Raw genomic sequence first — 143,277 nt, forward strand, 5'->3', positions numbered from 1 at the left:
GACATGAAGAACAAGGTCAGGAGAGGGCATTAAAAATGGATCAAATAAGGGCCGGAGTGATGCCCAACGTGCTGAGTGTATCAAGAATACTCAGTTTCTGTGCCCAGCAACAAATGGTTCCCCGAGGACCACACCACTGGGGGCAGTCTCTAAGTACAGACTTTTAAGTATCCCTCCCAACACTGCTAAGTATGCCCCCTCGCACTAAAAAAAAAAAAAAAAAAAGGCAAGAAAAAAGTTTTTATAGGGTAGGGTTAAGATATTGCATTAATTTATTCAGGTTGCCCTCACCAAGAGACTCGCAATGAAATGTATTATATATAAATGTCAGACTGGGAAACTGCAAATGAAGTGCTATGGGGTCATATTATTTCTAAAACCCACTGGGGAGATTCTCTTCTCACCCTTGTATATAGGCAATCCTTGGAGACTTCCTCACCTTCTTGAGGCATCACTCCAAGCAGGCCCCGGTGGTTCCAGGAGCTTCTTCCCTGCATGCTTTGCTGAGTGTGTCTCTTATCATCTTGTAAGGATACTGCTCACACTGTCACTGTCACTGTCTTCCCATTAGTCATCGATTTTCTTGAGTGGCCCCAATAAGTTCTCCACTGTGAGACTTGTTACTGTGTTTGGCATATCAAATACGTCACGGGTAGCTTCCCAGGCTTTGCCATGCGGGCGAGATACTCTCGGTAGCTTGCCGGGCTCTCCGAGAGGGGCAGAGGAATCGAACTTGGGCCGGCCATGTTGGCCACTTGCAAGACAAACGCCCTACTGCTGTGCTATTGCCTCAACCCAGGATACTGGTCAGATGGGATTAAATCCATACGAATGATTTCAGATGAACTGAATTCTGTCTGTTAAATCCCTACTCCCAAACAAGCTTAGCCTCATATATCCTAGGAGTTATGACACCTCAGTTTTCTACTTCGGGGATCATCAGTCACCTCCCGACAGACCCCAGTTAGCCTGAATATTGCTCTTATGGCTTCCTCTTTTGCCCAGTGATGCTTCAATGATAGCTCCCGATGCATAATGTGAAGAGATTCTAATTCCAGCTAGCGTGGCACACAGGCCTCTCGGAAAAACGTGGCTTAAAAGTAACAAATTCACTAAGCTTTCTCTTTGTTGAGACTGGGTTCTGGTGACTGCCTTATTTTAAAGTGAAAACTAACCACCTCTCTGGACTGACCTGCCTTCCCATTGGCCTGGGAGGTTAGGTTTGGAAATAGATGTCCCAGACCCCTTACATTCCGTCTGCACGGCGTGGTGTTGAGTCTCTGACTCAGCTAGAAGTTATTCTGATTCTCTCTCACCATTAGCTCCATGCCATCCTTGAAGGATTTTGAGGTAACTTTCCTCTGTACCTGTTCCACGTGGTCCATTTTGGAACTGGTGAGGATTACTGCTGGCGGCCTGGCTCCACTTGGGACGATGGGTCTGAGGAAGTTCCTACTCAACCCAGACCATAGATAAATGGGTTATGAGTGCAAACCGTTTATTTCTTAAACTACAGGTTGCGACAACAAAGTACCATGAGCAGATGCTTTGTTCAGCACACAGGTATTATCCCGTAGTGCCTGGGGTTCAAGGCTGGGTTGTGAGGCTTCTCCTTTTGGCTGGAAGATGGTTTAAATGTTGTTAGTTTCCCTCTACTTGTGTCTGTCTCAAAGTCCAAATGACTCTTTTTGTAAGGACACCAGTTGTATTGCTAATGAATATAATCACGGGGGTGGGGTGGGGTGGGGGGGTGGGGAGGTTGTGGAGAAGGGGTGTGAGACACACCCAGCAGTGCTCAGAGTTTATTCCTGACTGTGCTCAAAGGCCATTCCTGGTGGTGCTTGGAGGAGCCTATGTGGTACCAGAGTTAACTGGGACCTACTGCGTGCAACACAAATGCCTTCTCCCTTACGATCTCTCTGACCCCAAGTAAATATCATTTTAACTTGATCGCCTATGTTAACATCTAACTCTAAATAAGGTCACATTCTGAGTTCCTGGGGTTTTAAACTCTAACCTATTTTCATTTGGGGGATCCAATTCTATTCTTTTTTAAAAGAATTAATTAATTTTTAAAATTGAATCACAGTGAAATACACAGTTACAAAGTTATTCATGATCAGGTTTCAGTTATATAATGTTCCAACACCCATCCCTTCACCAGTGTACAATGTCCCCAGTTTCCCTCTCACGCTCCTTCCTGCCACCCCTTGCCTGACTCTATGGCAGACAGTTTTCTTCTCTCTCTCTTTCTTTCCAACTCTACTCTTAATAGTTGGGAATTCTGGGATCCCATAGAACATCCTGTAGAAAGCGTTGCATGGTATCAGGTAGCCATATCCACTTAGGAACTTGGCTGTTCCCTGTAGGGAAAGCCAGAGTCAGAGTCAGCCATGGAGATTAGTATGCATGGACATGCATGGATCACTTCTGGCAGGGTTTTGGAGACCGTAGGTGATGCCAGGGATAGAACTCAGGTCAGCTACACACAAGGCAAGTGCCTTACCCACTGGCTCTACCCACTGCATTCTCTTTAGCCTGAAGGAATGACTTTAAGTTTACTAGTAGATCAATTAGTAACTGAGAATCCCATCATTTTTGAATTGTTTCCAATTATATTAAACACTGATGAAAAATATGTGCGATCAGAAAAAGAAATAAAAAAAACAGTCACATGTCAACCTTGTCAGTCGTGTATATTCCATAGATTTTTCATCAAAGCTGAGGTTGGGACCGGACGTGAAGGAGGAGAGGTCCATTTCCATCCATTGTGGAGCAGGGAGTTTAGTAAGTCTCTGAGATATTTCTAGTGTGTTTAAACACACAGATATAGGAAAATGGAAGCCTTTTGTATCAGAAGGACATTTTACACAGTGAACGAGTGCAAAATAAAAAGAACAAGAGATTCAAATTCTACTCATATATGGGAATTTTTCGAGGTGAGAAGAGGGTGAACTCCAAATATATTTAGACCGTGTAAGGCAGTGGCCCATGGTTACATGGACACTAACAAAGAGCTAGTTTGCGGATGGTTTGATTCTGATTCCAGAGATTCAGAACTGATTTTGTGAAGCATAAGTGTGGGCAAAGCCAATACTAGAATCTTCCAAGACATCCCCCCTCACCCCTGCCCGGAAAGATAAAAACCACAGAATTTGCATTTTCACTTTTCGTAAAATAGTGGTTGATTCAGGAAATGATCTGAATGGGAGGTGATTTTTGTGAGGGAGGGAAAGAAGGAACAGAGATCATAGAACTAAATCAGTGTATATACAAATTATAAGAAAAAATAAAAACCAATAAAATGTGTGCCTGCTAGACCAGGGGGAGGCTGGGGAAGGGACAGGGAGTGAGCGATCAGTTTGTTTTCATTTGGGGGCACCTCATTCCATTTCTTTCTTGGGGTCCCGGGACCTCAGGAAGGAGCAAGTTGACTACAGTAGTAACAAGCGTTTCTCTGTGATTTTTATATTCAATTTGGTCTGTAATACTGACAGAACCGACCTCTCCTCAGTTGGACAACCAGAGTATTATTTGGTATTATTACATTATTCTGCACTTTAAAGATGCATCTTCATTCCATGTGAAAAGTCTACAAGCAGCATACAGAGTCCCACTTCTCTCCTTTCTGCCCGATGGCCATTGCATTTCTTACTTTTTCAGATCGAATGTCTCCACAGCAAATGCATTTCTGCTTGGGAAGACCCTGGGTTCAGAGAGAAAAGAACCTGCACCCCAAAGGGTACATAGCCATCAGGAGCTATCTGAAGTGAACCAAGCTTTACAGGACTTTGGATCCGAACCCTCCATCTATGTCCTGAAGTGGTCGTGCCCAGAGTTACATCGCAGACTGGTGCAGAGGCTGGGAAAAGAAGTGGGTCAGAACCTCAAAGTGTGCTCTTCCTAAACACAAATTCTTTGAGAAAAAGGAGCATCTTCGGGCCAGGAACATAGCAGAGAGGCAATGGCAGGAATGGGAAGCCTGACCGACTCTGGTCTGTGTTGCCCAGGCCTTAACTGGGGGGTGCTTAGTTCTGACTACATCTCTGTGCTCAGGAGCGCCCCCTAGTGGTGCTCAGGGGACCACAAGCGGTGCTGGAAATTTTAATCAAGGTCCCTTTTAGCCTTCTGTGGTATCTTTCCAATCTCTGTTTTATTTGAATTGTTGATGGTGTCAGGGAGCAGTGAAGCAACGGACCCATCCAGGCAACGCAAGCCACATCCCTAACCTCTTGGTACCCTTCCAGTCCTTGATCCAGGGACTAGTCACCATGTGATGGCCACAGGGAACATTGTTTCAATCAGTGAGGCCAGAGCATTTAAATCCTCTGGGGCGCACTCATTTACCCTGAGTTTCATTCCACCCCACTGCGTGGGTTTCCTGAGATTCAGGTATCAGGGGTCCCTGGTGGCTTTCGCAGCCACGTCTCCCCCAGATGCTGAGATCTCCTTTCGCTTCCACTCACCCCCACTCTGGGGCTGTTCCTCTGGGACTAAGTTCAGGAGAAGGAGGAAAAAAACAAGTGGAAATGAAAATGATATAAAGCCCCGAGTCTGGAACTAAAGAGCAAAACTTATACGGGACTCATGGAAAAAAGATTTGATCTGGGAGCTTGATTTTTTTCCAGAATGGAATGCATGCTGTAAAACGATTCATGTTCAACAATTACTGTTGCTATCATTTGTGAGCTGCTTGTGGGTTTTAATAACCATTTTGCTGACTTTTTGGCAGCAAGTGTGAGTTTTCCTGTTCAATTAGACCTTGGGGAATGTACTTAAAATCCTATGGAATCATCTGACTCGCCACAGGAAAGCACTGATTGGTATTAATTTTCATCCTTTCCTTTTTGATGTTAGAGTAGACAGAACCATTTCCTGCTTTTCTAAAATATTTTCTTTCTTTCCACCTTTCCCCCATCCCAAATGATTATAGTATTTCAAGATACAAGGGGCCAGTTATGGAAAATTAAGGGCTTGGGTCTTGTAACAGGTTCAGAGGTCTAAGGATTCCCAAATGGGAAGCATAAATGTGCTTCCAGGGAGGATCTGGATGTGTTGATTAACATTTGCTGCAGAATCTTTAAAAGTAGGAGAAATTTTCCTTCTGTTTATGCAATGGTCTCTAAATAATGAAAAAACATACTTTGGACTGAACTCGGAGTTCATTAAAGCTGCTTAATTATAGCCTAGATCTGTTTGGATCTATGTTCCTATTTGATCTGCAGTGACATTACAAAATATTTCTTATTTTGCCAAACTCAAATTAGCAAGATACAAAGTAGTAAACATGCTCACAGCAGGGAATTTTGGAAAATTTACCGTAGTGTTGATGGTATTCAAGTCTGTGTTTTATTTCTAATGTGAAGTTTACTTGGCTTAATGAAATGATAGCTTTGGTTATAGGATGATTTACCTTACTCTTTTTCTTTTTACCGTTGTCAATAAGCAATTTATATTTGGAACAAAAAAATCACCAATTTTTTGGCAATTCTTGGTATGCTGTTCTTTTGTTCAAAGGTTATGAATCTCACAAAGTTAAGAGCAACTGATACAAATGACATTCTGTTCTTTTAGACATTGCAACCTGATATTGGAACAAAAAGTAGCATAAATTCATGAGAGACAGTGGAGGCTTGATTGTTCCTTCTTTGTCCATAGCATGGTCTTTTGTTACTTTTTAGCCCACGAAGTTCAGGAAACTCAGCTCTCCTCCTGGGCATTGCCTCAGTTAATAGCTTTTTCAAATACTGTTGGGAAGGGGCTCAGCACTGAATGTTTACAAATTTGCTTTCTTTAAAAGTCTCATCCACAGGGCAAGAGCCACAGTACTGCAGGTAGCCAACACCAGTTTATACCTGGTAACTTTTATGGTCTCCTGAGCTCCGCCAGGAGTGGTTCCTGAGTGCAGAGCCAGGAGTAAGTTTTGAACACTGACTGGTATGGCCTCCAAATCAACCAACCAACCAACCAACCAACCAACCAACCAACCAACCAACCAAATCCTTCCTTTGGCATCAGAGTGATAGAACAGTTAGTAGGATACTTGCCTCGCACGCAGCCAAATTCAGTTCAATCCTCGTTTACCCCATATGATTTTCTGAGCCCTGTCAGGAGATTTACTCCTGACACTGCACTTGGAGTAAGTCCTGACCAATACTGGATGGGACCCCAAAACAAAACAAAAAAAGTTTCATCAACTTCTCCAATTCTGATTTGAGATGACTGAGGTTAATGTCAAGTTAAGAGACAGTGTTCACCACCCGCTTGGAGCAAAAAAGCAAATGGACTATGTGTTAAACCGCGCCAGCAAGCCTGCCCGGAGGGGAAAGGGTGTTGTCCCGCTCGCCCGCTCCTCTCTGCAAAGAAAGATGGCGGCCGCACGGGAGCCTTGTGGACAGCAGGTTTTAGCCGGGGGCGGGGGGCGGCAGGGGCCTCATGGGAAGGGGGGCGTTCTGGGCCATCCTTCACGCCCGACCGAGGTCACCAGCTGCCCCCCACGAGCGGCTCTCCGGCACGGCCACGACTCCAAAGCACAGAAACCAATCTCTTAACTATCTAACTTTTAATAGAAATACTTCCAGGGTTAATAAGTGAAACAGCAGAAATCCAAAACCGCGCGGCCGCGCAACATCATTTTATTCTTAAACCAAGCTGTAGAAAGCAAATCATTTCACAACACTGTTTCAGCATATCTGATGGGGGGGGGTCGTAAACTCTAAACAATAATTGTGCATCTTCTATCGAAACAATGTGTCTAGTCAAAGTAGATAGAGTATTAACTAGAACTCATCTGCCTCACAGGAATTGGGAGGGGTGGGAGGTGGGGTTCTACTGGGGTTCACGGTTAAAAATAAGTATTGGTAAAGGGAAATTTGTTTGATACTTACATGACTGAGACCTAAACCCGAAAGCTCTGTAACTTTTCCCACAGTGATTCAATAAAGAAATAAACTATAAAAAAAAAAAAAAGAGAGAGAGTGTTCAAAAAGCAACCGGTGCTGGCGCGGATGTGGCGAGAAAGGGACCCTCCTTCACTGTTGGTGGGAATGCCGACTGGTTCAGCCCTTTTGGAAAACAGTATGGACGATTCTCAAAAAATTAGAAATTGAGCTCCTATTTGATCCAGTAATACCACTCCTGGGAATATATTCCGGCGAGGCAAAAAAGTATAGTCAAAGTGACATCTGCACTTGTTTGTTCATTGCAGCACTCTTTACAATAGTCAGAATCTGGAAAAAAACCTGAGTGCCCGAGAACAGATGACTGGTTAAAGAAACTTTGGTACATTTACACAATGGAGTACTATGTAGCTGTTAGAAAAGATGAAGTCATGAAATTTACATACAAGTGGTACTTCATGGAAAGTATCATGTTAAGCTAAATGACTCAGAAAGAAAGGGATAGACATAGATTGCATTCATCTGGGGAACATAAAGTAACAAAATAGGAGACTAACACCCAAGAATGGCCAGGAATTTTACTCCATGGCTTGGAGGCCAACCACACATGCTAGGGGAAAAGGGAGCTCAGATAGAGAAGGGAGCACCAAATAAAGGTGTTGGGAGGATCCTCCCAGGATGGGAGAAGCATGCTGAAAGTAGACTCTAGACCAAACATGATAGCCACTCACTGACTCTTTTGCAAACCACAACACCCAATAAGAGAGAGAACAAAAGAGAATGCCCTGCCACAGAGGCAGGGTGGGATGGGGGGTTGCGGGGTGGGAGGGATACTGGGATCTGTGGTGGTGTGAAATGGGTACTGGTGGAGGGATGGGTATTTGATCATTGTATAATTGAAACCCAAACACAAAAATTTGTAAGTCTACAACTGTACCTCATGATGTCTCACTAATAAAAAAAAAAAGAGAGAGTGTTCAGTAAAGGAACTCCAAACACGAGCTTTCTTACTGCAAGGAGGCTAAATTACCGTAACAGTGATCCAATAAAGCCAGGTAGGACAACACTTGGAAGATTAACCAAAAAGCATCTGAGGACTGGAGGACTCGCTACATGGATGGCCCCCTGGGACAATGGACAATTCAGGAAGATAGCTACATTTCCTGGGGGGTGAAGAATTCAGGTGCTCAAACTGAAAGACCATCAGCAACTTGAATAATTCTGTTAGCCCCTGACTTGCAATGAGCTCATGTCATAGACAAGGCTTAGCGCTAACTGCAGGATATTTCCCAGGCTGCAATGGGAAGAGCTGTTTGCCATCCCTCGAGATAAGAGATCACACACGCGAAACAACTGAAAGCATCATTAAATAATCTCGAAAGCTCTTCACAGCAAATAAATTAAAAGAAGAAATCTTGAGTGTTCTGAAAAAATGTGATGGGATGACAGATAAGGAGGATTTTAGATTGTGGGATAAATTTAAATATCTTCAGCAGCTTTATGCCTGTCTGTCTGTATGAAATCTCTTGCCCTAAAAAACACTCTTTGGGGCTGGGGAAGGAGACCGAGTGTTTGCAGATTAATAAAAGTTTTACATGTTTTTCTTGCCTTTATTGAATCAGTTACAGTAGTAATCAGGAATATGAAAGCTCCATTGTTCTAAAAAAATTAATATGGGCAACCTTAAAATATCACAGGGATCCCTAAAACTCTCTTCTCCCTTGCCTGGATCTACCAGGGTATTTTTCTCTGATGAACTCAGAGCAGAATCCCCCTCCCTGCACCCAGGAACATGGCATAATGCCTTTGATCTGGGAAAGCTACCAGGCATGTGTTTCTGAATTCTCTATGCCCTCTTTAGTGTGGTACAAGTACTGAATAAAGATCTTCTTGATTTAATATGTGACTTCAGTGAGACTCAAAATCAGAAAAGATGAAAGGGAAGTCTAGGTAACCTGGCACTGCTTTCAATTCTTCTGCAAATGTCATTCAATATCAGCAAGGACTTGGGCAGTTGCTTGTCAGATGCCAGGAACTGTGGCGAAACAGCCAGGTGCCAGTGAGGAACTGTGTTTCTGGGAAGGTGGCAGAGTGGCATTTTGGTTTGATGCATCAGAGACAATGTAATAGTGAGGCTCTGGATGAAGAGTCGTCAGAGGAGAAAAATGAGCACACTTATAAACAATCATTTTGTATATACTTAATGTTCCCAAGCTATTTACCTTAGATTCTGGCCTTATTATAGACCATTAGTGATGCCATTTGGATGTCTTTAAATTTGCATTTCAGACAGGAAGGCAGGCCTCCCTAAAACTTTCACATGCATGCAGCTGTAATTAAGGTGGAAGGCCTTATTTAAATAGTAATTAGCCTTCAGGACTTGAAGTGTAAACAGAATGCTAATTCATTTAGATAGATAATTGGTCTTCTGGGTTAGAGATCTGAGCACGGCCCACCTCTTGTGCTAAGAAGTGTTTCTGAACCAGGCCAGGCTGTTGATTTAAGGAGGCTGACATTCTGCTAACTCTTGCTTGGCTTCCAGAATGTTAGCTTTTTTTTTTTTTTAACTCTTAATGCAAATGAATGTGGAGACTGTGAAAACATCAAGTAAACTTGTGTGATGAAATCGTTAACACCTGACTTTCTCAGAAATTACAGGGACCGCCTGACGGTTGTACGATTCCGGTGTAACTTCTGAGCTCTCTGCTATCATACTTGGGACTAACTTGGTCTGGAGATAAATTGTGTGGTTGCCCTTATCATAATTGAGAGGACATAGCTAGTGATTGCTGCAACTAAAGGTGTAGAGAAGACTGATTACATTTTTTTTTCAGTGACTCCACAAATGTCAAGGTCCTTTTTCCTATTAATGCCATAAAGATAGGGGGAACAATGACTCTAGCAGAAATGAAGTCATTGTCTTTGACTTTGCCAACTCTGCAAAGCACCCTGGTCTGCTTCTCTTGCTCTCAGAAAATAAAAATGAGGGGCCAGGACCATAGGACAGCAGGTAAGCCTCTTCCCTTGTACCTGGTCAACGGGGTTTGATCCTTTGCAAGGTTACCCTAGTACCCGCCAGGAGGTACTCCTGTGTGCAGAGCCAGGTGTAAGCCCTGAGCATCACTGGGGGTGGGCCCAAAACAAAAAGAAAAGAAAAACAAGCCCCCTCCCCTCCAAAAAAAAAAAAAAAGGAAGGAAGGAAGGGAGGAAGAGGAAAGAAAAAAAAAAAACAACAACATTGTACCCAGGAACAGTTTATTTCTTGCTGTGGTTCCTCAGTCCTAGTTCAGCTACAGGGAAGGTGAATTTGTTACTCCTACTTAAAAAAAAAAAAGGTTTCCTTTTTTAGTTCGGTCAGCTCAACATGCTCCAGACAACAGATGCTTGGGCCCTGCTGTTTCCCGGCTTTCCAGCACGTGCGTCTAAACAGACCCGCAACAACAGTGCGTTATCACTCGGATTCAACAAATATTTGACGAATCTAGTGGCTGGCAGCGAGGAGGCACTCGCTGAACTTTATTCAATGAATAAATACTGGCCACACCTCAGGGTTCTTCGGGGGCGGAGGGGGCGCTACCCGGAGGAGGTTGAAAGGAGAGTAAAGTTCTCTGTAGTATCAAGGAGGCTCTGCCCGCAAGGGGTTAACAGTCTCCAAGGGGACGGCGTAAATAAATACCCATAAAAGAAGCTCGGGATCATTAAGTGCCCCGGCTCTGGTGAGGAGGCCCGGGGTGAGTGGGGGAAGGTGGAACTCCCCGGGGCCCAGGGCGGACGGGCTGAGCGTTGCCCGCCGGGCCGCGCAGGGTTAACCCCGGCCCACACCGAATCCTCTGCCCGCGTCGGTCCGAAACTGCGCCCGGTTCTGGCGCACAATTCTGGCGGCCGCCCAACTTTCCCTTCACCGTTTCTGGCTAATCCGAAAGAGCCTTCGTTCACTTAGCAAAAGGGAGTGTTAGGATCTGGCGAGAGATAACGCGAAAAACAAAACAGAACAAAACAAAACAAAACAAAACCCCAAAGAAACCTTAACTAACTGTTCTGGAGGGCTGGAGAGCTAGGACGGCAGGTAAGGCGCTAGCCTTACCTTTGGCCGCCCGGGTTCGAGTCCCCCCACCGCAAGGGGACCCCCGCTGGGCCCCCACCAGGCGTGATTCCTGAGCTCAGAGCCCTGAGCACCACCAGGTGTGGGCGCCTTTGCAAACAAACCCCAACCCACCACCACCACCACCAGCACCAGGTGTGCGCCCCGGTCCCATCCCCCACCAAACGCCAACCCAACCCTGATTCTAATCCTGATCCATTCAGGGGCGCATTTTGCCATATTGCTGCTCATGTTCTGCCCCCCACCCCCACTCTCCACCCCGAACCCCGAATCTCCCTGAAAGGCCTTTCCACGCAGGACGGGCTCCACGGAGCGCTAGAGCGATGCCCACCGGGCATCCCACCGCAGCGAGCAGCCTGGCAGGGCTTGGGTGCCCTCTTCCATCCCGAGTGGACCGCGCGTGGTTGCCGCGGAGACACTCGACTGTTTTGCTCCCACGAGCGCGCGAGCTTGCGGGGACCCCAGAGACTGTCGGCGGGGGGTGGGGTGGGGGGCTTGTCGCGATCTTCCTAGTGCCCCAGCGGCTGTCGGGGGTCAGGGTGCACGTCGCGAGCTTGCGGGGGGCCCAGTGGCTCTCCGGGGGGCACATGTCGCGAGCTTGCGGGGGGCCCAGTGGCTCTCCGGGGGGCACACGTCGCGAGCTTGCGGGGGGGCCCAGTGGCTCTCCGGGGGGCACACGTCGCGAGCTTGCGGGGGGCCCAGGGGCTCTCCGGGGGGCGCGCGTCGCGAGCTTACGGGGGGCCCCAGCGGCTGTCGGGGGGCGGGGTGCACGTCGCTAGCTTGCTGGGGGCCCCGTGGCTCTCCGGGGGGCGCACGTCGCGAGCTTGCAGGGGGCCCCAGCGGCTGTCGGGGGGCGGGGTACACGTCGCGAGATTGCGGGGGGCCCAGGGGCTCTCCGGGGGGCGCACGTCGCGAGCTTGCAGGGGCCCCAACGGCTGTCGGGGGGGGGCGCACGTCGTTAGAGTCCCCGGGCCCCAGCGGCTGTCGGGGAGGGGCGCACGGGTGTCCTCTGGGTTTTTCTGCAGCCCGGCGGGGCCGGGAGAGCGCAAGTCAGCGGCCTCGGCCGCTTGGGGCGGCCCCACCCCCTCCCACGAGCTTCCCCGGGCGCCGGGCCCCGCCCCCCGTTTTTTTATTCCGCGGCCGCGGCCCGAGCTGAAACTTTGTAACCCGAGCGCGCGCCTCCTCCCAGCCCCCGGGGCGGCGCGGGCGGCGAGGTGGGAGCCGCGGGCGGGAAGGTGGGGGCGCCGGCCGAGCGGGGGACCCCCGGGGAAGGAGGAGCCGGGCGGGGACAGCGGCGGGGGTGGGGGTCCCGCGTCCCCGCGTCCCCGCGTCCCCGCGCCGGAGGAGGAGCCGCTGGAGGCCGAGCGGGCCCGGGGAGGCTGAGCGTGGCCATGCAGCGGTGACCCGGCCGCGGGGCGCCGGCCAGCGACCACCACCTCCCGCCGACGCCAGACGCGTCCCGAGCGACGCCGGCCACCATGGACCCCGTGACCAAGTGGAGCCCCAAGCAAGTGGTGGACTGGACCCGAGGTAAGAGGCGGGGGGTGGGGGCCTGGGCAGCGGGGATCGGGGTGCCCTGACGTCTCCGGGGTGCACGCACCCCCCCTCCTTGCCTTGCAACACCGCGCGGTGACCGTGCACGCATCCTCGTCGAGTGGCCGGGGCGCCCCTCGCCCCTGTCCCTTCTCGCTCTCGGGGTGCGCGCGGTGACAAGCCGAAGGGACGCGAGTCTCTGCTTTCCAGCCCTCGGTGCGGCCGGCGGGCGCGGGCCGGGCAGGCCCATCTCGGAACCCCGGGAGGCCCCTGCGTGGCGGGACCACCCCCCTCCACTAGCCCCCCAATCCCCAGCTCTGCCTGCGCGTCCCGGGGTGCAGAGGCACAAGCTGCCTTTGTGTGGGTCACCGCGCTTGGACCTCCCAAGTGCCGCGGGCCGGGAACAGCGCGCAGGGGAGTCCCGGGGAGCCACCCAACCTTTCTTATTTGGGGGTGGGTGAGAAGGCGAGACGGCACCCCCAGAACCAATCCGGAGGCCTGGGCCGCCTGGAGATACAAGCCCCGGGCGCAGGAAGCACGGGGACCCCCGTTGACGCCACAGATAATAGGCCACGATTAAGCCCGGGGAAAGAGAGCGAAGTGTTCTGAGCCACTGTCATGCCCTTCAGTTGTGTTTGGGACGCTGGAAAGCTCTGGGCGTGGGGAATGGGGGTGTCTTAGGGGTGTCTGAGCTGCTTCTCCAGCTGACTCACCGGCCTGTGAGTGCGCCCGGCTTCCTGCGGATGGACTGACGGAGGGCAGGGACCGTTCCCCCAGGCACCCCGCAGCACAGGCCCGTTGGCCCCGCGGTCCTCACCCCCTCCCAGCTAGCGCAGTGTCTGTCAAGTTACTGTTGTTTTCTCTTCTATCTGCTCTTCCAGGTGAGGAATGGTGGCCTTTCCCAATATTAATAAGTAGCATTGTGTAGCGCTTTACAGTTTGCTAAGAACTCGCTCTCTGTTATGGCCCTTGGTCATCAACAGTAGACCTGCGAGGTAGGTAACGCGGGTAAGACCAGGCCATCTTCAAACCTGTCACCCATGGCTGGCCAGCATGTCTCCATCTCATCTCTCATGTTGGGGGCAGGACCCATGGACCATGTGGGAGGGGGGTCCTGGAATATGGGGTGAGGGGGCGAAAGCGTTAGGGGCATGTCCCCTGATGCCCTCACCTCTGGGAGGAGGGCAGGAGAGGACAGGGAGAGATGCCCACTAACCTGGGAGTGGAATTTGCCAGGCTCTCCTGACGACGAAGACCCAAACAGTGCTCCGTGAGGCACTCCTCTGGACTTGAGGGGTGCCTGGCTAAATTGCATTGTCAGTGCTTGGCACAAAACACACGCTTTAGAAACTCTTTGCCCAGACCCTATTTTGAAACGGGCTTGCCTTGCCTGTCTGGACCCTTGCCCAGATCTGGGGTGTTGATCTGTTCGGCTGGTATGTCCAACCCAGAGCAACGTCAACGGATGATTTCAGCAGCTTTGGATGTGGAGAGCCGCTCTGGCCACCCCGAGGGCCTGCAGCTCTAGAAATGGGGCTGGTTGTTAGTGGGCTGTGAGAGAAAAATAGACACCGTGGGAATGAAGAATGCACTTTACATGTATGAAAGCATCGGGATCAATTGGGCTGACTCCATTTTCTTACCGAAATCCACTTGACCCGTGTTCTCTCCTCTTTTCCTTCTCAAATGCGGCTCCTTCCCTTCCAAACTTCCACACCTGGCCCCCATCTGGGCCTGGCATTGTGTTTCTGTTGGCCCTGGCAGCTGCCAACAAGGGGTTACAAGTTTATCATGCTGACTTTCCTGAGTCTCAGCCAGCACACTTGATAGTGCACAAGCAGAAAACTGGTAACAGGCACACAGGAAGATTATGGGGTGTGATCTTCACACCCTCCTGGTTTGTGTCTTTAAAAAATTTCTGTTGTTGTTGTTTCAGGTCCCTTTTGGGATGGGGAGAAGGGGAAGTGTAAATTTACATCCTGTTCGGTTTGTTTAGCATGTCAAAGGAAGAACAGTCTAAAATGTGGTCGGTGTCCAGTGGCTGTGACGTTATGACTCCACAGAGATCGCCTTTCATCTGGGGAAAATTTCCTACTGACCCGAGAGAGCAATTAATGGGTGGCTCCGAGTCTTGGTGCCAAGGAGCACTGGAGACCGATTCGATTACATACCTGTGGCTAGCACTTGGCAACTTTATACGGAACGCGTGTGCCTCTGGGGGGGACCCTAAGTACAGCCTCATAGAATGACCTGGATATTTTCTCTGTTGTAAAAATTTACAAAAGATTGAGAAGAGCAAGTGTGTGGCTAACTGGTGGATGACCCTCTTCCAAAATTGTGTGGCAAGATTTCTCCTGCTAATGAAGTGAAAGTATCGCTTTTTGAATGAACTATTGATGCAAACTTATTTGCTTAGAAGAAAGACTGTTTTTGGCTGTCTTTGCGAAGCTCTTCTCCACTTTATAGATATATCCTACTCATAATAAGCTCTTCATGCAGACTCTGCCAGTCTTGACAAGTGCCTGAGTTTGTAGTTTTGTGCGCTATAGGAAGTCTTAGGTTTAAAACCTGAATTTGTACTCCTGTTGGCGTATTAAGGCAGACATGCATGCGTTAGGGCAAAGGTGGATGGGAACTGGGAACAGAATGAATGACTTGCATTATTTATTTGTAAAATCCTTTTTTTTTTTCTTTTTGCTTTTTCGGGTCACACCCTGTGATGTTCAGTAATTATCCCTAGCAGTACATGGGTGGGCATGTGGAATGCCAGGGATCAAACCTGGATTGGCCACATGCAAGAAAATGCCCTACCTGCTGTACTATTGCTCTGGTCCCTAAAATCTACTTATTTTACCTAGCTTTCATTCCAATTTTTTTTTTTATTTTGTATTAATGACTGGGGGCTGGAGCGATAGCACAGAGGTAGGGCGTTCGCCTTACAAGCGGCCGACATGGCCAACCCGAGTTCGATTCCTCCGCCCCTCTCGGAGAGCCCAGCAAGCTACCGAGAGTATCTTGCCCGCTCGGCAGAGCCTGGCAAGCTCCCCGTGTCATATTCGATATGCCAGACACAGTAACAACAAAATCTCCAATGGAGACGTTACTGGGCCTGCTCGAGTAAATCGAAGATCAACGGGAGGGCCTTTACCTTTTATTAATGGCTGGAGCGATAGCACAGCAGGTAGCGTGTTTGCCTTGCACCCAGCCAACATTGCCGACCCGGGTTTGATTCCTCTGCCCCTCTCGGAGAGCCTGGCAAGCTACTGAGACTATCTTCGCCCGCATGGCAAAACCTGGCAAGCTCCCTGTGATGTATTCGATAATGCCAAACACAGTAACAAGTCTCACAATGTTACTGGGTCCGCTCGAGCAAATCGATGGACAACAGGAGGACAGTGACAGTGAACCTAGGTTTGCGTGGTGACCAATGTTCTCATCACCTTAGTGGCTTAGCAGTGGGGCATCCACAAGGCTGAGCTTCGGGCAAGGATGAATCATTTAATAGGCACGACTGCCTTTTGCAGTACGAACTGTTCTTTCTGTTCTGTGTTTGAAGAAACTGAGGCACAGAAGAACTAAGCCTGGCCTTAGTGCTTAGTACCACAGAGCTGGGAGGTGGCAGCCTGGTGGTCAGCGTTCTGCTCCACTCCTCCTCCTTCCTGGAGTGGGGCCCAGAAGGTCTTTTCCCTGTTGGTAGAGTAGATCTTGCGGTTTCTCCTGAAGCAAGTTCCTCGGCCTAGGCAGTGCCTTATTTTGCATATTCTGTCTCTATCAGGCAAGTTATTTGTAAATCAAATGAAGTCCTAGGTTTTGGCACCTTGCCTTTCAGTACCACTTTTTGCAAAGCAAAGGATGTCTTCCAAAGTTAAGAATGGGGAGAGATAACTCAATTTACAGTGGAGTAAACATATAGGAATTTTGGTCTTTTGGGGGGAGGGGAGGGAAGTTTGGCTTGGAGAACAGGGCAGGCCCCTCCATCATCAGACCCACTTAGCCTTATCCTGTGCCGTGGCTTGGAACTTCATATGTGTCCTTCTCCCCTGAATGCAAGGTGGTTGCTTCATGGCAGGATCTCTGCGGACAAATCCTAGGGGATTCCCTAGTCCCTCCTATGGAGGAGCACCCCTGGAATATCTATCAGCTGATCCCTTGTCTCCTGGCTTGTCAGAAACGTGATCTGGTGCCCTCAGGCCGCAAGGGCGGCTGGGTAGTAGGGTCTTCTTGTTTTAAGATTAGGTGCTTTCCTCAGCTTAACAAGGGCTGGAGCAATAGCACAGCGGGTAGGGAGTTTGCCTTCCTTGTAGCCAGTCGGCTGACCCGAGTTCGATTCCTCTGCCCCTCTCGGAGAGCCTGGCAAGCTTCTGAGAGTATCTCGCATTCATGGCGAAGCTTGGCAAGCTACCTGTGACGTATTCACCCGTGACATGGCAAGCTACCTGTGACATATTCGATATGCCAAACACAGTAACAACAAGTCTCACGATGGAGCAAATCGATGAACAACAGGAGGACAGTGCAGTGCCACAGGTGCTTTCTCAGCCCCTGAACAAGTTAGACTTTGATTTTGGTCAGCCAGGAGGAAGAAATTAGGAGCTGGTTAGTGACCACTAGTATCTGACACAGTTGTTGATTTTCAGGTGCTAATTTTCTGTGTGTGTGTGTGTGTGTGTGTGGTGTATTGGGGGAACACATGCCCTGCAGGGCCCAGAACCGAGCCCTGGAGGTGCTTGAGGGGTCAGAGGTGGTGCTGGGAAGAGCTTTAACCCCCTGTACCATCTCTCCAGCCCAGGTATTGCTTTTCCTTCGAAGCGTTTTTCCGTAAGATGCTCCAAGGTCTGCCACTTCTGTGCCATCTGCGGCCCCCCTCCCCCCCATGTAGAAAGTGCTGCTTTTCGTTCCTGCGACCGTTCCCCCAGGCACAGCCTGGACAGATGGGAGATCCAGGCTTCAGCTCGAGCTGAGGGCTGCTCGCTGTGTTGCCAGATACCCCTGGGCAGGTGGGGGCCCCTCCTGGAGGCCTCGGGGGTGTCTTGAAGCAGGATGAAGTAGACTGCCGTGTTCTGCTTTGCTGTTAACCCAGCGCGTCCAGAAAGCCACTGAACGAGCATCAGATCAGTTGTGGGCCCTGCACGGTCACTCTGGGCAGCTTTGTGTCGTGCATTTTGTCTCCCCTCCCACCGACTCCCCCCCTCCTCCCCAGTCAAGGGGGCTTTCCTGTCTGAGGTCTGAGTCTGTGGGGTTTACGGGTGCCTTGCCCTGGCTCCACAGTGATTAGCTATGGGCGCCTCTTCGCCCCGGGGTGGCTCCGTGGATTCAGCCTGGCGAGTCTTAGGGGACCTCCCATTTGGGGCCTTTTTCTGTTAGTGTTGGAGCCCCGTGTGCTGTGGGCCGCTGGCCACGTGCCCCGCACTTCCGTCCTGCCCTGCCAGTTCCATCTGGAACGCTGCCCCCCAGGCCTGCTTGGCTTTCGCCTGCAGCCTCTCACTCGAGGCAGAGGGCCAGCTTTTCCTTGGGGCAGTGAGGAGAGTTAGAAAACGCTTCCCTTTGTTTAAGGCTTTCCCATCTCCCAGGGGTTCCCTCCAGAGTCTCCCTGCAGGCAGGGCTGGGGATTGAACCTGAGCCCCTTGAGCAAAACAGTGCACAGAGCTGCTCACCCTCGTTCTCTGGCCCCCAACTTTTCTTCCTCATCCTTCCAAGTGTTTCTTATGTGGCAGACACTGCCAGTTGCTTCCCACATTCATTTCTCAGAGAAACCTCAGGAGTTGTCAGCACCGTCCTTCTAGAAATGAAGATATGGAGGCAGAGACTATCAGGGGGTCAGAATTCAGGAGTCACTGTGTGCTTTGCATGGTGGCCAGCCTTGCCCAGGCCAGATGTGGCAGGGCTCAGGGGAGAGGGTCTGCCCATCCCTGGGTTTCAGGGTTTATTTATGTATTTTTTGCTTTTTCGTCACACCCAGCAATGCTCGGGGGTTCCTCCTGGCTCTGTACTCAGGAATTACTCCTGGCCGCGCTTGGGGGAATCCTATGGGATGCCAAGGATCGAACCTGGGTCAGCTTCGTGCAAGGCAAACGCCCTACCTGCTGTACTATCGCTCCCATCCCAGGGTTTCAGGGTTTAGACCCCAGTTCCACCCCCGGACTGTGAGATTGTAAGCACGATGGGGTAAGGGCTAGTTAATGACTGCTACCTGTCTTTATCACTTCCTCTCCTCTTTCATCCGATAGCTCCAGGACAGAGGTCTGTGTGGTTTGTGTGTGGTGGGGTGTGTCTTCAGGTTCATTCTAACCATTCCAGGGTCCAGAGATTTCGGAGATTTCTTTGCCCCTTGTCAGCCAGTCACGGGGCAGGACATGCCGCGAGTCATTTTGGTTCCTGGCCTGCTGGGTCGCGTTTGGCCACGACCACAAGTTCAAATTGATCTCTTATCTGGCTTATCATCATCAGTAGACTTGAGTGAGCGTGGCATGTGGATTGGGTCCTGTGTTTGTCTGCTGACCCCTGGCCGGTTTGCGGTCCGGGCCCTTCCCCTGGGAGCTGGTTGAGTTGCAGACAATGCACAGCCTGCCTGATGGCCCTGAGTCGTGCTCAAGGTTCCCAGGGATGGAGCACGTGTGACTGAGCCCAGAGCTGCAAACGCATTTCCGCACTATCTGATCTGACACATGCTCTTGTTGTATTTGCCATCTGGGGTGATGACTTTTAATTTGAGGATGCTTGACTCGGTCACTAATTAGAGCAAAATAAAGCAATTGAGGGGTGTGTGCTAATATTTATAATAAGAACCACCTAGCAACAGCATCAGGTCACTCGCAGCGAATGAAATGAGACATTTCCCTGTGATCTCATGCGTATGGTGAGGGTCTAAAAGAGTTCTCACAACAACTCCTGTTTTAATGAAAGGAGATGTGTATTGAGGGTGGGATGGGGTGGCCCAGGGGTCAGTGAGATTAAAGGGTGGCTTCAGAGGCCTTGGTGGACTTCTTAAGGTCTTAAGGACTTCTTAAGGACTTCTTTTTGCCATCACACTGTCTTATAACCCAGAGCCTCCAGACTTACGTGGCCTACTGCTCCCTTTGTAGAAAACAAAACAAAACAAAAAAAAAAACAAAAAAAAAACCCAAACACTGTCCTCCCAGGTTCATCAATTTTTTTTTTTTTTGCTCAAGCGGGCCCAGTAACATCTCCATTTTGAGACTTCTTGTTACTGTGTTTGGCATATTGAATACGTCACGGGTAGCTTGCCAGGCTCTTCCGTGTGGGCGAAATACTCCCGGTAGCTTGCTGGGCTCTCCGAGAGGGGCGGAGGAATCGAACCTGGCTCGGCCGGGCTGGCTGCGTGCGAGGCAAACTGCCTACTGCTGTGCTATGGCTCCAGCCCGAAGTTGGTCCGAAGGATGTGAGTTATTGTTAAACTGATTAGAAAACAAAACAAAAAATAAACTCCGCTCCCCCCAACCTCTGCTTTCTAAGATGTTGATGCCAGTGTTGCAATTTGTACTCCTTAAGCCACATGTAAATGCGAGTCATCAGTGGCGTGTCTGCTGTTAACATGTTACATGAAGAGAGCCCCCCTCATTTTCACAGAGGGTACTGCTCCCCGCCCCCCAAGTCATTCTAAACGCCCCTGTTATTGCTCACACAGCCATGCTGGGTGACAACATGGGCTTGGCAACACTTAGCTGGGATTTGAGAGAGGTTGGTGGCGGTGATGGGAAAAGACCCAAATAATCTTCTGTGTTAAGTCACCAGGTAGGGCTGGACATTCGGGAGTAGGTGTTGGCCTTCGTCTCTTCTTCCTGTTCCCCTTTACTCCTTCAAGTGATTGTTGGCGTTTTCATTCCATGCACAAGCCATGCTCCGTTTCTGTGCTCACCACCAGTTCTTCAGCTTTATTTACTTGGGAAGCATCTCTGTGTGTGTGTGTGTGGGGGGGGGGCATTGAGACTTTCGAGCACTGAATGAGCTTTCCAGGGCCCAGAGGCCGGGGGCTGGGCCCCACATTTCTCTCTGTTCTGCCAACTGCTACTTCCTGCTCCGACCAATGTGCTTCCATTTTGGTTCTTCCCTGCCTGTATCCCTCCATCTCTCCTCTCTTTCCTTCCTTCCTCTCTCCCTCTTTTGTCTTTTCTCTCCCAAGCAGAACTCCATTTTCTTAATACCGAGCTTCCCCTTTAAGCATCTGAACTGTCTGTTCCTCATTTCTTTTATTGCACTTTGCTGATTGTTTTGTTTCATAAGGCAGTTCATTAATGGCATGAATTATTTCTCCTTTTAGCTCTTGATCTTTTATTGATTTTTTGGTTTGGGGACCACAGTGATGCTCAGAGCTTACACCTGGCTCTGTAGTCAGGAATTACTCCTGGCGGTGCTTGGGGGACCAGATGGGAGGCCGGGGATGGAACTCAGGCCAGCCGCGTGTAAGGCAAATGCCTTCCCCGCTGTAGTATCTCTCCAGCCCCTCGGTCCTTTATTTTTATCTTGAGTGTCATATGGCCGTGGTTTTGTCAGACGCAGTCGGCACCGTGGTATATAGACATTCTCAGCTTTCTTCAGCAACAGCTGCAACCTTTGTGGCCTCATTTTGTCTCGCCTTGGAGTCTTAAAAGCCTTAGCACTTGAATGCCTTTGGGAGAGGAGTTCAGACAGCTGTGGCAGAGAAGAACCTAGACGTGGAAGTAAAGTCATTCTGGGTTCAGAGTCTCTGCCAGACACTGATGGGTTTGGAAGTTTGAAGAAGGACCTTGTCTTCTCCAAGCCTGCCTTAGTTTCTCCTCTGCGTAACTAACTTGCAGGGTTTTAAACCCAAAGAGTCCGAGAGGAAAGGCAGTTGGCCCAATATTGCATACACTATACTGCACTGTCCTCCTGTTGTTCATCGATTTGCTCGAGCGGGTCCAGTAATATTGTGAGACTTGTTACTACATTTGGCATATTGAATACGTCATGGGTAGCTTGTCAGGCTTTGCTGTGTGGGCGAGATACTCTCAGTAGCTTTCTGGGCTCTCCGAGAGGGGTGGAGGAATCGAACTCGGGTCGGCTGACTGGCCGTGTGCAATTCAAACGCCCTACCCACTGTGCTATTGCTCCAGCCCTGGCCCAATGCACCACACTTAAATGCTCACACTCTTATTAATGGCCGGTCCATAATACTCGAAGTCCATGTGGAGTGTCATTGCATTGTTGTTGTTTAAATATTCTAACGGGGTTGGGGCCGGCAGTCCCCTTTCCATGCTGGCTTTATGTGCGTTCCATCTCCGTTCTTGTGGCCAGCGGGTGAGCTCGGGCCGCATTGGTGCTGTCCTCCCGCACTGGCTTCCTCCGGCTCTTCTCTCCCGTCTCTCGGGATCTGGTGGGTCCTGGGGAGAGGTGGTCTCCTATAGATTTCTGGAAGACCCTTATCTTATTTTTCCTTCATCTTATTTTAGGCACCATGGGTGGTTTACAGTTCTGTTAAGAATCTGGGTCCTTGGGGCTGGAGCGATAGCACGGTAGGTAGGGCTCCCGGGTTTGATTCCCAGCATCCCATATGGTCCCCTGAGCACCACCAGGAGTAATTCCTGAGAGCAAAGCCAGGAGTAACCCCTGGGCATTGCCAGGTGTGACCCAAAAAGCAAAAAGAAAAAAAAAGAATCTGGGTCCTTACATACACAGACCACCACCCCCCACAACCCCTCCCCCAGAGTGTCCACATCCCTCTGCCATTGTCCCTGTTTTCTTTCCTCCAACCAAGTCCCCCCATGCCCCCTGTGGTAAGCTTCCTACTGAAGAGCCATTCTTGGTTTCTGTTGCCTTTGGGCATTTGTTCTTCCCTACTAGGTTTCTTTGTCTCCCTTGTGTGAGAGAGCTCATTCTGTGTCTGCCTCTCTCCTTTTTTGTTTTTGGCTCACCTCTGACAACGCTCAGGAGTTCCTCCTGGCTCTGTGCTCAGGGATATTAGGATACTGGGATTGAACCCTGGTTCATGCAAGGCCGGCTCCTTACCCATTATACTATCACTCTGGCTCTGCCGTTCTCTTTCTAGCTTCACCCAGCACGATCCTCTCCAGATCCACCAATGCAGGGGTGGAATTTCAGGCTTTCCTCTTTTCTGACAGCTGAGTTGTATTCCACTTTGTCTATGTACCAGGATTTTCTTTATCCAGCCGTCCTTTCTGGGATGCTTGGGTTCTTTCCAGGTGTTTGTCAACAGTGCTGCAATGAACACAGGAGTGCAGATGCCGTTTCTGAAGAGGTTACTGGGGTTCTGTAGGCAGATGGCGGGCCCTTATCGTGATAACCAGTTCGAAATGCAGCTGTGTTCTAGGTGCAGGGCTCTCGCTGGGACCTAATTAATTTGGTAGATGAGGGATGACGAACAGCGATGTCAGGAGCAGTAGAACAGACGACAGGAGAGTGACCTCTCCTCATCCACTCACAGGAGGAAGTGGGGAGAAGGATGGTGATAGGTGGGGAGCCTCTTTTGGATGGAGTCCCAGGGAAGATGCCATCGGGAGTGAGTGGCGGGAGGGCACCCTCATTGGAAGTGCAGAGGGAAGAGCATTGTGGCTTGAGGGAAGACCTGAGGAGTAACTAGGCTTGGAGTGATGGAGGAAAGTCAGTATGGTGGGTCACAGAAAAGCAAGAACTGTGGGTGGGTGGGAGAGGCATCCCCAGGCTGGGTCATGGAGGGTCTTATGCTGACCAGGCATCCTGTGTGTATTTGTGTGTGTGTGTGTGTGTGTGTGTGTTTGCTTGCTACTTTTTGGTCACACCCAGCAATGCTCAGGGTTTCCTCCTGGCTGGGCACTCAGGAATTAACTCCTGGTGGTGCTCGGGGGACCATATGAGATGTCGGGGGACTCAAACTTGGGTTGGCCGCATGCAAGGCAAACACCCTACCTGCAGTACTATCACTCCAGCCCCAGGCATTCACCTACTTTCTAGTTCTATAGAAAGCAGAAGAGGGATGGGAGCTGGTCTGGGTGCTGGGGGCAGAAGGCAGTGCGGGGAGGCAGCACCTGGCGGTCATGGCTCCTCAGCTCAGCTGTGCTTGGCTTGGGAGAAGCCAAGTTGTTCCTAGTCGGCCCACTCATTGCTTTGCATCCAGGAGATTAAAACCTTCCAAGTGAAAGTTTGTGTGTGTGTGTGTGTGTGTGTGTGTGTGTGTGTGTGTTTCCGTTTTCATCCCCAGGAGCTCCTGGCCCTCCCCTCATCCTGGGTCCCCTCTTGTCATGTAAACGAGAGAGCTGGCTGACTCCTGGCACCCACGTGATTGTTCTTTCTGGCAGGTTTTGCTGGGAGCTACAGTTTCTGAAGCTGTTGATTCATCTATGAATAGGGTTTTTGTGAAAGTGAACTTAGCCTAGTTTGTTTTCTTGGACGTCCAGTGACTGATGGAAGAGTCTTTTAACCTGGGCTCAGCAGGAGGGCAGATGGGGTTGATTTTGTAGAGAGCAAAAGATGGCCCTTAGCACGCAGACCCGTAGGTTGTCAACACCGGAATGCTTTGGAGGCTAAGTTAAAATGCTTTTGAATCAAAGGAACTGGTAGGTGGTTTTCCAAGTAGTTTTACTTGTGCTTCTCAGAAAGACTCCTTGCTTAGCCTGAGGAAACAGAACTTCTGTCTTGGGTTTGAAGAGATAGTGCTCTGAGATGTTCAGCAGGTGAGAGTTGAACCCGGGTGGTGGTGGGGGGGGGGGGGGGAATGAGGTGGTAGACTCAGGTTAGAATCATCTGGAAGTTTATGGTTGGTCGTTTCCCAGTCTCCTGACCTCACATGTATGCCTCAAATGAAAATATTGGTGACTCCCTGAGAGGAAACCCCCTTCTGGTTATCTCTGAGGGAAGGTGGTGATTATGATCGTCTGAATCAGGCTTTCCTGAGGAAAGCCTTTTAGTGAAAGGAAACTTTCTATTTCCTATTTTCAGAGAATTGCAGCACAAGGGAAATTGAGTGCCTTTAGATTTTAGGGGTGTGTGTGTGAGTGTGTGTGTGTGTGTGTGTGTGTGCGCGCGCGCGCGCATTCATCTTAGCTCTGACCTGTTTCAGAGCAGATTCCCATGTTCTCAGTAATTTCATATCATAGTGTCTCGAGGAGTCAAAAAGCAACCTGGAATATGATCTTTGAACCGGAGGCCGACAGCTGGGGGTGCCGGGTGGCCCAGGCTTCTTGACACACCTGTTGAAGTTGTCAGCACCGCCTTAATGTGGATTCCAACCGGAGTCTTAAACTAACTGTGAGCAGACGACAGCGTGTAGCACGTATGAAAACACTCCTGCCGAAGCCCACAGTGCTGGGTAATGAGTATTTAAAGAACGTAAACCTCTTGGCTTCTGAGACATCTAGACACATGGAGCCTGAGTGGTTTGGGCCTACACACCTGTTGGCCATGTGGAAGAGCTTCTATAACGCATTTCTGAAGGAAGAGACCCCCCTGGGGAGGGTGTGTGTGGAGCAACTGTGGTTCTTATCCACCCTCTGTGAGAGAACTTGAAGAGCACTGTGAAGGCAAGACCCTTTGACCTGCTTCCTTAAACACTGGTGGTGGTGGTGTTGGGGTGTGTGTGTGTGTCTGCGCGCACGTGCAGTGAGGGTCTGGGGGGGTTGGTCGACACCTGGTGGTGCTCATGGGCTATACCTGGCTTTGTGTACAGGAATCAGCCTTGGTGGTGCTTGGGGGCTGTATATGGGATACTGGGGTTCCATGGTGCTGGGGCCACATGCTTGCCTCCTGATCTCTGAAGCTGAGATTTTGCTTTTATATATTTTTATATAAATATTTATATGTAAATATATTTTAATATAAGCATGTATTTATATTAATATATTTAATATATTTTTATATAAAAATCTAAAAAATGTTTTTATATTTTATATTTTTTAAGGAATCACTGTGAGATACAGTTACAGACTTACAAACTTTCGTGATTCCTTTTCAGTCATACAGTGATCGAGTACCCATCCCTCCACCAGTGCCCATTCTCTACCACCAATGTTCCCAGTATCCAAACACAATGGCCACTTACAAGCTGAGATTTTTTGAGCGAGCCTTTCACCAGTCTCATACAGGTGGTGCTCCCCTGTATCGTTAGATTTTTCTTTTTTTGATATATTTTTTCCCTTAAATTTTTATTAGTGAAACACCTTGAGGTACAGTTGTAGAGTTACAGACTTTTGTGCTTGGGTTTCAGTTATGCAATGATCGAATACCCATCCCTCTACCAGTGCCCATTCTCCACCACCACGGATCCCAGTATCCCTCCCACCCCCCATCCCACCCTACCTCTGTGGCAGGGCATTCCCTTTTGTTCTCTCTCTCCTTTTGAGTGCTGTGGTTTGCAAAAGAGACACTAAGTGGCAATCATGTTCTTGAACCCGCATTTTTAGCTTCCCCATCTACTGAACCCCTACACCCAAGAGTTGTCAAACTCGCTCCAGACCCAGGGAATCGAAAACTCAGCGTGGGGTTCCAGCAGCTGTGCTTGAATTGCCCCTTGGTGGAATTTATACCAGCTAAGCTTTGGAGAGTGCTAGTCTGTGCTGCTCATGTGGAATGTACCAGCATCCGTGGCACCAGTTAGGCCATCCCCGCTTTGTTGTGTGTGGTTGGTTCTGAGCAGAGGCCTGGGGGCGACCAGGAGGCTTGGAATGGGCCAGTGGGGCCAGTTGCTCGGGCATAATAACTCAGCAGTGAGGACAGGTGCCCCACTCTGTTTGGTGCCTTACCCTCGGAGTGGGCAGGAAAGCAGGAAAGCAGGGAGGCTCTTAGCCCGCTGCCCCTCCAGACTCGGTAGTCCTCATTTTGGGAGCCATCCTGAGAACACAGCTGTCTGGGGTGAGGCGGCTTTCACAGGGGCAGCCAGGTCTTGCTACCATACCAGGCAGAATCGGATGCCCTCTGCTCACTCCCACTTGGAGCGCGGGGGATGGTTCTGTCTCACTTAGCACACAGCTGTGGCTCTGGACTGGGCAGGCAGAAGCCAAGAGACTGATGTGAGGGACAGGGGAAACAGAAGGCATGGGGACTCAGGGTGGCAAACGTGGCGCAGGTGAGGGTCAAAGGCTCTTTTGTCTCAGTTCCTGGATGTTGAATCACTGCAGAGGAACCTGGAGAAGGTGCCCGAGACCAAGGGACCCCCAAAGAAGAAGATGCTACAGAAGAGGACACTGAGAACCTGGAGCAGCACCAGGTCTTGCCATAAGAACTGCAAACTCAGAAGCCTGGGAGTGGGGGGTGGCTGGGATGCTGGTGGTGTTAGAAATGGAATGGGGGGGGGTGGATAGGGGGTGCTATCAATAGGAAGTGCTGGAAAAAGGCAACCCCCCCAAACAAAACATTTACTGCTCAGTTTTTGCTGACTCCAAAACCCGCAGTTTCCAGATCTGATTTTGGTGTTTTCCTTACGTTGCTTTGGAATGAAGTTGGAAACCTGGAGCTTCATGTGATGTTGCTCTGCTTTTGAAAACGGTTGTTGCTTAGCCTGGACCACAATAAAACCTAGTTGTGGGTGGGTTGCCTTCCCTTGGTGATAGCCACGGCAGATGTGAATTGTCCTCGTCAGAAATACAGCCCTAAGAGTGCCCTGCCACAGAGGCAGGGTGGGATGGGGGGGGTTGGGGGGTGGGAGGGATACTGGGATCCGTGGTGGTGGGAAATGGGCACTGGTGGAGGGATGGGTATTTGATCATTGTATAATTGGAACCCAAGCACAAAAATTTGTAAGTCTGCAACTGTACCTCATGGTGTCTCACTAATAAAAATAAAAAATTAAAAAAAAAAAAAAGGAAAGACAGCCCTGAGACCTAGCGTTTCATCAGCCATGTTGTCGAGATCTTTGCTATTCTTACCCAAATTGCTGTTTGTAATTCTGTGTCCTGTGGCTAAACCAGGAATACTGCTGCTTGATGTTTGCTGGACCCAGCGGGCTGCTGTGTGGTTTCTCTGCAGGGTGGGAAAAGGGGCTTCTTTGCCCCTGGCTGACCAGGGTTGACCTTCGGAGGAGTTTAGGTACAGCTTCCAGCAGGGACCATCCTCCAGGTCTCTGTGAAGCTTTGTGGAGTTCTCTGTGAGTTATCGGGGACTCAAGGTCTTCTCTGCGGGATGGAAACAAAACAAAGTACTAGCTGGAGTATTTTTTTTTCCCTTTATTTTATTTATTTTATTTTTTTTTACAGTTGTAGATTTACAATTTTTTGTGCTTGGGTTTCAATTATACAATGATCAGATACCCATCCCTCCACCAGTGCCCATTTTCCACCACCATGGATAATATCCCTCCCACCCCCATCCCCCCATCCCCCCTGTCTCTGTGGCAGGGCAATCCCCTGTGTTCTCTCTCTCCTTTTGGGTGTTGTGGTCTGCAAAAGAGGCATTGAGTGGCAAACATGTTCAGTCCATAGTCTACTTTCGACATGCATCTCCCCTCCTGGGAGGATCCTCCAAACATCCTTTATTTGGTGCTCCCTTCTCTATCTGAACTGCCCTTTCCTCTAGGATACCCGGCTGGCCTCTAAGTTATGGAGTAATCCTCCTGGTGCTGATCTCAGCTATTCTTGGGTATTAATCTCATACTTTGTTACTTTATATCCCCCCAGCTGGAGTATTTAAACTGGAGTGAAATACAGTTTGCAGAACTCAGTAAGAATTATAGAAAGTTTTTTTTTTCTTTTTCACACCTGGCGATACACAGGCTACTCCTGGCTCTGCACTCAGGAGTTACTCCTGGCGGTGCTCAGGGGACCATATGGGATGCTGGGAATCGAACCCGGGTCGGCCATGTGCGAGGCAAACGCCCTACCCATTGTGCTATCTCTCCAGCCCCTATCCTTCCAGAATTATGGAAAGTTTTGACCTTTCAGTTTTCATTTTCTCTGTGAGATGTTTCTCACCCTTCCTTCCTTCCTCTCTCCCCATGTACTCATCCACACACACGTGTGTGTATGTGTGTGTGTGTGTGTGTGTGTGTGTGTGTAGCACTGTAGCACTGTCCTCTCATTGTTCATCGATTTGCTCGAGCGGGCCCAGTAATAAGAAGTCTCCATTGTGAGACTTCTTATTACTGTGTTAGGCATATCGAATACATTACAGGTAGCTTGCCAGGCTCTGCCGTGCGGGTGAGATACTCTTGGTAGCTTGCTGGGCTCTCTAAGAGGGGCAGAGGAATTGAACCTGGGTCGGCCAGGTCGGCTGCGAGGAAGGCAAACGCCCTACCCTCTGTGCTATTGCATATATACTCTCATGCACACATATGCTTATATATGTACATGTCACAAATATACACAGACATATAGACTATACACATACATGTATATGCTGACTGCATGTATACGTATACAGACTGTGCACATGTAAATACATTCAGTATGCAACCAGAATATGTACACACACGCCTTTATACAGCCTAGATATGCATATAGACCTCTATACACACAGACATATCACATACATGTATTTGTGTACTGATGTCAAACACATGTGCGTGAATTTTTATGCCAGTAGTGCAGACATATATGCATACACATGTACAGGTACACGCTCATTACAGGAGTTATTGTTAAACCGTCATTAATTTTTAGTTTGACTGTAATTTCTTTTTAAGTTTTACTTTATTAAAGCATCGTGATTCACAAGGTTATTCATAGTTGAGCTTCAGGCATACTGTGTTCCAGCTATGTTCAGTCTCATCACTAGAGGCCACTTCCCTCCATTAGTGTCCCCAGGTTCCTCCCTTCTCCCCCTCCATCCTCCAGCCTGCCTCCTTCACAGATACTTTTTTTTTCTTTTCTGGGTCACACCCAGCGACGCTCAGGGGTTACTCCTGGCTCTGCACTCAGGAATTACTCCTGGCAGTGCTCGAGGGACCATACGGGATGCTAGGGATCGAACCTGGGTTGGCCTCATGCAAGGCAAACCCCCTCCCCACTGTAATATCGCTCTGGCCCAGACAGGGACTTTTTTAAGTTCAGTTGTTGTCATTTGGATCTCACGGTTTCAATTCAGCTATCCATTTGAAACACTTCAGGTGAGATAGAGTCGCTCTCTGTCCTGTTTGCTATGCCTCAGATGAGGGGCAAGTTAGGTCTCCAGGAAGCATGTGGTACGGCTAGCTTTAGCGGTAAGGAGATGAGTCCCTTCTCTCTGTTGCTAGCAAATGAGCGTCAGGAAATATTCGATTCCAGAACATGAACTCTCACCTAGCTGTTTGGGGGTAGGCGTAAACAACACGTTGACATGTACGACCGGCAGCTCACACTCGCTGTGGTTTAATTAACACAAATTGCAGTGCCAGAGTCAATGTGTTAAGTTTAGCCTGAGAGTGAATTTTGGGGGCAAGGGTTCAGAAGCGTTTATATTACTAACAGCATAATTTGAATAGATCTAAGTTTAACCTGTAATTTTACCACTCAGAAAATCCTAGACTAGGACTCTATTTTTTTTTAAAGCAAACATATTTGATTGGGTTATTACAAATGGAAAAAAAAAGGTGGACTGAAATCTATTTAATAGGGATTATTTACCCTTAGGGTAATCAATATTTTCAAGATTCTAGTTCTCTCATAAGTTAAAATGAAGAGATAGTATGAATACATATTGCTTTGTTTTGGGGTCACACCTGTTGATGCTCAGGGCTTATTTGTGACTCTAAGTCCTGAAGGGATTTAGGGGTGCTGGACACCAAACCTGGGTCAGTTGTAAGGAAAGCAAGTGTCCTGTACTATATCTCCAGTTCCTGAAATATATTTTAGAAGACTAAGCTACCAGCCATGGTTATTTCTGGATACTAGAAATGGAACAGATAGCTTCTCTGCATTGATGTATGCAGACGAAGATCATCGAATGATTTTTCCCCCTCTGTGTTCAGAATCCTAGCTTCTTTGGGCTTGAGGTTGGTGGAGTTTTGTTCTGAGATTCAGGAACCGGAGAAGCCCAGAGCGTTGTGTGGGTGACACTACTTGACTTCCTTGTTCTATCTTCCTCTCCAGGATTTTGATGCCTCAGTTACTGACTGCATCAATAGCTCTGTCACCTTTGCAGCTAACTCACCTTTTGCATTCTTTTCCCCAAAAGCTCTGGGTTGGTTTGATATGTGTTAGCACAGCCAGATGTATGCAGTTGTATTGCTGGCATACAGGACTTTGGGTGTTGATACTCAGATTTAATGATCCTAAGAGGCACTAATACAGACCAAACGGTAGTTGGCTCCAGAGTGTTGGGGGGGTAGGTGCATGGCAGTGCCCTGAATACTGGCACTGGGTGTTTAATCCCACGGTCAGTTAAGTCTTCTTTGGGTAGTCTGAGAACCAGGTGGGTTGCGTGCGCGCACACGCGCGCTCGTGTGTGTGTGTGTGTGTGTGATATCAGACCTGTTTGAGGAAACATACAAGAAGGGGCTCGAATGCTGAGTCACATTTCTGGCTTTGCACACCACACTTTTGAGCACTATGGACTTACAGGAAGTTTGTTCTGAACTCTCTGGATGATAAGGAAATATTGCAGAGGTTGGGAAGGAGAGTGGGAACTGACGCAAATGTAGGAAGCAGGCAGGGCTGGGGCAGGAGGTGTGGTGGCGTTTGATAGAGCAGTTCTGGGAGGGATTTGGCATGATCTCTTGGTGAAGCCAATGAGGCCAGAGCTAGAGCAGGGCCCTTGGGAAGGAGAGGCCCTGCCAGAGAGGTGGGGCCCAGGCGTGGTCGGGAAGCTCTGGCAGCATTTGGATGTGGAGATGGTGGCGGGGGGGGGGGGGGGGGGTTGAATGGCGTAAATTTTGCCTCTGTGACTTTCCATGGCAATGCCACTGACACGTGTTGGATTCTAAGAGAAGCTGCTTAAGAGCGAGTCTCCCGTTCGGTTACCCACTCCCGAAGCCAGTCCAATTTACGGACAGCACACAGTGCATGATTCAAACGCCTAAGAAAACAGGGTGCCTACTCATGGCTATAATTGTCTCATGTTTTAATGAAGCGTAAATATCCTGCCACTTTGCACATGGGACGTGCTAAAATAGCATCATGTTTGCTGAGATCCAGGTCTTCAAACGTGAGTGTGAAATGATGCCATCTACATGAATCTGACACCCGGAATTATTCCTGTACAGCTCACTCTAAGTCATAGACCATAAAATAAAAGAGACGGTTGGAGTCCTCACGGAGCCATGTGTCAAGGGCGATATAAAATCAGGCCTGATAACTGCAGCAGGCGTTGGTTGTGGCGTAATCCCCACAGTCCTGTCCAGCACTGCCTAAGAGAAGCAGTTCTGGCTGACATGCTTGGCCGCTCGGGCTGTGTGGGTGGAGAGGTGTGCCCGGAGTTCAGCGCCGCCTCAGTGTTGCCAAAGCCAGTGGGTAAATAGAAGGATCAAGTGAGAAGAGGGCCAGGGGTGTGTAAGGCTCACCTAAGGGTGTGTAAGGGCTGGCACTCGAGGGAGGAGGTGGTGAGGTCCTTCCTCCGGGTGCCTGATGGGACCCTTTGCTTATTCATCGTTGTTCTCACCAGGCCATCCAAGTAGCTGGGCTTTCTGAAGATTCTCTACTAGAATTAGCTATGAAGTGACAGGTTATTTTTCTCCAAACATCTTTTCCAAATTCCTTCCTGGTTGACATTTTTTTTTTCTTTGCAGAGGGTGGGTTAGTTTGGGCCACACCTGGTGGTGCTCAGGGCTTACTTCTGGCTCTGTCCTCAGGGATCACTCCTGGCAGTGCTCAGGAGACCATATGGGGTGCCGGGGGACAGACCAGGATGGGATGTCTGCAAGATAAGCATATTAACTCCTGTACTTGTTTCTCTGCCCCTGGCTCATTTTTCTCTTGAAACTTTTTAATTTCTCGTGTGTGTGTGTGTGTGTTTAATCCTCTATTCGCCTGGTATTTGGAAATGGTATCCTATGCCTCTCACACTAAATATAGCTCTGGAAATGAGGAAACCTGTTTCCTGGGCCCCGTGAGGAGAACTGGAACTCCATCACCTTAGTCCTTAAACAGGAGCAGTCTGCTAACGGATGCTTTCTGACGAAGTCAGGCCCAGGTTGCTGGGCCTCACACACTTACCTGGTGCCTGTCAACTGGTGCTTACTGGTTCCCCAGCCGATCCAGACAGAAATGCAGACAGCAGATCTTATCCGCCCAGAGGCAGCCCGTATCTCAGTGGGCTGGACAGACAGGAAGTGATAAGGGAACAAGCCAGCCCTGATGGGAAGGGGCTGTAGGTGGCTGCAGCCAGGGGAGTGGGGAGAAAAGACATGAGAGGTGCTGCTGACAGGTGGAAGAATATTCTAGGATCCGTACCTCTGAGACAGGTGCGAGGCTGACATGTTGAGGGAGTGTCAGGTGGGGTGAGCAGACAGAGAGAGGTCTGAGGGGTCTTTCTCTGGTCTTGGGTGTGTGTGTGTGTGTGTGTGTGTGTTTGTGTGTGTGTGTGTGTATGTATATATGTATGTATGTATGTGACAGGGACTTTGGGGAGTTTGCCCAGTAGGGCATCGGACTTTCATCCTAAGATGCCCCTGGGTGAAGTTTCAGTGACTGAAGCTCCTTGGTAGAGCTTGTGCTTCACATGTTGGAGGTCCTGGGGGTGTCCGAGCCCCTGAAATAGAAATGCCAGTGACTGCCTAGTGAAGATTGAAGGGCGTGAGGGAGGGACATTTAGTTGAGATGTGATGATCACATGAAGGATGACGATACTTGGGGTGAGGAGAGGGTCCCCTATGCTGTCTGTCCTGAAGACTCCCTCTCCTGTGGGGAGAACCCCCTAACCTCAAGGAGAAATATAAGTGCAACGCCCTCTGCAGAAATGACTTTATTTATTTATTTATTTATTTTTTTGACTTTTTGGTTCACACCTGGTGATGCGCAGGGGTTCCTCCTGGCTTTGCACTCAGAAATCAAATCGCTCCCGGGGTTCACGGGGGAATCATAGGGGATGCCGGGGATTGAACCTGGGTTGGTCGTGTGCAAGGCAAACGTCCCCCCAACTGCACTGTCACTCCGGCCCCAGAACTGGCCTTGATTTCCTGGCTCCGTGCTTCCTTAGCCGTGAGAAGTATGACATGGGCTGGGATTTCAGCCTCAGTTACCCTCTGCCCTACTGAGTAGAAGGGAGAGGGCCCTGAGGGCAGAAGAGCAGACGGGTAGGAGGAAATCTGAATTTCATCTCTTCTTGGATGAGTCCTATGGCATAAGGCAGATGTTTTCCACATTCGCTTCTTTCCATTTTTAAAAACTATTATTTGCAAAAAAAAAAAAAAAAAAAAAGAGACAGAACCTTGTGAACTCCCTGCCTGGCCCTGAGAAACCTGGGTTTTACAGAGGAAGGTCACCGCATTTTTGTGGCTGAATTAGTGGTTGGGGGTTGGGGGGCATTAGGGACTCAGCCGCGGTGTTGGGTGGCTGCTGGGGGCTCTGAGATGTGCACAGATGGTGACCAGATGACCGGGGAGGGGGAGTGCAGAGGATAGTCCTGCCTTGAGAATCTGCAGATGAACATCTGGCCAAAACCATCACTGCTGATTTGTTGCCGGTGAGGAAGAAGGGAAGCTGCCCCAGTGGATTTCTGGGGCTGGTGGCAAAAGTTCCCCAGAAGGAGGAGTCATCAGTAGGTTAATATGAGAGGACCACATGGATGCCTGGCTTCAATGGGAAGAGTTTGGGAAACTGGACAGTGTTTTTTTTTTTTTTTAAATTTTATTGGTCATATATTAGCAGTAATGTTAGCATGATAAGGATAGGCAGGTACCACTCCTCCCCCACATCAAAGTGCCCAAGACTCTCCAACGGTCACTTCTGGTCCACTTCTCTCTCCCTACTCAGCCTCTTGTTTGCTAATCCCACTTTGGTAACTCAAGGCTATGAGTTTGTTGTCATTCGATATAGTCTGTTCCCCTTGGGTCTCTCTGTGCACAACAGATGAGTGAGCTCACTCAGTATTTGTCCTTTTCGCTCTAACATAATTCACTTCACATGCCACTCGCCAATCCCACCCAGTTGCAGTGAACGGTAAGGTTTCACCCCTTTTAACTAATGTGTAGTATTCGCTTTTGGAATAGATACTACAGTGTCTGAATCCAGTCACCTGTCATTGGTGCCATATTCTGGCTATTTTAGTAAGTGCCTCCATGAACAGAGATATGCACATTTTTTTTTTTTATTAGTGAAACACCATGAGGTACAGTTGTAGACTTACAAGTTCTTGTGCTTGGGTTTCAGTTATACAATGATTGAGTACCCATCCCACCACTAGTGCCCATTCTCCACCCCTACCAATCCCAGTATCCCTCCCACCCCCCATCCCCCATCCCACCCTGCCTCTGTGGCAGGGCACTCCCTTTTGTTCTCTCTCCCCTTTTGGGTGCTGTGGTTTGCAGAAGAGGCATTGGGTGGCAATCGTGTTCGGTCTATAGTCTTCTTTCAGCATGCTTCTCCCATCCTGGGCAGATCCTCCCAACACCCTTTTTTTGGTGCTCCCTTCTCTATCTGAGAGATATGCACATTTTTAATGACTGTTTTTTTTTGTCTTTGCAGAGTAGAAGTGATTGTTTTTCCAGGCTCTTAAACATGTGATTATTTGGTTCAGACTCTCACTGGGGAGGCAATTGCCTCTCTTGACGGAGCAGTCCCATCACACTGGGTTTTAGACACAGAATGACTGAGTCCCTTTACTGGGGGGGAGAAGTACAAGCCTCAAGGAAGAAATGTAAAGTTCAAGGCGCTGTGCACAAATGACCTTGACTTTCTGGTTCCTTGTTTCCTTTGACACGTGAAGTGTGACACGGGTTGGAATTTCTGCATCAGTCAATGTCAACGCTCATCTAAGGAGCTGCTGGTGCATGGATTGTGGTTAAAAAGAGAATTCGGGTTGCAAGGTGGGGGGGGGGCGAGTAGGGAGGCCAGAGGAGCGGGTGTGGGGCCGGGGCGGGGGATTGTGGAGCCCAAAAACTCAGGGAAATAATCTCTGAGAGATGTCTGGCCTGGAGATTGCCCGTCAGGGAGCTGTGGGTGTTCGCTGTTATCACCTGCGATCTGCTGCCGAGGCTGATTAATGATTAATGATCGGGGCTCTGCAGACAATGTAGCCTTTGTGTATCCCAGTCCTGATTCTAATGGGGTGAGGCTAACAGTGCCTATTATCTGTGGGAATTTCTCCTCCTCCTGAAGGGGTGGATGTGCGGTCAGTGGAAGGCTGAGGAGCTACCTCCAGCCTCACTTCCCTTTTCTTTTCTCTTCCCTCTCCCAGCTGTGCTCAGTGCAGTGGGTCCCTAGATGGTGAAAACACATTCTGGGAACTTGTCCCAGGCCCAGGCTCTGCGACTCAGACTTGCTAGACCAGCTCCAGCGGCAGCCTCGAGGCACTCACGGAGAAGGGCCACAGCTGTGGGAGGGCACCCAGAGTACGCTGGAAGTGAACGGGTTAGATTAAGGTTGGGCGGGGGAGACCAGGGGAGAGCCACTTCATGCAGGAGGGTGCGGCCCCCCGCGCTCAGCTCTGCACTTGGAGTTCTTTCCCTGGGCGCTGGCTCGCCAGCTCGTTCCCAGGGTTAGATGCAGACTCAGTGCTGGGAGAGCTTCCATTTCCAGCACCCGCAGTTGGAATTCTGTATCCCACTGGGTGTGTCCTAACCCCACCCCTTCTCCCCTCAAAAAGCAGGGCTTACTCCTGATCTGTGCCCAGGGATCATTATCCGTGAGCTCAAAGCACCACTGTTGTGCCAGGGATGAACCTGGGGTCAGCTGCGTGAAAGGCAAGCACTTTAGAGCTCTGGTTTCAGTCCTTTCGATTTTTGTGTATGGTGCCAGGAATTGAACCAAGGTCTCAGACAAGCAGGGCAAATGCTCTGCCATTGAGCTAAATTCCCTGGCCTTTTATTTATTTATTTATTTATTTATTCTTTTTCTTTTTGGGTCACACCCGGCGATGCTCATGGGTTACTCCTGGCTCTGCACTCAGGAATTACCCCTGGTGGTGCTCAGGGGACCTTATGGGATGCTGGGAATCGAACCTGGGTCGGCTGCGTGCAAGACAAACACCCTACCCGTTGTGCTATTGCTCTAGCCCCCCCCTCCCCGCCTTTTAAAGTGTTTTGACAAGTTTTACAGTTTAGTTTTTTTTTTACAGTTACCACTCATGACTGACCAGCCACTTTTCCTGCACTTACCCGCCAGCCTTTGTGATTTTTTTTTTTTTGCATGCGTGATCCTTGGAGGACATGCACATCTGTTCCTCTTAACCATTTCATTAACATGCTCTTCAGCATATTTTAGCGATTTGACAGTTTTTCAAAAAAAAATTTATTATTCATTTTTTTGCTTTTTGGGTCACACCTGATGATGCTCAGGGCTTACTTCTGGCTCTACACTCAGGAATCATTCGTGGCGGTGCCTGAGAGACCATATGGGATGTTAGGGATTAATTAAACCCAGGTCAGCTGCCTGCAAGGCAAACGCCCTAATGAGACTGTACTATTGCTCTTGCCCCTGACAGTCTATTTTAGAACCTTTATTTGGATTACTGATTTTCATCCACCTCAATCCCCAATATCTTGAGGATGTTTTTATTTTTTAATAACCTAGAATGGATATTACAAAAGAATTCTATTTTCTGTTTTAAGAATAACTTTTGGGACTGGAGAGATAGTACAGGGATCAAGGTGTTTGATTTGCACCTAACACCTAGGGTTTGGTACTCTGCACCGCCCTGAGCCCCACCAGGAGTGATCCATGAGCACAGAGCCAGGAGTCAATCTCAAGTACTGCCAACATAGCCCTAGCACCGCTCTCCTCAAAAACATTTTTATTTTCCTTTGAGCTAACCTATATTCCAGTTTTGCTGTTGAAATTCCACAATCATGGTCTAATGAAGATATGGAGAAAAGGAACATTTTCTAAGTCTAATAATAAGCTAAAAGGTGTGAATGCCTAGAAGTAATTCAGAAATGTCTATAAGGAATTCAGGGAAAATGGAAACATCGAGGAAAAAAATTTCTAACTAAGCACAATTATGGAAGACTTCCTGAAAGTGATTCCTGGGGTGAAGTCAGTCTTTTATAATGACTTAATTGTCATCAGAGGATCTCAAAAACAATTTTGTGGGTGAAGGCAGATAATTACCATCCTCCAGGATAACTAGATAGCGCTAATGTTCCAAAAACATCAGACTTTTTCTTACAAAAGCAAGCGGCATAGTGTAGGTCTTACTAATGTAGTTAGTTGCTGGTCTTGTTTGCTTTTTTGCAGTTACAGTGAAAGTGATGTTGCAATAAGTAAGAACTAGAGTTGTTTTTGTTCCATGCAGCTAGCATTCTTTGTGTCTTTTAAAAAGCATTATTTTGGTGCATATGCTGCCTGAGCCTATGTGCTGCTTGCGCCCACGTGGCCGAGCACATGTGGGCTGAGCACATGTGTCGCCCGCATCTCCCCTCTTGAGATGTGTACATTCATGCTTTCGTGTCTAATGCTAGGATGTGTGTAGGGGCTCTCTCTCCGTCCTTGGAGAAGCCTGTGTTTTCTCTTGAGTGCGTTTCTCTCTGTCTCTCTCTGTCTCTGTCTCTCTCTAACACCTTAAAAATCCTCCAAATAAAATCTATCTGTTTCACTAAAAAAAAAAAAAAATAAAAAGCATTATTTTGACCCCAGAGCCAAATGATGTGATTTGTGTTTGCATCTGATGGTCAGGAATTATGTGTTTATCTACTCAGATTTGGGTTCTACCATGAAGATCTGTAGGGAAAGGGAAAATCCAGAGGTCTTTGGAGCAAGTAGGGTCACAGTTTCAAAAATCTGTGCTCTCTGGGGCTAGGGATTTAGAACACATGCTTTGCATGATGAAGGCCTTAGATTCAATGTCTGGCACCCCAAAACCATTTAAACCAAGCCAAGCACCCCTCACCACTACCATCACTATAAAGTAACGGTCTTACCTCTCTCTCACTCATTGTTACCTGGTTTGGGTGAAGGAGGGGTTCATGCTTCTACTTTTTCACCTGCCGATGAGGATTTGTGGCTTGATTTTGGCCTCCGAGAAAAAATATCTAGTTATCCTTCCTTGGCGCTGTTTCTCCTCTTTCTCACCTCTTCTCGCCCACAGGAAATAAATTGTGCGTTTGTGTGAGCCATTCCTTATTCTCAAACTGCTCCAGTTTTCCAGTCACTGCTTTAAAATTAGAAATCTTAAAAAAAAATTGATCAAGGACGCTAAACTTTAAAATAAAATAAAATAAAATTGGGAATCTTGACCATCTGCCATTAGAGGTTCTATGGAGTTTTGGGGCTATTCTCCTGCCATGTCCTCAGGATTTCTGTTCACGATTAAATGAGAATTCAAAGTTATTTACCACAAATAAGCAAAAAAAATCGTGATAAAATAAAAAGGGGTATAGTAGATGCTTATTAAAACTCTTGTTGAGTTGGTTCCTGACTATCAGGTTACAACTCTGGGGATAAAACATTTCACCTTTCCAGTGGGAGAGAGACATTGTCATTCAATTGAGATAACCCGACCTTTGACACATGGTAGGTGGCAAGCCACCGAGGAAGCAGAGCTTGGGTGCCAGATTCTCTGCTGAGTGTGCAGGGAGAGAACAATAGTGGAAGGAGGAGCCGGGGACCCGTCTTAAATGTGCTGGTGCAACCCGTTGCTCCCAGTTTTCTCCCAGGTCATTCCACCAGCCTCATACTCTGGAACCTGATGGTTCTAGAAGCAATCTAGAGCATGCTTGTTCATTTGGTGTTGGTCTGGGGGCCACACCCAGCTGTGCTCAGGGTTTCCTCCTGGCTCTGCACTCAGGGACCACTCCTGGTGGGACTCGGGGACCAGATTGGGTCCCCTGCTTGCTGTCATATCGCTCCAGCCCTTGAACGTGCTTGTGGAGACTCAGCAGCGAGCAGGGTTTCCACACATGTGTTTTCTGACTTCTGTCCGTTTACCGTTCGTGATTCATGACCTTCCCCGCTCACGGTGACTGGTGAGCACCTTCAGGTTAGACGAGCCTCTGGGCGTGTCCCCAGTGAGGCGTGGAGTCCACTGAGTAATGGCTGGCTGTCATCATCGGGCTCAGCGCCCCGCATGGACAGCTCCGTCTCGCCAAGCCCAATTAAGGAAACCAGCTTGGTTTCTTTCTTGGGAGCCAAGCTGTGATTTCATCAGCGGTGCTGCTCTCAGCCCTGTGGGAATAGCTGTCAGATGGGCCATCACGGCCACTCCTCCGTCACTGGGTGCCTGCGTCCCTCTATTTCAAAATCATCCCAAGTCATCAACTTCTCAAGGGACGTTGAGGTGATGGGGGCAAGGGGTGAAGGGATGAGCTCCCCAGGTGTCAGGATAGTAGTCGGACTTCGGGGAGACCTGGACTACAGAGTAAGACTCACACCTGATGTTTGCCTTTGTTTTGGGAGTCAGAGTGGGGAGTGCACGCGTTAGCTACAAAGCTGAAGGCTTTGGGGTTTGCTTAGCTAGAGATGGTGTAGCCTTTAGGGGAACATATTTGAACTCAGGGAAACATTTTTAAGCCTATGATTTAAGTAGTAGAGCCCATGTGAAGTTTTGAGTTCAATCGCTAATACCTCCCGGTCCCCAATTACTACTGGGGTTGGCCCCATCTAAAAAACTTGATGTTTTTGGGGCTGGAAAGATAGTACAGCAGGTAAGACCTTGCCTTGCATCTGGCTGATCTGGGTTCGATCGCCGCCATCCCATATGGTTCCCTGAGCCTGCCAGGAGTGTGATTCCTGAGTAACCAGGAGTAACCCCTGAGCACCGCCCACCAGGTGTCGCCCCAAAAGAGCAAGTTAAAAAAAAAAGTTTTGTTCTATGGGAGCCTGCTTTGGGCACAGAATCTCAGGAGTGAGGCAGTGACATGATCATAGAAAAAGTTGTCTTAGGGCTGTAGCATCTGCATGAGTCAGACTCTTGAGAACTGGACAGATTGTTTTATTTTTTGCTCTAGACCACTTTCAGCATTTGCTGAAGTATTTCATGCTGGAGCATTTCTTAAGCACTCAGAAGACAGCTGTCTTCCGACCTTCCAGCCTCAGGATTCTGTGTAGGGAGGTGCTGGTCCTTAACTGATGCGTTCCTGGGAAGCAAACTGGAGATGCTGGCACTTTTCACCCTTGCATTCTCATTTATTACATCCTATTTTGGGCTGGAGCGATAGCACAGTGGTAGAGTGTTTGCCTTGCGCACAGCCGGCCCGGCTGAGCCGGGTTCGATTCCTCAACCCCTCTCGGAGAGCTCGGCAAGCTACTGAGAGTATCCCGCCTGCACGGCAGAGCCTGGCAAGCTCCCCGTGACGTATTCAATATGCCAGACACAGTAACAACAAGTCTCACAATGGAGACGTTACTGGACCCACTCAAGCAAATCGATGAACAATGGGAGGACAGTGACAGTGACAGTGATTTTGGTTTGGGGCCACACCCAACCGTGCTCAGGGATCACTCCTGGCAAACTTGGGGGGCCATCTGGAGGTGCTGGAAATCAAACTCAGGTGGGCCATGTACAAGGCAAGCATCTTACCTGCTGTCCTGTCTCTCCAGCCCCCTGCACATACGGAATTGAAGTTACCAAAAATGTGCTGCAAAATCCCATGAGTGAGTGGAGTGAAAATCTAAGTAAATGGGCATCACTGTCTTTGGAACTGGCACTTTTATTCTTGAAGCAGGCCAGGGTTACCCTGCCAAGGCCTGAGGCCAGCCAGGACCCGCCTTGGAGTCTTGCAGCTGATCCGCAATGGCCAAGACCAGATTCACATCATCACGGTTCCTCTGCGACTTCACCATGCATCTGGAAGCTCCCCCCGCCCCCCCCCCCACGGTCTTAGTGATTCATTTTTATGTTCAAATCTTATTTGGGGGAAACTTTTTATGAGGCTTGAGATCACGATCCTCGGAATGAAGAAATACTTGCACTAGGGCAGCCCTGTGATGCTCACTCTTCTTCAGTTGGTGAACTGGAAGTGTACTTGTGTATTCGGGGGAAGACTGGGGTCTGTCTGGACTTTTCCAGGGGCTCTAACAGGCGAACACCCTGCTGGCCCAGCGGGCCTCTAGAATTTTTGGTTTCGTAGGTTTTGAGGGTTTGGATAACTGTGGAGTATGCAGCTTAAATATGCCTTGATGACGAGTTTCACATGATAGAGACAAAGTGGCCTAGAGACTTTCAGGCCAAGACTCAGGTGCCTGGACTCAGTATTCCTGACAACACACTTTCCCCAGCCTCATTCTTATCTCTTCCCGTCCCTAGGTCCTCTGAAATCGTCTGCCTCTTGGGTCTAACTTTCCTTTTTTTCTTCTCTCTCTCTCTTTCTGTACTTGTGTCCCAATCAGCTGTGAAGTCCTTGACTCAGTTTTGGGGATTAGTGATGTGGGGGAGCTTTCAGACTAGGCAGGGGCACAACAAGACCGATGATTAGAGTATGGCCTTGGGGGCTGGAGAGAGGACTCAGTGGGCAGAGCGTTTTCCTTGCACGTGGCCGACCCAGGCTGGGGTTCCCATCACTGCATATAGTCTCCTTCTCATGAGCTCTTCCGGGAGCCATTCCTGAGCACTGCCAGGTGTGCCCCCAAAACCCAGAGGAAAAAAGAAGCCAGGAAAAAAACTCTGTTTAGTGATCGATATGTATGGTACATGGATATTGCTCTAGAAGCCTCCGAGGAGCACAGAAAGAGAGAGAAGAGAGAGAGAGAGAGAGAGAGAGAGAGAGAGAGAGAGAAGGAGAGAAGACAGAGTTGCTAGACGATTTGAAAGGGTAAAGAAGACTTTGGAGAGGGAACTTGGGAGGGTCACGGCAAGGTGCAGGAATCACTCAGGATCACTTGGCAGTTCATGGATACTGCATTTTGTCCATTTTGTCCCCATATGGGAAGGTGTGGAAAACTCATTAGTGACTATTTTCCTTTGAGCGGAAGAATGTCAAATGTCTTTGAGCGTGAGGTCTGGGGTCGCGGTGGGCATGGTCACCAGCTGCTGTGACACTCAGTGGCTGCAGTGTCCTCAGCGAAGCCTGTGCTGAACTTTAGTCTTGCCTCTGACTCAGAGAGGGAGAGGCAGCTGGCTCCGTTTCCCGCCCTTCCTCCCCCCGTGCCGTGGGGGTGAAGGTGGGGATGCAGGTTGACATGCTGGACTTTTGGAAACACAGAGCCGCCTCTCGGTTTTCCTGGCCTTGGAGGAAACAGATAAGGAAGGAGAGGAAACAGCTGCGCGTGACGCGGTGGGCGGAAATGCAGCCTCCGGGAGCAGCGTGGTCCTGGCAGAGATTTTCGTGGAAAGTCCTCTCTGATTCAACACCCGGCAGCTGTGGAATGGAGTTTGTTTTCAGAGATGTGCCCCTCCCCATTGAGTTTCGGTCACCTGCAGATTTGGGGTGTTGATCATCAATTCCTGATTGTCACAGTCTTTAAGCAGAACGGGTCTTGAGAGAAGAGTGATCCGCCAGCCCGTTTCCAAGTTCCTCCCGTCGCATCCTTACTGAGACCTTAGCACCTTAGACCTTCTGCATCCGCCTCGATCATTCCTGCTTCTCAGGGGATTCTCCTGGACTCCAAATCTGCCCTGTTGCTTCTTTCACCTCGAACCTTGCCTTGGTGATCCTCCCAGAGTGCCCAATTTAGAGAAACTGCAAATGTTTTTAGAAGTAATTTCTTCATGCTCAAGCTTCGTGGGCTTCTTTGGGGGCTTTAGGGGTGGGTCTGTGAAAATATGGGTGCCTCCCAGGGGCAGAATAGGCTCCTAGCCCACCCACCGGGTGCTGAGCAGTGGATTGAGGATGTTTTATGGCAGTCTGGCTGGCACCTGGCAAAATACATTAGGTCAGTCTGCTGAGGGAGAACCCATCACTTGCTTTGAGTTTATTACTGTGGCGCCAAGTCTGGCTTTTTTTTTTTTGCTTTTAATGCCAAGACCATCTTAAAGTGGGAAGCACTTGATCTCCAATCATGGAATTCACTGGCTAAGACCTGGAACATGCGGGGCTTGTGTCTTTTCCCCCAAAACTGGCTGCTTGGGTTTTCAGAACCTGTTTCTGAGTAGTTAGTTTATTTTTAATGCAAAGGACAATGCGATCACTTGAATTTTAGTGCTGGGGGACCCAGAATTGATTTGTGGGGGGTCAGGGGGACCCTTTGGATGGGGGCATGGGGTCAGTCACTGTTTGAATACATTTGTGCTGATGTCATGGGAAGCATTTGGCAATGCTTGTTGAGATGATATTGTACATTTGAGCTTGCCAAACTCCAACAGACCGTGGACACTTGTGGCTGGTGGTCCTAGGAGCGGCTGCTGTTGGAATGCTGTCACTGTGACCTCAGTTCTTGTGCTTTAGACAAAAGAGGGAGGGTTCCTTCTTGACTTGACAACCTGCCAGCCGTTTACTAATAATCTTCAGGGCTCGGAGAGGGACCGGAACCTGGCCATCTGATCATTAAAAAAAAAAAAAACCAAAACACAAACCCGGGCAGGCAAGCTCATGAGCTCTTCAAAGGTGATGTCATGGTGATGAGCACATGACAACGGGCACCTCCTTTCCTGAATCTCTTAGTCTCGGGGGCATCTGGATTGCTGAGATATCACAATGCCAGGGACTGCGTCAGAGAGGGAAATTCTAGGGCCAAGAGATTGTATCAGATGAGCACACTGCCTCATATGTTGTGGATGTTGGTCTGTTGCCTGGCAACAGATGGTCCCCGGAGTATGCTGTGATGCTGGTGGACCTTGAGTACCACTGGGGCAGGCTGGGTGACCCCTGGCATGTGGAATGCATCCATAGGCCCTTGCATTGAACCTTTGGTCTCGTTGACTCAGAATCACCAGAAGGGGTCCTGGGACCTCATGAGTAAGGATTGGGACCCCCTGCCCAGGGAAATTCCAGGGGAGCAGCGAACTTTGGTGTTCAGATACTGAGATCTGTGGTCGGAAGAAACGCATCCAGTGGCCAGAGAGAGAACAAAGTTCTTGAAGACGAGAACATGCTTAAGACAGATTAATCTTTCCTAACCCCAGCAGGGTCCTTATCCAGTTGTTACGTTTTGGGTCATGACAGAATTTGTCCATCACCATACTCTTAACTTATAGTTAAGTATTATAGTGCTTTGGCCTGGCCAATTTCGATGTCAGGGTAGCTCACAGCTTGCTCTGGGTTGATCCAGTTCCTCGTTGGGACCCTGCTTTTGGGGTGCTAGGAAGTAAGGGCAACTGAGGCATAACTCGAGAGAACAGATGCCCAGGAGTGAATATTATTCAGAGTCAGTTAACTCCCAAATTACAAAAGCATAGCATTAACTGTCTTTCTGAGTCTATACAAAACGGACATTGCTCTGACTTAACTATGCAAAGGACTTAAGGAGAAGAGAAAAGCAATATTTATAAGTTAACAGAGTCTGATTAGGGCCTAAAGGTGATTGACCAGTTGGGGAAGCAGAGCACAAAGAAAGAGGTTACAAATAAACACAGAGGAATGGGAGCACTGTGATGGGATTAACCCAGTAAACCTAAGCTCCCTGTGGCAAGGCTGAAAGGACCAGCCAATGTTATCCTACAGATTGGGATGCATGGGGATGGGAGACAGATGCCCTCTGCTGTGGGACCCCTTCATCACGGGGCAAGATGGCCAGGGCCTCTGGGGCTCAGGGCCTAGGAGGCCCAACGCTGCTCCCTAGGCTTGACTTCCTGTCGCTGAGAAAGAACATTGGCTGCCCCCCACCGCAGTCCTCGGCATCAGCAGCTGCTCAGTGGCCGGTTGGAGTCTCCTTGGGAAGGCCCTGTAGTCACACTGCCTGTACAGAAATCTCAGTTGACTCTGGCACCTGTTGAAGGCCTCATTCAGGTGCTTCCTCTTCACTCAAACAGGACAGAACCCCAAGCAAAAGGATGCTTGATTCCTTTTGGGAGCTGCCATAATATTTTTGGGCCACACCCAGCGATGCACAGGGATTCCTCCTGGCTCTGCACTCAGGAATTACTCCTGGCAGTGCTCAGGGGATCATATGGGATGCTGGGAATCGAACCCGTCTCGGCCGTGTGCAAGGCAAAACGTCCTACCCGCTATGCTGTTGCTCCAGCCCTGGGAGCTGCCATTCTAAACGTGGCCTGCTGGGCGCGTCTGTCTCTGTCTTCGAGCGGCCCTGCACATTTCTGTATTAGGTCTTCTTAGCAGGGGTGAGGTCCACGAGCGGCTCCTGGTCAGTGTCCTTCAACTCCTGCGTTCCTCCCTGCCTGAGATCTGTGTTTATGCGAAACATGGAAATGATTCCCTCCTCCCCCAAGCCCCACTGCCCCCCTTGACTTTGGGGCCTGAGCAGCTGAGCTGGGTGCCTCTGTTATTTTGAAAGGGTCATCAGTTCCGGCGTGGAGTTGGGGGTGTGAGGAGGACAGCTAGCCCTGGGGTTCCCTCGGGTCTGTGGGAGGCTCGTCGGGGTTTCTGCAGCCAGAACCCAACCGGGAGACTTGCTGCCCTCACTCTGAAATCGGCTTCGGGCTCTTGGATTTGACCAACCCTGGAAGCCCCCCCTGGAAACTCTTATCCTGTAGAAGAGCAGGCATGGAAGGAAGAGCATTTGAGCTGGACTTTTCCCTTTGGAAGTTACGCGGGTTGCATGCATGCCGCGTACGTGTGCATGTGCTTGTGTGTTGGTGTGTTGAGTGTGCGCGGGTGTACGCTCCTGTTCTCAGCTTTCCCCCCCTCCCTCCCCACTGCCCTGATGCTCCCCCAAGGATGGAGAAGGTGTGGTGAATTGTCAAAGGTGCGGAATTTGACTGAAGGAAGAGAACTGCCAAAAGTGAGGGCTGAAAGGAGAGAGAGAACACAGGGGATTGCCCTGCCACAGAGGCAGGGGGGGATGGGGGGATGGGGGTGGGGGGGATATTATCCATGGTGGTGGAAAATGGGCACTGGTGGAGGGATGGGTATCTGATCATTGTATAATCAAACCGAAGCACAAAAAATTGTAAATCTACAACTGTACCTCATGGTGTTTCACTAATAAAAAAAATTAAAAAAGAAAAAGTGAGGGCTGTGTTCCTCCCTCCTTAGAACTAGCTTAGACTCCTAAACCCAAACAAAAACAAAGCAAGCTCCGTGGAACTAATGCTGAAAGCAGTCACTGTCCTGCGCTGTCCCTGGCCTTCATATGCCTACTGGCCCTTCGATCTCCTGCTGTCTTCCTCCTCTATGGGCATGTTTCTCCAGCTGCCCAGTTAGAACTGGCCCATATATTCTGCTGCCTGGCTCGGAGGTGTCCAGATAATTTTCTGGGGAGAAGCCACCTTAAAAGACGTTAGAAAAGCAAGCAAACCCAGGTAGCTTTCCAGAAAATGAAGAGCCAGCTCCACAGAGCAGAATTTTAACTCTTTTTATGTTTGTTTGTTTTCCTTTTTGGGTCACACCCAGCGATGCACAGGGGTTACTCCAGGCTCATGCACTCAGGAATGACTCCTGGCCGTGCTTGGGAGACCATATGGGATGCTGAGAATCGAATCCGGGTCAACTGCATGCAAGACCAACGCCCTACCCGCTGTGCTATTGCCCCAGCCCCAGAATTTTAACTCTTAAGACAATAGTCATGGATTGGTGCTTTCTCTTTTTATTTTTTAAATTTTTATTAGTGAAACACCATGAGGTACAGTTGTAGACTTACAGCTTTTTGTGCTTGGGTTTCAGTTATACAGTGATCGAGTACCCATCCCTCCACCAGTGCCCATTCTCCACCACCAATGATCCCAGTATCCCTCTCATCCCCCATTCCCCTCCGTCCCACCCTGCTTCTGTGGCAGGGCATTCCCTTTTGTTCTCTCTCTCCTTTTGGGTGCTGTGGTTTGCAAAAGAGGCATTGAGTGGCAATCATGTTTGGTCTATAGTCTACTTTCAGTGTGCATCTCCCATCCTGGAAGTATCCTCCCAACACCCTTTTCTTGGTGCTCCCTTCTCTATCTGAGCTGCCTTTCCCCCTAGCATGTGCAGCTGGCCTCCAAGCCATGGAGTGAACCTCCTGGAACTTATCTCAACAATTCTTGGGTGTCAGTCTCCTATTTTGTTACTTTATATTCCCCAGATGAATGCAATCTTTTTATGTCTGTCCCTCTCTTTCTGACTCATTTCACTCAGCATGATATTTTCCATGTAGTAGGATTGGTGCTTTCTTTATGGGCAGAATTTTCCAGAGAAGATGTGAGCGAGTAGGAGGGGCCCCTGTCCTTCATTCTTTCACAGGCTTCCTGTAGGGGCTTCGGTTTCGAAGGAGCAGGTGCTGGAGACACAGGGATGAGTCACACGGGAGCCCTGGGGGGGGGGCAGGAGAGGAGGGAGAGAACAGGGTGCAGGTGGCAGAATGGAGAACAACGCTTGGGGAGGTGATGTAAGGCCGGGGGTCCTGGGGGACCTGGGAAAGCAGGAGAGGATGCAGGTGGCATCACGAGGACCAAGAGAGATGCCAGATCAGGTGGGCAAGGAGGATGGGGAGTGGGAAACAGCAGGGCATGCTGGGAGAAGGAATCTAGGCAGAACTGGGCCTCCTGGAGGCTGGAGCTGTCAGAGGAAAGAGGGAGAAGGCTGGGCACGGAGCTTAGCCAGGAAGCCTGGGGCTGACTTCAGGCCTGTCACCCATGTCCCTGGGACTTCTTGTGCTCCCTTGAGAAGCTTGGCGTGTTGGTTGCTTAGCGTGTTGATTGCTTGGCGTGTTGATTGCTTGGCGTGTTGGTTGCTTGGAGTATTGGTTGCTCGCTGTGCTGGTTGCTTGGCTCTGTCGTTAGGATGGAAACCCCTTAGGAAAACAGGGATCCTCTGGGGACCTGGTGATATCCCCAGTGTTTCCAGCTCTGTTGGGTGCTGAGTGAGGCTAGAAGTTTGGACTTGAGTGTTGGGAGCCATTGTGGGGGAAAGGGAAGCCTCTTCCTTTCCTTGCTCAGATGAGAGTTTTAGTTTCAGGAAGAGCAGTGGGTGACACACGATGGTGATGACAGCTATTCCAGCAGGGATTCCTCCTAGGCTGAGTTGGAGGGCAGAGAATGAGGTGCATGAGTGGCCTTGGATGGGCCCACTCTTAGCTAACCTTGCTAGTCATCAATGGCGAGCGCCAGCTCCATCCTACCTTGGGCGTTTGGCACCTTTTGCATATCCAGGCTAGCACTGAGAACCTTCCTCCACCCCCCCAAAACCAAAACTACTAGCCGCCCAGCGACCCTAAGAGATGTCACAACATCGGTTTTATCACTGACTGGTGCATCCGGGATGAGAGATTGGAGAACTGTGCTGCCGCCCTTCTCTCTGGAATGCCTCCAAGTCTCTGCTCTCTCGGGGGGCTTTTTCCGTGGCTGAGAGGTTTCAGAGGCACCAAGACAGCTGGGCTTGTGGGCACTGCGCCATGCAGTGGGGCTGTTTGCAACCTTGGAGGTGCGCAGGTGAGCGCTGATCAGCAGATGGGGCAGAATGGAAGGGTGTATCATTCTCTTTCTCGAGGCTGCACGGGGACTGTTCCCAGCATCCAGTGCCTCCAGCATCCTGGTTGCTGACCATCTTCCTGTCGAGACCTGTTTTCCACTCTTCCTTCCATTCTGAAGCACATTCACATTCCTGTGCGTGTAGCATCAACGTGGGTGTGTGTGCTTGCTCCTGTGGTCATTCCTTGAAATGCCTTTGCCTGGTGACCCCAGAACACCCGATTTCAAAGTTCTTGCCTTTGGCTTTCAGGTTGTAGATGTTTTCACCCCCATCCCCAAGCAGAGGAGACTTTTCTGAATATACTCACCTTGTCTCTTGGGAGGACGGGGCGGAAAAGCACAACTTGTCTGCATGATGCGTGTGAGTCCTGTTCTGGGTCATTCATTTGGATGCACTGGATTGGATTTGCTCTGTTATCTTAGAATTATTATTTTCCATGCCCAGTGGTGCTCAGGACTTACTCCTGGCTCTGTGCACAGGGATCATTCCTGGCCATGCTCAGGGGTCATAAGCTGTGTTGGGGATTTGGACTGGGGTCAGCCATGTGCACGGCCTACACTTTATTTTTTTGCTCTTTGGGTCATACCCGGTGATGCAATGCACAGGAGTTACTCCTGGCAGTGCTTGGAGGACCGTATGGGATGCTGGGAATCGAACCTGGGTCGGCCGCGTGCAAGGCAAATGCCCTACCCACTGTGCTATCACTCCAGCCCGTGACCTACGCTTTAATCCTCGTGTTCTCTCGTTGACCCGGTCGTATGTTGCACCTTTCAGAGGAAGAGGGCTGGCTTTATAGTTTTCAAGCTGCCTTAACAGGAAACCATTCATATTTGACCCAAACAGATACTATTTGTTTTATTATTCTCCCGGCCACACTGCTCATTTTCTAGGATGGAAAACAGTTCCCACGTCTCTTAGTCTGTTTGCTTGGAGTCGTCACCTGCAGCTGCAGGTGTGTGTGCGGCCCCGGAGGTGTTCCTGCACCCGAGGTGGGTTTTCATCATCTGCGACAACAGCGTTGATGTATCTGGCGTTTTCCACCAGGGAACTGCTGAGAGCAAGCCCAGGACCTGACGTCTGCGCAGACATACAGACGCTCCTCTGGGAGAGGAAGTAGGAGAGGGCAGAGGGTGGCAGATCTGGGGGTTTGTCAGAGGGGCCGGCCCTGGAGGGCCAGGGCCCTAGGAATGTCCCCCGGCCTCGAGGGTCCTGCGGTAACTGAGATGGAGCCCGGAGGGAGAGGCCTAGGGAAGACCTGGCAGCACCATCAGCCCTGTTGTTTGCATGGTCGTGGCTGGTGGCTTCACAATGTCCCTGAGAGGGCGCTCGTCTGTCCTGGCTCCAGAGGAGGGTCGTGGGGGTCTTGGGGGAGCAGGGGTGTTCCAAGCAGGGGATCCCCGACAAACCGGAAGGAGGAGGTTTGTGGAAGGGGTTCAGAATGGGAAGGTGGTGGGACTCTTTTTGGGTCTGGATGAGTGAACACAGTGAGCAGAGGGAAGAAACAGGAGGCCTGGGGCACTTAGCTCCACAGGGAGACAGTGGTGTCAGGGCACTGAGTCTGCCATAGCCATGTTGCGGTTTCCTCAGGGGTGGCCTTCTGTCAGCTTCCTCATGGCTGGGAAGGGAGGAAGCGAGGGGTATGAGGCCTTGTCATCCCCACTGAGATGGAGCAGGGGAATTACCCAGCGCCACCCCTCCTCAGGGCTGTGAAGGAGCCTCCTGATACCCACAGGCTGTGCCCACTGGCTGACTCACCCCCTTGGGCCCCGTCCCCTCAGCAGGGGCAACCGGAAGCGCCGCACCTCATCTTCCCACGTTCTGTCAGGTTCTGTCTGTCCCAGTTTGAATCCTCACTGCCAACCTGGTTCAGATTGTTGGTGAGGGTGTCCTGTCACGGTTGCCTTGCTTGGGGTGTTTCTCGTCCACCTCAGGCCCCTCCCCCCCGTTGTCCTGTTCTGTGAAGCCCTCACCCTGTCTGAGCTGCACCCACACCCCCTCACACCTGTGTGGCTTGGGGCTTTTCTGCAAGTCTCTGAGTCAGCCCTCACCTGTCTCCCTCAGCCCCGATTCCACGGAACTTCTCTGTCCTCCCATTGATGGGGGCGTCCTGTTTCCACCTCGTCTTGCTCTCGGAGTTCTGAGCTTTAGATGAGGCAATGTTTCTTGATGATTCCATGTGCCAGGAATTTCAGTTTTTTTTTTTAATTGAATCACAGTGAGCTATACAGTTGCTAAATTGTTCATGATAGGGTTTTAGTCCTACGATGTTCCAAAACCCGTCTCTCTACCAGTGTAAATTTCCTCCCACCAATGTCCTCAGTTTCCCTCCTGCTCACCTATGCAGACTGCCTCTATGGCAGGACTTCTTTCTCTCTTTCTCTCTCTTCCTCTGTGTTTCTCCCCCCTCCCTCCCTCCTCTCTCTCTCCCTTCCTTCCTCCCTCCCTCCTTCTCTTTCTCTCACACACTTTCTCTCTCTCCCTCCCTCCCTCTCTCTGGCACTTTCTCTCTTGCCCTTTTTTTTTCTCCTTTTGAGCATTATGGTTTGAAATACAGTTTATCATGGGTATATGTTTACCTCCTTTCAGTACTCCGTTCTTGTCCAGAGTGATCATTTCTAACTATCATTGTCATAGTGGTCCCTTCTCTATCCTAACAGCCCTCCCTCTGCCCCACCCCTTGTGGCAAATTTTCAGCCATGGACCAGTCCTTCTGGTCCTCATTTCTATTGTCCTTGCATATTAACCTTATACTATGTGTCTTTTTTTTTATATCCCACAAATGAGTGAGGTCATTCTGTATCTGTTATTCTCCCTCTGACTCATTCCACTTAGCATGATACTCCTCCTGTCCATCCATTTATTAGAGAATTTCATAGCTTCATTTTTTCCTGTTGGCTGCGTAGTACTCCATTGTGTAGATGTACCGTAGTTTCTCTACCCAGTCATCTGTTCTTGGACAATTAAGTTGCTTCCCAGATTCTGGCTATTGTGAACAGTGCTGCAGTGAACATGGAGTGCAGATGGCATTCCTTCAGTGTGTTTTTAGGCCCGTAGGGCATGAGGAACTTCAGATGTAGGGTGCTTTATATTCATAATCGTCCTTGTGCTTGTTTTTTTTTTTTTTTACAACAGAAGGGCTTTATGTTTGTTGGCTTCCTGTTCTAATAGTCTGTGAGGTCGCATTGTGAACTCTAGCACTGCACTGTGACTCTGGCAAAGTCGAGACCAGGGAGGGGAGGGATTTTTCCAATTGGCGCAGCTCATGCAGGTTCAGGGGGACGTGGCCACAGCCCCGGGCACTCCGAGGACCTGCTCTGTCCCCATGGTCTCCCGTCCCCCTAAGTTCCTAGTTAGAGGTGCACCTTCCTCTCTACTCATTGCATTCCTTGCTCCAACTCAACACACAGCAGGTTGTGCATCTGGCAGACACTGTGTGCAGTAGACTAGACACTCATGCATGTACGTATAGCAGACACAGTGCACACAGAAGGCCCTATCTGCGTATAGCACACACCGTGCACACAGTAGGTCCTACCTGTGTATAGCGGACACCACACACACACGCACAGTAGGCCCACAATTTAAAAAAAATTTTTTAATGTAGCACACAATTTAAAAAAAAATTTTATTAGTGAAACACCATGAGGTACAGTTGTAGACTTACAAATTTTTGTGCTTGGGTTTCAGTTATACAATGATCGAATACCCATCCCTCCACCAGTTCCCATTCTCCACCACTACTGATCCCAGTATCCCTCCCACCCCCCATCCCCCCATCCCACCCTACCTCTGTGACAGGGCATTCCGTTTTGTTCTCTCCCTTTGGGCAGCACACAATTGGCCTTGTCTGCATACAGTGGGCACCATGCACACAGTAGAACCTATCTGTGTAAGCAAACTCTCCACGCATACAGCACACAGGGTGTGCAGATAGTAGATTAGACACACCTTCAGCAGACACTGTGTGTACAGTAGACACTAAATGCTTGCAGCAGGCAGTATGTGCATATTATATACACCGTGTGCATACAGCAGACACTCTATGCATGTGGTAGCCACACACACTGTAGACATCACCCATATCACATTCTCTCTCCTCCTGGAGCTACTATTTGCCCAGCAGCACAGAGGAAATCTGAGTAAGGAGAAGCACGCTGATAGGGGATGTGTCCTGGCTGGGTGTGATGATCTCAGACACCCCCTGACCTGACCTCGCTGGGGTAACGGCCTCAGACACCCCCGACCTGGCTGGGTAAGATGGTCTCAGACACTTCCTGACCTCTCTGGGGTGATGGTCTCAGACACTCCCTGACCTGGCCAGGATTGCCTTTGGAACCCGAGCAGGGACTACATCCTCACAGGTTTGCAATGAGCCTCGGCGCCCCTGGTGCTCAGGCCTGTGGTTCCGTGGGGATGGGTCCCTGGCCCTCGCTCTACCTCTAGCCTGGGGTTGTGTCAGCCTCCCCTTCGCTCTCGGCCCTTCTTGGCTGTTCTTTCAGACTTGTTTCAACCCCAGCGGGCCCTGTTGCGTTTGTGGAATTCCTTGAGCGGACAGGGCCCAGTCCTAGCTTGTCCTGGGCCACTTGTGAGCCGTGTGTGACTGCCAGCAGGGGACTCACACGTGTCACGTGCCTCGAGAATGAAGGGTAGTTTGTGGTCCAAGTTTGGAACATGTGACCCTTGGTAAGCGTTTTCTTGCCTTTCCCTCTTCCTTGGCACCAACTGCCCCTCCATAAAAAACTCCCCTGAGGATCCAAGCTCTCCACTAGTTGTCGGGAGCAGGCAGTACATGCATATTGTATACACCGTGTGCATACAGCAGACGCTCTATGCATGTGGTAGCCATCCACACTGCAGACATCACATGCACACAGTGTATCACATCCTTTTGCCCAGCAGCAGCGGGGGAGTCTGAGGAAGGAGAGGCACGCTGATAGGGGATGTGTCTTGGCTGGGGTGATGGTCTCAGACACCCCCTGACCTGACCTGGCTGCAGTGAGGGAAGTGACACAGGAGAAAGGGAGGTTTCTGTGGCCTGGAACCTTCTGGACCACAGTCTAGAGCCAGTTGGCATAGAGAGGTTTTCTTCCCCCATGGCCCTGGTATGTGCCAGTTCAGAGGTCAGAAAAGGGTAAAAACCAGTGTGTGCAGCGCACCACCTGCCTGTGTACTTGGGCCCTCTCCTCTCCTCTCCTCTCCTCTCCTCTCCTCTCCTCTCCTCTCCTCTCCTCTCCTCTCCTCTCCTCTCCTCTCCTCTCCTCTCCTCTCCTCTCCTCTCCTCTCTCCTCCTCTCCTGTCCCCTCCCCTCCCCTCCCCTCCCCTCCCCTCCCCTCCCCTCTCTCCTCTCCCCTCCCCTCTCCTCTTGTCCCCTCACCCCCTCCCCTCCCCTCGCCCCTCCTCTCCCTTCCCCTCCCCCTCCCCTCCCTCTTCCCCTCTTCCTTTCCTTTCCTATCCTTTCCTCTTTTCCTTTCCTTTTCTTTTTTCTTTCCCTCCCTCCCTCCCTCCCTCCCTCCCTCCCTCCCTCCCTCCCTCTCTCCCTCCCTCCCTCCCTCCCTCCCTCCCTCCCTCCTTCCTTCCTTCCTTCCTTCCTTCCTTCCTTCCTTCCTTCCACATGCTGACTTACAAAGTCCCAAAGTTTTTATGATTCCATTTCCGACGGACAATCCCTCTACCAGTGTCCCGTTTCCCTCCTCCCCCAACCTGACTCTATGGCAGGCATTTTCCCCTTCTTTTTCTCTTCCCCTTTTAGGCATGATGGTGTACAATCCTTAGGCGGGAAGGGTATCCTGCGTATCACTTGACTCCTTTCAGCACCAGGTCCTCCTCCCGATGGCCACTTCCTTCTGTCACGGTCATAGTGCTCCCTTCCCAGATCTGTTGCCCCTCCCCCACCTGCAAGCTTTCTATCAAGGACCCATTCTTCTGCTCTGTTTCTATTTCCTTTGGGTGCTAATTATTCCCTTCCTGTGTTTCTTCATATCCCGCATCGGAGAGCCATCACCCTGTGTCTGTCCCTCTGAGTGATATCACTCAGCACAAGACTGTCCCGATCCATCCTGCATATTGCCTGACATCATCTTTTCTTCCAGGCATTTTGACCTTTTAAGTTTGGGTTGGGACTAGATCTGGCAACGTTCTGGGGCTACTCCCAGCTCAGTGCTCCCGGGACCATGATGTGCCAGGGATCCACCCCAGAGCTCCTGCATGCAAAGCATGTGCTGTAGCCTGTTGAGCCATCTGTGTGCCGTGTTTTGGGGGAGGGGTGTGTGTGGGAGATGACAGGCTACTTTGGTGTTCATGCAAGTGATGCATTCGTCTCCTCCTCCTCCCACGCTGTCTGAGATTTGTTCTGTCTTAGAGCAAGAAAGCGAGAAACCCTCTCCTGAGCATCGCTGGGGAGCGAGGCTGGGGTGGGGGGTTGATCCTCACGTCTGACCCAGGGGGCAGCATGGGCGGGCCTGGCCAAGGCCTCCCAGACTCAGCCGTGTTCTTGATGCTCCAGCCTGTGCCCTGAGACCTGTCTGGGCTCTCTGAACCCCTCAGTTGCCACGGGCACTCCAAGAGCTCCATCCTGGGGGCAGTAGCCCAGAGGGGCAGAGGACCCTCTCCCTGGAAGCTGTCAGGGCCTCTTCCTTCTGCTGTCGATCTTAGGACTGGGGCTGTACCCCCTCTCATCTGGATGGACCCCACTGCCCCAGCCCTGCGGCTGCTGCAGACTTTCCCTGGTGCAGGTCAGACTGCCCTGGAGGCCGACTGAGAGGACAGGGTGCAGAGAGGGGCTTACCAGGCCTGGAACCCCCGTGTAGGCTGTGCCAGACCCCTCTTGCTGGAGTAGCCAAGACCCCAGAGGCACGCAGACCCTGCAAAGGGAGAGCTGGAGAAGGTTGGCTGGGCCCCCTTCGGCCATTTTGAAAGGGTCATTCAGGCCCCAACTGGACCGCAGAGCAGCGAACAGAAAATGTTGGCACCCTTTGGACAAACTCATCAGCAGCTCCTTCTTCGGGCCGGGGCAGTGCCAAGAACTATTCGTCCTTTCCGACAAAGGAACAGCGAGGAGGGACAGACGCAGCCTGGTCCGGGTGCTGCTGGCCCCAGCCACGCGAGAGGGCAGGAAGTGGCCACGAGTGCTCGGGCTGGGGGAGTTTAGGGCTGCAGACCCGGTGTCTCCTCCCCTTGGATGGGATGTCTGAGCCAATGGCAAGGGCGGCCGGGGTCGGAGGGACGGCCCACGCGTGGACTGTTGCTCTTCCCCTCGGGATAGAATATGCTATTTAGTACTTTAGGAAGCTGGCTGATGACAGTAATTAGTCTTTGAATCTGGAGGCTTTGAAATGTTTTGTCACTTTTATTTTGGTGGGGGGGCACACCCGGCAGTGCTCAGGGTTTACTCCTGGCTCTGTGCTCAGGGATCACTCCTGGCGGTGCTTGGAAAACCCTATGGGATGCCGGGGATTATATCTGGTTTCCGGGTGCATAGCCAGTGCCCTGCCCACTGGGCCACCCCCAACCCCCCAGACCCTCTCTTCTCCTTTTCCTCTAACCCAGGTCTGCCGGGCATGTGGGGTGTGCAAGCCAGACTGAGCACGCTTGTGCTCTCAAACCTTCTCGGTCCTGCGCTACCCTTCAGCCCATCCGGGCCCTCCTCACCAGCGGGCGAGTGTTGTCTGGGCTTGTCTCACCGAGGGCAGGTGCTCTTTTGTTTTAATTTGTGCTTCGCGTATTTATTTGCTCTCCGAGTGGTTTTTATTGAAACTTGAGGAACCAGCTGTTGGACCGTAGCGTGGCTGAGCAGGACAGTACGAAAGAGAGGCGCTCTCCCCGCTCAGCCAGGAGAACGGGGTCCCCAAAGATGCGAGCTGTGTATAGAGACCTGCCCTTTGACCCCAGCCTACTCAGACCCCGGGCAGGAGGTGGCCATACCCTGTGGCTGCTTGGTCGGGATCACTCCTGGCAGACTTGGGTGCTGGAGATTAAACCCACATGGGCTGTGGGGAAGGCAGATGTGCTACCTGCTGTGTGTGTGCTCTGCCATCCACAACTCGCTTCTGACTTCTTTCAGAAATATCTCTTCTTTCCTGGTCTGGAGTGATAGCACTGTGGGTAGGGCTATTTGCCTTGCACGCAGCTGGCCTGGACGAGCCAGGTTCGATTCCTCCTCTCCTCTTGGAGAGCCCAGAAAGCTATTCAGAGTATCTCGCCTGCACAGCAAAGCCTGGCAAGCTACCCGTGATGTATTCAATATGCCAAACACAGTAACAACAAGTCTCACAATAAACATGTTACTGGGCCCGCTCGAGCAAAATCGGTGAACAACAGGAGGACAGTGCAACGCTTCTTCTTTCCTAAAACATGGCAGTGGAGTATTCCAAGGTCAGCAGTTGAGGGAGCACCGTGACAGGAGTTTAAGTGTGGACCAGTTCAGGGAAGAAGGTGCTGCGGGTTGACCCCTCTTTGAGACCTGACACTTAGAATTTCATTTTGATCTTGGAGAGATGTGCCCTGGTGGGCAGTGCTGGCCAACTCAATGAACTTTGTTTTCATTATATTTAGGTTTATGAGACCTTCTCTTTATGGCTAATGAGCCTAATTTACAGCTTCAATTTAATGTCTTTTACTAATAATATTAAAAATAAATAGATCAGGGAGGGGAGAGGGTACAGGGTTCAAGTGCTCGCCTGCCTCATATGGCCCTCCGAACACCACCTGCAGTGATCTCTGAGCACAGAGCTAGGAGGAAACCCTGAACACAACTTGGTATGGCCCTAATGGCCAGCGACCACCAAAGTGAATCAATGAAATAATTAGGTATGTGATGGTAGAAATGGTGCTCAGAATTCACAAAATCATCGAGGTAGTTCTTAAGTGACTGATGTTTGCAGATACTTCTTGGGTCTATTGTGGATTTTCCTCTTGCTTTGTGGAAGATTCTGGAAGATGTATTTAAAATTCATTTTCTTATTTATTGCTTCTTTTGGGTCACACTCGGTGATGCTCAGGAGTTATTCCTGGCTCTGCACTCAGGAAATTACTCCTGGTGGTGCTGGGGCCCGTATGGGATGCAGGGGATTGAACTGGGTTGGCCGCATGCAAGGCAAATGCCCTATCCACTGTACTGTCACTCTGGCCCCATTACTTAAAATTTAAATATTAAAACTCTTTAACACAGGAAACGTTACTTCACACTCGCGAGGGTGGTATTCATAAAGATGGGTAGTAGCAATTATTGGTGAAGATATGGAAGAATTTGCTCTCCTAAACTGTGGGTAGGAATGAAAAATGGTACAGTCCCTTTGGGAAATGTTTTGGGAGCTTCTAAAATTAAAGCATAGATTTAGAACGTGACTCTGAGAATTGAGAACGTATTCTCAGACAAAAAGACTTATGAATGTTCATAAAGTATGATGCATAATAACCCCAAAGTAGAAACAACCCAAGTGTTTACCCCATGAGTGAATTCCATGATGCAGTGTATCCATACAGTAGGTTATTTCTCCGCCATGAAAAGGAGTAAAGTACTGATACGTACTATGCATGGGCAAACATTGAGATGATATGGGATGAATGAAGCCAGACACAAAAGGTCTGTGGTTCTGTGATTCCCTTATCAGAAATGCTCAGAAAGGCATATCCACAGAGAAAGAAAGTGAGTTAGTGACTGCAGTGGGTAGGGGTGTGTGTGTGTGTGTGTGTGTGTGGTGGGGTGGGGGGAGCTTGAGAGTGAGGATTAGAGGGGAGGGGGCTTATGGGATGTTCTCAGATTAGTCCACAGCCTTGCGACTGTACTGAAAAATCACTGCATGAACTGCATAATGTTTTGGAGGTGAAATGTTATGGAGGTTATATTCTCTGATGCACAGTGGGTGCTTCGGGCTCGGTGCTCTGGGTTTCCTCCTGGCAGTGCTCAGGGAACCAGGTGGTACCAGAGATTGAACCTGTCTTCCTGCAGGCTAAGTCTGCACTTGGCCGATTGAGCTCTGGCTTTTCAGTCCAAACTGGCGACTTTTGTAGTAGGATACAGAAAGTTGGGGTACAGAAAGTTTTGTTTTTTGTTGTTTTTTTTTTTTTTTGCTTTTTGGGTCACATCTGGTGATGCACAGGGGTTACTCCTGGCTCTGCACTCAGGATGCTCAGGGAACCATATGGGATGCTGGGAATCAAACTCGGATCGGCCGTGTGCAAGGCAAACGCCCTATCTGCTGTGCTATCACTCCAGTCCAGGGTACAGAAAGTTTTCAAGGGTGAAGAGACAAAGGCAGCCGCAGTTAGCCTTATTAGTAAGGGTTTTGCAAGGAGTGATGCTTGATCACTTGACATCTCGTTACTCATCAATTTGCTCGAGCTGGCGCCAATAATGTCTCCATTTGTCCCTGTAGTGTGCTAGTGATGCTTAAGAAATTAAAATGACAATAGACTAACATGACCCTGCCAGAGTCAGGGGTGTTCAGGGGCTCTGTCTAGGCTGGATGAACCTCCCAGAGCGGAGACACTACAGTGGGTACCAGAGAGACCCAAGGAAGCCAGACTGAGACCCGAGAGAAGACTTCTAGAAAAGTGAACGTCGAGGGTAGGGTAGATTCTTGGCGCTTCTCATGTTACCTTCTGAGATCAAATTCTGAATCCGAGTTGAAGCCATTGTTCTGCTCTTCTTCCATGGAGACGTGCCATTTTCTCTGGGTTTACCTACCTGCAGCTGTCTGTCTGCCTCTCCTCATTGCTCTGTCTCTGTCCCTTCCAACTCATGCACACTCTTCCACTATGTAGACATACACTTTACAGTCGAGATGAATAAATACCAAAGTCAGTTCCAGATACCTCTTCCCTTTGCGGTGGATAACTCTCATTTTAGATGTGACCTTTTTTTAATTTATTTTTCATTTTTTAAATTTATTTTTCATTTTTCAGCATGAGCATTACTTTGCAGGGTTGCATCTCAGCGACATGATTTGTAGGTCTTGCTGGGAAGCGGATAGTTGTGGTAACTAGAATAAGAGGGAGGCCGTGCCAGCTGTTGGTTCCCTTGAGGACCACCTGTTGAACATCCATTGCATGGGGACCCGGTAATGCTGCTGACTACCCCACCCCCACCCCATCTGCTGAATGCTCCTGAGTACAGTGGCCTGGCGGATCTCAGGAATTAGGTCTAAGTTAGTTTAGAAGTTACAGACCCTTTTTTTGTTTGTTTGTATGTGGGGCCAACCTGGCTGTGCTCAGGGATTACTCCTGGCTCTGAGCTTAGGGATCACTCTTGGCAGTGCTTGGGGGACCATGTAGGGTGCAAGGCAAGTGCCCTTCCCACTGTATTATCTCTCCGGCCCCAGACACGAACCCTTTATTCGGGGTGGGGTGGAGTAGGGATGTCTTTCTTTCACAATGCCCAAATAGAATGCCCAAATTAGATGCTTGGAGGGTTCGCTCGGGATGGGAGATGCGTGTGGGAAGTATAGACCGAACACGATGGCCACTTACTCTCTGTATTGCAAACCATAACACCCAAAAGGAGAGAGCGAGTCAAAGAGAATGTGCCTGCCACAGAAGCGAGGAGTGGGAGTGGGGGTGGGAGGGATACTGGGAACATTGGTGGTGGAGAAATGGGCACTGGTGGAGAGATGGGTACTCGATCATTGTATGACTGAAACATAATCACCAAAGTTTGTAAGTCTGTAACTGTATCTCATGGTGATTCATTAAAAAAAATTAAAAAAAAAAAAGAAATCTATTTTTTCTTGGTTGGTGGCACATCTCTTTTCTTCCGGGAGCTGGGTTTTATAGTCTCTGGGTCTTGGCCGTTGATGGGATTACACAGCGCCAGGGGGCCAGTTGGTGGGTGTGACCCCTGCCTACTGGAAACAGTGCAGAGTCTCCTGCTCCTGTGCCTGGCTGTCCTCGCTGGGGCCCCTTGGAGGGGAGCGGGTTGAGTTTCCCTCCCCACCCCGACCAGGGCTCCGGCAGCCGAAGACCTCCAGAACCAGCCACCACCATGCTGAGACCACTCTCCACACGCATGAAGGTACTGGCAGAGGAACAAAGGCATGCGGGTCCCGGGGCTGAGATCTCCAAGCCTGCTCGGATCGGGGCTGAGCATCCTCCACCCAGATCCTCGATATTCCAGTAGGCAGGGGTCACACCCACCAACTGGCCCCCTGGCGCCGTGTAATTCCATCAACCGCCAAGACCCAGAGACTATAAAACCCAGCTCCGGCAAGCACGCGACTGCATTCGTGGCCGCACAGCATCTTATTATCTCAGTCTTACTTTGGACAAACTGGCAGGCTACTGAATGTAACCTGCCCACACGGCAGAGTCTGGCAAACACCCCGTGGCGTACCCAATATGCCAAATACCAGTAACAATGATGGGTCTCATTCCCCTAACCTTGAAAGAGCCTTGAATATGGCACTTTTTAAAAAAAATCTCAGGGCTAGGACGAAGGAGACATTACTGGGGCCTGCTCGAGGCAATCGACGAACAACAGGTGGCACATCAGCTGTGAGGGTCGAGGGGGCTGGGCTGGGAAGCAGTTGGGTGTCTTCCTCTTTCTTTGGAGGGGTCTGGGCTGCACATGGCAGTTTGTTGTGTGTTGAAGGATGGTCCCGGCAGCGCTCTGGGGTGGGTGCAGGGGATTGAACCGGGGCTGGCTGCGTGCATGGCAAATGCCTTTTCTTCTGTATTCTCTCTGTGGTTTAAGGTTGGGCTTCCGGCTTGGCTGGCTTCTGGGTTGGCCTTTGGGGAGACTAAGGGAGCAGCGTTCGTGGAAGGGGTCAAGTGGGACTGGTCTGCTCAGGACTGTCCAGGGCCACGGGGTGCAGGAAGGGCCTACTGTGGCTTCCTCTTCACGCTTTTTTGGCATCCCTGTTCCTCACGCTGCCCACTCACAGAATTGGGGAAGGAGTCCCCATTTCCTTCTCCAGGAAAGCAAGAGGGGAGCAGGAGAACGCTTAGTATCCCTGTTCTCTTTCTCCAGACGAGCATGCACTCCCCAGCCTTCTCCCTTCTTGTCCTGGGGCCACAGCCTGGCTCCCAAACTCCTCCAGTTTGACCTACTTCCCAGAGGTGCCCGTGGCCTTGCTCTTGCTGCCTGGGCTTCTCTGGGGCAGGTACTTCTGTGTTTGTGTTTGTTTGCCGAGAAGCAAGCCCGCACAGGGCTTTAGAAGTGCAGCCAGACAAGCTTGGTTTTTCCTTTCTCCTTTGTCTTTCTCTGGCCCTCGGGAGAGATTTGTAGGTGTTGGCGGCTCTTTAGGGTTTTTTTTTTTTTCTCTTTGGGTCCTATTGTCTCCATCTATTTTGTTTGTTGTTTTTCAACCCTGCTCAGAGCACCCAGGGGACTTGCAGCAAAGATCCAGGTTCCATCTTTTCATTTGGTCCCAGAAAAAAGAGAATGTGGCCTTTTGTAAATTGAACAAAAAACTGTCCTCCCATTTTTCATCGATTTGCCTGAGTGGGCCTAGTAACGTCTCCATTGTGAGACTTGTTGTTACTGTGTTTGGCATATCGAATACATCACGGGGAGCTTGCCAGGCTCTGCCGTGCGGGCGAGATACTCTCGGTAGCTTGCCGGGCTCTCCGAGAGGGGCAGAGGAATCAAACCCCGCTCAGCCGGGCTGGCTGCACACAAGGCAAACACCCTACCGCTGTGCTATCGGTTGTGAAATTAGGGAAAGGTTGGGTGTTTGAGCTTTCAAAGGCAGGCAGTATGGGCTCACCATCACCTTCTCCCTAACCTCCCCAACCCTGCAGGATTGCTTTCTCGAGCCATGTACAAAAGGGGCCAGGGATGCTGCTCAGTGGTCAGAGATGAGCCTAGCGCACACGCGCCAGGCCCCAGGGTTGGATCCCCAGCCCTGGAGGGCCTTGATGAGTGCTGCTTAATGGAAAGTCAAGTGATCAAGCGATTATTATTATTTTGGTTTGGGGACCATACTGCCAATGCACAGGGCTTCCTCCTGGCTCTGCACTCAGGAATCACTCCTAACAGGCTGGTGGACCCTAGTGGGTGCAGGACTTGACCCAAGATTGGCCCCTACCCACTGTGCTATCTCTCTGACCCCCAGTGCAGGGTTTCACAGTCTATGGTGGGTATTGGCTGTCAGAGAGGGCGTTTCTGTTTACGGGTTTTTTAACTTTCGAGTAGCTCAGAAGGCTCTTGAGCGGTCTTATCGTCTGTTCTTTATCGTGAGGGAGGTCACGAAGCTCAGGATCGAGCTCAGCCCTAGTAGTGGCGGTTTGTTAAGCTTGATAACAAAAACCAGGTAGCATAATAGCACTTTCTGGGTTTGCTTTAAATTTTAGGCCCTTTTTTCCCACATTCATTTCTTCATGGACCTCCCAAGACCCCACAGGGTCCTGGGGTTTAGCCGAGTCCTGGGTGCCACTGCGGTTTGTCTTTCCCCTGGCATGAGCTGGGAAATCATCTCCTGGCCCTTTGGTTTCTTCATCAATAAAGCGGGATTAATAACAGCCTCCCCAGCATCTCTCCCCAGGGTCACTGCTGGGATCAATGAGACGCCCTGCGGCAGGCACCCCAAGAAGGCGGCGGCTTAATTGGAGATGCCATCCAGCTCTTTGGTCTCTGCCCTTTGAAATGACCTTGGCATTGCCTAAAGGTCAGCTGAGTGACAGTTTTTTTCCCCTTCTGCTTTTGGGACTACGCCTGGCTGTGCTCAGGGCTTATTTCTGGCTCTGTGCTCAGGGATCACTCCTGGTAGGGCTCAGGGGACCAGACGGGATACAGGGAATCAAACCTGGGTTAGCCTCCTGCCAGGTGAGTAAGTGTCGTACCCCTTGTACAGTCCTCTGGGCCTGGCTGTTTTCTTTTGAGCCAAGTGGAATGAGATGGTGGGTAAAGTGCTCACCTCCTGGTGATGGAACTTCGCACCAGGTGCCAGAGATGCCCCTTTGGAGGCTGGACGCGTTGTCCTCCCTCCCTCCCTCCCATGTGGTACATAGACTTCCCAGGACCACAGTTCAGAGAACTGGTTCATTGTTTCCTCTGTCCAGCAAAGCCTGCCAGTGACAACTGTGGCCAAAGTTCGACTGTGAGACTAAATCGAATTTACAGTTTTGGCAAAAGACACTGTGCTGGAGCGGAGGGAGGTTTGGCCTCTGGGTGGGATAGATTCTCTCCTCTTATTCCCACGTTGCCGCCCCCTCTTTCCTTCTTCCCACTGGGCTCAAGTCTTGCAGAATTGGTGACTGTGGTTTGGCGACTGACTTTTAGCATCCAACCTTGGGAAGTGCATTCTTCTCCCAGTCGGCGGTCACCAACTTTGTGTTCATTTCCACAATTTTGCTTTAGGATCTGAGCCCCAGCTTTGCCTTTTTTGTTTCGTACCTACTGGAGCCATAGCACTGAGGGTAGGGCATTTGCCTTGCGTGCGTCCTAGCCCGGCCGAGCTGGGTTCGATTCCTCCTCCCCTATCAGAGAGCCTGGCAAGCTACCGAGAGTATCTCGCCCGCAGGGCAAAGCCTGGCAAGCCACCCGTGACGTATTTGTTATGCCAAACACAATAACAACTAGTCTCACAATGGAGACGTTACTGGCCCCGCTCGAGCAAATCGATGAACAACGGGAGGACAGTGCTATAGTGCTACCTACTGTGCTGGTATGGGCAGGCATGTGTGTAAAAGTTGCCTCTGACCTCAAAGCCATTGTCACACTTCTCTCCTGTACTGAGGGCTAGTCTTCATGTCCCAGGTGGGCAGGGCCAAGGGGGAAGTACCCAGAGCCAAAGATGCAGGATGTTCATAGTTTCTTTTCATTGGCTTTAGCTTTTTTGGGTCATACATACCTGGGGATGCTCAGGGGCTTCCTCCTGGCTCTGTACTCAGGGATCTCTCTTGGTGGTGCTCAGGGGAGTATATGGGAGGCTGGGGATCGAACTTGGGTCGGCCATGTGTTAGGCAAGCACCCTACCTGTTGTGCTGTCTCTTTGTCCCTAGTCATGTGTGTATTCCTCTCTGGTCGATTAGACCAAGTCTTTTTTTATTGTTAGTGATTTAGTGAACAGCATGAATTTGTCAGGGAAGAGAAGCTTTCAGCTCATGTTCACTTCCGTCCTTCCCTCTGTGCCCAGTCTGTTTTCCAGTGAGATCTTCTCCCAGTGCAGAAGGTTGTGCTGAATCTTTTGGGGGAGTGGGTTGGGGCTAGATGGTGGGACCTAAAACACAGAAGCCAGTTTCCTCTAAGTTCCTCAACTGCTTGTCACTGAGCACTTCAGGATGCTCCAGGAGGTTGGGGGGGTAAGTGGACTCCTGGACCTCAGATACTCCTCCTGTTTTCCCGGCGTGGGGACGTATTCGCTCTTTTTCACTTTCCTTGAAGTACTAAGGCCTACAGGTGTTAGTGTCTTGCTGACATCTTCCCAGTGACTTGGATCTTTGAGGGCAGTGGACCCTTAACTGGAAAACTGTCCTCCTTTGGAAACTGAATGCCCGCTGCTGTCTGCTTACTCTCCCATTGTTTATTGCAAGATGTGGAAACCGTGGAGTGTTCTGTCTTATTGGAGGTCTCTTACTTGGGGTCTCTTGTCTTAGGTGTTCAGATTGTGTCTGCTGAAGAAGTGAGCATGTCCCTCCTCCAAGCTGGTGGCTTCCTTTCTCTAAATATTGCGCAAGAGGCTGGCTGGTTCTTAATTGGGCTCCTGGGTTTCTTGCTGCTGGATCTTTGATGTGCTTGGACCTCATTCAACCACACAGTTACTTAATCATTAATTGGAAGGCAGCAGCCACTGCTGCCCCAGCCCTGGGCTTCTCAGGGTCACAGTCCTCCGAGGGCAGAAAACCACACGGAGTTGTTCTCCAGGCCCAGATCATGCCGTGGCAAATTAATTTTTAGCTCTGGGAGGTCAGTTTCTGGGCTGGGCTTAATTCCCTCTTTCAATCTCTGCGGCTGTAAATCAGGGCTCAGACATAACAGAGAAACAGCCTTTCAGGTTGGAAGAGAGCTTCTCGGGTTCCACACATCAGGTTAAGCAGGTGACCCTTTCCTCCGATGAGATGGGACCATCGAGGTCTAGCAGGCTGGTGATTGTGAAACTCAGAGTTTGAAGTGCCAGCCTGTGTGTTGGTCATTCCACACAGGAGGAGCTCAAGATGCAGCAGGAAGTGAGCCAGGGCTTGGCAGAGGACAGGGACACTAGCCACAATAAGATATCAGAGACTGGGGAGAAGGAACTGTGGTTAGTGCCCATGCCTTGCAGACACCCAGACTGGTTCAGTGGACTACCTCCACCAGGTAGTCCCCTAAGCTTTGCTGGCTGCAGAACTGGAGATGCATGTGCCACTGAGGTAGCCTGGGTCATTGACCGACACCCCAGGGCCCATGCAGTACTGTATCCTTGGACCTTTGCATTGAACTTTGGGTCCAGTTGACTTAGAATCATTTGTGATATGCTCCCTCCTTCCCAACACTTTGGGAGCTCCCCACCTCCAAAAAAAAAACCCCAACAAACCAGACTTCCTTCATTACAGAGCAGATGGATGGGGCTGGAGAGACAGTGCCTCACATGCAGGGGACTTGGATTTCCTCCCCCAAGCATCCTGGTATCTTCAGCACCTTGCCAAGAAGATCCAGGAGGTGGGACAGGAGCCATAGTACAGCAGGGAGGGCATTTGCCTTGCATGCCACCAACCCAGTTTCATTCCTCGGCTTCCCATATGGACCCCTGAGCACTACCAGGGGCAATTCCTGAGTGTTTCTGAGTGCAGAGCCAGGAGTAACTCCTGAGCATTGCTAGGTGTGGCCTTATCAAGTAAATAATGTCCAGGTTAGTCCTCTGGGTCCTTGAGCACCTCTGAGGGGATTAAAGACTAAAGGTAGATGCTCAGAGGCATGGAAGTGTGGGATGGAGCTGATACCATAAAGGGCCACTTTGGTGGTGATGAATGCTAGAATGCTAGAATTCTGTAGAATGCTAGAAGGTTGTGCTTACATGACTAGGTATTTGTCAAAATTCACGCCTTTCTGCACTGAAAAGAGGTCGGTGTTAGTATGTATAAATCATGCCTCATCAGAACAAACCCAAAGGAAATAAGTGGAAAAAACGTTTTGAAGGGACTCTTAGAATATACTCTGAACTTTTGTGGGAAGACGGCGGGTGAACAATTTCTCTGCTCCTAAATGTAATGACAAGCTATAAAGTGATTCCTACACAAATTACAAATCAGATTCACTTTCTTTCTGAACCAGTGTTAGTTATACCTAGAGTTGACAAACTTGCTCTGCAGAGGGCCAGATACTGACCTAGTCTGTGGTGGTGGCCAGAAAGCAACCCGAGAGACAAGATGTGCTCAAAGTTTGTTTTGTTTCTATAAAACTTCACACATAGAGGGCTGGAGAGATAGTATAGTGGCTATTGTGTTTGTCTTGCATGAAGCTGTCCCAGGTTTCATCTTCAACACCATATTTGGTTTTCTGAGCCACTCCAAGAGTGAACTCAGACTGGCTGTGTTCAAGGCAAATGTCCGACCAACTGTCCTGTCACTCCGGCTCCTGATCTCCCCATTTCCAATGGGCAACATGTCACCATTTTAGTTTGTGCTTGTATTATCTTCACTGCAGTTCATGTTGCTTTTCATGCTAGTTCTTGTTCTCTTGAGATCTGTGGTGGGGTGGGGAGAGTTGGTGAATTATGTGGCTGTTTTCTTCCCTCAGAGTAGCTGGAGGGTGATTCAGCAGGAGAGAAAGAGGATGGGATTGTGAGGAATCGGGTCTGTCAGTGTGCACAGAGGTGGGCTTTCATTTTTGTCTCAGGCTGCCCCTGAGATGCAGTCCTTGAGGGTCCCTCCACCACCCTTTGCCCACAGACACTGGATGGAATTAGTTTTTTTTTTTAAGTATTTATTGGGGACGACACCTGGTAGAGCTCAGGGGGCCTCTCCTGGCCCTGTTCTTGGGGGACCCTATGCGGTGCGATGGATAGAACCCGAGTTGACCACAGGCCAGGCCACAGTGCCTTAGCCTCTGTGCTATCTCTTCAGCCCTGGACACAGTTTCGACTCTGTAGAAAAGGTCAGTGAGTCAAGGGCCTGTCCAATCCAGACAGATTTCCTGGATGGCCAAAGAATTCCTCAGTCCTTCAGAATGATACGGCTACAACTCATTGGTACTCCCTGGCTTCAAATCATGGCGTCGTTGCCTAATTTGGACTGCTGAGCAAACCAGTTTCATCAGCAAGTTTTAAAAGGCCAGCCTGCAGACCTCAGCCAAGCCAGCCAACAAGGAAATCTGTACTGGGGAGACCTGCTTGGGTGGCTCATATCACAGATGAGCACTCAGGGGTCTTGTTGTTACCATCTGCCTGAGTTTTCGTGGGTTCAGAATCTCTCTTTCCACCCCGAATGATTATTTTTTCTGGCATACATTTATTTTATTTTTCCTTTTTTTCTTTTTTTCCCTAATTTTTTATTTTATAAAGTAGTTCACAGTATTTGATTACATTTAATATTCAAACACCAATTCCACTACCATTATACCTTCCTACCACCACATTTTGGGTGTTTCCATCCCAAACCCCAATCCCTGCCCCAAAGCAGAACCAAACTAATATTTCCCTCCAAGGTTGGTTACCTTCTACTTTGAATCCCATCAAATGTGGTATGGTACCCTGGGAGTATGGGTAGGGTATGTTCTATGAAGTGTTGCATGGCTGCGAATGTGGCTGCCTGGTCTGGGAAAAGATTCACTCATGGGTGAGGCTTGGCCCAAGCATGTGGAGAGCATCCGTGAGCAGGGCAGCAGTTGGGTTCTGGAGGATTTTGGCTCCCCGAGTGATTTTTGCTATACAGAGGCCAAATCATAGAGCGTTTCCATTTCAACTTGATTTTTCAGCAAGGTGTCATGTTTGGAAGAAGTTTTAATCTCTTGGATCTGGAGCGTCAGAGGGTTGAAGAGGCTTCAGAGCTTGGATGACAGGTCTTGGCTGTTGAAGGCTTGAACAAGTGTTGGGAATTCTGGGATATTGCAGTTAACCCTTAAGTGCACCACCCAAAGCCTGGCCTGCAGTCCTCTGATTCAAATAAATCATCAGAGAATTACTTCTTCCTAAGTCCTTGTCTTTCTCACGGTGGTCTGTCAAGAGGTGATGCTTTGTCTAATCCATAAATTTGGGTTAATTAGAATTAAATTGGATTTATGTGATCTGTCATTGATTTTTTTTTAATAGTCCAAGAATGCTGCCAACTCAAATCATAGTTTGCACTGTCTGTGATTTGTGGCCCTTCAAAGTCCTGAATGAGATGTGACTCTGCATGCTCTAACGCTCTGAATCAAAACATTTCTTAAAGAAATAAGCACCAAAGAAAACAAAACCCTCTGGCTAAAACATGCTTTTGTGATCAAAAGGACTCCGTGTGTAATGCTGTCGAGTAGAGCACTCTGGATTAGAGCTTTGCCAACTTGAGCTGATAGGCAGAGCTTTGTGAATTTTTTTGTTCTATTTGGGACCTCTGTTCTCACCTGCCAGAAGGGGGGGGGCAACCTAAAAGTTTTTTACTCCTGATTCGTTAATCTGTTCTCGTCCATAATCTAACTTGAGTTTTGCAAAAGCAAACAAGGGCTAGCTCTAAATTCTTGCATTGGAGACTTTGCTCTAACTTGTTATCCTTCATACGCACGCGCGTGCGCACACATACACACACACACACACACACACACACACACACACACACGATTTTTTCCTCATTTTGGAGAAATGAAACGATAAGAATAAACTTACAGTCTCAAACAAAGTTTAAGTGCTGGAGTTTTCTTTGGGGGATTTATTTCATAGTTTTCATTATGTAGTAATGGTCTCATTCAATCTCAGAACATAGAAAGTGATAGCAAACACCTAGAACTGATACCCATAATCAGGAGTTAGCTTTGTTTCCTGACTTGCATGGAAAAATAAAATCAGGTGATTCAGGCAATGGTGTGATGTCAACATCTCTGTGTTTTCATGTATTTCTCTCGCAAATGTTGAACTCTGGGACTGTTCTCGGTGCTGGGAATGAAAGAGACGTCAGCTCTCATGGCACACGTCTGATGTAAATCACAGTATTTGGGTGGAGCAGGGAAACTCCAAATGGTAGAACTCTTCTTGGGCGACCATATTCCAGGAGCATCTTCACATTTTGTTTTCTTCCCAATGTACTCCTTTCCGGGTTGGAGCCATAGCACAGCCGGTAGGGTGTTTGCCTTGTACGTGTCCGATCTGGCTGACCTAGGTTCGATTCCTCTGCCCCTCTTGGAGAGCTCGGCAAGCTACCTAGAGTATCTTGCCTGCACGGCAAAGCCTGGCAAGCTACCCGTGATGTATTCGATATGCCAAACACAGTAACAAGTGTCACAATGGAGACGTTACTGAGCCCGCTCAAGCAAATTGATGAACAATGGGAGGACAGTGACAGTGACAGTACTCCTTTCCAGAGAGGTGGCCTAAGCTGGGTCTGTTTCTGTGTCTCTCTTGCAACTTTTATTCTAAACATGGAGAACCCAATAGTAATTCATCTCACTTAAAATTTTTTGATGAATTTTGTAGAATAAAAAGTATACAGTGGTCCATTATATTCTAAGTTGTTCAGTTTTCATTGCAGGGCAATGAGGAGTAGAAGTATTGGTGATGATTGTGGTTGTGATGATGTTAGTGGTGGTGGTAGCGGTGATGGTAGTAAGTTGGGGTGGTCCATGTGATAGTGGTAATACTAGTGGTGGTAGTGATAGTAATGGTGATGGTAGTAGAAGAAGTGTGTGAATGTGGTGGTGGTGATGGGAGTAGTAGGGGTGGGGATAAATGTGATGGTGGTAATAGTAGTAGTTACTGTTACTGTTATTGTCCTCCCGTTGTTCATCGATTTGCTTGAGCGGACCCAGTAACGTCTCCATTGGAGACTTTGTTGTTACTGTGCCTGGCATATCGAATACGTCACGGGGAGCTTGCCAGGCTCTGCCGTGGGGGCGCGATACTCTCGGTAGCTTGCCGGGCTCTCCGAGAGGGGCGGAGGAATTGAACTCGGGTCGGCCATGTTGGCTGCGTGCAAGGCAAACGCCCTACCGCTGTGCTATTGCTCAAGTAGTAGGTGGTGAATATGGTAGTGGTCATTGTGGTGGTAAATGTGGTAGTGATAGTAGCAGAGATGGTAGAAGTGTGGTGAAAGTGGCAGTGGTGGTAGTGGTAGGGGGTGAATGTGTTAGTGGCAGTGGCAGTAGTCTTGCAGTAATATTCCATCTTTCACAGCGAGGAGCTGAGTGTCTTGCTTTTGCTCCCAGTTCCCACCATGTGGGATTATATGGGTCTCAGGCTCCTACTAGTTCTCATCTTTCTCTAGAGTGAGAGAAGCTCTCTTCCTTCCCGTCTTTGAAGAATATCTTTTTTTTTTTTTTTGCTTTTTGGGTCACACCCAGCCATGCACAGTGGTTACTCCTGGCTCTGCACTCAGGAATAACTCCTGGCAGTGCTCAGGGGACCATATAGGATGCTGGGAATCAAACCCGGGTCCATTGTGTGCAAGGCAAAGGCCCTGCCCGCTGTGCTATCACTCTACCCCCCAGGAATATCTTTGAAGGATTTGTGGCCAGACTGGGATTCAGTGGAGAAGGGATGAATTGTGCTCCTTCCGGAAGCTTCCATTCTCTGGTGGAGCTCTCTGCCTCCATGATTCTTTCCCATGGAATTATGTGTTTAATTTAGTTTGTGTCAGAGGGTTATGCCTAATCTAATTTTATTTAATTCTGTGTTTCCCACTGTTCAGTGGGGCTTTCTATAAGTGCCCTGGAGCAAGGAAATGGTAAATGGCCACAGTGGACAAATAGGTTTTGTGTAGCACTTATGGCAAGTTCCCAAACCAGTTTGCTTGAAATTGTGGATTTTCTCTTCCTTTCTGGTATGGTGTGAGAGTTTAACTGGACTGTATTCATAAATGTTTACTCGTGTCCTGAACAATAGGATAATGAAACAATAGGCCATGATGTGTTGGAATAATAAAACTTGAGGACATTGCTATTTATTTAATTTTTTGGACCATCCTTCGCCATGCTTAGGACTTCCTGCTGACTCTGTACTCAGGAATCGCTCCTGGCAGGCTCAGGGAACATACGTTGGTGCTGGGGATCGAACCCGGGTTGGCCTACCTGCTGTGCTGTTGCTGAGGCCCAAGGACATTGCTGTTGAAAAACAAGCATTTTGAGTCCCTGAGTGGAGAGGGTGAAGTCACGCTGGGGTGTGCTTTTTGGTGGGTAGCGACTTGATCATTTCCCTCTATCTCAGGATCTTTGCATGATTTGAGGTTAGAGCCTATGCTTTCTCTTGGGATCCTCAAGGGGAGGCTGGTCCTATTTCTGGGGAAGGTTCTGTGCTCTTCAGGGTCTCAATCCCTGATCACTTGGGCCTGCCATCCTCCCTGGGACCCTCACCATTCTCCCTCCTCATCCTTCTCCCTGCGGCCAGAGTAGTTCATGACATTCTAGAACAGCATCCGAACCTATGTGTTCAGCAACAGTTCCCCCAAGAAAGAGGAAGAGAAGTCATCTCAGTGTCTACTTTTGATCCAGGGATGAAGGCTAATGAGACCTCATTGTGCATAGTTTCTTATAACTTTTTTTTGAGAGCTTTGTTTTTTTTTTTAAAAATTAATGTGGAGGTGATAACACACATATAGATGAATAACACCAAAGTCCTGAAATTCTACATTGTGAGTTAATGAGAAGTTGATCAAGAAACTTTATTTTTCAAAAATATTTTTCAACCTTTCTGTTGTAGAATATTTAGAAATTACATTTCAAAATTAACATGAAGTAGATCAGTCTTGTGGGTGTACAATTTAGTAATAGTGGGGAGAGAAGTTTTTCTTAAAAAAAAAAACTTAAGGGAAAGTAACTGTAGGCCTGTAAAAGTATAATAATGTATTTTAATCCTAAAAGGGGGAATATTGCCTTTATATTAGAACCAATTATAGATACTGCTTAAGCCTCTGCATTAATAAGTAATAGCTTATAAAAACTGTATCTATAAATGTAACAAAATCACCTGAATAAACATAGCACATTCAATATAAATGAAATATTAACTTATTATTGGAAAAGTATAAAATTCCTTAGCAAGCTAGGACTAAACAGGCTTTCCTTAATTTAGTAGAGGGCAATCAAGAGTATCATAATCTTTAATTTTAATGAACTCCTTTTTTTTGCACGTGTATGTTTGAGCCACATCCAGTGGTGCACAGGGCTTACTCCTGGCTTTGCATCCAGGGATTTCTCCTGGCAGTGCTCAGGAGACTATTGGGATGCAGAGGACTGAGCCCAGAGTGGCCCTGTGCATGGCAGACACCCAAATTAATGTTATTATTGTTTGGGCCCCTGGACTCCTGTATTTGGGTCATGAAAATGAAGTATCTGCTTTTTGCTTGAGTGTTAGTAATGAATTTGCCTGGTAGCGTCAACCTGAACTCCAGTCCTGCTGACTCTAGCTCCTTATTTGGGGTTCAGGTCAACTGGGTGGGTTTCTTCTTGAGCCCCTCTTCCTTACTGGTCCATGACCTTCTTTTCCCTTTCTTCCAGCTCCTTTCCTCTGTGTCTTCTTATAAGGACACAGGCCTGTGGCATTAGGGTTCATGCATATGACCTCAACTTTTTAATCTAATCACCCCTTGAGAGTTGTAATCTCCAAATACAGTCACATGCTGAGTTCCTGGGGTTTATGACTTCAACAAAGGAATCTTGGCGACATGCAGTTCAGCTATCACAAGGTTTAAATACTTAGAGCAGTTATCCTCAACTTTCATGGCAAATTAAACAAAGATACCCCCTTGAAAGCTTCAAAATAGAAAAGTGAAGAGGGTTCTGGAAGGAAAGAAAAAGCTAGGCTTGGATGGGGATTTGGCTTAGAAATGGTTAAATGATTTAGGGTAAAAATCTCCATCATCACTCTTGCTTGCACCCTCCCGATTCTGTGAACTCAATACGATTTGAGATGACTTCTAACTATTTCTAAGTTTCTATTTTTCTAACTCCTGTGGAACAGGGCTTCTTTTGCCACAGACCTTGCTTGGGTTTGTGCTTTTCTATATTTTATTGAAGAAAATGGGCCAGAGAGATAGAACAGGAGTTAAGGGACTTGTCTTGTATATGGCTGCCCTCAGAGGTTTTTTGTTGTTGTTGTTTTTGTGGGTTTTTTTTTTTTTCGTTTTGGGTCACACTCGGTGATGCTCGGGGTTCTTCATGGCTCTGCACTCAGGAATCACTCCTGGCGATGCTTAGGGGACCATATGGGATGCTGGGAATTGAACCCGGGTCGGCTGCGTGCAAGGCAAACGCCCTACCCGCTGTGCTATTGCTCCAGCCCCACTGTCCTCAGTTTTATCCCCGGGGTCACATGTCGTGCACCGAGCATCCCCAGGAGTGATACTTGAACACAGAGCCAGGAGTAAGTCCTGAGCATCACTGGGTGTGGCCCAGAAACAGAGCAAGCAAAATAGAAACCTACCTTGGCCCCCTTACTTGCTTTGTCAGGGATAGCATGTGTATCATCCGTGAGCTGAATTTCTTCATCCATTACATGCACCTAGAATTGTGACTTGATATTCCTATTGGACTCTTGTCATATGTCACACTGTCGGTTGCAGATGGCGTCTCTGTGGGTGGCTGGTACTGAAACTCTCTACAGCCCAGGTGGTGTCAATACCGTGGCCTGATGTGACCTCCCTCGCCTGCCCCACTCACCTGCACACAGGCCCCTTGTGGCTCTCGAAGTGGCATTAGGGCATCAGGGATCTAATCTAGTTCCACGTGGCAGAGCTTCTTTGCCAGACATGTCACTTTGGGAGAATGTCGCTTCCAGTTGGTGATCATAGTTATTTTTTTCTTACTGCTTTTTCATAGTATTTGAGAGTTGCAGATAAGCCTCAGGATGTTGTTTTCCTTCAGACCTCTTTTCAGGGAGAAATTTGTCTGCTGCGATGTTGCTTAGCCCAGAATGTCACACATAAGTACCAAGAATTTATTATTGATGAAAGAATGGAGTGTACGTGGGCCATTCTTTCTCATCCTGAGTACCCACAAAATAGAATTTTTGCGTGAGAGAAAGAGAGAAGAGGAAGAGAGGGAGGGGAAAAGGGAGAGGGAGATTGAACGTCAGTGTTAGGGAAGTGGACTTACCTTTTACATACTTCATTTTAGTTAAATGGAATTTTCATTGTGGTGGGACTGAAGTGATATCACTGGACTCTCTTCAAGTATTAACTTGGTTTTTATTATGAGGCTTAAGTAGATCTATTGATTGAGGGTAAGTTTTTAATATTGTAAAGCCATCAAATCAAGTTGACCAGAGACTTCTCTGCCAGAAATGAAGATGCCAAAGCTTTATTTAGCTTACCTCATTGAATCATGATACCAGAATGCCAGGATGCAATATCGCTGGCAGTGCTATTGGACCTGGAAACGTTTCCCTCAACTCAACATAACTTACTTGATATCCCCCTTCTCCCATGCTACTGCTGGTGCCTTCTCCTTTGTTTCCAATATTCATCAGAACTTTTCATTTGCATGACTCGGAAACTCACCATAAGCACAATTAAAAAATGAGAGTCAGCTCAATTTCAGTGACAAATCCTCAGGGAAGGTACAGGGGACTGAAGGATATTATCAGAACATTTATTGTCACAAATGGATGAAATAAATGACCGCCTGCATCCCTAAGGTGTGACTGTGTGCTTTCTAGCTGGAAAGGACGATGTCACTTCTGTTATCTTTGTCCATGTATCACGGATCAGGGAATATTTCCATTGGTTCTGTTGGAGTTACACAGGTAACTAGCTTATGGATAGACTATACTGGTCAACCTTGGTGGCAAGCATCTTTGTTGGCAAACGCACCTGGCTTACCAGGACAGGGAGAAGGATGGCATCCCAGAGGAAGAGGTGCTTAGTGAACAAACCTCTGTTGGCAAGAATAACTCACATTTCAAGTCCTTTTGAACTGGAGGGGGGGTCAGAATAAAGAAATGGAAGAGAGCAGAAAGGTCACTATCACAAAACAGGGCTGGTCCAGGAGAAGTCTAAGAGGAGGCCATCCCTGAAAGGTATCCATCAGGTGGGATACTCATGAAATAGACAACTCAATGTACTAGAGAACTGTGTTTTTGGGTGAAGGTGATGCAGTGACAATCATGGACCTTTATGCTTTCTCGGTAGGGTTGGATGATTGCCTGCAGCAATATGTCCACAAGTTTGAACGCGAGAAGATCAATGGTGAACAGTTGCTACAGATTTCCCATCAGGATCTGGAGGAGCTGGGCGTCACCCGAATCGGACACCAGGAGCTTGTGTTGGAGGCTGTCGACCTTCTCTGTGCACTGGTTAGTTCAGGAAAAGGTCATCTTTATTGGGAGCCCTTTTCTCTAAAGTCCTGGCTTGGGGTATACCTTGTGTTCATTTTCTTCATGAGCCCCTGGAGGGAAGGCTGAACTCAAGATAATGTAAGAAGGGAAGAAAAAAAGTCACGGACTAAGAGTTTTCGAAGTATGGCCTGGGCATTAAATCTGGCCCACTGTCTAGTTTTGTAAATAAAGTTTTATTGGAACGTGGGCCACGAATGCTTTTTCATGGTATCCTCTGAATGTTATCCTCTGAGGCTACCCTTAGGCTATAGGGATGGAGCTGAAAATTTATGTCAGCTGAAATCCTCAAAAGGTCCTAATATTTACTATCTTGCTGTTTACACAACTTACCTTTCCTAGAAGGAAGATAAATATATATATATATGTATATATATGTTATTTTCGTTCGTACTATGAAGAATAAAAAGTTGGTTGTGAAAGAAAATGCCATCTTCTAAACGGACATATGAGAAGTGGGTTCTGACTCATGAATCTGCCCTTGTTAACTATTCGCAAAGCATTTGGGTTTCACACTGAAATGGAAATAACTGATGTTCGCGCTGACATAGTCCAGCTGTGAAATGTGAGCTGGGAAGGAATGTGAGCTCAGATCCTTCTTGCAGGTGATCGAGCTTTGGCTTGCATGTGAGTTAAATCCTGCCTCTTGCCCAGCACGTGTGATGGCATGGGCAGCACCTGTTGGGGGCGGGAGGAGGCCCCACCAGCTGCAAAGGGCACTTGACAAACTGCTGGTGGGCAGGGGGTGGGTGCCAGGTCATTCATCCCGGTGCTCTGCTGAGGATGCAGTTTCCTTAACTGTCAGGGTTTGGATAAACTGCCCAGCATTCATGCTGGGTTAGTAATGCTGAGAAGCCGAGCCAGAGGGTATATACAGTTACATCAGGGAGAATGGTGGGAAAGAATGTGTTCCTGCTTATTTTGCTATTATGGCGTGGCCTTTGGTTGATTATATAACACTTGCTTCATTGTGTGTATTCTTCTTAAAATGGACAGAGCCCGACTTCTGCTCGGAGCGGCGCTTCTCTTTGTGATGGGGAAGTTCCTGGCGGTTGATGAATGAGCTGCCGTCCCAGAGACGCTGGCGCTGAGAGGCGGGCTCTCGGTGGCGTTTGGATGCAGGCATGGATGTCCAGGCCTCTCTCTGTGTCCTCCAGGGACACTGCAGGGTCTGGCGGCGACACTCCCCTGATGTGGCTGTGTCCCAATACGTACACATTGATTCTGTCCTGGATTGTCCCGTGTGTTTGAGTTTGCTTTGATTCTGTCTTCTGAGACCACCTCCCCTGCTTAGTTTTGGATTTTTCTGTTCCTGTTTGACATGCCTCGCTTTTCTGTGTTCCTTTTGAGATCAGGTAAACTATTTTGAAATCTGCAGTAGGAGGGATGGGGGGGAGAGGTCCAGCTGCCTCTCTTTGCACCCCCGGCCCCTCCTACAGTATCTGACTGCAGTGAACAAAGATGGACCACTGCCAGAACCCACGGCTGTGTTTTATCTCCTACAATTTCCTTCTAATTTCCTTGGTAGACAAATTCTGACCTCAGACTCATTTTGCGTTTGCTCAGTGCTGGTGAATGAGCTCCCCAGGGTCATGAGAATGCACTTTTCAGGGTCATGGGGTGCCTGGCAGATGCAGGTGCCATTCCTGTGCTGGGAAGGACATTAAAGAGTTTTATAAAGTATCTTTAGTCTTGGTGGAATTTCCCCTTTAAATAGTCTTGCCACATCTTTATTAATCTATTCATTGATACCAGTGAGATCTTTTTTTTGTTTATCAATAGGCAATAGATTTTTACCCCAGGGCAGTTAAAAGCTATTTCCATTTGGCCTTGGTGTTATGAAAGATGTTTTAATGTAAACTTCAGGTTTAGTGGATGTTAATTTTATGGTGGGCAGGAAGAGTACAGAATTTGAAGGCAGGAGGAGGAAGAGAAGAAAACCATGAGCTAGTTTCTCAAAGAAAATGGGCAAGTAGAATGGATAAGAACCTAAAGTTGGGAGCAGTGGCAGGTTACAATCCCCAGAACATGGATAGATGAACCACAAATCACGGGTCCAGATTGAGAGAGACTCTTCCTCTGTGAACATTTGAACTTGGCCATTTGGGTGGCTGAAAAGGACTTGTGTTATGAGACAGAAACAGTATTACATCCAAGAATATGAACCTCATTTTGGGAGGTCATACCGGTGTGCTCATGGTTTACTTCCCACTCCTGGTGGAGCATGGGGGACCACATGAGCTTCCGGGGATCAAACCTGGGTCAGCCACTGGCGAGGCCTTAAATTGCTATAGTATCGCTCCAACCCCATGAGCCCTATTTTTCTTCCCTCTAATAAAAAGAGCTGCTAGCCACATGTGATTATTTCAAATGGAAATCGGGCTCGATTTATTGCATATGGCTAGTGGTTGCTGGCAGCCCTAGTTGGGTAGGATGGACAGAGGATTCAGATTGCAGAGTTATATGGAGTCATAGTGTTTTAGAGGAGTGACTGAGAGCCACCATGTATAGTTAGAAACCATTTCATTCATTCAGGCAAACAGGGCCTCGTTTCCTTCGAAAGGCCCAGTCAGAAACAGGTGTGTTTTCAAAGCAGAGTAGCCTGAGAGGGTGTGCAAAGTTGAATATGTTCATGTGTTTAGTGAGACCACCCCACTCAAAGAAGTGCCTGTAAGGGCTTCTTCCCCGGACATAATTTGGGTTTCATCATGTACCATTCATGGTGAATCTTTAATACGTGGCATCCTTTCATTGGGGGTGGGGTGGGGGAGATCATGCAGGAAGAGGCATCTTTGCTACCAGTTGGTCTTTTACTTGATCTTTTTTGGTTTTGTTTTTGTTTTGGGGCTATGCCTGGTGACGCTCAGGACTTAACTCCTGGCTCTGCACTCAGGGATCACTCCTGGTGTGCTTGAGGAACCCTCTGGGCTGCCAGGAACTGAACCTGGGTTAGCCATATGCAAGGCAAATACCGTATCTACTGGACTACCTCTCTGGCCCCGATTTTTTTTTTTTATGTATTAAATGCCTTTCAAAAAACTGATTGGTTGCCAATAGGTTGTAGCTGAATTAATCCCAGTCAGTAGGATAGTTTTGATTGCTTGTGCCGGACACTCCTTGGTCATGTGTGTTGAATGAGGAACAGAGCTATAGAAACGAGAGAAGTAGAGAACAAGCGGTGTATGATTTGTTTATAACAAAATCATGTGTAATTTAAAGCAGCGGTCTTCAACCACTGGCCCACAGATAGATGTTGGTACACAGGGTGGGAAAGTTTGGAAGCCATGTGACTTCCCCTGAGGTTATAACCTCCAGTCAGTCCATAGACCCATCTTCATGACAGGTACCTCAACCATAAAAAAGCTGAAGAATGCTGGTTTAAGATACTAGAGCAAGAGTCCTCTCTTTTCCTCTGTCTTATGTACCATGTCTCTCATCAAACAGGAAATGAACCCCAGGGTTACCTTCTAATAAAGTAAGATTTTTTTTTTTTTTTGGTACCTGTGTTGATTTTTGGAGACTCACTTCAACTTCTTAGTTTGTATCTTGCAGATACTTTATCTTCAAAGAATTTCTCAGAGACACATGTTAGGGCAGAGGCTAGTGAAAATAATCAAATCTTGCCTAGAAATTACTCATTTTCTGTCTTTCCTGGTAGGCACTTAAGTCAATAGCCCTTCCCTGATTAGGTTTCTGCAGCTCTTTGGAGCTAATATAATCAGCTTCTTGTTCTGTCCTTATTGTGGAGTGGAGAGAAGGGAAAAGCGTTTTCCTTGCTAACTTTGTTCATTCTTTCTTCCTCTTAAGAATTATGCTCGTTTGTAACTCACCCGCCCAGTCCTTCTAGTTTTGTGATTTTGTTTTTGAGGGGGGAAAAATGAAGATGCAGAGTGAATTAAGTGGTGATGGAAAAAAGTTAAATCGCAGCCACCCCGTCTCTATTTCAAGACAAGAAGGTCTAGGTTTGTAAACAATCAAGGTTTGAAACATCTTGCAACCCTAACATGCATTTAATCTTCTTGGAGTTCCAGAAGTAAATGCTACACGCCATAATAAAGTTCTGAGTGATTTATGGCAGCATTCACTGCCGAGAGCTGACTCGCCTGGGTTGAGTTCACGATTGTTAATGGAAGTTGGCAGACTGAATAATTGACTGAATGAGGACACATTTCTCTTTAATCACGGTCCCCAATCCTCCCAAACAAGTGGTGTCACATGACTCTTGATCGATTTATTGGTAGAGTCTTTAATTCTCTGAATTAAAAAAAAAAAGCCAGGCTGAAAATCAGCTTTTTGTTTTGTCTTCTCTACTTGAAGGAAATGTCATATCTTAGTCTCCAGAAAAATAATAGAAAAAAAATGAAAGAATTCAAGGTTTGTATGGCCTATACTTGTTAATCCAAGTTGCTCATTATTATTATTATTATTATTTTAAGCTTGCGCAAGGCAGATTTTATGTAATGGAGCTGGGGAGGTTTTATAAAATATTTGTGCTGAACTCTTCGAACTTGCAAGTTGTTAAAAAGTTATTTTCCAAAGGAGCTGCATAAATTTAAGCTTCACATAAAATCTCGTTTCTGAAGCTAGCATTGTTTCCATTAGTGTTAAGTCTTGCCTTGTTGTTGCTTTTACCATTTATCTTGCTAAAAGTATAAAACTCCCACCAATTTGCGGCTGGCTTTTATGCTGTAAAGACATTTAAATATGTGTACATTGTGTCTATGTCTTTACAACTGTTTTTAAAGTCTGGAAGGAGCACCAGAAGCTAGAGAGAATAGAGCCTCCCTCTGAGGAAGCCCGCCAGGGGCAAAGCCAATCTGGTACTTTATTTTTAAATTTTTTTTTTTTTTTTGGATCACACCCGACGATGCACAGGCCTGGGTCACTTCTGGCTCTGCACTCAGGAATTACCCCTGGCGGTGCTCAGGGGACCATATGGGATGCTGGGAATCGAACCTGGGTTGGCCGTGTGCTAGGCAAACACCCTATCCGCTGTCCTATCGCTCCAGCCCTCAGTCTGGTACTTTAGAGAATGCAGCAGATCAGGATGGACTTGGGCCAGTGGCCAGGCTGGTGAGTTGTGCTAGCATCAGTGGTCAGTGAGCGCCCTGTGTCCTTATCCCATGCCATCTGTTCTGGCTTCTTAGCATGTTTTTGTTTTTAATTAATTAAATCTCTCTCTTTTTTTTTAATTGAGGCATCGTGAGAGACACAGTTACAAAGCTGTTCATGATTGGGTTTCAGTCATACAGTGATCCAACACCCATCCCTTCACCAGTGTCCGTTTCCCACCACCTGTGAGCCCAGTTTCCCTCCTGCCACCCCCCTGCTTCTATGTCTCTATGGCAGGCACTTTCTTTCCTTCTCTCTCTCTCTCTCTCTCTCTCTCTCTCTCTCTCTCTTTTTCTCTCTCCTTAGCACTTTTGCCCTTTCTCAGGCTGTTGTTAGTGAAGGGGTAGGGGGTTGGGGTATACCGCATCAGAACCTCATACCCTCAGTGTGGAGGAGAACCCTCTCCCACTCTGAGGACGTCCTGAGTCTGTGTCCGATTGTTCTCTGGCAACTAGAGGAAGTGTCGTATCTGCCTTCACACTTCACAGACTGTTTCTAGGAGCTGTTGGCAGAGAGGTGTTGTTAGTACTGCCATTTCTGAGTTTGTAGTGGTATGTAATCTCACTGTGGGCTCCTGCCGACCCGGAGAAATATACCTCCTCTCCCAATATCTTTATGTTAAAAAATAATAATATATTGACTTGGGGTGTGTTCATGCAATTGAATATAGAAACACCTCCAGTCCTCCCCCAAATATTTGCCTGTTGTTTCTTGAGATTTGCTATTTTGTTTTGTTTTGCTGTAGCTGGCAATGCTTGGAGCTTCTCTGGACTGGTTTTAGGGGGTCACTCCCTGTGGGGGGATTGGGGAACATGGGGTGCCAGGGATGGAGCCTGGTGCTCCAGGGTGCAAAACCATCACTCCAGCCCTTGGAACATTGCCCCTGTCCCCAAGATTTGCTTTTTATCTGAAAGGTTGTTTGCACGCACGCTGCTATAAACCAGCAGTAGCACACTAGATTGATGAAATGTAACCTAGAGGGTAACCAATCTCCATGAACAAAATAGAAACATAGACAGTTTCACCTGTAACAGCATCTTAGTGATCTCTTATACAAAGACTTACTGGCTTCAAAGTGAGTTACCGCAGTCTTCACTAACTTTCTTCTATTTTTGGAAATGTTTTCGGAAATTAGGAAATGTCTTAGGAAATTACTGATAACAAACAACATTAAATCAATTACCGAGGGCCTGCTGTGAGGGCAGGCTTGAGGGATGGTTGGGAAAATTGGACACAATGGTGGAGGGAAGGTGTCATGGTGGGGGGATTGGTGTTGGAATATTGAATGCCTGTAATGAAACATCATGAAAAACTTTGTAAAACACAGTGTTTATATATAGTGTAAGGGAAAAATTGGAAGATATAATTAAACTTAAAAAAAAATTGAAGAAAGGTTGTTTGGGGTTCTTTTTTTGTAAAATTTTTTTAATTGTTTTATTTTTTATCAGTGAATCACCATGAAATACAGTTACAAACTAACGAACTTGCATTTCAGTCATACAGTGAGTCTTTACCCATCCCTCCACCAGTGCCCATTCTCTTCCACCAGTGTTCCCAGTATCCCTCCCACCACCCCCACCCCAGCCCCCCATCCCACCCCACCCTGCCTCTGCCTCAGGCCATTCCCTTTTGTTCTCTCTCCTTCTGGGTGTTGTGGTTTGCAATAGAGGCATTGTGTGGCCCTCTTGTTCAGTCTGTAGTCCACTTTCGGCAGGCATCTTTTAATTGTCACTTGGAGTGGATTTTATTAAAGCCACAGTGACACTCACCGTTGTCTAGAAGGAACCCAGAACCAAACCCCCACAGGGAGAAATGCATTTCGGGGATATCCCGGCCGTGCGGTCAGCGTTGCTTTGTTCTGTGTCAGCCGGGTTTCTCGTGTCACCGACTGACTGAGCGGGGCTGGTGTCAGGCCCGAATGCGCTGATTACTCTCACCAGCCATGCACCCCAGTGAAGGAACAACGCAGACAAGGTGGTTGTAAGTGGTGTGGGCAGCTGCAGGCAGGCATTTGGCAAAGTCTAGCCACATTTTCAGCTGGAACCGCTCAGGAGTGGGAGTGTGGTATGACGTCTACTCAGTAGAAGCCAGAGAAACATCCTGCAAGGAATAGGAATTTTTCCTCTACCCAAACAAGCTACAGGTTTTATTTATTTTTAATTTAATTTTTTAAAAAAAATTGAATCATTTTTGAATGACCAAGTTCCAAAGTGACCCATGATTGAGTAGCAGGTGTACACTGCTCTGACACCCAGCTCTCCAACCAGTGTCTACCTCCTTGCACCAATGTGCCCATTGCCTTGTTGCAAGCTCCGTTTTCTTTTGCCTTTTAGGCGTTGTGGTTTATAGTACTGTTACTCATCAGATTGAGCCGGAGCGATAGCACAGAGGGTAGGGCGTTTGCCTTGCATGCAGCCGACTCGGCCGATCTAGGTTCAATTCCTCCGCCCCTCTCAGAGAGCCCGGCAAGCTACCGAGAGTATCTCGCTCTCACGACAAAGCCTGGCAAGCTACCCGTGATGTATTCGATATGCCAAACATAGTGACAAGTCTCACAATGGAGATGTTACTGGCGCCCGCTTGAGCAAATCGCTGAACAATGGGAGGACAGTGCTACAGTGCTACTCATCAGGGATCATGTGTGTCACGTGACTTCCTTTCAGCACCCAATCCTCCTCTGGACTTCCCTGTACCATCGTCATTGTGGTTCCTTCCTCAGTTTGTCATACACGCCAGGCCTTCTTACCCTCAAGTGGCAGACATCCTACTAAGTTCTCCTGCTTCAGTCATTCTGTATTCCCCTACCCTGACCAATGATGGACTTTTAAAAAAAATTAAAACAATTTTTTTTTATTTTAATGAATCACCATGAGATACAGTTACAGACTTATAAACTTTGGTGATGTTGTTTCAGTCAAACAATGTTCGAATACCCATCCCTCCACCAGTGCCCATTCTCTACCACGAATGTTCCCAGTATTCTTTCCGCCACCTTGATGGGCTTTAAATATCACTAGGATCCTGTGGAGAAACCAAAGTAGATAATTATGGAAGCTTCCAAGGGGAGGGGGACGTTGAGGCCAGGGAGTGAGGAATCAGAATGAACTGTCCCTAACTAGACTCGGGGAGAGAAACGGTCCAGAAAGAGGAACCCTGGGCAGGAGCAAGCCGTGGGAGCTACAGAGAGAGCACGTTGGCAGGAAGGAACAGTGAACACATGTGGGTAAATCATGTAGGGGTTTGTGGCTGCAGAAGGAGTCCTTCAGGTCACTCTGTGAGCGTTTGAGTCACAGCATGGTTAGGGCTTTATTGGTGAGCTTTGATTTTTAACCTTCTGATATTGTTCCCCCACAGAACTATGGCCTTGAAACTGATAATATGAAGAACCTGGTCCTGAAGCTTCGAGCCTCTTCCCACAACTTGCAGAATTACATAAGTAGCCGGCGCAAAAGCCCCTCATATGATGGGGGCACCTCCCACAAGCCTCCCAACGAGTTCCTCACTTCCGTGGTGGAGCTCATCGGGGCGGCCAAGGCCTTGCTGGCATGGCTGGACCGGTAAGTTGTGGACACACTTGGCCTCTTGGGAAAGGACTGCTGGGAGCAGGGCTGAGAGCGGGGCCTCCAGACAGGACCTTGTGGGGGCCCCATCTCACCCCGTGGAACGCCCCCGGCATCCTGGAGCTGTGGTGTATTTGTGGATGGTACTAGAAGGTGGGTAGCTATAGGCAGTGAGCCTCAGGGCAAGCCCAGGGCGATGCTTGAGTTGCTTCTCTGAGGTTAATCATTCACAATGGCAAGTTCAGTCAATAGGAAGCACATGAGTTGATTTCAGAAGGGATATTAATTCTCTCTGCACAGTTTCCCTTTTTCAAAAAAAAATTAAAACTATTGTGCTTATTTGAGGCATCCCAACTTCTAGGATAGATAGATAACTTCTAGGATATCTTCTAGGATATCTTCTAGGATAGATAGATAACTTCTAGGATAGATAGATAGATAGATAGATAGATAGATAGATAGATAGATAGATAACTTCTAGGATAGAAAGGCTGGAGAGATAGCACAGCGGTAGGGCGTTCGCCTTACAAGCGGCCAACATGGCCGACCCGAGTTCGATTCCTCCGCCCCTCTCGGAGAGCCCGGCAAGCTACCGAGAGTATTCGATATGACAGACACAGTAACAACAAAGTCTCCAATGGAGACGTTACTGGGCCCGCTCGAGCAAATCGACGATCAACGGGATCACCTTTACCTTTACCTTTACCTTTACCAACTTCTAATATTGCTCCATGATAAGGTTTCGGGCTTCTAGTGTTCTAACTACCCATTCACCATGTGTTCACATCCCCCCTACCATTGCCTCAGGGCCCTCCACCTCCCACCTGTCCTGTCCCCTCATCTCCCCCATTGCCATCAGCTCCCTTGGGTAGCCCAGCTCTGGGTTCTCTTCCTCAGGACCTTTCCACCCCACACGTGAGAGAAATCATTCACTCTCTGACCCTCTCCCTTCCGCTAACTTCATTCGGCACAAAATGTGCTACATCCATCCAGGAAACGGCATGCTGCCCGATTCTGTTTTTCCTGTTGCTGGTTGAATACCCTTTTAAGTGAGAGCTAAGAGGAAGTGGTGGTGATTCAACAGGTCACACAGAAGAGCTTGTGGGGTCACCGTGCTAGGGAGCCAGCAGTGGAGGTCTGGGGGAGCTCCAGCTCCTCACTTTGGCCTGCAGGTTTTTTTCTGAAAGAACTTTTTGTCTTTCTCTAGGACTCCCTTCACAGGGGTCACTGATTTCTCAGTGACGAAGAACAAGATCATCCAGCTCTGCTTGGACCTGACCACCACGGTCCAAAAGGTGGGTAGAGCCGGCTGCATCGGGAACTCCTCTCCCACCACCCCCCCACCATCCCGTGAGCCTTTGCCTCTTGGTTCAAAGGATTTGCTTGAAGGTCTGAAGCCCCTTCCCAACTTCCCTCCCCATCATATCTAGGCGGATAAAGGGCTTTTAGGTCCCCGTTCAGATTTCTGTGAACCTGTGACCTTGACATCACAGGTGAATGCCTTTTGTTTGAAAATAATTGAGTTAATCGTAATGGGCTTTCTTGAAAATGATTATCGCACATTGATTCTTTTTTTTGGGGGGGGGGTCACACCTGCTGATGCTCAGGGGTTACTCCTGGCTTTGCACTCAGGAATTACTCCTGGCGGTACTCAGGGAACCCATATGGGAGGCTGGGAATCGAACCCGGGTTAGCTGCATGCAAGGCAAGTGCCCTACCCGCTGTGCTATAGCTCCAGTCCCACATTGATTCATTATTTATTTATTTATTTGCTTTTTGGGTCACACCTGGCTCTGCACTCAGGAGTTACTCCTGGCAGTGCTCAGGGAACCATATGGGATGCTGGGAATTAAACCCGGGTCGGCCGTGTGCAAGGCAAACGCCCTACCCACTGTGCTCTCTGTCCAGCCCTGATTCATTTTTTTTTTTAAATTTTATTTATTGATTGATTTTTGCGGAGCCCTCACCAGGCAGTTCTCAGGTCTTAAGGGGGACCTATGAGATGTGGGGGATACGCTGGGGATGGCCACGTGCCATGCCAGTGCGTTAAACCCCCTGTGCTATCTACTTTGTAGATGGAATTTCTGGAGTCAGAAAATCTCAGTTGAGTCAGGGTCCGGGTGCCTCCTCCTGTCACCTGCTTAATTTTTTTTTCCCCCCGTGTTGACCTCTGGTTTACTGGTGAGGAAGCGCTGGATTATGAGGTAGAGACAAAAAGCCTCCGAACCCTGCAGCTTATTCCTACATTATCTCCCTGAGCATGGGTCAGCTCCCGTTCTTGACTGTGTCAGCTGATGGAATAATTGATCTCTCCTGTTGCTCGTCCCCCTGGCAGCAGGACCAAGGACCTCAGTGGGTGAGCCAATGTGGCAGCAGGTCGCCATGGCTGCTGTGGCTTCCAGAATTTGGGGGGATGGAAGAATCTTTATATTTTTATTTCATTTATTTATTTTATTTTGGTTTTGGGGTCACAACGGGCGATGCACAGGGGCTACTCCTGGCTCATGCACTCAGGAATTAACCCAGGTGGTGCTCAGGGGACCATACGGGATGCTGGGAATCGAACCCGGGTAGGCCACGTGCAAGGCTAAGGCCTGACCCGCCATGCTGTTGCTCCAGCCCCTCTTTATATTTTTAAAGGTTATGTTGGGTAGAACATAATTACCACAGGGCTTTCCTTTCACGAGCTTCAATTGGGGACACAGTTTGCTTCTGATGAACATGCATTTGTCTGGCAGTTGGAGAGCACTGGGCATCTGGCGGGTTGGTGCTCACCCAGACAGGAAGTAAACCTGGGTGAAGTGTGGGATGTGTGTGATGGCAGAACGGCGCCAGGAGGCATTTCCCTCTGACAGCTGCGTGAGGTACAGTTTCCTCACAACATCTTGGCAAATCTGTTGAGTCTTTGGAGAGACATCTGGCTTTTCCATTTCTCCCCATTTCCACTGGGGAATTGAAGCAATAAAATTTGTGTCTTTGCAGTGTTTTTGTTGAGACTCCGGTCTTCACGCCTGGGGAGAGACCTCTGCCTGCCCTTTTTCTCCTTCTCCACATGGGTCCATTTTCCCTCTTCCTTGGCACTGGGTGTGCATCCTTCCTTATAAGGATAATGTGTGAGTGTCCCAATTTGATAGATGCATTGTTGTTGCAACACTTTTTTTGCAGGGGCAAGAATGAAGAGGGGAGGGGCTTGGGTCAGGTCATCCCCACTCCACCCCCACTGCTTGAGGGCTGTGCCTCACTCTGTGCTCAGGAGTGACCCCTGGTATGCTCAGAGGACCATTTGTAATGCTGAGGGTTCCAACTAGGATTGGCTGAGACAGGGCATGCAAAGCAAATGCTTTAGTCCCTGTATAATTTCTTGGGTCTCTATTTTTGTTTTATGTTTTTGAGTTTTGGGGGAGGGCACCCCACCTGGTGCTTGGGGCTTGCTTCTGTCTCTGTGGCAGGGGTCCCTCTGCTTGGGGGACCATATGCATTGTAGGGGATTGAACTGGGTCAGCCACATGTGAGGCAAGTGTCTCAACACCCCATGCTATCTCTCTGACCTGCAGAGTTGTATCTTTTTTTTTTCCTGTCCTATTTGGGTTGGAAATAGGGAAAAAAGGCTGCTATTATAAAAACTATTTCTATAAAGCTGTTCACAATAATTTATTGCATTCACTATTCCAGCACCAATCCCACCGCCATTTTTCGAATATTCCTTTTCACCACCATCATTTCGAATTTTCCTAACCACCACCCACGTCTGCCCCAATAGCAGACCCTACATAGCTTATTTTGTGTTGCTTGTTGAATAATGAATAATTCTCTACAAATAAGCTTAAAAGGTTTCCTTAGAAGAAAGTGTGTGAAGATTGTATCTCACCCTGGAGCCATTAGGCCCTTGGATAAGAGATTACTAACATGTTGTTACAGGCTGCGTGTTGTTTGCTAGTATTTTTTTTTTAATCGAGATTGGTTTCTTTCTACTTTACATCCCAAGCAGTGTGGTGTGCTACTCCTGGCACTCCAGTGGTGTAGAGTATGAGATGTGGCTCCAGGAATTCTACATTTTTTAAAAATTTTATTTATTTATTATCACCATGAGGCACAGTTACAGGCTCACAAACTTCCGTACTCGCGTTTCATTCATACAATGATGGAGTACCCATCCCTCCACCAGTGCCCATTCTCCACCACCGGATGGTCCCAACATCCCTCCCACCACCCCCACCCTGTCCCCTCCACCCCACCTTGTCTCTGTGGTGGGGCAACGAATTCTAATTTTTTAAAAAGGGTGATACAGCTAGACTAAAATTTTTGACTGGATGGTGACTTTGGGGTCCAGAGGTAAGTGGCGGGCTCACCTGCCCCCCTCTGGGGCGCCCCAGATGAGATTCCACAGGCTACTTTTGAGCACCCCTCCCCATAGTCCCACAGCAAGTCAGCAATGAGACCTCTCGACTTTTTCCAGGCTGTGTTTCAGATGCAAGAAACAGAGACAGAAAGGAGGGGGGCTATGATCTCCGACCTATCCCCCCTGAAAGCTTGTCATAGTGGCGAGATGTGCAATGACAGCGGCAGGTGCTGAAGCCCAGACTGTAAGAATCAGGGAGCGGAGGGACCCAACAGCTCAGCGAGAAGCCCACCCCGCAGCGGGGAGGCACCACCAGGCGATCTGCAAGTGCTGGCTGTCTCCAGGTGCATGCGACACCCTTGACATGTGTTGTCACATTGAATTCTCAGCTGTTCTCAGGGGTCTGTCTGCCTGCTTTCTTTCTTTCTTTCTTTCTTTCTTTCTTTCTTTCTTTCTTTCTTTCTTTCTTTCTTTCTTTCTTTCTTCTTTCCTTCCTTCCTTCCTTCCTTCCTTCCTTCCTTCCTTCCTTCCTCCCTCCCTCTCTCCCTCTCTCCCTCTCTCCCTCTTTCTCTCTCTCTCTCTTTCTTTCTTTCTTTCTTTCTTTCTTTCTTTCTTTCTTTCTTTCCTTCTTTCCTTTCTCCCTCCCTCCTTCCCTCTTTCTTTCTTTCTTTCTTTCTTTCTTTCTTTCTTTCTTTCTTTCTTTCTTTCTTTCTTTCTTTCGTCATTCCTGTTTGTAGGAAAGGAATCATTCCTGCTCCAGAGCTATGTCTGGGCTCAGAAATGTCCGAGTCTACTTTACTTAGGGAGAAGAGAGAGCAAGGGAGAGTAGCAGGTGGAAGGGACACTGGGGAGCTGGCCGGGTGGCTGGGTCTCTGCTCAGGAGTCTGGCCCGTGTCTGCCTATAGACACAGGTGATGGGGATGTGACAGGACAGCTCATGAGGGCCGGAGTTGGTTCCAACACTTTTCCTCCCTCCATCGCCTTCAATGCTAAACAAGATGAAGTCACTGCAGCTGTTTCCTCCCGTAGAAACGGGTGTGGGAACCCACATTCATGGCGTGGAAGGTAGTAAACGAGCCCTTTCACACGCCGACCTGGACAGTTGCGCAAATTGGAAGAGCGTTTCTGGCCCGTTGGTTCCCTCTCCATTAGGAGTCTGGGATCTAGTGGTTGCTTGGGTCCACGACAGGGCATCAGACCAGCCCCACATCTGCCTGGAAGCCTGGGCTGTCCAGAGAGGGACAGTGCCTCTGTGGCAGCAGGTTTCTCTGGGGAATGACAACGTGCTTACCACGAAGGGACTTTCCATGAAAGAACATCAGTGCGAATGATTCTGTCCCAGACCACAGCAGGATTCTCTTTTTTTGAGATTCAAGTTCATTATTTTTTTATTGAACAAAATTGGGGAGGGTAGCTCTCCGGGCTTACTCCTGGCTCTGTGCCTCAAGGACCACAACTGGAGGTGCTGGGGGACTGGATGCCCTGCCAGGGATCTAACCGGGGTCAGCTGTGTGTGAGGCAATTGCCCTACCCACTGTACTATCTCACCAACCCTCACGTTTGCTGCATCCTTGTGATCTTTGGTCAGCGCATCCCTGAGGATGCATCAACATCTCGGGAGCTAATGGTTTGGTCTGGGCATAAGTTGGAGGAGTTTGAGCACAGTTCTGAGCTACTATTGCTCACGTGCCATGAAAGTCATCCTTGTAATTTGAATTTCTATCAGACCCACACATGGCAAATAGAATCTCCAACTGTCGTTTTTGTCAGTGTTTTCTCACTCAACTCCTCTTTTCTCGAGAAGAAAAAATTTTGGGGGAGCAGTAGAATAGCTCTTACCATTTATCACTTTTTTTAAAATCTAGTTAAACTTTTTTTTTTTTAGAAGCAGATACCCCAAATCTAAGTGTCAGGTCATATAAGATGGAATTTGGTAGCTATTTCTACTTCAAAATCCTAGCAGTAGTAAAAAGTGGCTTAATTTGGGGGGTGGTGGTCTTGTCTTGGGGCCACATCCAGCATTACACAGAGGCTGTTCTTGGTAGGGGGCTTGGAGTGGGGGGTGCTCTTGGTGGTGCTCAGGGGGACCATATGGTACTGCCGGAGATCTAACCCAGGCCTGTAGCATGCGGCCCATGTCCTTTGAGCTGCCTCTTTGACCCCTAAAATGACTTTCTGACTGAAGTGAAACTCTGTGACTCTGCAGCAGAGTTGATGAACGTCTTTCTCATGCATGGACTAGTTCACATTTTCCATAAGACAAGGCAGCCGGGATTACCCCAAAGGTCATTGAACAGACACTAGAGAATACAGCTGATGTCCTCTGCGTGTAGACTGAAATTGGCCCTAGGCAGGGGCAGGAAGGTGGATGGTGAGAGCTTCACGTTGGCGCTTTCACTCAGGCAACTGTGGGACGAACAATGGTGAGTCTTACAGTCCACCCGGCTCAGATGTTCCGAATGTTTTGTTCTGAAGCTGAGGAAACAATGCGCCAAATTCCAGCCCTTTGTTCAAATGCCATCAATAGCATACCTCAAGACCACTTTTTTGGCAGCGTGTTAATGAATGTTTTGTGGAACCTTTTTCATCTCTTAAGGATTGGAATATCTGATTTAATCTCGGTGGTGCCTAAAATAAACGTTTGTGGCGGAGTTTACTCAAGCCCTTATTTGAAAAACTATTCTTCTAGGAGGCCCTGAGCTATAGAGTCTTGGCTTACTGGGGGCTGGGGAGGAGGCGGGTGGCTGCGCTGGGGTCACCTTTGGGGAATGGTGGGCAGGTGACTGGCACCTTTTAAAACTGTTCTCTGTACGGTCTGCATTGTAGGTAGATTTCAATTCACTGATTTCTGTGTTTTTTTTTTCAGATTGGTGGGGTCTGGGCACGCCAAACTCCTTGGGTCAGGAGAGGAAGGGCCCGTTCTCTTTTAGCATCAGTGTCAGCATCAGTTCCCCTTTGCCATCTTTCTTCCACCCAGGTTCCTCTCCAAAATGTAGGACAGTGTGTCAGGGACCAGACAGCTCAGCTGGTGCTCCCCAAGGTGTTTGCTCTTACATTTAATTTTCATTTGTCTTCTTCCCTTTTTTTTTTCTTTAGGATTGCCCTGTAGCAGAAATGGAGGATAAAGTTTTAACTGTAGTAAGTATCCATTTTGGAAGTTGTTAAATGCTTTTCCCAGAGGCCCTGGGCATCCGATGAGTCAAAGTCACTCCACAGTGGGGCCAATTTCTTCAGGAGATATTTTGAAATGTTGATGTCTGGGATATGAGTCTCTTCAATAAGATGGAAAGAGAAGAATTCAAGTCACTTAGCAACAAGACCAACTACGGTGGCGATCCTGCACTTTCTTACGTTTATAAAATGAGGTGGGGTTGCTGTCTTTTGGTTTGAGTCTCAGTTTGAGTCTCACTGCTGGGACTTTTCATGGGCACAGGGGTACTTGAATCACAGCCTGTTTGTCAGGGTTAAACTGATCTGCAAGTTTCACGTTAGGATCATTTTGATTTGAGAATGTCTTTTGGGCAGAACCCCGATGAGGGGGAGGGAGGGCTGTGGCTGTTTAAAGAGCGTTTTGCCACTTTTGTTATCACTTCCTCCTTTTGACACAAGCCAGTCTGAGCTCTTTTGATAAGACCTTCCTCCTCCTCATGTTGAGTTCAGCGATGAAATGACTATAAATATGAATGTGCCATAAATAGGGAGGCGAAACAAATTGGAGGTATATAAAAAGTGTCAGAACTTGGATTCTCCCCCTTGGAAAACAATATCACTCTGGAATTTCCTGATTTTGTTGGTGGTTTAATTTGGGAAGGTCGATGGATGTGAATGGGGTGAATAACCACGTATATCTAGTGGTGATTTCTGCATGCAGACCACTTAACGGGATCTTTACTTGTCTCCAGTATTTTTTTTGTTTTTGGGCCATACTCAGTGGCTCAGTGGTACTCAGGGTTTAGTCCTGGCTCTGCACTCAGGCATTACTCCTGGCGGTGCTTAAGGGACCATATGTGGTGCCAGGGATTCAACCTGTGTCTGACATGTGTCAGGGAAAACATTCTACCCTCTGTACCTCTGTCCCTCCGACCCCTGTCTCTAATATTTTACCTTTTCAGAGTTTGGTGTTTAGAAAAAAGTGAACCATCATTAAAAAGATCGTAGTCTGACATTTTAAGTGCAGTTCTCTAAAATTAGAAGCTAACCGGAGAAAATCTTGCTGACCGCAGGCTTGGCAATGAGATTTCAGATATGCAGAAAGATTTATGAAGAGAAATGAGTTAGGTAGACTTCATACAAAGGAAAGTAGTAATAGTTCATGAGACACACTGTTCTGGGAATGAAAGTTACAAGCCACAGACTAGTTGCAAACTTTCCAAACACCTCTCAGATAAGGGACTTGCCAAAAAATCCCTTCTCTGAAATATGTCCCCAAACTCTTAAAACTCAATGAGAAAACAGATCAGCCAATTAAACAGTAGGCTAAAGATTGCACCAAGACAGAGTCACAGCCGGCAGAGACTTTTTGGGAAAAGATGTTCACAATTTTATTTCCCTAGGGAACTGCAGATTCACATAGTGATGAGCTTCTGCGACACACCAGCTAGAATGCTGCCATCTAAATGCAGAGCTGCTCAATGCTGGCAAGAATGTAGACTAAAGAGACCCACACAGTCACTGCTGCTGGGAAAGCAAAGTAGATCCGGCTGCTGGGATGACAGCATGGCTGTATCTTACTAAACTCAGCACACTCGACCCTACCATAAGAGGGGACGAAAGTAGCAATCGAACTCCACAGTCTTTATACAAGTAAATGGAAAACTTGTCTCCACAAAATCACTTGCACAGAATATTACAGAAGCCTTGTTGATAAAGGTCAAAAATTGGGAACAACTCAAAAGTCCTCTCTGGCCTCTCTAGGCAATGGAATAGTATTCAGCACAGAAAAGAAATGTGCTCTCAAGCCACTAACAGATATGGAAGAAACTCAAAGGCATATAGCTCTGTGGTAGAAGGCAGTGTGAAATGCTGCTTGGTGTACAATTCTATTTGATAGTCTGGACAGGATAAAACCAGATGGAAAGTGAAAAAGGCTGAGTGGTTTCCAGGAATTTGTAGTTGGGAAAGGAAGAAAAAGGAACAGGATGAACACAAAAGATTTTTAGGGTGGTTGGAAGTGTTGTTTAGGGAATTGTACTGAACTCAGTGTGATGCCTGAAAGAACAGTTTTCGGATATCATACTGTACTAGTGGGAAGGTGACCTTGTGCATTTGTCAAAACTCACAACTGTAGGCCACAAAAAAGTGAGCTCGATTGTAAGCTCCAGATTTATTAATATTACTATCTCAATAAGTTTCAAGAAGTACACTGCATGATTTGTGATAGTATATCTTGTTTTTTAAGTGTGTGATAACTACTGGGCACTAGGGTGGGAGAGGCAGTTTATAGGAATTCTTCAGATTCTGTTGAATTTTCCATAAACCTAAAATTGCTCTACGGTAATAGTTATCAAAAAAGAAAAAACTGCAATTTTTGTTTGGGGCCACACCCATCTGTGCCCAGGGCCTACCTCTAACTGGGCTCAGGGACCATTCCTGGAGGGACTCAGGGGGCCATATGTGGTGCTGAGAATCCAACCAGGGTTGGTCACATGGGAGGCAAGTGCCTTAACTCTTGTATTGTTTCTCCAGCGAAGACAAAGAAGATGTCTTTTTCCCCAATTGTATCTTGGTGTCGAGCAGGGGAGTGATCACTTAGACGCCGCACGGGGACCTAGCCATGAATGATTCTAACTGCTGAAAGGACTTCTGTCCAAGTCTGGCCCTGTACTCGGCAGTGATCCCGACAGAGTTAATAGAAAATTGCCCTGCTTCAAGCAGAGCTGAAATCGGAGCCCCGTTCCTACAGAGGGTAAACACGGGGCCCAGATGCCCTGTGTTCATTGAGCAATATTATCAGAGTAATGGCGGCACCGAGCTAAAGATGAGAGGTGAAGTGCATTTCTTTGAAAGTCAGCTTGAGGTCAACGTGGTTAATGATTGAGCCATTCCTGCCTCTTTGTCCCTCTAGGTCAAGGTCTTAAATAGCATTTGTGACAAAACAATCCGTTCAACCACCGATCCTGTCATGAGCCAGTGTGCGTGTCTGCAGGAGGTGCATCTACCCAACATTAAGCCCGGGGAGGGCCTGGTAAGAACTCTGGCCACATTGCTCCATTTGAAAGTTAAAGCTGCCGTTCCTTCTTCCAGCATTCATTCATAAAATTAGTTCCTGTGTCTTTCCCAGTTTTTAGTATATGTGCTGCCGAAGCGAGGCTGGAGTGATAGCACAGTGGTAGGGCGTTTGCTTTGCGCGTAGCCAGCCTGGCTGAGCCAGGTTCGATTCCTCCGCCCCTCTCGGAGAGCCTGGCAAGCTACGAGAGTATTGAATATGCCAAACACAGTAACACGAAGTCTCACAATGGAGATGTTACTGGGTCCACTCCAGCAAATCGATGAACAACGGGAGGACAGTGTGTGTTTGTGTTTGTGTCTTTCCCGAGACTCCTGCTTGGGATGACTCACTCAGATGGTTTTCTAGAAAGTTAGGGATTTGACCTCTGTGGGTATGCTTTTGTAGCACTTCACTGTAGCACTGTTGTCCCGTTTTATCATCAGTTTGATCAAGTGGGCACCAACAGCTTCTCCATTGTTCCTGTTGCATGCTAGTGTAGCCCAATGGCATTTGCTCGCTCCAGGAACACAAAGTAAGACTTGTTGTTATTGTGTTTGGCATATTGAAAATGACACGGGGAGCTTTGCCAGGCTCTGCCGTGCAGGTGGGATACTCTCGGTAGCTTGCCGGGCTCTCTGAGAGGGTCGGAAGAATCGAATCCGGCTCAGCCACATGCAAGGCAAACACCCTACCCACTGTGCTATCGCTCCAGGCCCGGATATGCTTCATGTCTTCAAAATGTAAAAACAAATGCAATTTTCAAACTATTTCTGTACCTCAAAGAACTGATCTTCACAGTGTGATTTTTTTTTAGGCCTTAGCAAGACAAGGAGAAAGTAGGTTCTGGAGCATTTGCTCAAAGCACGGACGATCCCTAGTACAGTAGAACATCTGTTCAGGAAGTTTCCATTAGCACCTGGGAGGAGCATGAGAGGGCACTGTGGGCAAGGAAACAATTCTTCCCACAAGTTTAGAACTGTCTCATCAGTCTTGGGTGAGCCCTGTTTTATTCACGGCCTGGCCGACTTCTGCTGTGATTCCATGGCTGGTCTTGCGCATATCCATGCCAGCGCTATGATCATTCTAGTGCGAGGCAGCAGTGGTACCCATGGGCATGGAGTCCAGAAATTGGGAGACCCATCCATGACTCCGAGAGCTCTGGAACTAAATTCTCCAGGGCTCTGACCTTTTCACCTCTCTGGTTCCTTATCTGTCAGGGGGGTGACTAATAGGATGCTTAGCCTCACCAGCGGTGGGGAGGTGGGGGGAGTGTCAGATGAGGTGACAGCTCACGAGAGGCTGCTGTGGTCGCTGGGGGCCACAGCTCCTGTTGCTGGGGGAAGACAGAGGCAGGGAGATGCAGGTGTGTGTGACAGGTGAGTGTCTGCGGGAGTGATCAGATCAGAAGACAGAGTCAGTCAAAGGCCCAACACATTTACTGGGCAGTGGAGATGGGTGTGCAGATGATGCTAGTTATAATGTTAGTTAGATGGGGAAGCATAGCAGGTGTGTTCATTGTCCAGCATGGAAGGGGAGAAATACCCAGAGTGGGCAGAAGTGAAACTGGCCTTTCAGGCAGTAGCCTGGCACCAGTAAATGCCCTGGGAAGAGGAGTAAGCTTGCCGGTGACCAGGGCTGGAAAGGGGAAGAATGAAAAGGTATGTCGCTGAGGTTGTTCTCCTGAGCACTGTGACATGTACTGATTTGCGTAAGAGAGCAGGTAGGGCACGACCAGGGTCTGGAGGAGCATGTGCAGGGAGGGTCAGTGTTATGTTGTCACCACAGAGAGGTCAAGACGAGCCACTATTTTTCCTTTTGCCCTGCCTGTTTCTTTATGTTCTTTTCCCATGTAACAAAAGTCTTTTGAGAATGATGCGCTGAATCGCGGAAAAGTCTTGGAGAGAGGACATTCCCCTCCGAGAAGTGGTTTTATCTTGACACTGTCCCTTCCGTGGACGGAACTGTTTCTATCGAGGGGTCCTGCGATGTGATCCTTAATCATCTTGGCTCCTCAGTCCTGTCAAGGGGGACTCCAAGTCACCTGCCGTGATACCGAGCTCAGGTTTAACTGATGGGGTGTGTGAGTGGACAAAGAGACAAAGAAAGGGGACAGCCTGGGGCATGTTGGAGATACTACATTCATTCTGTGTGCCCAGAGGCAAGCCATGCATCAGGCTCATACATCATCAGATCAAAGAGATGTCATTTCTCTCTCTTTTTTCTTTTTTTTAAATTACCATTTTAAGGTGTACTATTCAGTGGCTTAGTAGCTGAATGTGGAAATACAATGGTTTAAAGGGGGATGCCTAGATCACCCTTGGTTCCCAAGTATAGGGAGGAGAAGGAAAGACCTGGGCAGAGGGGAGAAGAGACAGATGAGAAGCATCAGTGGTCAGGGGTCAAGGTATGTGGGTGATGTTAAGGAACGACAGAGTGAAATAGTCAGAGAAACTCATTTCTGATTTCTTTCTCTTCCATCTATCTCGGTTGTTTCATTTCCCTTCATTGCTTTTTGAATTTTGGTACCTCTGTATCTCAGGAGCCTTGAAAATGTTTGTTGTTCTAGAGGGCCTGCTTTTTGTGATTTGTAAGTTTGAGTCGCACTTGCTCCTTTTTCCCCCTCCCGTTGAGTTTTGAAGTATCAAATTAACCTGTGTGTGTGTATGATTCGCTCTAGGGAATGTACATCAAATCTACGTATGATGGATTGCACGTGATTACTGGAACCACAGAAAATGTAAGTGTTCACGGGAGAAACTTTAAAAAAAAAATCGCAACAACATTGACCTAAAGCAGGTTGACACCGGTGCCCTGTCCTTGTCATTTAAATGTCTCGTGCAGGCTGCCTGGTTATCAGTGAGAGGGCAGGTGCTAGTGTTTACTGCCCTTGCTAGCTTACTGCTTATCTCCAGCTGCTGTCAACTTATTATTTAAATTGTCTTTTATTGCTCCTGTTCATGCACCTTGCTCAGTTTCTCCCTCCACCCTTGTTCCCAGCTTTTCCCCTCACCCTTGTGCTAATTATTCCTTTCACTCCCTGGAAGTGTCAATCCATAAATACAAGGATAATGATCTCTTTGTTGCTGAGAATCACTGGGTACAAAATCTAGCCTAGGAGGCCATATGTGTAAAATAATCGTTTTGTTTGGGGGGCCCATATCTGGCAATGCTCAGAGGACCTTAGATGATGCTGGAGGTTGGACCCAGGTTGGTCACTTGCAAGGCAAGTGCCTCAACCACTGTACTACCTCTCCAGCTTCATTTATTTATTTATTTATTTATTAATATGTTGCCAAAATAACTGTGGTGGACTTTTGCATGCCAGGGTTTTATTTGTAGGGCTGTATTTCCTAGTCTTTGTCACGGTATTGAAATTTAGTGCCCTTTCTATTCCCCTTTATCTTATGAAAAGATAAAGCAAGACTGTGCTATGAGAGATTGTCTACATGCCTCTTGTCCTCTGTAAAGCCCGAGACATAATAGCATTCTTCCTTAGCTCCTTAGATATTTCAAATTTGTAAAAATGTAGAACCTGTTGGTTGAATTCTTTCTCCTTGCAACCCAGGGTATGGCTAGATTTTGATCGGCATTGATATGAAGCTAAAAGCATTTGACTAGCTTCCCAGGATCTATGTAAAAGAAGCCGGCATCTGTGGAATGCATCTGCTATTTCATCAGCCAAGACAGGAGGAAATAATTCCTAAAAATAGAAGAAATTTGCTAACTCTTTTACTGATCTGTGAGGTGGAAATGTGCGTTGAATTTTGTGTGTCAGCTGCTACATCCTTTGTTGGAAGGTCATGGTCTTTGATGAGTGTTTGTGACACATTTGATTTGTTGTAGATTGGGGGGCACACCTGTGCTCTGGATTCGGGTGGGGGCTAGCCACAGAATCAGAAGTAGTTCTGTGTTTGGGGTCACTCTTGGTAATATTCAGGGAAGCTTGTGAGGCCAGAGATCAGAGACAGGAGTCTTAAGTGCAAAGCATGTACCAGACCACTGAGCTATCCCTCTGGCCCCGCACTTGATTTCTCTTAATAAGGAATAAATATGGCAAGCCAATCAATGAGTCATAATTTGTGAATGTCCAACAAATGGATGAGTTGAAGATAACAGTATCTTTAAGCTTTCTTTGTTGAGCTAGGAGTGAGAACTCACTGAGAACCACTAGGCCTTTTCCTTCTGTGTCACCTGATGGGTAAGAATAGCACAGGAAGTTCGGCTTTTAGGCTGGGAATGGTACAGAAGCAAAAAACACACATTCGCCCTTTATCTCTGTCAGAAGCTTCGCGTATATCAGGACGACAGGCAAAGAACTTGCGTAGGTTCTACCCAGTGCCTTGTTTGGAACTGGCTGTACTGGAAAGGATGGCCTCAGTTTATAGAAGGTTGAGGTTTGCATCAAGTAGTTTGGTGATTGCATTGTTTTACACTAGACCTTTCTTGTTCCAGGTGCTGGTTTTCCTATAACCATTTCAATCCTGGCTAAAAGATCATTATAATATTGAAACAAACGCTATCCTCCCGTTGTTCATCGATTTGCTCGAGCAGGCCCAGTAACGTCTCCGTTTTGAGACTTGTTGTTACTGTGTTTGGCATTTTGAATACGTCATGGGTAGCTTGCCAGGCTTTGCCGCACAGGCGAGAGACTCTCGGTAGCCTGCTGGGCTCTCCGAGAGGGGTGGAGGAATCGAACCCGACTCGGGTGGGCTGGCTGCATACAAGGCAAATGCCCTACCGCTGTGCTATCACTCCAGCCCAGTTATTATAATATTACTACCCAAAAAACAGACCAGTTTCTTCTTGTCAATGTCCCTTTTCTGTCCTTTTGTCTTAAGGGTATGAGTTGCAGGAGACTATAAATAAAGCTGCATTTGAGTCTATCAAAATGTCAGCTGTTCTGGAAAACTCCCTCTAGTTCTTACCAGGCTCCTGGATCAAGTGAGAGATATAGTTGTTTATGTTTGGTCCTCGAACCCTCATCCTGGCCTGTATACATATGTCATCACAGTGAGAGGAAGTTTTCATCTTGTTTTGCATTTGGAAAAGGGAAACCTTGTCATTCCACTGAGTGATTCATTGGAAAATGTCACTCATTCTTTCAGTAGTTCAACTCAGGTTCATTGATTACATGGAATGTGCCCAGAAGCGTTTGCGGTCTTGTGGATGAGGTTTAAGAAGTGAGGTTAAGAGCCCATGTCTGGTGCATGTTCTGCCTGAACCCATGTGCTGCTTGCGCCCACATGGCCGAGCATATGTGTCGCCCGCTTCTCCCCTTTCAGATGTGCTTTCATGATTTCCTGTCTAATGCTGGGATGTGTGTAGGGGCTCTCTCCATCCATGGAGAAGTCCACGTTCTCTCTTGAGTGCATTTCTTTCTCTCTTTCTCCCCCTCCACACCTTCAAGACCCTCCAAATAAAATCTTTTTTACTTCAAAAAAAAGAAAAAGCCCACATCTGTGGAACTGAATCTGAATATTTTTAATGTAACATTGAATAGTTAAGCCTTCAGGACAACTTTCCAGCCATCATTCCAGGTCCCGGTGTCTTCAGAATCCCAGTGTTGGGGGCAGTGGGCGAACTTACCCCTTGCATCCTCATGCAGATTGTCTACACTTCCCCAGGATTTCATTTTGGGGAGAAATTGCTTGGGAAGCCCGGACGATTCCAAGGTCAGACTAAGAGTTGCTCATGATTCTTGGTCTGATGTTGTCTGAGACCTTGACAAGGCTTCTGGACAGGGACCCATCTTCTCCTCTTCCCAGCCCCGAGATAGGATGAGATTGGGTTTACCTCTGAAGACTGGATTCATTCTTCTCCTGGTCCTCACCTTTCTCCAGCACATGAGAACAAGCATCCCTTTTCAGCCATCCAGGTCACAGTGGAGAGAGGCAAGAGAAGAGGTTCTGGCCTAGGGTGAATTATTTCGGTATCAGGCTCTGTCTTTACTTGTGTTCTGCCAAGCACAACTCTTAATCACTCGCTGGCACATTTGAGGAGTGAATGCATGAGGCTCCTTCAGAAGGGAAGTCAGTCCAGGACGTGGGGTTTTTGATGAAGCTGGCATGTCTCTATCCAGGGACTCTGAGCCTGGTTGTGGGCAGGGGACAGGGGTGTGTGTGTGTGTGTGTGTGTGTCATTTTTGATGATTGAAATTTACTTTAAATAAATCTCTAGCCCAGGATGACCACCTGGTCTGGATTGGTACCTGGTCTGGATTTTTTGCCATGTCAGATGCAACCTCTGTGTGTGTGTGTGTGTGTGTGTGTGTGTGTGTGTGTGTGTGCAAGCACACATGCATTTCAAGACCTCTAAGAGAAAGATATTGCAGGCAACCATCTTCCTGCAGAAGTCCCCATGCTGCCCCATGCTGTACTGTTGGGTGTCGAGCGGCTGTGCTGAGGCAAGGGCAGCTGGTTAAATGTTCTGAAAAAGAAAGATGACAGTTGTCTCTCCTTTGCATTGGCACACGTCAGGGGAAAAGCGTCTTCAACCCAGTGTGTTTGCTCTCCATTTTTTTTTTGTCTTTTTGGGTCACACCCGGCGATGCTCAGGGGTTACTCTTGGCTCTGTGCTCAGCAGTTACTCCTGGCAGTGCTTGGTGGACCATATGGGATGCCGGGGATTGAACCTGGGTCAGCTGCATGCAAGGCAAATGCCCTACCCGCTGTACTATCACTCCGGCCCTCTTCTCTTTCCTCTTCAAAACTGTTTTCTCCCTTCCCTTCCCTTTGTGGAAGCTGCCATGGCTGGGGTTTGCACACAGGCTTGCTCGCACCCTGGGCTGTGGTGCTTGTACACACCTGGCTTTCTGGTCCCTGACAGGGAGTCACTGGGATTGTGCTGGGTGGCGCTGGGGATCACAGCCAGGGTGACTGCAAGGTACTTGGCTTCAACACAGGCCCCTGCCTCCCCCGCTGTTATCTCTCTCTGTTTGCTTTTATTTATTTATTTATTTTTGCTTTTTTGGGTCACACCTGGCGATGCACAGGGGCTACTCCTGGCTCTGCATTCAGGAATTACCCCTGGCGGTGCTCAGGGGACCATATGGGATGCTGGGAATCGAACCCAGGTTGGCCGCATGCAAGGCAAACACCCTACCCTCTGTGCTTTTGCTCCAGCCCCTGTTTGCTTTTATTTTTAACTTCATTCAGTAAATCTTATTTTCCTACAGGCAGTATTTCTGAATATTGCTGTACTGAGCACTTCACCATTTGAATATTGGGGCGGAGAGCTTCAGTCTGTAGCCCTAAGCCCGTCAGAGACACCGAAGACTTGGTCACAGATCAGTCTGCACTAAGGGTTGCTAGTTCTGTTTGAGGCTGGGGATGTGGCTCAGGCCAGAGAAGATGCCTCGCACTCTGGACCCTGGGTTTGATCCCTGCACCACCAAAGCATGAAATTAAAGAAAAAGGTTCTGGTTGCTATCAAAAAGACACACACAGGGGCTGGAGCGATAGCACAGTGGGTAGGGCATTTGCCTTGCATGCGGCCGACCCGGGCTCAATTCCCAGCATCCCATATGGTCCCCCAAGAACTGCCAGGAGTAATTCCTGAGTGAAGAGCCAGGAGTAACCCCAGTGCATCAGTGGGTGTGACCCAAAAAGAAAACAAAAAAGACACACAAGGGCAGGACAGTAGTACAAGGGTTCAGACTCTCGTCTTACATTTGGCCAGTTTCAAATTTGGTCCCTAGAGGGATGCCAGGAGTGACCCTGACACAGAGTCGGGAGCCCTGAGCCCACACTTGTTAAGTCTGCCGCCACACTTGAGTGAGGAAATCCAGCAGGTGTGTCTTGAGTTTCATTGCTTCTCCCTTCCTTCCCCTCCCTTCCTCCTTCCCAAGTTCCATGGTACTATTTTTAAGGATAGATGGAATTTTTATTTATTTTTTTTTGTTTAGAACCATAAATGTTTAGCTGGCACACCTGGAGATGTTCAGAGGTTACTCCTGGCGGTGCTTGGGGGACCATATGGGATGCCGGGATCGAACCCATTTCAGCCATGTGCAAGGCAAATGCCCTTTTCACTGTACTATCGCTCTGACCCCCAGGATGTAGCACTGTAGCACTGTCCTCCCGTTGTTCATTGATTTGCTCGAGTGGGCCCAGTAATGTCTCCATTGTGAGACTTGTTGTTATTGTGTTTGGCATATCGAATACATCACGGGGAGCTTGCCAGGCTCTGCCGTGCGGGCGAGATACTCTCGGTAGCTTGCTGGGCTCTCCGAGAGGGGTGGAGGAATTGAGTCCGGCTCGGCTGGGCCGACTGCCTGCAAGGCAAACGAGCTACCCGCTGTTCTTTCGCTCCAGGCCCCTAGGATAGATAGAATTAAAAAGAGAATCAGTTATGTGAGCTACCGTATAAAATACCCTGACCTGAATAACATTTGTTTATAACTTGAAATCAAAGATTTTTTCTTTTCTTTTGCCTCTGGGTCATCTGAGAATCTTGAACATGAAGCATTCTGGCTTGATTTAGTGATAAGAATCACATGAGTAGAATCTCTGGCCAAGGAATGAGGTGCATCCTTGCACGGGGGGACCTAGGACGGGGTATCTGCAGGTTGTGGTGCAGTATATTATCTGGGCGGGGGGCGGGGGGGAGCCAAGTCCAGGGTTCATTTGGATGAGCACCAGGAATTTGGTTAGAATTCAGCCTGACGTTGGAAAAAAATTCCAGTTCATTTTTACCTAAAGAATCACGTTTTCTTTTTTAAATTTATTATTATTATTTTTTTATTGAGTCAGAGTGAGATACCCAGTTACAAAGTTGTTCATGATCAGGTTTGAGTCATTCAGTGTTCCATCACCCATCCCTTCACCAGTGTACATTTCCCACCACCAATGTTCCCAGTTTCTCTTCTGCCATCCCCTCTAGCCTGCGTCTGTCTGTGGCAGACACAATCCCCTCCCCCCCTCCCTCCCTCCCTCCCTCCCTTCCTCCCTCCCTCTTCCCTTTTCTTTCCTCCCTGATAACATATAGAACAAGGCTGAGAGAATGGGGTGTTGAATCATTCCAAGGAAATGGTGATAACATTCCATGTTAAAGGGTTGGCCAATGTTTACAAAATCAACTCTAGGTGAGGATCCTGTTGTTGTTTTGTTGGCCACATGTCCAGAGGTATTTGGGGCTTACCCCTGGCTCTCTGTCCATGGATCACCCCGGTGATGCTCAGGGGATCATAAGTGGTGCTGGCGATAGCCTGGGATCAGTTGTGTATGAGGCAAGTGCCCTACCTGCTGTAGTATGTCTCTGGCTGCAGAGAAAACGTTTTTTTAAGTGGATCTCTGGTTTTCATCCACTCTGAGCAATGCATCCCTGAGTCTGGTGGGTGCCCTGGAAGTAGCTGTTCTGATTTTCAGTGACAGACGACCGGGCCCTATTGGGTCCTAGTCCTGTCTGGTTCTCCACACTCTCTGGCTCTCAGGAAGTCAGACTGATTACTATTTTGTTTTCTTTTTTTGTTTGCTTGTTTTTGGTTCTTACCCAGTGGTGCTCAGGGCCCACTCCTGGCTCTGCACTCAGGAATCACTCCTGGTGGTGCTCAGGAGACCATATGAGATTCTGGGGATTGAGTCTGGGTTGGCTGCATGCAAGCCAAGTGCCCTGTCTGCTGGGCTGTCTCTCCAGCCTCCAATTTCTTGAGAGAATTACGTTTCTATCACTCCTGCTCTGCAGTGAGAGAGGGAAGGTGAAACAGGAGGCTTCAGTCACAGGCATCTCTCTTTTTCTCTCAGTCTCCTGCAGACCGATCTCAGAAGATCCACGCGGGGGACGAAGTCATCCAGGTCAACCGGCAAACTGTGGTGAGTTGGGTCTCAACACCTCACATGTCAGCTCCCCTCAAGAACTTTCATTTTTTCATAATTTTAAAATAATTTTTATTTTTGTAATCGAGTCACTGTGAAACAGTTACAAAGATGTTCAGGATCAGGTTTCACTCAGACAGTGATCCAACATCCACCCCTCTACCAATGTCCACTTTCTACCACCAGCGACCTGTTTCCCTCCCATCACCCCCAGCCCCCAGCCTGGCTCTATGGCAGGCACTTTCCTTCTCTCTCTCTCTCCCTCTCTCTCTCCATCTTTCTCCCTCTCCTCCTCTTTCTCTCCTTCTCTCCCTCTCCTTCTCTCTCTCCCTCTCCTACTCTCTCCCTCTCCTTCTCTCTCTCTCCCCTTCTCTCCCTCTCCTTCTCTCTCCCTCTCCTTCTCTCTCTCTCCCTCTCCTTCTTCTCTCTCCCCATTTCTCCCTCTCCTTCTCTCTCTCCCTCTCCTTCTCTCTCTCCCCATTTCTCCCTCTCCTTCTCTCTCTCCCTCTCCTCTCTTTCTCTCCCTCTCTCATTCTTCTTTCTCTCTCTGCTTCTCTCTCCCTCTCTCCCTCTTCTTCTCTCTCTTCCTCTCCTTTCTCTCCCTCTCCTCTCTCTCCCTCTCGTTCTTCTCTGTCTCTCTCCCTCTCATTCTTCTCTCTTTCTCTCTCTCTCTCTCCCCCCCCCTCACTCTTTTTGGGCAGTACGATTTGCAACACGGATACTGGTAGGTTATCATGTTTATTCCTTTACCCACTTTCAGCACTCAGTTCTTATCTAGAGTGATCCTTTCCAACTCTCTTTGTCATGATGGTCCCTTCTCTGGGACCATCATGACAAAGGTAGGTAAATGTCCTACATGTTCTACATTGGGAAGGTAAATGTCCCAATTACCTTCTGCCCCAGCACTTGAGGCAGGCTTCCACCATAGTCTAATCCTTCTGCTCCTCCCCTCAAGGACTTTGAACTAAACCCAGAGCCCTTTCACTTAAACTTTATTTATTTATTTATTGTGAGTGGTTGGTGCTGGGGATTGTACCCAGGACCTCATACACGCGTGGCCTGTCCCCGGACCATGTGCGTGCCCCTCTGGAAGGTTCCAAATCTGCAGTGTGTATCTTTCATCTTCAGGCCCGCAAAGATGAGCATCCATGTGACCTGCCTCTGGGTCACAGTGAGTGGGGGACATTCGCCCCCTAGGCCGGGCATCTGCTTCTGTGTCGCTGAGTCTCCCTCCCACCCTGTTCTCCTCCTAGGTGGGCTGGCAGTTGAAGAACCTGGTGAGGAAACTGCGAGAGGACCCCACAGGAGTGGTGCTTCTGCTCAAGAAACGCCCCACGGGCTCGTTCAACTTCACCCCTGCTCCCCTGAAAAACCTGCGGTGGCGGCCGCCCGTCGTGCAGGTAACTTGGCCCGGTCACCCCATCTTCTTGGCCACCTCACCCACCTGGGCCTTGGGGCCACTGCCATGTGCATCGCGACACTATTATCTGACTTGGATGGAAGCGGGTCTAGGCTTGCTTGGAGCGTTGGCGGCCCCAGCGACCCCCGCCCCCGGGAATGGGCCATTGCTGTCCTCAGCCTCTTGTTGCCACGGTTTGGGCCTGTTGCTGTCAGCCCCCAGGAAAGAGCCTCGACCCCACTGCCTGCTCGCTTCCAGGGAGGTGACAGCCATAGAGAGACCCGCGGGCTGGAGTCCTGAGCTGTGGCAAGGGTGGGGGGACCAGGGGTGTGGATGTGTGGGTGACAGTCTCAGCCCTGGCCTTCTGTAGAGCGAGCAGGCCCTTTTCCCACATTCTGTTATTTCAATTCACTCTAGACACTGTGTCCCCTTATTGGCTCCTCTTGGGGTCCCTGCTGGCCCTGGCTCTGTCTGCTTGTGTCCTATGTGGTTCTGAGACCACCAGGAGAAGCAGTGACATTTGAAAAGCCTTTGTCTTGTTTTGGGGGCTGGCGCGATAGCACAGCGGTAGGGCATTTGCCTTGCGTGCAACCAGCCTGGCCGAGCCGGGTTCGATTTCTCCGCCCCTCTCGGAGAGCCCGGCAAGCTACCGAGAGAATCCCACCTGCACGTCAAAGCCTGGCAAGCTACCCATGACATATTCTATAATCATTATGCCAAACACAGTAACAAGTCTCACAATGGAGACGTTATTGGGCCCACTCGAGTAAATCGATGAACAACAGGAGGACAGTGTTTGTTTGTTTTGTCTTGTTTTTGTTTGGGGCCACACCAGGTGGTCCTCAGGTCCTGGCTCTACACTCTGGGATTTCTCCTGGGGGAGGTTAAGGGGGGAACATATGGGATGCTGGAGCTCGAACCCAAGTCAACCACATGCACAGCAAGTGGCCCCTCTCTCCCCTTTGTAAAGCGAGTGGCAGTCCCCTCGGGGTGGGGTTCTGTTGTCACCTTCTGACTGTGGGGTAGGGGACCGTGCAGCCGTCCGTGACCCTGGCACTGTGCCTGTAGGTGTCCTGTGCGGGGCATGTTGCACATCAACAACAGGATGTGGCGGCTGGAACACAGAATGGGCTGTGACCAGAGCGGGTGGACACGGGAACAGTGTGGCCGTCAGCCCAGCCCTTCTGTTGGCTGTGCGCCAGCAGGTGCTGCTTCCGTCCACTTGGGCAGGTTCTTAGCAGGTGCAGCTGACTCAGTGTGACTGGTCAGCCCCTGCTCACTGCGCATGCCAGCTTGGCCAGCTACCGGGGTGCGGGACAGGAGGGGGCCTCTGAAGACAGGGAGCTGAGGAGGATGGAGAGGCAGGGGGAGGTGAGAGGGGGATGGAGAGACAGGAGGAGGGGGTGGGGATGAAGAGATGGGGGAGGGGATGGGGGATGGAGAGACGGGGGAGAGGAGGGGGTATGGAGAAACAGGGGAGGAATGGGGGATGGAGAGAAAGGGGGAGGGGATGGGGGATGGAGAGGCAGGGGGGTTGCTAAGGGGGGGGACAGAGAAGTAGGGGGGAGGTGATGGGGAGTGGGGATCAGTGGGAGGTGCCTCTTCCCATGGAATCCTGGGTCAGGTTGGGCACTGGGCCGCTGGGCGAGCCTGTCAGGGATGAGAAGCCAAGTGGACCCTGGGGCCCTACACCACTTCGCCAGGAAGGTGGTAGCCAGAACCAGCTTTTCTCCTCACAGTCGGGGCTGAGTTTCTGCCAAGGGCCCTGAGAGGGTGAGGCCATGCGTGTGGACATGCACGTGGACTGTGAACCCGGAGCCTGTGCTGTGGGTGCCTGACCGCAGGCCGGGAGGGGCAGCTGCCCCTGTGGACGGGTCTCAGAGGAGGGCACAGGTGTGAGCCCTCGAAGCAGACACTGAACGCACCCTGGGCTGGCATGAGGCTGCGTCCTTTGGGATGAGCTCAGCCTCCAGGGCTGGAGGCAGAGAGACAGCCAGGATCCGGGGGTGTTGGCTGGCCCGGTCCCCCGGGGGGCCTGGCCATGGGTATGAGCCGGTGCTGGCCCCAACAAGCCCCACAGAGTGATGCAACAGCTGGGCTTTCTCCCGTGCTGCGTAGAGGTGAAGGCACTGCCAGCCTTGGTTCCTTCCCGCCTCGCTCCCTCACTTGTGTCCTCACGGGCCCTTTGCTCTGGGCAGTCCATGCCATGCCAAGCTCTGGTGCCCCGTGCATTTTCATATTGGATTCGGGTCCGAGACGGCCGCGTCTCCCACTTCATCTCCTCTTTTAAGGCGCTTTCTGGGCCGAACCCCTAGTACAGCGGGGATGGCACTTGCCTTGCACGCAGCTGATTGGGATTTGATCCTCAGTGTCCCCTAGGGTCCCCCAAGCCTGGCAGGAGTAAGCCCCACGCTGACTGGGCACATCCCCACTCCCCAAACGATGCATTTCTGGAGCACTCTGGATGTAGGCCTGGGAGATGCTGCCATTGTGTGGGACTCAGAAGAGAAGTGACACTCGGGCCAGAGGAGAGCGGGTAGGTGCTGACCGTGCACACAGCTGACCCGAGCCCTCCTGGGAGTGAGCCTGAGAGTGTAGAGCCAGCAGTGTGGACATCCTGGGGTTCTCCCCCCTCCCCCCAATAAGGCTCTGAGAGCAGGAGCCACAGGAAATGTTTCTGAGGCCACAGGGAGACCAAACCAGCAGAGTAAGAGTGGCTGGTGACTCCCTCCAGAGAGAGGGGGAAGTCCAGGCCCTTCCAGAGGCCATATTCCTGGAAGCTGGATGGGGCAGGAAGCCAAGTCTGGGCCTTCTCCCAAGGATGTTGGGGCCCGGGTGAGGCCCATACCCCTGGCCAAGGAAAGGAGATCAGACACGACCCCTGAGGTCTTCACATTTCGAGCTGTGGTCAGGAGGGCAGAGCTAGAGGCTAGGATTGAGAGGGAAACCAAGATTCCATCACTGTTTCACTGTAATCTGCTTATCTATCTGTCTGTCTATCTATCCATCTATCTTTTTATTTTTTATTTTTCCACCCTTGGGGCAAAAAAAAACCCTCGCAAAAAAACAAAACCAAGAACCTACCTGATAAGTGTGGGTTGGCGTATGTTATCTAATCTGTGTGTCCTACTCAGTGCCCTCCTAGGGGCCCCGTCACACCCTCATCCCTGCATGTGGGCACTCTTGTTGAATCCTCACAGCCACACCTTCTGTCCCTGGGGCCCCCCATTCTTTAGAGGAGACCCCAAGATGCTGAGTCATGAGACCTGGAGGGACACAACTGAATCAGGGCCGTAGCCAAGTTTCTCAGAGTCCATCTGAGTCCTGTATCTATCTTTTAGTGACGTGGTTAGTGATTGGCACGATCTTGCCCTGACCCACCCCATCCCGTGCTGGAGGGCCCCGTCAGCTCTGCTTTCAGAAAAGGAAGTAGAGGCAGGGAGGGTGGGTGGTCTGCTCTGGGCTAGAGCCCACCCTGCTTGTTGCTGGTATAATCGCGTGCTTCTTGGTGAGTTCTGAGCCTTCTGGGGGAAGTCGTGGGTTGATTGAAGGCTCTGATGATGGTGACCCTTCCCCTGTCCCTCTGTTCTCCCTCCTGCTGCAGACCTCGCCTCCGCCCAAGGCCCCTCAGTCCCCGGAGAGCACCATGGACGCCTCACTGAAGAAGGAGAAACCTGCTATCCTGGACCTCTACATCCCGCCGCCGCCCGCCATCCCCTACTCGCCCCGGTATGTCCACGCTGGTCTCAGGGTGTGCGGGTCCCCAGGGTGGATGTCCTAGGTTGGGGAAAGGTGGGCATGTCGGACGGGGTGGGGGGAATGCAGGAAGGACTTTGAGAGGGAAAGTTACTGAACTTCCAGGGAGATGGACCTGGATTTGAAGACTCCCTTCCAGGATCAGGGAGAGGCTCAAAGGCTCGTGTGCGTGCTTGACCCCTGGGAACCCTGGGTTTGATCCCCCAACACTGCTAGTCCCCTGAGCACTCAGCTCAGGAGTAGCTCCCCAGGTAGAAAATTTTTTTTTTAATTTTCTTTTTGTGTCACAGCCGGTGATGTTCAGGGGTTATTCCTGGCTTGTGCACTCAGGAATTACTCTTGGTGGTGCTTGGGGGACCATATGGGATTCTGGGAGTCAAACCCAGGTCAGCTGCATGCAAGACAAACGCCCTACCTGCTGTGCTATCACTCCAGCCCCCCGGCCTAATTAATTTTTTTAATTATGAAAACAAACCTGCCATTGAAACTTGGGATCCTGGCAGCTGACACGGGGTGGTGGAGAACGGGCAAAGTGGGTGGGGGGAAGACTTCCAGTTATCCAGGAAATCAGTCATGGGAAGTACTGGCCAGTGTGGGGACCATGGGTGACAGTCCTCATTGTGTATGTCACTGTTTCCCAGAGCGGGTGCTACCACCCCTCGGAAGACCCTGGGTGACGGGCAGGAAGTGGGGTGTTACAACCTTGAATACAACTTATGGGCACTTTCTGTTCGTTTGCTTAAAGAAGGTAGATTTCTGTAGGACAGTGGGGGGGGGGGGGGGACAGTACAATAGTTGGCGTGCAGGCCTAGCTTGTGTCCAACCCCAGTTCCATTCCTTGTACCACCTGGTCCAGTGAGCATCGCCAGGTGCAGCTCTGCAGGTCTCAGCACTGCTAAGGTGGCCCAGGTCTCCCCAGCACTGTAGGGTCTGAGCAAGCACCCCATCCCCGGGTCCAGCTGGCTGAGAATGTCTGTGTGCTCCCAGCCCTGAGCACTGCTTGGAATCCCTCGCCACCCCCTTTTGTGAAGAGGAAGACAGATAAATGTCCAGCAGTTGCTGAGTGATCTCTTTTCTTCTGTGAAGCGGGTGATGGGCCATCCAGGTTTGGTTCTCTCTGGGTATCTGGGGACGGGGAACCAGCCGAGGGAGGAGAGCTCGTGAGTTCTCCTCCAAGACAGGATCATTGGTAATGTGGAGTGAGTGTGTTCACTGAACTCTGCTCCTGAAACTAATTGGCATTGCTATTTAGCATGAGGGGGCTGGGGCGATAGCACACCAGTAGGGTGTTTGCCTTGCACGCGGCCGACTGGGCTGACCCGGGTTCGATTCCTCTGGCCCTCTTGGAGAGCCCGGTAAGCTACCGAGAGTATCTCTCCCGCACGGCAAATCCTGGCAAGCTCCCCATGACGTATTCAATATGCCAAACACAGTAACAAGTCTCACAATGTTATTGGGCTCACTCGAGCAAATGGTTAGCATGAGGGCGTGTGGGTCAGCATAGCTGCAAGGAGAAAGGAGTGGTCTTTTGGGGAAGGGGCAGCGAGGGCCAGGTCTCCTAGGGAAGAGGAGTCTACACAGAAGCAGATGTGCTCTGGAAGGTGCCACCTGGCTCCTCCCTGGCTTTGGAAGTGGCTGTTTGGGAGTCCCTGAAACTAGATTCATCTCTAGGGAGAAGGGTTGCAAATAACTTTTGTGAAATTGCAGCTTGATTTTGCTGAGAACTGTGTTTGCTGAGATGTGTGTCGGTGGGCGTGAACTGTCCCTACTTGGGCACATGTTTTATGTGTATGGGTGTGTCTGTTATAAATTCCTGATGATTGTGTTCTTAATGGTTGTCTTAGCTGTTACCGGGTGTAATCAGGATGCCCTTAAACATTGTATAAGGGCTGCTCTAGACAGGGAAGTACAGGCCTATTTATAGCCACACAGCTGTCACGTACTTTGGTGAAACTCAAGATTGGGTTCATTGATTCAGTGTGTGTTTACTGAGCTCTGGGCTCGGTCACTCTCTTCCATAAACCAGCGGCTAAATGATATCTTACTCAGCTGTCCGAGAATAACCCGAGGAGTACGTCATGGTGCTATACCGCTTCATACGGCCAAGTTTGGGCTGAGCTTAGATTCGTTTTTTACTTTTTATTGGTGCTCTGTGTTTTAAGCTGAGTCCTATTGAAGCTCTGTGGGTTTATTGTGTTTCCTCCTTGGGAACAAAGAATTCTCCCTCTTCTCCCTCATGATTTGCATGGAGCGTTTTTTTTACAGTAGGCAGAGCAGTTTCTATAGCAGGCAGTGCTTTCCTGTGTTCAGAGACCAGAACCACATGCCCGGGATCTGGAGGTTGTTCAAAGCCACAGGTAGTTGGTGCTTCTCTACATGGAGGGCACCGCACTCAAGCCCACGGGACAGATGGCAGGAGGAACCTCGTATCCAGTGTCTCTGTGTGGGGCTCAGTGCAAGGCAGTGTGAGCAGGAAACAGACAAGAAATAGAAAAGAAAACTGGGCCTTGAAGCCTTGAATCTACTTGGTTGGGGACACACACACACACACACACACACACACACACACACACGCACCCATCACTGCATACACATCATACACATGCACACATGCATCACACGTACATGCCACTTGTCACTGTCACTGTCCTCCCATTGTTCATCAATTTGCTCGAGCGGGCCCAGTAATGTCTCCGTCATGAGACTTGTTGTTACTGTGTTTGGCATATCGCATACGTCACGGGTAGCTTGCCAGGCATTGCCATGCGGGCGAGATACTCTCGGTAGCTTGCCGGGCTCTCCAAGAGGGGCAGAAGAATCAAACTTGGGCCGATCATGTTGGCTGCGTGCAAGGCAAACGCCCTACCTGCTGTGCTATTGCTCCAGCCCTCTGTGCTATATACAACATACATCACACATACATACAACACACACCAGACATCATGTACACATGCTATACTCCCACCCATTTCCATGCATGTACTCATCACACAGAGACACGTGCATACAAACACTTCCCACGCCTATACACATAAACATACACGTACCAAACCCATCACACAGTAATACATGTTGATGTGAACAGACCCATGCACATACCACATACATGTGCGTGTATCACATGCACACACCGTTACTGAAGAACCTGTTCTGAGAGTGGAAAGTGCAGCTGGCCCCATAGCACTGAGGCTGGGGGCTCTGGGAGGCGGGGGGATTAGGCTCTGAAGTTCGCAGAGGAGACAGTCTGTGTGGGCCAGCTCTGTGCAGGCTCACTGCGAATACCACTTGGGCAAGGCAGGGCTCGAGACTGTCTGAACTCGTCTGACTTTATTTTACCTACTAGGTTTTTGTGGGATTGAGAGGGGGTGCACAGCTGGTGGTACTCAGGGCTTACTCCTGGCTCTGTGCTCAGGGATCACTCCTGGTGGGTCTTGGGGCACCGTGTGTGGTGCCAGGGATCAAACCTGGGTTGACCATGTGAAAGGCAAGCACCCTAACCCTCATCCTACCTCTCCACACTCCCCACCCCCAGCTAGTTTTCATAATGACCACCCAAAGAGATGTACTGAATGCAGCTCTGTAGCCGGTAACTTGAACTCCACTAAAATTAGTTTTACTTTATTACAAGCTGATGTCTTAGATAGAATTAACTTGGAATCTGTGATCCAACTCAGGCTGGTTTCTCTTGGTTCAGGAAACAAGCTCTCTCTGTCGGTTACACTCAAGGCCCTTGTGTAGGTTTGGATGTGCTTCTCAAAGCCAGCAAATCCATGACACTCCAAGTGCTGTCTTTTCTGTGTCTTGGCAGGAAGACTGATCCGGGCACGGGAAAGGGGCTTTGCTAGATCCCACCTTCACTCATGAGCTCTGTAGCAAATAGGAGCTTCATTTGTAGCACAGAAATATGGAAACTAGTTATTTTTTTAATGGTATTTTTATACCATTTAGATGCTTGAAAATTTCACGTACTTTCATAGGATCATGGTTTTCAGTCTGTTTTTTAGGGGGAAGTGGAGATTTGAGTTGTCCTAGGTAGTGCTTAAGGGCTCTGCCAGCTCTGTGCTCAGTAGCCAGGCCATGCTGGTGATAGAACTGGCGTTAGCCACACGCCAGGCAAGCACCTTAACCCTGTAGTATCGGCCCATAAAGTCTTTTTTTGTGGGGGTGGAGAGCCACACCCAGCGATGCTCAGCCATTACTCCTGGAAGTGCTCAGGGGACCATATGACCACTAAGTACCATTTTTCATACCTTCACAGTCACCTGTCCCCACTCCCACCCCGTGAAAAAGGAAGGAGATCCGTATGTAATTTAGGGATCACTGGGACTGATAAAGGAATGCTTGTTTCTCTAGTGGAAAAGGAAAAAGTCTGTCTTTTTTTCTTTCTTTAAAGATTTCTTTCTTTCTTTCTTTTTTCTTTTTCCTTCCTTCCTTCCTTCCTTCCTTCCTTCCTTCCTTCCTTCCTTCCTTCCTTCCCTTCTTCCTTCCTTTCTCCTCCCTCCCTCCCTCCCTCCCTCCCTCCCTCCCTCCCTCCCTTCCTTCCTTCCTTCCTTCCTTCTGTGCCACACTGAGCAGTGCTCAGGGCTTACTCTGCACTCAGGGATCATTCCTGGCAGGCTCAGGGCATCTTGTGGTGCCCGGGTTCAAATCTGGGCCATTTGCATGCAAGGCAAGCACCTACCTACTGTACTATTGCTCTGGCCCCAAAGCTGAACAATTTCTTTCTTTTTGTTTTGTTTTTGAGCCAGACCTGGCCGTGCTCAGGACTTATTCTTGTTTCTTGTCTCTGTGCTCAAGGATCATTCCTGCTGGGTCTTGGGTGACCATATGAGGTGCCAGGGATCAAACCCAGGGAAAAGGCCCTTTCCGCTGTACTATCTCCTACATGTTCCTCCATGGGCCGTGACTGACATTAGAGGCTCTCCGCCAACTGCTCACTCTTCCTCCTCATCTTGCAGGGATGAGAACGGGAGTTTTGTTTATGGAGGAGTCAGTAAGTCGAAACAGCTGCTGCCTAGCCGGAAGGGGTCCGAGTCCCCGAATTCCTTCCTGGACCAGGAAAGCCGAAGACGGAGATTCACCATCGCCGACTCTGACCAATTGCCCGGGTATTCGGTGGAGACCAATATTCCGCCCGCAAAAATGAGAGAGAAAAAACCCTCCTATGGTGAGTCTGCGTGTGTGGCTCTCCGTCTGCCCTGGGCTCTCGCTTCTCTGCCCCACCCCCTTCCTTATTTGGACCCATTGGCTGGATTTGGCAGACTCGAAGGGTAATCCGAGGAAAACATAAACCTCAATGAAATTCTAAGTATGAGACCTTTATTCATCTCTTTCAAGCGGAGCCTTGTGGAGTCCTTACTCCCCTTGGCTCTGGAGCCCGGCGGGGTGAGATCATGTTACGGTTTTAACTTCAGTGCCGGGTTGGCTTGAACTCGGAATGTCAGACTCCGGCCTGGCGCTGCTGCCTTTGCTGCTTTTTCATCCTTTCCATACTTGAGGGCTTATTCTTGCCTCTGCTGGAGTGAGTGTTAGAAGAGGGAGGGGCGGGGTGCAGCCTGGAGACGGGGCGGGCGCCTCTCTGCACCCATTCTCACTGGCTTCTCACTTCTTTTCCTCCGAAGGCAAACCCCGGCCTCTGTCCATGCCAGCCGACGGCAGCTGGATGGGGATTGTCGACCCTTTTGCCAAACCTCGAGGCCACGGAAGGAAAGGTAAGTGGCACCGAAGCAGACTCTGCAGCACCAGAGAGAATCCCAAGAGCCAGGCATCCTGCCGGTGGTGTTTGTCCATGTGCTTTGAAAGCTGTGTAGACAGCATGCAAGGGCAGGTGTCTCACACCCTGACACTGAGTAGCCAGCCCGGCTCTCAGGAATTGCTGGGAGGAATTGGAGTCCCCTTGAACACTACGGGGGTGGTTCCTCCAAATCCCACTCCAGACCCCTAAACCAACAATAGTTTGTATGTAGTATTTCTTCATTCTCATTCCCGGCTTCTCACCTGAAGATTTTTTCAAGACCCTACTTGTGTCTAGAAAGGTAAAATTCTACAGGTAAAAAGATCTGCAACCCATTGTAGAGCTACAACCCAGGTAAAAAGATCTACAGCCCATTGGTCATTGTATATCCCTAATTAGTGTTTTGTGCTTTGACCAGGCTGTTACCACTTGTGGTCAAAATTTTATTTTTTTTCTATTTTTAAAATGTTAAGGTCATACCGTATGATGCTCAGGCCTTACTCCTGGCTCTATTCTCCAGGATCTCTCCTGACAGAACAGGGAGATAATATGTGGTACCAGGGATCAAACCTGGGCCAGCCACGTTGAGGACAAGCACTCTACCTGCTGAACTTAGAGCCATGGGTCTAATTTTTTGATGATTATACTTAAGAACATGGCAGAGTCTGGCAAACTCCTTGTGGCGTACCCAATATGCCAAATACCAGTAACAATGATGGGTCTCATTCTTCTAACCCTGAAAGAGCCTTGAATATGGCACTTTTTAAAAAATCTCAGGGCTAAGATGAAGGAGGCGTTACTGGGGCCTGCTCGAGGCAATCCACGAACAACAGGACGGTCGTGATCGTGATACTTCAGAAGTCTATTGTTAAATAATCGTGTCCTAAAGTCTACCACTGTTATTATTGAAGTATTTGATTTTTTAATGAACACACATGGATTTCCACCCCTCCACCCTTCCATCCCCGTAGAAGAAATTTGCACGTGATTCGCCCTGTAATCAAAATTCCTGCTCACTGTACTAGTCTTGAGTGAAATGTTTATGAATATTCTCACTGAAGGAAGGGACAGGGGGCTTTTGAACCTTCAGGCTGGGAGGATGATGGAACGTAGCTCTTGTAATGCAGAAATAAGAACAGGTGAAAAGTTCAAGTGCATAGGGTCTGAGATAGGAAAAGGAAAACAAAAAAATTTCGGGAGGTACAGTTTCCAAAGGGCTGGAGCGATAGCACAGTGGGTAAGGCATTTGCCTTGCACGCGGCTGACATGGCCAACCCTGGTTCGATTCCTCCACCCCTCTCAGAGAGCCCAGCAAGCTACTGAGAGTATCTCGCCCACACGGCAAAGCCTGGAAAGCTACCCGTGACGTATTCGATATGCCAGACACAGTAACAGTTGTCACATTGGAGACGTTACTGGGCCTGTTTGAGCAAATCGATGAACGACGGGAGGACAGTGGCAGTAACAGTGACAGTTTCCAAAGTGCCCTCCATGCCCGGAACTTGGCAAAGCTACTTGCCCTCGTGTGTTGCTTCACCTGAACAGGTGCGCGACCCCTGTCAAAGGGGTGCTGGGAGGAATTGGTGACCATGTGGCAGTCTGAGGAGCAGTCAGCAGGTGGCAGGCCTGTCCCTTGTTTATCTTTCCAAGTGTTTGCTATGTGCGTTGCCATGCTTGGGCCTTCCAGGTTCCGGTTTGGTCTTTGCTTTTCTTTCCCTCTTGAGAAAAGGGGATAGAGATTGTGAAAATGAAACTGGGAAAGATACATGACTCCTTATTCCCATCTTCCACATTTTTCTTGTGTCATCATTTTATTTGATTTGGGGGCCACACCTGGAAGTGCTCAGGTCTGACTACATATGATACGGGGGGGCTGAACTGGGTCTCCTGCATACAGAGCATGCGCTCCAGCTTGTTGGGTTATGTGGGATCATGTTAGGAAGATTTCTGCATACTGACCCCTTAGAAGGAAAAGAATAACTTCATAGGGAGACAACTCCCATAACAGAGAATGCAATTCTTTTTAAATGTGTCATGGAGTGACCTTTAAGTTCTGGAACTGATGAATGCTACATATTGACCCAAAGCCCTACATTTTATTTTCTATTCAATTTCCTACACGCCCTTTTCTACCCTGTGCGGTCTTTCTTCCAGGTTCAAACCCCCTAAACATTGCAGAACTGTGAAATCATTGAATCCCACCCATTAAAGACCAGTTGTGCCTGCCCTCCATTCAGGCTGACAACCAGACGTTCCCATTTTCTCAGCACTCCTCAGGGGGTACGCCAGCCTTGGATCCACTGCTTTTGAACCCAGTACCCCTTGGGACAGGCATGGGGCAAGGCCAGATGTGGATGGAGGGACAGAATTCTCTGGCCTCCTTTTCTTAGTTTCTGATTCCAGTGGAACAATGAACCATGCCCTGGTAAAGCAGGATAATGGGAGCCTCGGACCCATGTTAGCCCCCAGTTGTGGGTACAGCCGGGGAGACCGGGGCACCCTGAATTTCTGTGTTTCCAACACCCAGTGGGTGGACCCCACCATGAAAGGGCACGATGAGGGTCATGTAGAGCTGGGGGCTGTGGGAACACAAATTGCTGTGCAGGGGTTAATATATTTGTTTGTTTGTTTGTTTGCTTTTTGGGTTACACCCAGCGATGCATAGGAGTTACTCCTGGATCATGAACTCAGGAATTACTCCTGGCAGTGCTCAGGGGACCATATGGGATGCTGGGAATCGAACCGGTTGGCTTCGTGCAAGGCAAACACCCTACCCACTGTGCTATTGCTCCAGCCCCGATATATTCTTTAAAAGCATTTTTTTAAAAGTATTCAACACTTGATTTCCAAGGTTGTTTGCCAGAGTGTCTGAGGCATAGAATATTCCCCCCTCCAACACCTCACCAGCCCACAACTCCAGGCTCCCTCTTCCCGCCCCCACCTGGCTTTGTGCCAGGCTCAATTTTACATTTAAGTTTTGAGACTCAGGTTCCGGTGCCTTCAGTCATGTTGGGTCTTGTGGTTTAGATGCACTGGGCCTCTCCAAGCCCTTGGCCCCTGGCACTGGCCCCTGTGGGACTTCCGGTCCTCCCCTTCCTGCTCCTTTTCCATCTACCTCCATCCTTTCCACTTTGGTCTTCGTCCTTTGGAGCCAACATGTTGCCCATCTTTAGTACCTTCCATTGTCTTTCTGTGGTCTCTGCGTCTGTCCTTCCCACTCATTTATCCCGAGATCCTCCAGCTCCAGCCAGGTCCTGGTTATAGGGGGGGTGTTTCTGGTTTGATTTGGGGGGACCCACACTGAGCGGCGGTACTCAGGACTTGATCCTAGGTCTGTGCTTAGGGATCACTCTTGGGTGTCTTGGACTCGCTGGGGCTATGGGGGATGGAACCGACATGCTGCAGCTTGCAAGACAAGCACGTCCCCCTCTGGACCATCTGGGCCTGTGCAGGGGAGGGGCTTTCTGACGGCCTATGGGCTTTGTCCTTAACAGGGGAGGACGCCCTCTGCCGGTACTTCAGCAACGAGCGGATCCCCCCCATCATCGAGGAGAGCGTCTCCCCGCATTACCGATTCTCCAGGCCGGCGGGCGAGCGGCAGCTGGTGCGCGGCGCAGACTACATCCGAGGCAGCCGGTGCTACATCAACTCGGATCTGCACAGCAGCGCCACCATGCCCTTCCAGGAGGAGGGGACCAAAAAGAAGCCTGGCGCCACGGGGGCCAAGTCCTCGTCCACAGAACCGTCCCTGTTGGTCAGCTGGTTGACCCGCCTGAAACTCTTGACTCACTGAACTATGCCCTCCGGGGCTTGCCACCAGTGCCTTGCGTCCTCAGCTGGCCACCGTTGTGATTTGCAGCCGCAGTATTAAGTAGTGACCTTATGCAATTCCTTTATTCCCACCCTCTCTTCCCTCTGTTTTTTGGAAAACCATCTGTTACCCTTCTTGGGATCTTGATGTCCTTGGATGGGACCAAATTCGCGCATCTTGAGTGCTGGCTTACGGAGACGGAAGGAGATGGATGGATGGATGGATGGATGGATGGACGGACGGACGAACAGATGGAGCCTGCCTTTTCTTCAGCAGGATCCAGACAGACACCATTGTGTGCCGTGGATCCTGGCCGGTCAACTGAAGAATTGGGGGGGGGGGGGCATTGTTTGATTTGGGAGTGGGACAGAGATGAGTGGCCTAGTGTCTCAGAAGGGTTGGTTTCTGTTCCAACTTCTTCACCTGCAAGAAGAACCCAGAGAAATCAGCCTTGTTTAGAGTTTCTTCCAGCTGCAGAGACTGCGTTTGTAAGTGTAGTGTCTTTGAGTGGAGAGAGTACGTTCTGGGGTATCAGATGCTCATTCAAAACAGACGTTTTAAGTGTAGCATATTACACTTGGTGAATTCCCCTTTCCTGCCAGACTCTGGGCAGGTAGGTCAGTCATGCAGACCTTGCAGACACATTTAGAGGACTCACCCATGCTCCGATAAGTGAGTGGTGATTGGGGGTAGGGGGGAGGGGGACTGGGGTCTTGTTGTTTTACATTATTGTCTTTTAAAGAAAAAAGAAGCTCTAAGATTTGCTGGCTGCCAAAGTCTCATTTAGGAAAACGAAGCAACAGTACTTAACGTTTCTGAGTGATACATCCAGTTTGCATTTTGATCTGTTTAATGTCCATCTTTTAGGAAAGAGAGGACCAGTCTTCTCTTTTACAGTTACCAAAATTGTACACAGTTTGCTAAGTAGAACTGTCTTGAAATGTCTCACGGTCACTCATTTTCAACTTAGCGTCAGATATCTTGAAAAAAGTGTCTCTGGTATTAACTCTTGTTTAAACAGAATGTATGATATTTTGTTAGAATGGAAAAGTGCTATCCTGTTAATTTAAGTGTTTTAAATATAGTTGTATATTTTTCTTACTCTTAGTCACATGTAGTTGAACTGTCTTGTTTTGCTCTGTGCGTGAAGCGAATGAGAGAGAATGCTTCCTTTACAGAATTATGAGGGTTCACTGTTAGGGTTAAAAGATGAAATGAACCCTCTCATTCATTTGGGGATTTTATGGCGTGATAGCAGGGGACACGGAGAAAGTGTGTGCCAAGAAAAATGACATCTCAGAAGTTTTCTGTGGTGTCTTCCCCATAAAGCTGGTCTCCTCTTTTCAGCACGGTAAGATATCCCCCTCACTGCCCCGGCATCACTCACTCAGTTAAACCATCTGATCCGAAGAACTGAAGATTCCCAGGGTTAGTAAACATTGGCACTTTGGATATCAGCCCCTCGGGTTGCATCCAGCCAGGTGGATTTCAGGTCCACCTCGGGTACAGGACTTCAGTGAAGATGGAAAGTTTCACAGGAAGTGGAATTGGGCCAACAGAGGGTACAGGGGATCGAGGTGTGTGATATTGGGGGATTCGCTGTATAAGGTCAAGTGCTGGGAGTGGGAATGGGAGAGGCCTGATGACTTAGAGGTTTTTTTTTTTTTTTGAGCAACTCAATAGTCGTCCCTTGTCATCAGAAGTACTGGTAATGTCACTGGCATCATCAGTTCTAAGTTATAGACAAGCAGGGGAGCCAGTCTTTTCCTGTTCGCTCCAGCTGGCTTTGTGCCCAGCACAGGGTGACAGCTTGGCTCCCTTTCTGGGTCTGGGGAAGGACTCCATGCTGGTATTCGGTGAGGACTCAGTGAGCCATGGATGTCTTAGCTGAGTCTGATGAACTTCCTCGAGACGACTTGTAAGAAGTCAGGCTCAACGGTTGGTAGTGCCCAGTGATGGAATCAGGCATGTGTTTTCTCGACTCTTCCTGAAGACCTCACGGGGACTGGAGTCATTTCTGGAGGGACTTTGCTTCCCTCGCCTTCAGTCAACCTCCATTGCCTCATTATTGATGGTTTCCTGCTGCGCTGTATTGGAGAGTCAGATTGATGCAAAAACATGCTTGTGTCTATCTCTGCTGACATCAGTCATTTGACACTGATTCCTAAGAAATTAAACTTCAGTGATAACCCAGATATAACCATGTGTTAGTCAATGACACCATTGGACAGGGGTCTTTAAAACGGTGATTTTTTTTTTTTGAGCCCTGCCAGACCCAACTCAATACCCATCTCTTGTTACCATAAGATTTGGTAATTTTGCTGCCATCATCAGTTGTAAGTCATAGATGATGAAACTTTGTATTTCAAAGCATTGCACCCATGTACTACTTCCAAATGACAAGGTAATGCAACCAGTCTCATCACATCAACACATCAATTTAGTGTTGTAAGTGAAATACAAATAGTATGTGATATTTCTTAATGGATTAATAATCTTACCATGTAAATTCTCTACCATGATTATTTTCCAAGATGCAATGAAAGCAGGCAAAGTTAGCATACAAGCTGGCAACAACCAGTGCAGATAAATACAACCTTATCTCGGCAACTCAATGGGGAATGGAATTAATGTCAGCAAAATGATTTTTTAAAATAGGATCATTCGGGATAAAGTTCTAGACCAAGCAGAAGACTATAAGAGCTACACGATGCACACAATATGCTGACTTAATGCCTAATACTATCCTAAATTTATAACAGCTTTATGAGGTAGGTGCCCTATTATATCTGAGGGAGAAATCCAAGGGGACATAGCTGATGAAAGCTGAACTGGAATTAAATTTAAAGCTTGACACTGTTGCTCTTAATCCTTTTCTGGGAGACTTTCCTCAATACAAAGAATTGCATTCTTCTTTTTGATTTTGTTTTTGGGTCATACTCACTGGTTTGAGGACTCCTGGTGGGATTTGGGGGAACATGAGAAATGCTCAAGATCAGACCAAGGTTGACTGTGTTCAAGGCAAGTGCCCTACCTGCTTTATTATTGCCCTGGCCCAGAATTCACTCTTAAAATGTCCTTTCATCTTATTAAAACAGGGCAAAGAATTACCCATGTATTTAGATACATATGTAAGGAAATTACAGCTTCACTTCTTTCTAAACTGGGTTTCCACTACATGAATATTTGTCGGCACTTGAAAGCTTTGTTGATGAGAAACAGCTCTATTTTGTGAGGGGTCAGACTTGAGAGGCTTGTCCGGTGCTCCAGCTCCACCTGTTACATCACGCAGTGAGCCTCCACCTGTTACATAGTACCTGTTACATCATAACTGAGGGTAGGTAACCTCCAACCCTCAAATGCCCTGCCCAGAAGTTTCTTAAAATACCTCTAGGGGGCGGTACCATTTCCCTAAGAGCTGGTAATTTCAAAGCAAGGTCCTGTAGCACACACTGGTAGTGTTTGCTAAGTATTTGTTCATTTTCTGCTTTTGCTTTTCTCTTAGTTCTTTTCCCTCTGAGCTGGAAGTTTAAAACCTATTTTAGTGGAGATGCTTTTGTTTCTGTGTTTACTGCCTTGAAAAGCAATTGGTTGGTCTGGCCCAAGGCTCATGCCTCTTCCCAAGTTTCATTTTGTTAGCCTTCAGAAAACCCTAAGAGGTATTTACACAATTATTTTCATCCCTCCACAGAGCTTGAAATTTGAATTGTACCAGCAAATATTTTGTTTTGGTTATTTATTTATTTATTTTTTGTTCTTTTTTGCAACCATGGGCACAAAAATGTGCTGGAGACCTAATTTGGACATTTCCACCTTTTGTATTTGTGATTAATCTTAAAAGAATGTGGTTCCCACCCTGAGCGATAATCTCAGCATTATTTCCTTTCCAGCGGGACGTGAGTACTTCCCGCTGTACCCTTGATGGGGATGCAGAGGGTGGGCATCTTGCAAAGGAGTGATCTGCTTTTGGATTGGCCATTTTTAACTTGGCCAGTGATGATTGAAATTATTCAGTTTTGGGAGCTGCTCTATTTTTTTTCTTGAATTCATACTTGGAGGGTGACTAAAATATTTTTTTTTAAATAAAAACTTTAAAAGTACATAAAACTGACTTTGGTGAATGTTTCTCTAAATATTTGGAAGGCTTTATTTTCATGATGGGTCAACACTAGTAGAACCACAGCCAGATGTGATGCTGACTGAGATTTTTAAAAATCTATTTTATAATCTATTTAAAAATAGATATTTAAAAATCTATTTTCTAAATCCACAGGATATGGATTTAGAAAAAACTCACCTTGTTATTATACAGTGTATGCTAGAATTTTTCTGTTTTTATTTCAGCAGTCATCCCAGTATTAGTGTTTTGTAAGTTTAGTGCTGCTATACCAGACTTATCCCAGAGTGTGAAGGCTCCCCCACCCCAAGTCCCTTCCCTCCATCCCCAGCACTCACTGATCTCAGCTCTGTGGACCATATCTCATTACCTTATGATTGAAAATTTCTCAACTGTTAAACTTTGTTTTGTGGGGTTTGAATTATTACCAACCTGAATTATTGCTACAAGAGTGCTGTTTTGATCAATTTGAAGTTTAGTATAAGAAAGCAGTAATCAAAGTTAAGAGTGGTTAGAAGGTCTTATTTTGTTCTCATTTTAGGGGTCGAGGTCTATCCCAAACTCTGGAAATTGTGTGTGTGTGTGTGTGTGTGTGTGTGTGTGTGTGTGTGTGTGTATACAGTGTTTGCTGCTGGTCTATGAACTCAATGACTTGTTTTGTTTATAATCAACAAAATAATGTCACTCATCCAAGAGACTGTCAACTCAAGAATCTTCTAGGGAAGGGGACTGTTCTAGTCCTCCTTTCCTAGAAGTGTACGTGGTATCAGGTTATTCAGGACTTTGACTTTGCTTGTAATCAAGGCATATGTTAAAGTTCGGTGGCAGTGTTTAAGAAGTGCATCCTCTATGATCAACCATTCCTCTGTGCCAGTTTGCCAGAGACCTGATGATTCAGGCCGATGTCTACCACAGGAGACCATGGACTTCAATTCTTCCCGGATCCCTGTCAACAGCAGGCTACAGTTCCAAAGAAAATCAGACAACTTGAGTTTTCAAATCGCAATTACAGCTGAATATTACACATGCACTCTTCTACCATGCCACTTACTTGCTTGAAAAGTTGTGACACTCAAGTAGTAGGAGAACATGAAGAAATAAACTTCAGGACTCAAGAGGTAGTACCGTGGGAAAGGCATTTGCATTGCACACAGCTGACCTGGGCTTGGCCCCTGACCCCACATATGGGCCTCCTGTCCTGCCAGAAGGACAGTTACGTGTCGCCCCCCAAACAAAAATCTCAAAGGCCTTTGAAAGAAGAGGCTATATTACTCTCCATTTCAGGAGTCCCAGAATAGGGTTATTCTCTTTATTTTCTCTCCCCTGTCCCAGGGCATGGCAAATACCCGTGTATTTATGAAGGAACGAGTCAAAGGAGAGGACCATCAGGGAGAGTATCATTTTTCTCAACGCCGAGGGATCCATTCAAAGGAGTTTCCCACTTCATTGCTGAGGCGGCGCTGACTGAATCTTGCTTCACTTGTTATTTTGACATCTCTTAGTCTGAACATTTTAATTAATGTGAAGACACACGGAAGCTTCAGAAACATTTAACATAGTAATGTATCTGAAATAAAATACTCTTCCATTTTTGCAGGCATTCGGTTCTCATTCATGTACGATTGCTGTCATTCTGAGAGACACCCCCCCCCCCCCCCCCGCATGGACATTGAGAATAAGGGCTGATTTAGATGCCTCTGACCTCAGCAACTTGGTATTGGGAAGTTAGAAGCAGTTGGAGCTCGGCTTTGGAAGTCTTTGGAAGTCAGCTTTGGATAATCCTGTCCCGTGTTGCCACTTACAAGCTCTCAGACTTCAAGCAAGGTTATTTAACTCTGGCTCCCGAAGTTATCTCGGGGAAACGGGGATAATAATAGACTACTTCCTAGGCTTACCGGGATTAAAGGAGATAATGCTCCTGAAGCCCTTAGAAAAGACGAACATGGGGTGCTTAATAGATGTTGACTCTTGGTGGAAAATTCTAGTGATAATCTTGATGCTTCTCAAGGTGGAGCTCGTTAACAGGGAATTGCTCATTCTTTTGTCCCTAAGTGGCCAGGGTCGGTTGCTGCTCTGAGCCCTCATTTCCAGGCATGCAGGTTTCACTGGTGTCTGTTATTCAGAACTTTCCACTGAGTCTGAACTTGAGAAAACAGAAGTCTGTCAAGGATGAAACACGCTGAGCAGGGGTTGATTTTATCATTGGTTTGAGTTACCATCAGCCTGTTCTCTCTAATCCCCAGCTTGCTTTAATAATAAAATCACTATCTTCCACCTTGTTCGCTGAATGACTTGCCTCTGAGTCTTGCTGGGAGTGGTACCCCCCAGTATTTGTGTGTGTGTGTGTGTGTGTGTGTGTGTGTGTGTGTGTGTTTCCCATATGATAAAAAATAATGGTAGATCATATGATGTAGAGGTTCTCTTGAAAACAAGCTCTTATAAAAATTCAAATTATAGATTGTATAGAATACAGATTATAGGTTGTATAGAAGCTGCAACGGACTATCTCTGAAGATCTATTCCAAGTGACTAGGTCTAAGGAGAAGTGAGGGTTGAGAAAACGAGCGGAGGCAAAGGGCGCTGGAAAATGGTTACTGAGCTGGGCTCTCATCTGGATGATGTGATTGTGCCTGGGTCAGGCCCCTCTGGGTCTGGTCATTGTTGCCTGTTGGGCTCTGAGCATCAGACCAGCAGAGGCCTTGCTCATCCAGACACCGTAGCTGAATAAGCTTTTTTCTAGAAGAAAGTTTGTGAGTTGAATCCTTCTGTGAATATCTATGAGTTGAGATCATGTATCTGTGTCACGGAGTTGGGGTGGCATGGTGGGAAACAAAATTATGATGAATTTTTTGTCTCTTCCCTGCTTGAGTGTGTGTGTGTGTGTGTGTGTGTGTGTGTCTCTATTGGAAAGAACCATAAGATGAATTTATGACTTTTGCCACTTTAAAAGCCTGCAAAGTAAAACAAAACCAAACAGTTCTTATGGTTCAACCAATGAATTGCAGATGCCCCAAACACGGTTCACTTTTTTTTTTTAAAAAGATATTTCTCTAGTAAAAGTCAGTTCTATAATATATCTTGTATGTACAGTAAATGGTCTCCCTTCCTCTGTCTCTTAGTTGCTCTCTCCCTAACACTGAATCACAAGCCCAAATTCAGTCTCATTTATAATCATACGAAATGATTGCTCAGTTCCTAGGAAAAGGAATGACAATCAGATGAACATTTTATACTAACTGTGCTCAAGGACAGACAGGGTTTGGTCATAGGCATGTTAGATTAGATGGCCAATTAAGAAACACTATAAACAAGATGAACCCAGGCTTTTGGAGAAGAAAGCAGTTAAGCTAGGATCTTTCAAGATTTGTCTTTCACTCTGAAGGCAATCAGATATACGGAAAAAGATGTCTTCTTGGGAGTATCTTTTTTCCCTTATTTTACTTTATTTTCCTTTGTGAGCTGTCTCTTCAATGAAGTTCTATTATAGGGAATTCAGTGATAGTGACTACCGTTCTTCTAAAACATAAATTACAAATGCCAGTGGATACAATTTGGTGTGTGTATTGGTTTGAATGAATAAGTACTTAATTTTAACTAATGTCATTCCTGAAACCCATATGTAACATGATTCTGGATTCTTAAAATTCTGATGGAGTCATTCTTCTAAGTCCTGTCACCAGTATGACTCCCCAGTCATCTAGAAACTCTTTTCACCCTTCTTGGGACAGAATGAATTGGACTCTATGTTAGTGTTTCTAAAACATTGACTCATCCTGTGAGTTAGATGTTTGACTCTAGCTTAGATTCTGAACCTTTTAAGGCTGGGTTTTATGACTCATGGTAGGCAGAGCAAATATTATTGAAGGAACAAGATGGTAAAATTAACGTCTCTGCAGTCAGAGGAAAAAAATAGATTAAAGTTTACAGTGAAAAACGACTTTATTTTAAGTTTTATTTTTAGACGGTTTCATATAGAATTTCATTACATTGGCTCTCATTCTAAAGAAAAATACCAGGTGTCAGAGCTCAATCATATTTATAGGAGGAATAAAACTTGGCCATCAACACAGCTTCTTTGGTTTCAGGATTATAGAAACTTCTGAGAATATAAGCATTTTTCAGAAAACTACAAAGGATTCATTTATGACTCGTACAGGCAGTTTCAAATTATATAAAATTAATAGTGAAGAATAAGGAGTAAAAGGATGTCCCTATAAATTCAGGTAAGATAGAGTATCATTTTAGCTGAGTGGTGTTTGATGGAAGATGAGTCATATGTACCGGCGAAAGCCAAGTGTATAAATATGAAAGCTATTAGCTACTAAAATATTACTAGGAAACTTCCTCCAGAGGGGTTTAATTATGAAACCAATGAAAATATTGTTGCTGTGCTTTAGAGACAACAAACAGTGCTTCAGGCATTGTCAGGAAACATGGAAATCTAGTTTCAAGTTAATGTTGTCTTTTGCTCATTGCTACATTGGGCTCCTTTGAGTCTGTGGTATTCTACTTTCTTGATGTATAAACACTTCCAGAAATTCTGCTCCCCCACTCAGCCTGCACTCCAAAAAAGACAAGTAACTGGAGACAATCAACCACGATGCAGTTCAACAACAACAACAAATGATAGCAGATGACTTAAAAAGAGACTCCTTTGCCAATCACAGTTACCAGCAAAGGTGATTACTGATCTCTTTTTGGTTGCTTTTCTGCAATGAAATACACCTGGGCATTTCCTAAAAAACATCCAGACCACTCGCTGAAAATGTAGACTGCATGTTACATGGGAAATGGGACTGAGTTCTGTTCTTGGCAATGAGTTCTCTTGGATTATACGTAGTGTGTATCAAATGAGAATATTCTGCTTTTTTCTTCTGGAGCATGGTCCGGAGTACCTGGGAATCCTTGATCCTCGGAGCTCTGGTCCCAAGTACCCGGGAGTCCCTGCTCTCTAGCTCTGCAGTCTGCCTTCCTTTCCCCCTTGTTTCCTTTCACCCTCTGACTTTGACCTTTTGTTCTACTCTTTCATGTTTGTGTTTTTGGATGCAGTTCAAGCCACGATCACCTCTGTTCCTGCATTTATTCCCCTTGTTTGGTCCATCTCCCACCTCTTCCTCTGACTTCTGGGATGGGAGGAAAGCACAGCTATATTTGGCAATCCAGGGAGTGAGCATGAAACAGCCCTGCCCGTCCTGCTTCGTGTCTGTAGGCCCTCGGTGTGCTCTTTTGAACGGTGAGAAGAAACTTGGAAAAGTGATTCACAGTTGCATAGGCACTTGCTGGATTTCCTAAAGTTCACAGAAAAAGCAACTGCCCCCTTTTGTGAAGCTTCTCTGCTCTTTCTTTCCTTATCAGTTCATCAATTTCTGCTCTTTTATTTTCTCTCTTTCCTTTGAGTCTGTTATTTTAGAAAAAGACCTACTGTGTGAGACCCATGCTGTAATGAACAACCAATGAACCAGTGACTTTATATGTGACAAATCACATCGTCCTTATTTAAAATCCACTATAGCTGCTCCAGGTTGGAAAACACTCCCTGATGCCTCTTCCCCAACTATCAGCTTCTGTCATAAGATTTCTCCAACTTGGACTCCAAGTCTTCTCTGTCACCGTCCACCTGGTAGACAGGTGGTGAGTGTGGGACATGGGAGAGTGAAGCTCCAGAGTTAATCCACACGACCAGACAGTCACTATCTGATCTACCAGGGGCGTTGGTGAAGGACCCGGACCAGTCTTTTTGTTTTGGGCCACAGCCAGCAGTGCTTAGGACTTGCTCCTGGCTCTGCACTCAGGGTTCACTGCTGGTGGGGCTCAGGAGACCCTACGGGGTACTTGTCATTGAACCGAGGTCAGCTGTGTGCAAGGCAAGTGCCCTACCTGCTGCTCTGTCTCTCCAGGGTAACAAATCTTAAGGATATGATTTGTCAAATTCATTAAGAATGTCTAAATGCATTTTTAAAAACACAAAGCCAGATCTGCAAAAATGAGTAAGAAGCTCTACTTCAAATGGAATACAAAAGACCCATGAGCACACAAAGATGCATTCAGTGGTTATCAGAGTTACCTAAATCAGAACCACATGGGGCTCCTCTCAACCTATTTGAAGGGCAAAAGCGAGTATCTGAGAAATCGCAGGATCAATGGGGCTTCCACTGCACTGTTGGGCTGAGGGTCAATTCACATGAAACACCTTTGTCGCTTCTGACTTGCTAATTCATCCTGGGTATATATATTCAAGAGAATGAAAAGTAACTGTAAGGTTTGCTTGGGACCAAGTGGAGACCAGTTGATGAGAGCAACATTCCTGGAATTGAAGATCACCCTGCCCCCTCGGGCACCCAAGACAGGGCGTAGGGCCCATCCCAAGCCTGGTAGCCTCCAGGATAAGGCCCATGCTTCCTTATAGCTTACCATTCCCATTGTTCTCCTTTTCACCCACTACAACTTAACATCCTGCCTAGCCTCTCCAGGGTGCGGCTCTACCCAAGCCTCACTAGAGGCCTCTAGGTTCTGCTCAGGACACCCCAATAAATTGCTCTTATGTCTTCACTTGTCTCTGTGACTTTGTGGGCGCCGGTTGATGTCGGTGACCCATGAATAACCGCCTGAGACGTTCATGGTAGTATGTCACAAACTGATTCCTGACATGCCGGTCTCTTAGAAAAGCAGAGCTCAGAGACTAGAAGCTGGGTCAGAACTAGAGCTGAGCACTGTTTTTTAAGGGAGTTCAGTCTGATCGAAAGCCCAAGTCTCGTCTTCCTGGTGTCCATAGGGGAGAAAGTGCTGGGTCATCCCTCACCATGCAACCAACCCTGCTGTTGGTTGGTAGGTAGTATCACTTAACTGAAGATGCAGCCTCTGAATATAGATGGGGATATTCTGATCTCTTCTTTATGGTGCACCTTCTAAGACCCCCAGGATTTGGGGACTCTCTCTTGGAGTCTGAGGTCAAACTCTGAGACTTTTGTCTATAGCATTGTCTACAGAAGTTCCCGGCAAGGATCTGTGTGCCTCCCTTGGCTCCGCAGACCAGTGTTCCCAGCAGAGAACTCCAGGAGGCCTTTGTCTGCACAACAGATGAGATGCCCATCAACAAAAAAGTGTTTACAATGTGGTTTAGTTTTGCAAGGGATTATTCTGCAGCAAGTGAAAATAAACAAATCATAGTTGTTCACATCAAAGAGATGGGATTTATTACGTCCTATTGAGTGGAAGGAGTAGGTGTCAGAGTTCAATATGCCATCTAGCATCCCATAACATGCTAAGGTTAAATGGAAGGAAACACTACCTAGACAGAACCTATAAAAGCAAAGTAAAAAGAAAAAGAAAGATGAACTTTGAGTTCAGGAAGTTGGTTAGCTATGGTGGGAGTGTTGAGAACCTGGGAAAGTTTCCCAGGGTAGAATGATGGAATGAATTATTATATTAATGCTTTTCTCAAAAGTCAGCTGAATTCAGGACAAAAGTACTTTTTCTTTATTTGGAAGGTAAAAGGCTGGGGCAACTAGAGTGAGAAGAAGGGTGTGTGTGTGTGTGTGTGTGTGTGTGTGTGAAGAAGCTGTAAATGAAAGGGTGGGGCACCTAGATTACCCTTGGCCTTGGGTTGAAGAAATGAGGACAGAGAAGAAAAAAAATCCAGGAGGAAGTAAGAAGAGGTAGACGGGAGATAACAAAGGTGGGGATCAGGGGTCTTGGGCCTGTAGGTGGCGTAGAGGTGAGGTATATGCATATGTCTAAGCCATAGAGCCAACAGCACTGTAAGCAGGACATCCAGACGACAATAACCAAATTTAAACATGTGCCCATCAAAGAGGCAGGCTTAGAGGTGGGAGAGAACCTGGTAGAGGGAAGTTGACACTGTTGGCAGGATAGGTGCTGGACTATTGGAAACCTAAAACTGTGTGATGAACAACTTTGTAAGATAATGTTGCCCAGCCACCACCCCACAACCAATTCATATGAAGTCCTGACCCTCAGCCCTTCCGCATGTGACTGCATGTGGAGATAAGTTCTTCAACAGAGGAATGAAATCTGAAGTCTGAATTGGATAAGACCCAATTCAGCACACTGGGCTTATTAGATGGAATTTGGACACGTTGGATGTGAAGATGAACCAGGGAGAAACCACTGCCCACAGGCCAGAGAGCTCTCAGGAGCTCCTGCTGATGCCTGATCTCCAAGCCCAGTCTCCAGAATGGTGAGGAAACAACCTGTCTCTTTGTCTAAGCTTCCTGTCCATGGAACTTTGTTAGGGCACCTTGAGGAGATGAACACACCAAGGGCTGCCCTGCTTTATCTGATACACTATAACACACAATGACACAGAGGTTGGGTGGAGCTTCTCACAAGCTGTAAGGAGGCAGAGGGAGTCTGTGGGTACCCTCCCATCTCCCGCCTTCTATTGGTCAGAGTTTGTCCAATGGGAGAACTCAGAGGGTGTTATAGAGACATCCTCACTGGCTGCTTGTGATGCCCAAACCCACCCTCTGTAGCGTAGTCAATCCTCAGTACCCCTAAATATTGGGGATGCTAAAACTAGCTGTTCGGGTGGTTGGCATGGTTGCATGACATATACCCTACTCTGATGAGCCATAGACAGGAGAACGGAATAGCCCAGTCGAGTTGTGTTATGTGAGTGCGGAGACCTGGTTGGTATTGAGGGGATGGGAGAGGGTGATTCAGGGCCATCAGGAATATTCCACTCCTTGATTAGGCTAGTGGGCACATAGTTATTCATTGTATCTTATTTATCATTGCTTTCAACCAAGGCATTTTATTATTTTAAAAGTGAAACAAAGTGAAAGGCTAAACATGGACCAATGATGATGATGTTATATAAAGACTAAAAAATTTAATTATTAATTAATTCTGTGTTTCTGGGTTGGTTTGTTTTAATATATATGTATATATGTATATGTATATATATATATATAATATATATATGAATGATAGTTGTGTTTCAGTTCTAAGAGCCCCTTACTCGTTCTTATACTCAGGAAATGAGCTGATTATTTAAAGACCCAATTAAAGTCTATTTGAGGAAGAAAAAGAACTAAGATTTCCTGTAAAGAATTAAATAGTAAGTCTCTAACTAGTTTTGATTCATAAGCCATTATTTCAAATGTCAATAAATGTTACAATACATTTGATTATAGAGTTGACTTTCTTTAAATAAAGCCTAATTAAAAATTGAATGTGTGTTTCTAATTTCCAGGCTTGCCAGTTTCTTATGTTTCATCAAAGTGAAATTGTTACATATGCCTATTTGCATCCACTGTGGGTTAGTCACATGGGGGCCATGGCATGTGGCAATCTTGGACCCTGGGTTTGACAACATTTCTGCTCTTCTTAACATTCCCTTCCAATGGTCTCAATTAGCTAATGTACACCATAAAACATCTTTCTTTAATTTTCTTTGTGGTAATATTTAAATTATTACATTAGTTATGTAAAGCTATGTGCCTTGCAATTCTTTTCTTGTGTAATTTACTTTTCATTTTGAAAAGAGTGAAATGTTTGATGTATTAAGTGGAAGGTGGAGAAGCCAGTCATGGACAGCACTGGCCGTGGTCCTTGCAGGAAACAGGGTCATCCTCCTAAGAGGTCACCCAGGGATGGTCGTGAACTGGCTGTTTGCAAATGTTCAGGCAGCATCAGAGATTCCCCGGTAAGTAATAAAGATCTCAGGACCCACCAGGAGGCTTTGGTTAGTGGGGAAAAAGAAGGGGACGGTAGGAAGAGAACCCAGGGAAAATGTCACGACAGGGGAACGGGAGAGAGGCTAATTGGGGTATCATGATCTTTGGACCATCATGGCCAAGAGTTAGGGAGGGGAAAGGAAGAGGAAGGAGTTGAGGAGGTGTCCTCGCCTTCACCTCTGTCTGTATTTACATTGGCAGGACCCAGCCAGAAGTCTGCGGTCTTAGCCTTGGTTGCAGAGCTGCTGTGCTGAGCTGGTAGGGATCCCAAACAGCAGTGCCCATTAGATTGCATTTGGTACATATGCGGCAACCCCAGGGTTTGAACCCTGGACCTTGTGCCTGAAAGGAAGTACTTCATAACTAAGTGATCCCTGGACCCTTTAAGAATTTTTTTTTCTTACACACAGCTGACCCAGACATGATCCCTGGCACCCCATATGGTCTGAATGGTGCCAGAAGTGATCCCTGAGTGCCGAGCCAGGAGTAAATCCTAAGCACTGCTGAGTGTGACACTCTATATCCCCCCCCCAAAAAAAAATCAAAAAGAATATTTTTTTTCAAATAGAATGAAATTAACTTCCCATGTTTTGACAACTGCCACCTCCTCGACCACCTCACCGCCTGGGTTTTTTTTTTTTTTAACTCTTAGGTTTGGTAAGTTAGTCTTGTTTCAGAAGTGACGAATTCCGTAGCAGAAACTTGTCTTTCAACTTATGTCACTTTTGATCCCAAGCTGGTGTTGCGTGTTTGCAAAGAGGGACAAAGAAGATTGTCATAGAAATAATTTTAGATGAGTTTGTGAAATTATGGAATCCATGTACTTTATTTATTTTTTTTTAAAATTTTTATTAGTGAGACACCATGAGGTACAGTTGTAGACTTACAAATTTTTGTGCTTGGGTTTCAATTATACAATGATCAAATACCCATCCCTCCACGAATTGACTTTAAGGACCAGAGTGACAGTACAGTGGGTAGTGCATTTGCCTTGCACACAGCCAACCTGGATTCGACCCCCAGCATCCCCTATGGTTCCCCGAGCACCACCAGGAGTAATTACTGAGCAAAGAGCCAGGAGTAGTCCTTGAGTTTTGCCAGGTGTGACCCAAAAAGCCAAAAAATAAATTGGGTTTAAATGGAAGGTGTTCAAGATGACTGGTTAAAGAAACTTTGGTACATCTACACAATGGAGTACTATGTAGCTGTTAGAAAAGATGAAGTCATGAAATTTACATACAAGTGGTACAATATGGAAAGTATCATGCTAAGCGAAATGAGTCAGAAAGAGAGGGATAGACATAGAAAGATTGCATTCATCTGGGGGATATAAAGTAACAAAGTAAGAGATTAATACCCAAGAATAGCTGAGATCAGCACCATAACTTAGAGGCCAGCCGGGTATCCTAGAGGAAAGGGCAGTTCAGATAGAGAAGGGAGCACCAAATAAAGGATGTTTGGAGGATCCTCCCAGGAGGGGAGATGCATGTCGAAAGTAGACTATGGACTGAACATGTTTGCCACTCAATGCCTCTTTTGCAGACCACAACACCCAAAAGGAGAGAGAGAACACAAGGGATTGCCCTTCCACAGAGACAGGGGGGATGGGAGGATGGGGGTGGGGGGATATTATCCATGGTGGTGGAAAATGGGCACTGGTGGAGGGATGGGTATCTGATCATTGTATAATCGAAACCCAAGCACAAAGAAAAAAAAATGGAAGGTGTTCAGACTGGAGAGAAATTACAGGCGGTAAGTCACATGCCTTGCGTGTGGCCAACCCTGGTTCCAGCACCAGTAGTGCTTGGTCCCCCGGGGCTCTGCCCAGTGCCCTGAAGCACCACTGGGGAAACCCCAGTTCTGCAAGCTCCATCCAGCACTGCATCTGCATGCCTTTGCACAAACCACTGGCCCGGTAGGCTGAGAAGCCCCAGGCTCTTCTAAATCCAGCCTGGGAGACTTCCCCAAGGAAGGTTTCAGAGTGACTAATCTGTTTATAGAAAGATGTCTAGGAATTCCAAGAAGGAGTGGAAGTGTTCAGCTTCATCCATCCATGTGCTTCTGTGTTGGTTTTGTTCTTATCAGAGAATTATGAGAGAATCGAGGGCTTGGTGAGAAGAGGAAAGGGAAGCTTTCGTGATACTGCATTAGGAGAGAATCTCTGAGTCTTGGACAAGTCCTTTTTTGCTCCTCAGAAAATGACACAGTGTCCTAGATGCAAGCAAGTTCTAAGAGTCTATTTGAGATCACCATTATGTTTTATCAATGACCTGTTTCTGGAAGGTTCTCCTGTGTCCTGGGAAGCCATCCCTGGTTCTCTTGCTGTGGTGGAGCGTGAGACGTACTGGTGTGTGGCTCTAAAGAAGGTGAAGTCACAATGACACTAAACATCCAAAACTTGGAGGAAGACACATTTCTCGAAGCCAAAGCCCCCTGGCCCCAAGCGCACTCAAAGGGTTGGGGAGAAGGGACACAACAGGAAGGAATCTCCTGGTTGACGACTATTCCACTGGACTGTGCATCTCCTTAGTGTTCCTCAGAGCCACACTCTCCCAGGAAGCTGTTCCTCCTGCCAGAACTCTGATGTTTTGCCCAGTTTAGGAGTATCTCAACTTCCCTCTTGGAAGTCTAGAAAAAGGACGGACACATTCTGGTGGTAGATTCTTTCCTACATCTCTTGTCAATTTGAGGATTCTGGAGGAGGAGCAAGAACTCAGAAAATATTACCTAATGAGGTCGAGGCACCTTGTGGAAAAACCCATCAGTGCTTCAGGGACTTGGCAACTAAACAAAGTTTTATATAAATATTTTTCAACTGTTGCTTTGTTGAACTCTGCCAGATTTCTGGCCTGCTAACTTAGCAATGACAAGGCTAACATTGTTTTATAATTAAACTTATGGCTTTCTACATCCTTAGAAGGTTGCAGGGAAATTCCAGACACTGTGTGGGTGCTCTCTTATTAGACATACCAGAAAGCAAAGCAAAGCAAAGCAAAATGCAGCCCCTCCTTATTTGTGATGGCAGTTACTGTCAAGAGAAGGGCAAGAACTTTAGTTTTTTTCTTTTTTCTTTTTTTACTGAATGGGCATTATTAATCTATGCAAAGTCATCACTAAATCAAATGAGTCTCTAGAGTGGTACTTAGGAAACTTTGAACAACACTTTTCAACATGTTTGCAATTATTATTATTTTTTTTAGAGTTCATTGAGTATTTTATAGTAGTTCATACTCAGGTTTTCTTTCTGTTTACAGATGTTTTAATTTTTTTTATTTTTTTAAAAATTGGATCACAGTGAGATACACAGACACAAAGTTGTTTATGATTGGACTTCAGTGATACAATGTTCCAACATCCATCCCTTCACCAATATAATTTTCCTGCCACCAATGTCCCCAGTTTCCCTCCCATCCCACCCTCACCACACCTCTATCTATGCCAGGGACTTCTCTCTCTCTCTCTCTCTCTCTCTCTCTCTCTCTCTCTCTCTCTCTCTCCCATTTTGGGCATTGTGGTTTGCAGTACACATACTGAAAGATTATCATGTGTATCCCTTTGCCTATTTTTAGCATACAGTTCTTGTCCAGAGTGATCATATCCAACTATTATTGTCATATTGGTCCCTTCTCTGCACATCATGACTGGAATTGTACCTATCTCTCTGGGTGTTCCAATTTTTTTTTGTCATGGTATCTAATTTCATTTATATTATATCAAAAAGGATGTATGGTGAAAATTTCCAAAGCTAGGATCAGAGAGATAGGCACTTGTCTTCCACATATCTGACCCTAGTTCAATTCCTGGCACCCCATATGTTCCCCCAAGCCTGCCACGAGTGATCTTTGAGCTCAGAGAAAGGAATAAGCCCTGAGCACCACTGGGTATGGCTCAGGCATCCCCCCCCCAAAGAAAAAACAGAAAAGAAAACCACCAAACTATGAGAATTCTTTTTTAAATTTTTAAAAATTTGTTGTTTAAATTTTTAAAAAATTTATCATTTTTTGTTACTGTGTCTGGCATATCGAATACTCTCGGTAGCTTTATTATTTTTTAAAAAATTTTTTAGCAAATTATCTTTACTGCACAGAGCCACTGACCACTGATCCCTGACCACTGATGAATTCTGGGTATGGCCCCAAACAAAATGAAACCAACAGAAAAAGAAAAAATGCAGAGGTTAGGCCTAGGGATATTAAGGCCATATTTTTTTCTCATTAAATTACCAAAATAGTACATGCCCCTTGGGGAAGAAATAGTCTAAATGCATTATTACAAAGTTTGGCGGGGGAGAATTCCTAACATCTTTGAGACAGAATTTCAGGTAACCTGTACTAGCTCTTTGAAACTTTTTTTTCAGAAACTTTTTAAAATAACAGTCTTTAGGGGGTAGAAACACTTGAAATGGGATTTGTTATAATCCTTCCTTAGACTATAGCCAGGAATAGGGAGATGATCTTCAGCCTCATGAAAACATCACTCATGTAGATGAATTAGATACCTAAGAATTCTCTTTCTACCCTGCAGCTAATCTTCTGTTAATCACTGTGAAGATATTTTCTGAGGCATTGCTGGATTTCTAGGAATGTTTGAAGCCGGAGCCATGAACCTGCGAAAGGGCAGGAAAGCCGGTGTGCAGGAGGGCAAATTCTTACATCAGCTCTGGAATGTGGAGCCCAAGTTTTGTCTTTCCAACAGAAAGTCTCCCCCTCTTGGTCTCAAAGGAGGTCAAGTGGTCAAGTGGCCACCTAACTCTGCAAAGGCAAACACGTCCTCTTTGGAAGAGGCCTGGGGAGAGGAAGGCCATGGGATCAAACAGGGACACCCACGTGACTTCAAGGATATTCAAGTGTTGATTATGTTTGTTTTGCACTTGTGTCATCATTTACATGATACTCATGTATTTATATTGCAACATCTCTATTTAAAGGAAACATAGAAAAATAAGTAAAAGGAACAGTATGCTTCTTTAACCTGTCTCCTCAAACCAAGAGCCCAGAGACAGATTTAAGGACCTGTGGCTGTTGAATCAGGTTTAGTTGGGTCACCTGGTCCAACACTTGAACTTTAATATCTCCTGGCTTTAATATCTCCTGGCTCCTTGCCTTCTAAGAAAAATCTGAACTCTTGGGTTGAGTGTGTGTGGGAGTTGCATCTGATAGGGTCCTTTTAACTGGCAGTACAGATTTTGGGAGGGGGGTTGTCGGAGCAATAGTACAGTGGGTAGAGTGTCTGTCTTGCACACGACTAGCTGAGTTCAATCCCTGGCATCCAATATGGTCTCCCATGTACCATTCAGGTAATTCCTAGTGTAGAGCCAGGAGTAACCCCTGAATATTAATGGGTGTGAATAAAAAGCTAAAAAAAAATAAGATTTTGGGAGAGGGGTTTTGGGCCACACCTAGCACCACCAGGAGTGTTCCCTGAGCACACAGCTAAGAGTTAGCCCTGAGCACTGCTGAATGTGGCCTCCACACAAACAAAAATGTTACATACGGCCTTGTGATCTCATGCCTTGCTAACAGAAATGCAATATGCCACACAAAAAGGCAACTGGCAAGATTTAGCCTAGACCAAGCAATTGCACTTCTAAGAATTGATTCCGAAGAAGCAGCGGATAAAAATATAACACGCAGCGAATGTGTTCAATGCCGTTGCATTCATTCTAACATTTTTGTTTTGGGGTCATATCTAGTGGTCCTCAGGGCTTACTCCTGGTGGGACTTGGGGGGAACCATACGGATTGCCAAGGATCAAATCTGATTTGACTGCATGCAAGGCAAGCACCTTACCTGCTGTACTATCTCTTAGGCCCAATTGCAGCATTATTGATGAGAGCAGATAACGAAAGGAGAGGCGACATGAATGTTCATCAGCAGGGGATGGGTTGAACAGACTATGTTGCACCTGCATTGTGGATTGAGGTGGAATTGTGAGGAAAAGTCTGATGTTCTCTGCTCATGGCAAGGGGGGGGGTCATCTCTGCATATGGTAAGTGTCTTGATGGAATACATACATGAAAACACAGTCTGCCCTCTCCTTTTTCAACACTTTCCTTTGGTGGGTGGATTCTAATTCATCCTAAAACAGTCAAAGCAATTTTCTTCTCAGGGAAAACCTTTTCTTTCCATTCATTCTCAAAATGGGTCGAGCACTGGCCCCGGCCTCAGCTTTTGTATGAAGTGGATGCATCTTTGCCTCCCAACTCTGGGAACTGATCCAGAGTCACTGCTTTACCCATCAGCTAGCTAAGGCAGCTTGTTCTCTGCAAGAGGGCTCTCAATTTATTCTAAAAGATGTCCAGTGATTGAGTAATCCTTGTGGAGTAAAGGAACAGATACATGAGGAGCAGCTGCGAAGGAGATGGGACTTCATCTGAGCTACCGTAAGCCTAAGAGATGACTTTGTATTTATTTTAATTATTTTTTTCTTCTTAGCCTTGCACTTTATTATTTTCCATTTATTTTCATTCATTTATTTATTTTATTGGGCTGGAGTGATAGCGCAGCGGCTAAGGCGTTTGCCTTGCACGCGGCCGACCTGGGTTCGATTCCTCTGCCCTTCTCAGAGAGCCTGGCAAGCTACCAAGAGTATCTCACCCGCATGGCAAAGCCTGGCAAGCTGCCTGTGATGTATTCGACATGCCAAACACAAGTAACAACAGGTCTCACAATTTGTTGTGAGACGTGACTGGTGCCCGCTTGAGCAAATCGATGAACAAGGGGAGGACAGTGCCACATTTATTTTATTGAGTCACCGTGAGATACAGAGTTACAAAGCTGATCATGGTTGGGTTTCAGTCTTATAATGATCCAACATCTCTCCCTCCACCAGTGTCCATTTCCTACCCCCAGTGACCCTCATTTCCCTCCTACCACCCTCTCTCCCCTAGTCTGCCTCTATGGCTCTATGGAATTTTTCTTCTCTCTCTCCCCCTGGATTTTTTTTAAAAAAGGAGTGTAAGCCTGTCTCCTGTATGTGTGGATCTGGGTGGACATGGGGGTGAGTATGTATGGAGTCTTGTAGCATAGCTGCCTCCCAGTGTGAGTGATGGTTGTAGTTTTTGTTGGGTACCAGGGCACATTCTGTTGCATAAATCATGTGTGCCTCTTCCTCCTGTTTGTTTTGTCTGGGGCTTCTTTATGAAACATAGTTTTTCGAAAAAAGAATATTAGGCACTCCCATAAATAATACTTCTTTCTTTTAGATTTATTTTAAAAAATTCTTTTAGGACTACAGCAGTAGAACAGTGAGTTAGGTGCTTGCCTTGCATGTGGCATACCCAGGTTTAATATCTGGCATCTCATAGGGTCCTCTGAGACCTTTTTCGGAGTAATCCCTGAGCGAGCACAGAGCACTTTCAGGTATGCCCCATCTCAAATTAAACAACAAGATTTTGTTACTCTTTGGGTTTCTGATCATACCCAGTGGTTCTCAGGGCTTATTCCTGGCTCTGTACTCAGGGATCACACCCAGTGAGGCTCTAGGAACCGTTTGAGGTACTGTGGATTGTACTGAGGATGGCCAGGTGCAAGACAAGTCATTTAATTCCTATACTCTCTCTCCGGACCATCTTTTGAATTTTCTTGAATGAACCTAATTTTGTTCCTTTTAATCATCCCTAGTAAGGATAACAGATTGCCCTCAAAGTCCCTGTTGTCAGTTTCAACACCTCTGGCTTAGTGTTTTGTTCTTTTTAGTGTTATCTTCAATTTTGCAAAATCCTTAGATGTATAATTTTGATAACCATGGGTTCAAATTCACTATTCATGCGTTGTAATAAAGATACATGAAGAAGGGCACAGAGCCCTGCCAGGAGTGATTACTAAGCACAAAGCCAGGTGTGATCCCTGAGCATAGCTCAAATCAAATAAACAAAAACGGTGGTGGTGTCTGAAGAACAAATATTTATGTTTAGTTTTAGAGTAAGAATGTTAACCCAGCTGAAAGTGTGATAATACTACGATCATTTTTCTTTCTTTCTTTGAAGGATAACAGGTGACGTTACCTTGGGAATTCTAATCAAGAGCACACATCTCAGACTCTTGAGCAATAAGAGATCAAAATCCCCAAATTCCTATTTTTAATCTCAAATAGAGTAGACAGTCCTTGATTTGCATAGTGGTTCGGGGTGATGAATGTGACCATGCCAACCAGCACTTTGCAAAATGATCTTAATAACCAATGGGAAACATTACAATTCCGTGAACCTTCAATTTTATTGTATTTTATTTTTGTCAGTGAGTTGGCTCATAGGGCACATGCCTGGCATGTATGCTCACAGATTTTTTTATTAATTTTTATTAGTGAGACACCATGAGGTACAGTTGTAGACTTACAAATTTTTGTACTTGGGTTTCAATTATACAATGATCAAATACCCATCCCTCCACCAGTGCCCATTTTCCACCACCATGGATCCCAGTATCCCTCCCACACCTATCCCTCCCATCCCACCCTGCCTCTGTGGCAGGGCATTCCCTTTTGTTCTCTCTCTCCTTTTGGGTGTAGTGGTCTGCAAAAGAGGCATTGAGTAGCAATCATGTTCAGTCCATAGTATACTTTCAACATGCATCTCCCATCCTGGGAGATTTGGTGCTCCCTTCTATCTGAGCTGCCCTTTCACCTAGAATGCCCAGCTGGCCTCTAAGCCATAGAGTAATCCTCCTGGTACTGATCTTGTATGCCCACGGATTTGATCCCCAGCACTGCAGAGGCTCCCGAGCACCTCTGGGTGTAGTCATGGTGACTGCTATACTTTCTGGGGAAATCTCAAACCCAAAACAATGCAATTTTTGTTGAAACACTTTCTTTCTGTCAGTTACAGGCATCTGGGGAAGTAAAGAAAGTGGGAAAATGGATCTATAATCAGTCATGAATACTTTCTACTGGAAGAAACATTAAGAATTCAAGTGTGTTATTTCTTTGTTGAAACCCTACCAAGGACAGTCTGCTGTGCATCCTCTGGTACTTATGACATGGGATATCTAATTTTCTATGCTTGGAGATGTGTTATTGTTTTATAAGTTTTAATCTGCTTCCAACATTTTATCTTTGTGGTTTCATGTGGAATAGCCCTTGAGAGTTTGTCTAAGCAATTTCTCTTGATCCACAACACTCCCTCTGGGATGTCTTCCTGTTTTCTATCACACCACATTCCTCATTTATATGACTAGCTTCGTCTCCACTAAGTTTCTCTGCTTTGTGTCTGAACTCTCCACGTTCCCACGGTTAGGCAAGCCAGTGACTGTTTCTCCTATGACTCCATTTACATTTGATTGGATGTTTGCTTCAGTCTTAGAACATTCTCTGTCTCTTCCCTTTCATTTCTATGCTTTTGATGATCCATTTTTGTACACGCCACTGTCTCCGGGATTTGATGACAGATGTACAGTGGCTGGTCGCCCACAAAATAAGGGAAGAAGTGAGATCACTGGTTAC

The 143,277-nt window shown here is 48.0% G+C and overlaps 1 protein-coding gene across 2 annotated transcripts; it reads left to right on the forward strand.

Moving 5' to 3' along the window:
• The first annotated feature begins 12,154 nt into the window (after window positions 1–12,154).
• CNKSR3 (CNKSR family member 3) lies at window positions 12,155–121,131 on the forward strand. Of its 2 annotated transcripts, XM_056125881.1 has the most exons (14): window positions 12,156–12,531; window positions 13,416–13,529; window positions 76,091–76,254; window positions 84,760–84,962; window positions 86,173–86,260; window positions 92,401–92,442; window positions 95,369–95,488; window positions 98,190–98,249; window positions 105,253–105,321; window positions 106,578–106,724; window positions 110,328–110,452; window positions 115,438–115,646; window positions 116,101–116,190; window positions 119,708–121,131. In XM_056125881.1, the coding sequence occupies exons 4-14, from the start codon at window positions 84,784–84,786 to the stop codon at window positions 120,004–120,006; spliced, it is 1,428 nt and encodes a 475-aa protein (XP_055981856.1). In that variant the 5' UTR covers window positions 12,156–12,531; window positions 13,416–13,529; window positions 76,091–76,254; window positions 84,760–84,783; the 3' UTR covers window positions 120,007–121,131. The 2 variants fall into 2 exon arrangements, with proteins under 2 accessions (XP_055981855.1, XP_055981856.1); XM_056125880.1 differs by lacking the exon at window positions 13,416–13,529 and having other exon boundaries at window positions 12,155–12,531.
• Window positions 121,132–143,277: the final 22,146 nt, after the last annotated feature.

The sequence above is a fragment of the Sorex fumeus genome, unplaced genomic scaffold (genome assembly GCF_029834395.1).
Source record: "Sorex fumeus unplaced genomic scaffold, SorFum_2.1 ptg000061l, whole genome shotgun sequence".
NCBI lineage: Eukaryota > Metazoa > Chordata > Mammalia > Eulipotyphla > Soricidae > Sorex > Sorex fumeus.

Bases quoted from the DNA above. Each gene is read 5' to 3' on its own strand.
- CNKSR3 (XM_056125880.1), top strand. From the start codon at position 12,480: ATGGACCCCGTGACCAAGTGGAGCCCCAAGCAAGTGGTGGACTGGACC. The intron at 106,725-110,327 runs GTAACTTGGCCC...CTCCTGCTGCAG, and splicing joins GGCGGCCGCCCGTCGTGCAG to ACCTCGCCTCCGCCCAAGGC. The intron at 116,191-119,707 runs GTAAGTGGCACC...TGTCCTTAACAG, and splicing joins TCGAGGCCACGGAAGGAAAG to GGGAGGACGCCCTCTGCCGG.